At 70.7% G+C, this 130,954-nt stretch overlaps 8 protein-coding genes across 29 annotated transcripts; 4 read left to right on the top strand and 4 right to left on the bottom strand.

Moving 5' to 3' along the window:
* Positions 1 to 11,253: 11,253 nt before the first annotated feature.
* Positions 11,254 to 27,208, bottom strand: TNNT3 (troponin T3, fast skeletal type). 18 transcript variants are annotated; one of them, XM_045820956.1, is made up of 18 exons: positions 27,061 to 27,208; positions 24,100 to 24,131; positions 23,960 to 23,973; positions 23,490 to 23,510; positions 22,398 to 22,415; positions 22,249 to 22,263; positions 21,514 to 21,534; positions 21,280 to 21,294; positions 19,448 to 19,483; positions 18,792 to 18,810; positions 16,102 to 16,147; positions 15,224 to 15,340; positions 15,037 to 15,114; positions 14,782 to 14,895; positions 14,546 to 14,655; positions 14,367 to 14,457; positions 12,774 to 12,814; positions 11,254 to 11,475 (listed from the first exon to the last, which is right to left on the bottom strand). In XM_045820956.1, the coding sequence occupies exons 2-18, from the start codon at positions 24,114 to 24,116 to the stop codon at positions 11,421 to 11,423; spliced, it is 828 nt and encodes a 275-aa protein (XP_045676912.1). In that variant the 5' UTR covers positions 24,117 to 24,131; positions 27,061 to 27,208; the 3' UTR covers positions 11,254 to 11,420. The 18 variants fall into 18 exon arrangements, with proteins under 18 accessions (XP_045676912.1, XP_045676913.1, XP_045676914.1 ...); XM_045820957.1 differs by having other exon boundaries at positions 23,490 to 23,507; XM_045820958.1 differs by having other exon boundaries at positions 21,514 to 21,525; positions 23,490 to 23,507.
* A 1,700-nt stretch (positions 27,209 to 28,908) lies between these two features.
* PRR33 (proline rich 33) lies at positions 28,909 to 33,767 on the top strand. The gene is made up of 2 exons (XM_045821013.1): positions 28,909 to 29,008; positions 32,395 to 33,767. The coding sequence occupies exon 2, from the start codon at positions 32,404 to 32,406 to the stop codon at positions 33,757 to 33,759; it is 1,356 nt and encodes a 451-aa protein (XP_045676969.1). The 5' UTR covers positions 28,909 to 29,008; positions 32,395 to 32,403; the 3' UTR covers positions 33,760 to 33,767.
* Positions 30,922 to 62,973, bottom strand: LSP1 (lymphocyte specific protein 1). Of its 3 annotated transcripts, none has more exons than XM_045821017.1 (11): positions 53,100 to 53,633; positions 41,042 to 41,194; positions 39,536 to 39,661; positions 37,577 to 37,748; positions 37,156 to 37,248; positions 36,877 to 36,920; positions 36,643 to 36,724; positions 35,498 to 35,632; positions 35,073 to 35,150; positions 34,820 to 34,921; positions 30,922 to 31,291 (listed from the first exon to the last, which is right to left on the bottom strand). In XM_045821017.1, the coding sequence occupies exons 1-10, from the start codon at positions 53,123 to 53,125 to the stop codon at positions 34,832 to 34,834; spliced, it is 999 nt and encodes a 332-aa protein (XP_045676973.1). In that variant the 5' UTR covers positions 53,126 to 53,633; the 3' UTR covers positions 30,922 to 31,291; positions 34,820 to 34,831. The 3 variants fall into 3 exon arrangements, with proteins under 3 accessions (XP_045676973.1, XP_045676972.1, XP_045676971.1); XM_045821016.1 differs by lacking the exon at positions 53,100 to 53,633 and adding an exon at positions 62,593 to 62,973 and having other exon boundaries at positions 30,924 to 31,291; positions 36,643 to 36,718; XM_045821015.1 differs by lacking the exon at positions 53,100 to 53,633 and adding an exon at positions 62,593 to 62,964 and having other exon boundaries at positions 30,927 to 31,291.
* Positions 62,974 to 68,119: 5,146 nt separating this feature from the next.
* On the bottom strand, positions 68,120 to 70,918 carry TNNI2 (troponin I2, fast skeletal type). The gene is made up of 8 exons (XM_045821018.1): positions 70,397 to 70,918; positions 69,794 to 69,823; positions 69,618 to 69,624; positions 69,123 to 69,164; positions 68,896 to 69,024; positions 68,684 to 68,773; positions 68,398 to 68,574; positions 68,120 to 68,288 (listed from the first exon to the last, which is right to left on the bottom strand). The coding sequence occupies exons 1-8, from the start codon at positions 70,678 to 70,680 to the stop codon at positions 68,193 to 68,195; spliced, it is 855 nt and encodes a 284-aa protein (XP_045676974.1). The 5' UTR covers positions 70,681 to 70,918; the 3' UTR covers positions 68,120 to 68,192.
* Positions 70,919 to 71,772: 854 nt separating this feature from the next.
* On the bottom strand, positions 71,773 to 77,612 carry SYT8 (synaptotagmin 8). Of its 3 annotated transcripts, none has more exons than XM_045821049.1 (9): positions 76,791 to 77,612; positions 73,858 to 73,985; positions 73,611 to 73,777; positions 73,114 to 73,206; positions 72,865 to 73,032; positions 72,621 to 72,788; positions 72,429 to 72,534; positions 72,196 to 72,329; positions 71,773 to 72,091 (listed from the first exon to the last, which is right to left on the bottom strand). In XM_045821049.1, the coding sequence occupies exons 2-9, from the start codon at positions 73,967 to 73,969 to the stop codon at positions 71,858 to 71,860; spliced, it is 1,182 nt and encodes a 393-aa protein (XP_045677005.1). In that variant the 5' UTR covers positions 73,970 to 73,985; positions 76,791 to 77,612; the 3' UTR covers positions 71,773 to 71,857. The 3 variants fall into 3 exon arrangements, with proteins under 3 accessions (XP_045677005.1, XP_045677003.1, XP_045677004.1); XM_045821047.1 differs by having other exon boundaries at positions 73,114 to 73,212; positions 76,791 to 77,610; XM_045821048.1 differs by having other exon boundaries at positions 73,114 to 73,212; positions 76,918 to 77,610.
* Positions 77,613 to 92,155: 14,543 nt separating this feature from the next.
* LOC123807368 (balbiani ring protein 6-like) lies at positions 92,156 to 93,087 on the top strand. Its single transcript, XM_045821137.1, has 2 exons — positions 92,156 to 92,326; positions 92,813 to 93,087. Exons 1-2 carry the CDS (start codon positions 92,266 to 92,268, stop codon positions 93,052 to 93,054), a joined length of 303 nt encoding a protein of 100 aa, XP_045677093.1. The 5' UTR covers positions 92,156 to 92,265; the 3' UTR covers positions 93,055 to 93,087.
* Positions 93,088 to 107,402: 14,315 nt separating this feature from the next.
* CTSD (cathepsin D) lies at positions 107,403 to 115,800 on the top strand. The gene is made up of 9 exons (XM_045821103.1): positions 107,403 to 107,578; positions 109,379 to 109,538; positions 111,118 to 111,241; positions 111,736 to 111,854; positions 113,141 to 113,364; positions 114,102 to 114,224; positions 114,486 to 114,630; positions 114,723 to 114,821; positions 114,924 to 115,800. The coding sequence occupies exons 1-9, from the start codon at positions 107,511 to 107,513 to the stop codon at positions 115,089 to 115,091; spliced, it is 1,230 nt and encodes a 409-aa protein (XP_045677059.1). The 5' UTR covers positions 107,403 to 107,510; the 3' UTR covers positions 115,092 to 115,800.
* A 2,615-nt stretch (positions 115,801 to 118,415) lies between these two features.
* On the top strand, positions 118,416 to 130,036 carry IFITM10 (interferon induced transmembrane protein 10). Its single transcript, XM_045821025.1, has 3 exons — positions 118,416 to 118,946; positions 119,798 to 120,253; positions 129,466 to 130,036. Exons 1-3 carry the CDS (start codon positions 118,416 to 118,418, stop codon positions 129,613 to 129,615), a joined length of 1,137 nt encoding a protein of 378 aa, XP_045676981.1. The 3' UTR covers positions 129,616 to 130,036.
* The last annotated feature ends 918 nt before the right edge of the window (positions 130,037 to 130,954 follow it).

Here is a 130,954-nt window from a genome sequence, read left to right as displayed (position 1 = left end):
GCGCCCCCTGGCGTCCGGAGGGCGCGCCCCCGCCCCGCGCGGCGGGCCCTGCCCCTGGAGACCGCCACACCTGAGCCCCACCCACCGACCAGGAGCCCAGGCCCGGGTCCCCGTAGCTGTCTCTCCCCGTTCCCCCACTCCCCCGGGCTGGCCCTTGCCTTTCTGCACCTGCGATGCACTCCGAAGGGCAGGGATAGCGTTGACAGGGAGTGCCAAGCCAGCCACTGGGAGAGAAAGGACCCCGTCAGCTGCTGTGGAGAAACAGCAGGCTGGCCTGTAGGCTGGGGATGGGACCCAAGAGGGCAGCAGGGTGTGAGGCCTGGTGGCTGGCCCAGGGAGGGTGGAGGAGCCTGCAGGGAGGCGAGCACGTGCCCCTACGAGAGGCCCAGCTTTGGGGCGGGGACTGCAGGCCTCCCCCTGTGTGTGCTTGCTGATGGGAACGGCACAGTGGTCTCGCCTAGGACCCAGGCGCTGCAGAGGACGACCGATGAGCGCAGGGCAGGGCTGGGTGGCAAGGGTGGGCTGCACTCGCCTGCTGGGGTCAGACGGGGGGGAGCCCAGCTGTCCCCTGCTGGCCGCCAGGCCCACGTGGAGGAGACCCGGTGGAGGGGACTGGTCAGAAGGGCCACTGTGCTGGGGGCCGGGGCCAGGCCTGGAGGACCAGCAAGGGGCTGGGAAGCAGGGTGGAGCTGCAGAGGGGCTCCCCTCACGCCCGCCCGGGGCAGGGGTCCCGAGGGCTCTCTCCTTCTTACAAAGCGCCGGCTCCCGGGCCAGCGTCTACCTGGAAGGTGCCGTGTCGCTCACACAGAGGTTGCCGGAAATCGGGTTTTGAGTTGTGTGAGGCGGACGAAGGGGGCAGTGGGTTTGGGGGCTCCGCTACGTTGCCAGCCCCTCAACGCTCAGGCCTGGCCTCCGCTGATCCTCCAGCTGGTGCCTCCCCGCCGGGCCTGGGCTCTCTGAGCTCAGCACAGTGTCCCCCTATCCCCTCGCCCCGAGGCAGCAGTGCCCGAGGAGCGCACGGCCGCCCCCACTGCCCCCTTCTCCGTGCCATCTGCCCTCGAGTCGGTCACACCGCCACTGCCGCCGCCGGGCTTGCCCCTCCTGACTTCTCCAGCAGGTCCTCCCCGGCCAAGGGCTGCCAGTTGAAACAGAGGACGCCCAGCTGACTTTGAAGCTCTGATAAACAGTGAGGTTCTCGCCGTTTTGGTCAGAAGTGACCCCTCTTTATGGTGGGTGCCCTGGTTTTCTGGTGCTGGGGGCTCAGGCAGTAAGCCAGCTGGCAGGAACCGGGGGGGTTGGGTCCGGGAACCCCCATTTCACCGGTGGTAGTCTTGCAGTGGTGCGGTGAGGTGGTTCCCTTCTGATTCAAAGGCTCAATGCAGGCCAGGCGGTCCCGCATGTGACTGGGGGGTCTGTCTGCAGAGACGGGCACAGGCGGGACAGCCCAGGCTGGGGTGGCAGGCTCGTCCCTCCCCAACCCCTCGCCCGAGTGGCTTTGGGAGCTCCAAACAGGCCACACCCCCAGCGCCCAGGTCTGCTGGCCATGCTGAAGGAGCGCTTGCCATTCACGCCCAGGCCAAGGCCTGTGGGATCTGCCCGCCTCTGGGACCCGGGGACCTGCGGCTCCTTCCTGGGGCTCCTGGCCCCTGCCCGGCACCCAGGCCTGGCTTCCCCGAGATGCTTCTCCTTCTCGCAGGGCCTGGCACACGGGGACGGAGGGCCGCTGCCACTGTGAGGGGCCTTTGGAAACCCAGGGCAAAACCCAGCGTCTCGCTCGCCGTGATACGGGTGCGGTCACCAGCGTTTGCCCTGTTTTGTGTCTCTGAGTCCGAGATTCGTCTGCTTTTGTCTCTTGCTCGTTTCTTCCTCCGGGAGGGTGTGTTATGGGCTGAGTCGTGTCCCTACCATTCATTCCCGGAGCCCTGACGCCTAGGACCACGGAACGTGACTCGGCGTTGGGGTCCTTAAAGAGAGGGTTCAGCCTGGCTCCATTCTGCCTTGCTCGACAAGGCCACTAGGGTGGGTTCTGATGTACGGGACCCGTGTTCTTATCAAAACAGGAGACCGGGACGCAGGCACGCACAGAGGGACGCCCGTCAGGGGGACACTGGGAGGAGACGGCCGTTCCCGGACTCCAGCCCCCGGACAGGGCCCGTGAGGGTCTCTGGTCCGAGAGGCCGTCTGTGGGACTGGGCGATGGCCGCCCCGGCAAACCCGGGAGAGTGCTAACGTTTCTGGTGGATTTCCACTGCATCGAATGTATCCCTTCTGTTCCCCTCTTGTCCGTCATGTTCAACTCAGAACCTTTTCCCAGTTCGTCATCTGCCTTTTCGTCGTTCCGGCCGGCCCTGCTGAGGTGTGCGGCACACGCAGCGTGCACGCCCGGGGCGCATGGTCCCACGGCCCTGACCCCAGGCAGGGCAGGCGCCTCTGGTGCCCGGGAGTACCCTCAAGGCCCCCGCGTGCGGTCCCTTCCCCCTTCCCTGCTCGCCTCCCCCCTTCCCAAGCACCCGTGACCTGGTCAGCTTGCACTTTATAGAGTTTTCCATAAATGGAAGCATCGTATATACTTCTCGTTTGGCTCCTTTCCCCAGAATGACTATTGGGAGACGCCTCCGTGCCTCGCGTGCATCGGCCCGCATTCCTCCGGCCGCCGCGGTGCGGACGCGCCCACCGTGGACGTTTGATGGACGTTTGGGCGGTGTCCAGTGCCGGACGGCGAAAACAAAGCCGTGTTTACGTCCATGTGAAAGTCTTTACAAGGACAAGCACTTCCTTTTCTCATGGGGAAATGCCGAGGCGGGCGCCCGGGAGGGAGGGTTGGGTGTGTGGACGGGGCGAGGGGAGAGAGACGGGGCGAGAGGAGAGACTCTGCCGAGGGGGCCACCTCGCGTTCCCGCCCGCCCTGCCCCCCATCCTGCGCACGCGCGCGCGCGGCCGCTCTCCTGGGCCGGGGTCCGGCGGCGGCCGTGCGCGCTCCCCCTGTGCGCGCTCCCCCGGTGACCGAGGGGTCCTCGTGTTCTCGGCGCCCCGGCCGCTCATTCGTCTTGTTAATGAGGTGTCACTTCTAATCTGTTGCCCATTTTTTAAAAGCGGGTGGTTTGTTTTCTTATTATTAAGTGTCTGCACTTTTTTTTTTCTTGCGGGCGGTGGGGGGAGGCACGTTTATTGTTCGTTTTCCCTTTTCTGAGCGTTCTTTATGTCTTCTGGGTCACGTCTGCATGGGAGAGTTGCCGGGCAGACGTTTTCCTCCGGCCCCTGGCTTCCCCTTTCCTTGCCTTGACAGGGTCTTTTACAGAGCAGGTCGTAAACCTCCTTGATGCCTTCCAGGGCCGCGGTCCGCTCTCCCGGGGGGCTGGGCTTGGGGGGCTGGGCTCGGGGGGCCGTGTCCGGGCGCTCGGCCTGGCCCACACTCTCCGAGGGTCTCTCCTGGGGGCGGGCCTCCTCCCATCTGCGGGCCTCCGCTCCGTTTTGGGTTGGGTTTTGGCCGCTGCTGCAGCGTGAGGGCCGATTCCAAGTTACTGTTCCTGCCTGTGCTGCACGTGGCTCCCCCGACGGCCCGGCCCTGCTCACGGGACCAGCAGCCACGTCCGCAGGATGTGGGGTGACTCCTGGGCCCCGAGTTCCACCACACTCTTGACCCGTTTGGGTGTCTTTGAACCGAGACCGGTCTGTGTTCGTGACTCTAATCTCAGAGTGACTTGGAGAGGGTCAGCGTGACTCTTCTCCCCGGTCAGGGTCGTGTGGGCGCCTCTGGGCCCCTGCATTTCCACAGGGACCCACGGGGCCTCCTCTCGGGAAGGGGGCCTGCTGGGTGTTTGCGATTGATTGGCCTCTGTCGGCAGGACGGAGGGGGACCCGCCTTCCCCACGGAGCTGACCGGGTCTCCCCGCCAGCGCCCATCATGGGTCCCCTCCTCTGCTTCTCTCACTGATGTTCCGTATTTTTCCTGGTGTAGGTCTTTCACCCCCTTTCTCAGTTTTATTCCTGGTTTTGTATACTATTTGGAACTGGTACCGTTTTGTTTTTGTTTTGTTTTTTTTTTAAAGATCACCATCTGAGTGTTCATGGCTGTTTTCCAGAAATCCGAGGGACCTGGAGTGTCGGCCTCGTGTCCCCAAGCCTCGCCCAGCTCGCCCGCGAGCCCCTCTGGCTTTGCCCCGGAGGCCCCGTGGGGCGAGCCGACCAGGCTGGGTTGTCTGCGGCGAAAGGGGCTTCGCCTCCAACCCCTGCGGGTGTTTCTCCCGCCCGGCGCACCGGCAGCCCCTCCCACGCAGGGCCCGGGGGCTGCGCGGTCGCCCAGGGTGGATCCCCTCGTCTCTCCCCAGGGGGCGAGGGGCCCTGCGAGGAGGAAACCCCCCCCCCCCGCTCTGCCCCGTGCGTGCCGAGACCTTTATGTCCTCGCTCTTTCAACACGGAGCGCGGGCGCTGCTTTGTGGGCCCCGACGGCGCTGACCCCGGCTTTGGGTTTCGTCCCTTGTCCCCCGTCTGTGCACTCGGGTGGCTGTGGTTTCCGAGGCCTGTGCCGACCCCGCCTTCGGGGCGGGACCCGCACGCCCGTTTCCCGGGTGGCTGGGCTCCCTCCGCCGAAGTCGCGTTGGGGACGTCTGCGCCCCGGGGGTGGAGGGCACTGGCCGCAGCTCTGTGTCCCTCCGCCGCCGCCGTCGGGGTCGGTGCTCGGGCGGCCTGCAGCTCTGTATCCCTCCGCCGTCCTCGGGGCCGGTGCTGGGCGGGCGGGCGGTGCGGCCCCCGGGAAGGGGGTCGGCCGTCGCTCCTCGCTGCAGGGTCTGCACGTGAGCGCCACCATTTCCCCGGGAAATGCTGGGCGCGGTCCGCCCGGGAAGCCGTGCGGGCCTGGAGTTCTCTTTGTGGGGAAGGTTTTTTTTGTTTTGCTTTCCAGGGGGAAGTTTTTAACGACGCCCTTTCCTTTCCGAGGGAGCTCTCTCACCGGCTGTGTTTTTTTTTTTCAGGCAGGGGGGCCTGTCCCCCCCGCCCCCCCCACCCCCCTGGTGGCAGGCGGCTGTCCCTGGGGTTCCCGGGGGACCCCGTGCTGCCGGTGGTGCCGTAGGGGCAGTTTGTGGGTGCCCCCCTGGTCTCCTGATCAGGGGGGGACTAGAGCTTTATCAGTTTGGGTTGCTGTTTTCAAAGCAGCAAGTTTGGGCTTTGTCTGCTTTTCCTGATGTTTCCCTTTTCACGTTCTCCATTTTGTCGACTTCCACTCCATCTGCACGATTTCCTGCCTTGTGCTTTCTGGGGATTCAATCTGCATGTTTTTCTGTAACCCCGAGGGCGGGAGGGGGCCGCGGGCCGAGGTCTTTCTCACTCCCCCGCACCGCAGGCCCTCCGGGCGCCCCGGCCCCCCCCCCAGCCCCCGTCCCCCCCGAGCGCGGCCCCCGGCCCCCGGCCCCCGGCCTCCGGGATCATTCCGCCCAGAACACTTCCTAGGCCCCCTCCTGGCGCTCCGTCAACTCATGGATCATTTAGAAGTGTGTTATTTCGATTCCAAATACTTGAGCGTTTTCCAAGGATCTTTCTGTTATTGATTTATAATTTAATTCCTTATGGTCCAAGAACATAATCTGTGTGACTTGAATCCCTCTCAACTTATTAAGTCTTGTTTTATGGCCCAGAGCGCGGTCGATACTGGTGAGTGTTCCGTGCGCCCCGCGAAGGAATGTGGGCCCCGGGCGGCGGCGTGTTCCATGCACGTCAGCCGCGCCGCCTGCCCGTCCGCCTCCCCCACCGCTGCCGAGCGCCTGCCCGCGCGGCCGGGTACCCGTGGAGAGGGGGTAGTGGTCGCTGCCCCCCACTGTGGTCTGGTCTGCTGCTCCTTCCAGGGCCGCCCCTTCAGGGCTGACTTCCATTTCGAAGATCTGTGTCCGCTCTCGGCCTGCGATGCCTGTGTCTCGAGATGCACACGTGTCCCCCCCGGGCAGCGGCGAGACCCCTGCCCAGCCCTGTGTGAGCAGCGACACTGGTGCCCCCAGGCCAACCCCGAGGTCCCCTTTGCAGCGCTGGTCCGGTCCCCCAACCCACCCTCCGGCCCCCGGCACGTGCTGCCTGGGCCCTGCGGTCCTGGAGGCCCCCCTGCGGGTCCCTCTCTGCTCCTCGGTTCCGTGACTCCTCTCCGCTGGGGTCTCCCCAGACCCTCCCCGGCCCTCTCTCAGCAACCCAGGGCCCCGCTCCGCGCCTCCTGCCCGCACCGAGGCCCGAACACCGAACACTCTCTCAAGGACGGGGGCCCAGCAGCTGTGGGGCTCGCCCTGAACCTGTCCCGCCTCCCGGGGGCCCTGTCGTCCACCGCCTGATGTTTTTTCTGTATCTTGTATCTGTTTTCCCTGTTGTTCCAGGCAGGAGGAGGACTGTGGCCCCTGGCTGGACGTGGTGGACACCTTTTTGGTGTGCAGAAACTCAGCGGTCTTCCCGAGCCACAGAAGCCACCAGGCTTGCCCCTTCCTTCCGGGTACTTCCGCCGCACGTGTGAGCTTGGAGAGCAGCAGACCCAGGCGCCCCGGCCTGCCCTCCAGCCCTGCCTCCCACCTGCCCCCACTCCGCCAGCCTCCAGTGCCCGTGCCGTCACCGCGCTGACGACCCCGGAGCACCGGGAGAGCCGGCGGCTGTGCAACCTCGTGTCTCTGCGTGACCCACTCTGAGCTCCGGTTTGCTCCCCTGGACAAGGCAGCCAGGGGCGGGGGGGCACTCCCCACCGTGGGTGAAGAAGCCCTGACCGCACTGCCCGGCCCCCCAGTGCCCGCACACGCGCTGCCCTCCCGTGCGAAGCCCGCTCCTGACTTCCCAAAGCCCCTTGGCGGCCCCTGCCCACTCTCCCTGCCGCCCGAACCCAGCGTGCGTCTTGTCACCCCCTCCCCCGCGGCAGCACCCCCCGCCCCCGAGCCCCAGATAAATCTCATCAGGGTTTCGCCTGGAAATCTGGCAACTCTATACGTTGATGTGGGAAGAGCTGGTTCTTATAAACTTCCTGCCCAGAACAGGACGCATTTTTTCCTTCTCACTCTTTCCCCCCTCGACGTTGTTTAGATATCTCTCATTAAAGTTTGTCGTGCTCTTCCTACGGACCCCGCGCGCTTCTCGAGGGGGTCACCGCCGCGCGGGCGTTCGCCCCCGCTCCCTGGCGTCGCCCGTCCTTTTGTCTGGGGGGCGAGGTGCGGCTCGGCCCCCTTTATCTCCCCGCGGGCCGCAGGGTGGCAAGCGGCACTGAGGTGGAGTATGTGCTTGGCGTCTGGCGACTTTCCTGAGGCCTCTCATCATTCTGAAGGCGCTTCCGCCGCCCCTCGGGGGGGCCCCCTCCCCGCGCCCCCCCGCCCGTCCTGCGATTTCCGCCCCACGTCTCCGCATTGTGTGGGGTTTCCAGGGGCCCGCGGAGCCGTAATGGCAAAAGCAGGCATCCGCGCCGGGTTCCTGTGCCGGCCTGGAATGCGGCGGGGCCCACCGCACCGGCCCCGGAGGAAGTGCCTGTTTACCCTGCGCTGTCGCTCCTGGGGGTTTTGTTTGGTTTGGTTCTCAGGAGTCCGAGTTCACTCTCCGCCAGTGCCCTTTCCCGGGGGTTCACCGCGGAGGGCCCTTCCAGAGAGCTACTCGGGGGTGAAGATAGGAAGGGGCCCCTGCGCTTCACCCACTCCCCCCCCCGCACCCAGCCCTGCACCCCTCGGCCTAAGAAACAAGCCCCGTTCTGCTCAGAGCACCCCCCACCCCGCCCCAGCCCTGCCGGAGAGGCCCGTCCGCCTGAAAAGTGAGCCCCTCACACCCAGGCCCGTGCCATCCACGGTCTGGTTCAAACAGTGCGTGGCGGTAAAGGTCACACTCTCGGTTCTCCTCTGCCGCGCACACACCGCACCGAAGCCACGCTGTCCACATTTTGCTGGCGGCCGCGGGCAGCTGTCGGTCCCCAGTTTTGACCATGTGGGCCCGTGCAGGGACATGGTGGACTTGGGGGTCACGGTGCCGGGCGGGGGCGTGAGAGGGCCAGGCTTCGGTGCCCGCCCCGCTCAGGCTCCGTGGCCCCTGCGCGTGCCACCAATGTCACCGCCACCCGCCGCCACCCAGCCCAGGGAGCCCACCGGGGACCCCGGGTCTCCCCCTCCAGGCCGGGTTTCTGTGATCCAGGCATTGACTCGGAGTCCGAGAACCGGCCTGCAGGCTCCCGTGTGGGTGGTGCGTGGGCAGGGCCCTCGAACCCTCGTCCCCTGCTGGTCTCTGTCCACGTGGAACCGCCCACCCCCGTGTGTGTGTGTGTGTGTGTGTGTGTGTGTGTGTGTGGCTTTTAGGTCCCTTGCAATCCGGAAGCGGACTCTTAGCCACTGGGGCGAGCCTGGCCGGTCCTTCCCGGCTGGACGGAGGTGGCCAGAGTGTAGCTCGGGTGATGTAGGTCCTGCGTGTGGCTGCTTGTGTCACTGTTGTGACGCCAGGACGGGCCCCCCCCCCCTTCCTAAGTGCTCTTCCGGGTGTGAGCCGGAGCCTGAGCTGGGATCCCCTGCCTTCCATTTGTCCATCTGTCCCTGTAGAAGCAGCTCCGCCCTGGCCGCCCCGCCAGGGACGCCGTGTGTCCTGTCTGCACCCGCACCCCCAAGTGGGCGTGCTCCCGGGACGGTCCCTTTCCTCCCCCCGACACCCATGTTTTGAGTGACCCGCCGTCTCGCGCTGTTCACACCTGACGGCCCCTGCTAGCCGCTGGGCTCGGTCTCCCACAGCAGCTGTCGTCAGGGGAAGTCACAGACGCACAGCCCTGCACCCCCGTTTCCTGCTCGCCCCAGAACCGCCTGCCCACGCCCCGCACCCTCTGTTGTCGGCAGCTGCAGGGGACGGCGGGGTTGGAGGGGTCGGCCTCCGCTGCGCGGGCCGTCCACCCTGTGGGCATGGGAGGTGCCCAGTGGGTGCATGTCCACTCCCGTCTCCACTGCACACCGGTCTCACGGGGGTGTTGCGGTCAGAGCCGTCGGGGAACCTGGGCGGCCGGAAGGCTGTTTTTCCTCCCCGGCAGAGGCCGTGAGGTGGGGGCCGGGAGGCCGACGCCCTTGTCTTACTCTTGACTCTGAAGGGAAGCTTCCAGCATATCCCTGACGTGTACAGCAGGGTTGGGGCAGATGCCTTCCTGAGGCTGGAGACGTTGGCTGGGAATTCTACTTGCTGTGCTCTTTTCCCCCCAGCGCCCCCCCCCGGCCCCCCCACCCCCCCTCCCCCGCCGGCCCTGAAGCTGACTCTCGGATGGAATGTCACCTGGACCCGTTTGCTAACAAAGAGCCGTCCCCGCGTTCGAGAGGCGCCCCTCGCTGGGGCGGGATTCAAAAACAGCCGTTGGAGCTTTTCGGCGGGAGACGTGTAACTGCTGGTTCAGCATCTTTCGAATGAGATCAGCCCGCTCCCGCTCCCGCCCGCCGCCTGACTCCGGGGCGCGGCAGTCCCTCCCGGCCGCCCTGGACGCCGGCCACCGCGCCTGGTCCTCACGCGGCGCCGCTGACCGGCGGTCCTGCCCCTGCAGACCCCCTGAGTCCACACACACACACACGTCTCCTCTTCCTCCTTGCCCTCCTCTTCCTCCTCGCCCGTGGCCCCGGCTCTGCTCCTCTGCAGAGCCCGTTTTTAACCTCATCTTGTCCGTTCACTTTGCTGTCTTGCTGAGGTTTATCACCTTTTCATTGTGATTTGCACCCTGTCCTTTCTCTTTACGTGACACTGGGGGTTCGTTTTCCCATTTCTGGCCTCAGGTGCTGAACTTACTGAAATCTGGGGCTCCCCCCACCCCTGGTCCCCGCCCCCCCCCACCCCCCCGCCGTGTGCTCCCGGGAGCCCAGCACCCAGGCCTCAGGTTCCCCCGGCGCGGCGAGCTCTGTGCGGTGACCTCGTGTTAATGATCCTCCCTAATTTCCGCCCCGGGTCCGTCTCTGACCCTGGGACCCGCGAGGCCGTGTGCCTGCATTTCTGAACGCCTGCTAATCAGCGAACTTCCTGCGGTCCCTGCCGTGGCCGCGGAGGGGTGGCCGCCGCCGGGGCCTTCCCGTGAGAGCTTCCCAGCCCCCGCCTCCCCATCACCCCCGCGCCACGCTGAGGCTCTGTCACCGTCCTCGCTGCGTGTGACCCTCCTGACCGCGCAGTGACTGCAAGGTGGCTGTGAAGGCCCCCCAGTCCTGGGCCTCCTCCCTGTGGTTCTGCCGTTCGCCATTGAACTCACATCCTTCTGGCCCTACACAGCCCCCTGCTCCCCGCCCCCCCCTCCACCCACGTGGTGAGCGGCCTCTCGTGCCCGTGGGTGCTGGCTGGTCCACAGGGCGGCTTCTGCCTCTGGCCCGCGCTGGGCTGCTCGGGCGCCCGTGGCCCGACGGTGACACAGGGTGCGTGGGGCGGCCATTCCCTCCGGCACGGTGTGTGTGTCTCTGTGTCCCCGCAGCCGAGCGTGCCGGTCACTGAGCGTGCCTGCACCCACAGCTGCAGCCCGGTGTGCGGGGGAGGGAGCGTGTGTGTGGGGGCTGTGAGTGTCGGGGGTCCGCCCGCGGGGCACAGGGTCTGCAGGGCCCGCGTGCGTGTGCTGGGGCGGGCGCTCGCCTGTGCTGGGGGTTCTCCGGGGCCCGCTGCCCCCCTCGGCCCGGCCTTCCTGGGGGGCCGCTCCGGACTCGGGGCGCTTCCTCTGTGAGTACCTGGCTGCGCACGGCTCTGCGTCTCGATCCAATTTTTCTGATTTATATTTTCCATAACTCCGCCGGGTCAGGGTTTTCAAACTCCCGACACAGTGTGCGCTCTGTGTTCTCTTAGGACGCAGAAGGAGCGGTCTGTCTGCCCGGCACTCGCTGCAGAGCGTGCTTTCCACCGCTTCCCCCCGGAGGGTGCGGCCCCCCTCCGGCTGCTGGCTCCCTCTGCCCCCCCCGTTTCTGGGGGGCGTTTGTGCAGTCTCCCACCATGTGCCGGGCCCCCCTTCCCGAACCCCCTCGGTGGCAGAGCCCTGCACCCCAACACCAGCCTCCCAGCTGACCCCAGGGCCCAGGGGCTTCCCGCAGGGGCCAGGGAGCCCTGCTGAGGGTGCGAGGGCGTGCTGGCAGGGGCTGAGGGGGTCCTCAGGGTGGACGCCCCCGACCGAGCCAGCTGGGCACCCTTGGCCCGGTGCCCGCAGCAGAGCGGGGCCCTGGCCCAGCGGCCTCCTGGGCTGAACCCCGAAGAGAACCTCCATGTCCCCTGGGCCCTCAGCGCTTTTGCCCCCCCTCGCCACCCCCAGCACCCCTCCCCCTTGAGCCAGCACACGCCTGGTGGAGGGGGGTCTGACGGCTTTATTCACAGACCCCGGGATGGGGCGGCGAAGACAGAGACGTGGGGGTGCTCGGGAGCGGGCCCCCCACCCCCAGACCTGGGGGCCAGGGGCCAGCGTGGGGGCGGCCCCCGCGCCGGTCTCTGCCTTGGGGTCCCCGCTGTCCGCTCTACTTCCAGCGCCCGCCGACCTTGCCCTTGGCCGTGGCCCCGGCCTTCTTGCTGCTGCGAATGGGAAGCAAGTTGGTCTTGAGCGTCAGGGTGCCCGGGACCCTGGTGGAGCCCCCTCCCCGCCCCCCGCAGGCCCGTGGCGGACCCCCGGCCCGCGTGGCCCTGCAGCCCAGGCTGTTCTCAGGGCGAGGGGCCCCGCCTGGGCCCCCAGCACCCCCCAAGCCCGGGCACACATTCCTGGCTCCGTCCGAGCGGCAGCGACTCACCTGTACCTGGCCCGGCCGGGCCTGGGCGGCCGTGTGCTGAGGCGGTTAGTGCGGTTAAGAGAGCGGCTGGCACGGCGCGCAGGGCACACCCTCCCCCCCTTCTTCCTGCTCGAGGGGCCCCACCTAGGCCCGACCCCAAGCCCGCCCGGGTCCCGGCGACCTTGCTCGGGGACCGACGGGCCCCTGGGTCACAGGCTCCCGGCGGGGTGGGCTGCAGATGCTTCCTTCTGGTCAGCGGCCCCGGGTCCCTGGGACTCGGGGCCCGTGAGGCCTCTGCCTCTGTCCGGAGCTTTGGTCACTTGGCCACAGTTACAGCTGGACCTGAGGTCAGGCGGTCACCCGCCCCAGGGCGGCGGTCCTCAGGACCTGCCCCTTCTGTCCCAGGCCCACTGCCTGCCAGCGAGCCGGGCGCTGGGCCGCCCGCTGGGGACCGCCGGCTGGGGCGGGCCGTGCCGTGCCCGCGGCTTCAGGAGGAGACCCGTCCCGTGTCCTGCGGGAGCCAGCCCGAGGGCTCTCACACTCGTCCGCCCGTGCACACACGCGTGCACACGCTTGCATGCACACGCACCCCCTGCCCCTGCCCCACGCAGCGGAGCCCGGGAGGAGGGCCCATCCCGGGGAGCAGCGAGGAGGCAGAGAAAAGTCTTAAACGTAAACTCCAAGCCATCCCGGGGCCACGGCGCACCCTGGAGAGGACCGCACAGGGACCGGGCGTGGGGACAAAGCCCCGGAGAGGGGGCAGGGGTCCCGGGGCGGGCGCTGGCGTCCCTGGGGGCTGATCCCAGAGGCGGAAGGTCACCGTTCCGAGGAACCAGGCTCCCAGAGGGGCTGGGGGCAGACAAGGCCCAGCCCCCGTCCTTCCCTGCCCCAGGTCACCTTTGAGGGGACTCACGCCTCGGCCCCAGGCCTCCTGCTGCGCCCCCTCCCCCACCCCATGTGCTGTCCTCCGGGCTCCGGGCGGCGTGGAGAGGGGCGGGGGTCTAGTGGCTGGCCAGTTAGTCCTGTTATCGCTCTGCCGGGGGCCGAGCCCCCGGTGGGGCAGGGGCCGCCCGCCGGGCGCAGAGCGGGGACAGGCGGGCTACTCACTGCTTCTGGGCCTGGTCGATGCGGCTCCGGAGGTTGGTGATCTGCGGACGACACGGAGGACTCACCTGGCGCGCCCCGGCCCGGCCGCGCTCCCTGACCGGGTCCTCACTCCTCCGGCTGGAGGGCACCGGCCCTCGGCCCTCGGGCCGTCCCTCAGACTTACTGTCGGGGGCTCGGAGGCCTGGGCCGTGACGCACAGCAGCTCCCCAGCTGGCCACTTACCTTCCAGGCGAGGGTGCGGGCGGAGGGCACGGGCAGAGGGGAGGCTCGCAAAGGGAGCCTCTGACCCTGGGGGCCCCTGAGCTCGGAGCCCCCCTGCTGCGCCCTGACCCCGCTGCTCCCTCCTGCCGACCGCCCGGAGGGGGCGCAGGGGAGGACCAGGGCCCTCCCCGCCTGCCAGCAAGGAAGGCAGGCGAGCCCCAGGCGGGACCCTCCGGGCCGCAGGCAGGGGGGAGGAGGCGAGGGCCGGAGGTGCGGGGCGAGGCCCCGTCACCCCCCTGCTCACTGCCGCCGCGTCCCCCAAGACTCAGGCTCTGCCATGCGAGAGGCGCGCCGTGCACCACACACCGGGAGCCCGGTCCGGGCCGACCCGGCTACTCACAACTTGGCCAGCATCTCCACTCTGGCCCGGGCAGTCATGATCTGGAAAGACCGAGACGGTTTCAGGGCCGGGGGGCGGGAGCCTGGGCCCTGCTGTGCGCTGGGCTTGCCTTGCCAGGACCCTCGTGGCTCTTTCGGCCCAGGACCCTCAAGGGCCGTGCCCGGGTGTGTCAGGAGGTGGGCGGGGGGGGGGTGCTGGTCCGGTTTCGTGAGCACGAAGCCCGTTCCCACAGGCGAGCCTTACCCGGGACCACACTGCCCCTGTGCGCGGACCTGCTGGCCCGGGGGAAACCTGGGCCCTGCGGGCGGCCGGGGAGGGGTCTGGTGGCCTTCCTTCTGGGAGGGGGGAAACTGAGGCACAGAAGGGCAGGCGACGTGCCCCAGGGCAGGGCTCCCGAGAGGAAGCGAGGATCCACCGGGCTGCTGGCTCCGGGTCCCCAACACCCCCTTGTCAGCGGCGGGGATGGCCGTGCGGACTGCTCCCGCTGGGGGCCCCCCCGGGGTGGGCTGCTGCTCTCACTGGTGAGCCCCTCTCGGGCGACTCAGGAGGGCCCCCTCCGGAGGGCGCAGTCCCAGCTGCCAGGCCCAGCTGGGGGCGGAGCACACAGTACCCTGCGGGCTCCAGGCTGAGGAGGGGCCCCGGCCGGGCCCCCAGGGGCCCCGAGGAAGCGGGTGTCATGGGGGCGGGGGTCAGTGTGTCCAGGACTTGGGTTTGCAGAGGAGGCTTTGAGGGTAGGATGCCCCAGACCCCGGGGAGCCTGGTGCCACGCTGGGGTGGGCTGGTGACATGGGACTCTGCACACGCCCCGGGCGACTTCGGAACTGGGCCTGGGTGCTCTGCCTGCCGCTCCCCTGGGAGCAGGGGCTGCGGGCTCAGGGCCCGGAGGCCGGCCCAAGGGGCCGGGGTCGGCGCAGGGGGCCGGGCTCGTGGGGACCCGGGCCGCGGCTGGCGGGTGAGACCGGGCCGGAGCCCCGGTGCCGGTCGGCACTCACGTCGTATTTCTGGCGCTTCAGCTTCTCCGCGAACTCATACTTGTCGGTCTCCAGCTGGTACAGGGTTTCCCAGAGCTCCTTGGCCTTCTCCCTGGGAGGGGCGACCGTCGGACTTAGCCGGAGCAGCCCCGAACGCTGGCCCTTCCCCACCGCCAGGCCCCGAGGAGACCCCGCCTCACCTCAGCTTGTCGTCGCTGAGGTGGTCAATGTTGAGGGGCTTGCGCCGCTCGGCCAGGATCTTCTTCTTCATCTCCCGGGCCGTCTGCTTCTTGCCTCTCTTCTGGTCGGCCTGGGGGGGACCCCGCCCGGGGCCTGGCCTCAGGAGGGGGCACTCCGGGGACGCAGGCACCTGCTGCCCCGCCCCGCCCCGCCCTGGGCCCCGGGCCCCGGGCCCCGAGCGGGCGCCCGCGCTCACCTTGGCCAGGTAGCTGCTGTAGTTGGCGCCCATGGAGGACAAGGCCTTCTTCTTCTTGAGGTCGTCCTCCGCCCTCCTCTTGGCGTCCTCCTCCTCCCTGCGGGCCTTCTCCTCCTGTGGAGACCCCGCCCCGCGCCCCACAGGCCCCGGTCAGCATGGTCAGCGTGGTCAGCGTGGTTGGCGGCTGTCCCCTCGGGGGCAGGAAGGGTCCGGGGGGGTGGTCCGGGGCCGGGTCCGAGGCGGGGCGCAGCTCACCGCCAGCCGGTTCTGGCGTTCCCTCTCCTTCTCCGCGCGGATCCGCTGCTGCTCGGCCCTCTCCGCGCGGCGCTTCTCCTGCGGCCGGGAGGCGGTCGGGGCCCAGTCAGTCCTGCCGGCCGGCCGGCCCCGGCCCCCCCTAAAATGGCAGCCCCCCCACCCCCAACCCCCCGGCTGCCCCACGCACGATCCTCTCCTTCAGCGCGATCAGCTCCTCCTCCTCCTTCTTGCGCGCCTCGAAGTGGCTGTCGATGAGGGCCTGCAGCTCCATGAGGTCCTTGTTCTGGCGCTTCTTCTGGATGTCCTGGGGGGGCGGCAGGCCCGTGGGTCCCCGCCCTCCTCGCCCTCCACCCCGCCGGGGCCCCCTGGGCCACAGGGTCGGAGTGCTGCCCCCCACCCCGCGGGTGGGTCATCAGGACCCGGAGCTGGACCAGCTCCCACTAGGTCCTGTCACTGTCCTCAGAGATGTCCAGCATGGGCCGGGCAGAGAGGAAGCCGGTGAGCAAGGGATGTGTGGGAGTGGCCTATGAGGAGGCAGTACATGAGTGGGGTGGGTGGGTGGGTGGGTGCATGAGTGGGTGGAGGGATACATGGATGATCGATAGATAATGGGTGGATGGGTGGGTGGTAGATGGTGGGTGGGTGGGTGGATGGGTGGATGGATGGATGGGTGGGTGGATGGATGGGTGGATGGGTGGGTGGATGGATGGGTGGGTGGGTGGATGGATGGATGGGTGGGTGGGTGGATGGATGGGTGGGTGGATGGATGGGTGGATGGATGGGTGGGTGGGTGCATGGATGGGTGGGTGGATGGATGGGTGGGTGGGTGCATGGCTTGGCAATTTGGTGATGGATGGATGGGGGTGGAGGGGTGGAGGGGTGGAGGGGGAGCGGGGAGGAGAGATGGCTGTGTGGGAGAGTGTGCTCTGGCCCAGGAGTGTGTTGAAGCAGAACGGCCCGGGGCCAGGGAGCCCCAGCTCTGGGTGCTTGGGAGACGTGACCGCCTCGGGCCTGGCACCTGGGGTCGGGAACGGAGACACGTGGGCCCGGGCTCCACGAACTTACATCGAAGTCTACCTTCTCCCCTTCCGGGATCTTAGGAGCGGTGAGTCTGAAGGAGAGAGAGAGGCTCGTGAGTGGAGACCCCTCCACCCGGGAGAGCCGGCCTGGCCCCAGCCGGCCGATCCGGCCTCGAGTCCCGGCACCTGGCGGAGGGCACACGGCCTGACCTCCGTTCTCCTCGGAGACATAGCCCACTGTCCCCAGGGGGACCTGACCCCTCGGGAAGGGTCCACCTCTCCGTGTTCCTCTGTTTTGCCAACCTCTGGACTCCTCCAGGGCACCCCGGGGTGTCCAGGAAAGGGCACCCTCGGTGTCTTCCTCAGACAAACAAACAGAACCCCGTGGGCACCAGACAGGAGGCAGGGCCTCCGAGGCTGGGGATGGCTCTCTTGACCCTTGGCATTTCTGGGGGGGCCCCCGGCTTCCATCTCCCCTTCTGGGGACCCACAGGAAGGGGGCTGGGCGGCGAGCGGTCTGCGGGAAGAAAGAAGCGGCGAACCCCCCACTCTGGCGGCGGTGAGGCCCGCGGCGCCCCTCCCCCCGGCCCCAATGCATTCCAGATGGAGCAAAGAGTTAAAATGACAACAGCGATTTTTTAAAACAAGCCGTAGAAGAGAGTGGAACTGAATATCGATCAAACTGCTGGACGGGGAGCGGGTTTTCTGAGCTCACAAGGGCCCGCCGGGGGAGTGGCGGCCAGAGGAGCGCATGCAAATGAGAAACGTATGTACGTGGAAGCCGGCCGAGGCTGAAGGAGTGGGGGCCGGGCGGGGGGGGGGCGCGAAACCCAACCCGGACGAGAAAGATGTTTTCAGCAAACACAGAGAAGACTTATATCCTCGTGCGAGCGGATGATTAAGAAAACAGAGGGCCGCCTGCCTGAGATGGATGGGCAGGGGCCCTAAGCCGCTGCTGCTCCAAGAAGAAAGGGGGCCGGTTCGCCAGCCGGGCGGGCGCGGGGGGGCGGGTGGGGTGGGCTGCCTGCAGCCGTCGCAGGAATGCGGCCCCGAGAGGCCCCTCCCCATCCATCAGCGCGGCGCCCCGGGCGCGGCGCGGCGGTGTGGGGCGCAGCCCCGCTCGGGACCGCGCCGGAGGCCGCGCTGGCAGGCCCTCGCGCAGAAAGAGAGCCGTTTGGCAGGGGCCGCCGCAGCGTTAAGAGCGCTCATACTCTTTGACCCATTAATTCCAGTTCTGGGAAGGCAGCCTAGGGAAATAACCCGAAAGACAGAAAATGCTTTCCACCCGGCGTTATTTATGATAGTAAAATATTGGGGGAGGCCAGCGGGTCCCGCGCGCCGGAGCGACGGTTAGGAAAATTATGGTTTGTCCAATTGATGGAATATTATGTGGCCATTCAAAATATTTAAGAAGACTATGTAAAAACATGGAAAAATACTTATGAATGGTGCTACATTTTTAAAAAAAGCAGGATTCAAGGTCGTATAGACAGTCCGGGGTTTGAAAAACAGCTCCGAGTTTAAATCTTTTTTTCCGAGCCCGATGCATGGGAAGGGTAGGAAGAAATAGGCCTTTTCATTTCTTCCCCCTCGTTCCCGCAGTCTGGCTGGCTGGGTGGGAGTCATAGATGATTTTTTTTTTCTTCGGGGACTTTTATGTATTTTCCAAATTTTCTTTAATGAGGTGTTTTATTTTCATAATGAAAACACAAACATTTTTTTCAAAAGGAGAAAATATCTTGTGACCCGGCAGCTCTCCGTGAAACTGCTGACAAATAAAGTGGCGGGGACGGGAAGGAGCTGGCCCCCCACCCCGGGGCCCCCCGGCCACCCACCCAGGGGGGGAGCGGGCGCCTCTGAAACCCCACCCCGTGCAGAGCACATGCCGGCACCGGTATGCGGGGCTGGGGGGCCCGGGCGCCGACCCTGAGCCGGGGGCTTCCGCGCCTGTCTCCGCCGGGGGAGTCAGAGCGCTCGGATCAAAACAACACCCCTGAAATCTGCCCTCCGGGGTCCGCCCTCCTGCTCGCCCGGGCTGCCGGCTCCCACCCGAGGGGCTTGGGGGCCCCAGGGCCTGGGCCTGGTCTGGCTGTTGCTCTGGAGTGGGATTCGGAGGGGCCGGAACGTCCTGCCAGCCCCCTCACATTCGGGTTTCTTTCCCATCTCAAGCCCTGGGAGACCCCACAACACAGGGTGGGCATGAGGGGGGTCCCGAGAGGACATGTGGGAGGCCGTGGGGTCTCTCTCCCTCGTTCTCTCTGCCGCTCCTGCTCGGGCCCGTAGCCTCCCCCTCCAGGAAGTCCCCCTCGCCTGCACTGGGTGACCTGGGGCGGAGCCACACCTAACTGGATCTCCAGAGTCCGTCTGTCTGTCCCTGGAGACAGAGTGCCGAGGCGGGGTCCGGACCTTGCCTGGGGGGGGGGGTTGGCACCGGCCGCCCCAAACAACCTCATTCTCACAAAGCGCCTTCAGCAGGCATCGAGTACCGTGACCTCCACACCAAGCAGCAGAGCAGTGGCCACCTTCCCTCCGGGTTTGGGGTGCCAGCTCCTCCCCTGCGGAGCCCCGGGGCACAGCCCCGCTCTGGGGTGCCCAGCTCCCAGCCCTGCAGGGTGTCGGCGTCCTCGGCTGCCTTGGTCCCCATCCATCCGCACCCTCGGTGTTGCCCCTCCCCACGCCAGGGCCCCCCAGCACCCCCAGAGCCCGGAGCCCCGCCCCGCCCAGGGCCCCACTCACTTGGGTCTGGGTTTCTCCTCTGGTCACCACAGCACCGGCCGGCAGGGGAGAGAGGAGAGAGAAGCCGCATGAGACAGGGGCCCACTCCTGCCCGCGGGCCCCCAGGGTCCGCCCCGCGGCGGCCTGGCGGGGCCCCGGGCCCCAGGGCCGCCTGCTCTCCAGGGGAGCCCACCACCCAGCCCACTGCCCCACCAGGGCTAGGGGGTGTTGCCCCCCCCAGGGCCTGCAGGGTCCCAGGAGGAGAGCTCAGATTGGGGTCCGAGGGGGTGGGGGAGGACAAGAGAAGGAAGGAGGGACAAAAAACTAAGATGAGAATGACCCGGGGCAGGGGACAGGGCAGCCCAGAGGGCTGGACGAGGAAGGAGATGGACAGAGTGGAGGGGGCAGTGCACCCCCCCCGCTGCTGCCCGGGCTCCGGGTCTGCCAGACCCCCCCACACCCCGCCACGACCAGCCCCTAGGCCTGCAGAAGCTCAGAGGGGGCAGCGCCTGTGCAGCCCCACGGTGGACCCTGTGACGATGGCCATGCCAAGCAGCCCCCGCTGTCCCTCGGCCGGAGGGGGTGGGGGGCCGTGGCCACAGAGAGCGGGCGGCGGCAGAGCGTTCCCCCCCCCGCCCCCCCGTCACGGGCACCAGCGTGGGGCGGCGCGGTCTTACCTTCCTCGTCCTCCCTCTCCTCCTCCGCGGTATCTCCTGGGCACAAGCACACAAGCAAGAGGGAAGCCAGCCAGACAGGCTGCGGGCAGCGTTGGCGGGAGCGGGACGCGGGCGGGACGCGGGGGCACAGGTGCCCGGACCCCCTGCCCCCTGGGCGGGGGGACCTGGACCTCACCTGTGCCTTCAGCTGGGGGCCAGAGAAGGGCCGTCCGGGGAAGGGTCGTGGGAGGTGGGTGTGGCCATGCAGGGTGGGGGCCACGCGGGGTGGGGGCCCGGGGAGGGGGGCGCGGATGGGGGAGGGCCCTCAGAGGCCTGGGGGCGCCGGTGGGGCCCACCTTGGAGAGCCGAGACCCCCCCCCACAATGTCGCAGCCCTGGTGCTGGAAGTGGGCAGCCCCGGGGGCCTGACTTCTGGGCTTCCAGGGTTGAAACCCAGTGGGTTTCGGGCAACCAGGTTGAGGCAGCCTGTCGGTGCCCGGGGCCCACGGAAGCCTTATCGGTCCCAGCCCGTGGGCCCAGGCCCGCTCCTCCCTGCCGATCGGGGCTGCTGGCCCTCTGGCCCTCCCGGGGGTGGGGGGCCCCTTTGCTGGCGCTGACGGGGCGGAGGTGTCCGGCTGAGAAACCCCCTCTGACCTCCAGGCTCCTTTCTCTGCCCTTGGCAGTGGCCAGCAGGCGCCCTGGGGGTGGGGTAGGGGGGTGACCGGCCTCGCTGCCCCGGCCCGTGCGTGCTCCCAGCCTGGGGACCACTCGGGGGCTCGGGACCTGGCAAACAGGCCTGCGCGGGTGGGCCTGGCGTCGCCTGCAGTCAGCACCCAGGGCCGGGGCCCGTGGGAGTGGCAACCTGAGGGTGCGGTGGGCGCCCGGGAGCCGGTCGAGGGGCCGGCAGGGGGCCCGTGACGGACCGGGATGGGCTGAGGGGCACCTGGCTCTCCGTGGGGGCCGTGCGGGTACCTGGCGGGGCCTGGGGGTCCGGGCGGGGGCGGGGGCGGGCCGAGAGCTGGGGGGAGCGCGGCCATGCGGCGAAGCGCCCCCAGCGGCGGGCAGCAGCGGCCTGGCACCCCCGGCTGTCTGTCTGTCTGTCTGTCTGTCTGTCTGTCTGCCTCGGGGCTGGTCAGGCAGCCCGGTGACCTGGCAGCTCCCACAGACCCGTCCCCGGGACGCCTCTGCCACCCCCCCGACATCCCTTTGTCCCGAAGCCGGCGGCCTCTCCGAGCCCAGGAGAGGGAGGACAGTCTCGGGGTCCCACGTGGGGCTCGGGCCCCCCGAGGAGCCACGTGCGTGCCGGGAGCTGAGAGCAAGGCCCACGCAGGCCCCGACCCAGCCCCGCAGCTCCGCCCCCCACACACAGTGGGGGTGCGGCCCTCACTCCCGGCCCGTCTGGCTTTGACCCCGGCGATGGGTGGGCCGCCTGCTTGTTCGCACGCGAGGCCCCTGGTCGGCCTGGAACTGCCGCCCCCCCCTTGGGCCTCAGCCCGGCTTTGTGCTTCCCGCAGGCCCCCCCCACTTCCCCTCTCCACTCTGCTCTCCCGGGCAGGGTGCGGGCCGCCGGCGCAGCCCCCGCTCTGCTCCTCGCCACTGCACCCTCAGGGGGCCCCCCCGAGCCAGCCGCCCGAGGCCGGCACCCCTCTCGGGCCCCTCCATAGGCTCGGCCACCCCCAACGTCCCTCCAGGGGGGCTTTCGCCCCGTCAGCCAGCGCTGCCTGGGCCAGCACCCCAGGCCTACCCTGTCCCCACTCCATCCCAGCCCCAGGGACCGGGGGCGAGAGTCACACAGGCAGACAGGGTGGGGGGCAGGCCGAGCACGGGAGGGAGGGGTGGGACGGGGCGCCGTACCTTCTTGGACCTCCTCTGCAGCGGCAGCACATGTGGGGAGAGAGGGGAGAAGGAGTGTGACCAGGAGGCGAGGACGGGTCGGGGTGGGGGGGCCGTGCCAGGCAGAGGTGGGGTCGGCACCGCACCGAGCGCGGGCCACGGGCCGCGGCCCCTTCCGGGCCGGGCTCCGGCCTCACCCGCACGCGGTCCCGCGTGCCCACGCGACGTGCGCGGGGCGGAGGTCACGGCACATACCTGGTTCGTGAGCTGGGTGGGCTAAGGAGGGCACGCAGCGCGAGGCAAGGGCGCGGGTCAGAGGTCAAAGGAGGAAGGGTCCGAGGTTAAGGGGCACAGCCGGTCACCACGAGGGAGGGCAGCATGCGGGAGGTGAGCAGGACACGGTCAGTGTCGGCCCCGGGGGCCGGCCCGCCCCAGCGCTGTCCCTGCCTCGCGCTCGGGGAAACCGAGGCTGCAGGGCTCAGCGAGGGGCCCCGGATCCGGCTTCCGCTGGGACGTGGGGGCCCTGGGCCTGGGGACACCGCGGCCCCGCCCGTCCTGCGGCTCCCGAGCGGTGTCTGTGCCAGGGCCCGGCTGCGGGCGGCACCAGGACCTCCCTCCGAGGCCCGGCTGCAGGGGCCGTACCTCGGTCGCCCGGTTCCGGGCCGGGGCCCTGACCTGGCCGATGGGTCAGAGGTCATAGGTGCTCTCAGGGACCCCCCTGGGGCAGAGGACTCTTTTCAGGGATCCAGAGGCCAGGCCTTATCTCCCATCTGGCTCAGCAACCCCTCCGGGACCCACCCAGAGCCCTCAGGGCACCCCCAGTCTGGTCAAGCGCTGGCCGTGGTTAGTGGGTTATGTGGGGGCCACATGTGGGGGCCCCTTGGCCGGCTGGTGCCCCACTGAGTCCGGGTCCTCACCCCCCCGCCCCCACGGGGGCTCCAGCCAGGCCCCGGGCCCCACATGGGGACCAGAAGTCCTGGGCGTCCATACCTTCCTCATGGACTTCTGCAGGCGGGGGTGCCGGGGGCGGGGCCAAGAGGAGAGAGGAGAGGGTTAGGCACACCGCACACCCTCGGGGTGTCAGTGGGGCAGACGGGCTGGGGGCCGGCGTGGCTGTGCGCCTGGGCCTGCTCACTCACCTTCCTCCTGGGCCTCCTCTGAGCCGGGGCGGCAGGGGCAGCAGGGGCGGGAGGGAGAGAGGAACAAGGGCCGTGGTCAGTGGGGGGAGCCGGGGAAGTTGGGGAAGGGGCCGGCGTGAATCGGGGGGAGCGTGGCTGCCGGACTCGGGGGCCCGGGGACTGGGCCCCGCCTGGGGCCTGCCACCAGCGCTGGCCCCGAGGTCTGGCTGACTCCCGCCCTGCGGGCATGAGACTCGGGGGCAGGGACAAATCCATGTCTCGTGGGAGGACACGGGCCCCGGGAGCGGGTCGGCGACGGCCGGGCGGCAGCCGGGTCTGCCCGAAGGGGCCGGCGGTCCTGGGAGGGTCTCGGAGGAGCCCGGTGCAGGGCACCCAGCCCGCCGGGCACGCTGCCCGCCCTCCCTGAGATGGGCATGGCCACCCACCCAGGACCACGTTCCTGCTCAAAGCCCCCCCCCCCACCTTCGTGGCGGGAAAGCAGCGCTTCGCGCACGTTGTTAGGGGAGCTGAGCGTTTTCAAAACACGTCCAAAGCGCGGTGCCCAGAAGGCCCCCCGGAGAGCCCGCCGGGCGCACGAAGGGGGTCCCGGAGGTCCTCCCGCCTGAGCCTGAGAACCGCCTCCCCACAGGGTTCCCAGGTGCGCCCGCCCGTCCGCCGGGGCACGGCCAGGCGGTTCCCATGGACCCCGGGCGGGCGCCAGGGCGGGGCCGGCCGGGGGTGGCACAGGGCGCGGGGACACGGCGGGGGGGGGGGTGCAGAGAGCCGGGCAGGGGCGGCCCCCCCGGGCCCCCCCCATGCTAATGAGGGTGAAAGTGTTAATGACCAGATCCGGGCTCGGTGCACATGGCAGGGCACCGCGACGAGGATGAGGGGATCATGAATGATTAATGAGCGCTGGTCCGCGAGGCGGTCAAGGGGGTGGGAAGCTGGCCGTGACGGCGAGTGGGAATTAATGGTGAGGAAGGTGGACGGTTAACCGTGGAGCTCTGGGAGGCCCTGAGGGGCCCGAGGCCGGGCGGATGGAGCCGGGCCGGAAAGGTCAAGTTCAGGGGGAGGCCGGCGGGGGGAGGGACTGGGGGGCTGCACACTCACCTTCCTCCTCGTACTGCTCTGCTTGGGAAAGAAGAGAGGATGGGGTGTGTTAGCAGGGCCCCTCCCGCCCCCCCCGCCCCCGGGCCGGCCTGCAAGGGAGTGGGCCCTGGCTCTCGGGGGGTGTCTGAGACCCCAGAAGCCTCTGTCCCATGGGGGAGGGTGGCCGACGGTGGTCGCGGGCTGTCCAGAGCTCCCTGGGGCCAGGCCACCCCAACAACCCGTGGTGCGGGCTGGGGACTCGCAGGGCGGGGTTCCGAGGTGACCTTCGCAACGAGGAGGCCTCGGGCACGGCCGCAGGCTGGGGGGGGTTGCTTGTTTCCAGAGGGGGTGTTGCACTAGCGCCCACCAAACGGGGCAAAGCCGGGGCTTCCGGCCAGGGAGGGATCGCCGAGGAGGGCCACGCTGTCCTCGGTGGGACGGGAGCCTCCCCAGGGGGCCACGCGGCGAGAAGGAGCGGCTCCCGCACTTACCCTCTGCCTGGTCACTGCGGGGCGAGAGAGAGAGAGAGAGGGGAGGGGGAGGGGCCTCCACTCAGCCTGGGGGGCTCTCCCACACGCAGCCATGGCCCAGGGGTCCCAGGCAGGCAGGGGCCACGCAGTGGGCTACTCACACTTCCTCGTCAGACATGGTGGCGGGCTTTCCCTGCGGGGGGCGGGGGGGAGACCAAGAGCGGAGTGAGGGGTGGGCTGCGTCCGGAGGTGTCGGGACGGGTAGGGGGTGGGCGAGCGAGGGGGCACATCTGCGGACAGGGTGGGGGGCTGCGTCCCTGGCCTCGGGCGGGCCCGTTCCCACACTCCAGGCCTCTCCGCGAGGCCCCCTGCTTTCCGCCCGGGGCCCCAGACTCGGAGCGGCCCCCTCCCCTTCCCGCCCTGGCTGCAGCTCCCAGCTTGGAATCCCAGAGCTGGACAGGATGTGGGGAGGTTGCGGCGCCGCCCCCACCCCCACCACCGAGGCGGACATGCTCCCCCAAGTGCTCCCCGAGGAAGGCGTGCGTGTCCGGGCCAGCGAGGCCGTCCAGGCCGCCCTGGACGAGGCACAAGGCCTGCTCTGGCTGCCTCCCATCTGCTCTTGGTGGTCTCCGCCCCGAGGCCGGGGTGGGGGGCCCCCCGGCCTCCCCGCCCCACCGTCCCCACGAGAGCCCACGTTCCTGTTGTGAGCTCCAAGCTCCCTCCCCTGGCCCTCACATTCCTGCGAAGTCTCACGCTCTCTTCCGAGGGCCCCGGGGTCCCCTGCGTGTGCCCACCGCCCTCGGCCCGGATCGCAGGAGCGCACCGGCTGCCCCCGGGGCCTGGCCCTCACGCTGCCAGGCAGCAGCTCGAGCCCGGAGCGCGTGGGGGCGGAGGGGGGGCCTCCCCTCTGTGTCCCCCGCACGTGCTCTGCGGAGCGGAGCGGCACGTCCCGTCCCGCCAGCCCCCCTCCGCCCCCGCCCGCTTTCCCAGGCCCTCGGCCCGCTCTTGAATCTGTCAGCGTCTCTGGGAAGCCCTGGGCCCGGGCCGCACGTGTCCAGGTGCAGCCGGCGTCGGGCCAGCGTGCGTGAGGACGGTTTTCCGGCGAGCTGGCCGGCGCACACGCCCGAGGTGGCCAGGGCCCGGGAGCCCCCGGAGCGGCCGGAGGTCTTGAACGACCGGGGTCGTGACGCCGCGTGGCAGCCCACTCGGAGACAATAGTGGCAGCACCCCCGCCCCCGCCCCCGCCCAGGGAGCCCCGCGCAAGCCACACAGGCGTTCATCGCCGAAAAATGCACCCGCGCTGCACCGCTGAGGTGGGAGTGGCCCTGCTCGGCCTGGGCCAGGAATGCGGACTTTCCCAGAGCAGCCCGGGCTCCACGCACCATTAACCGGCCCGGCTCCGCGGGCCCCTCCTGGCGCCAATCCCTTCCCGCCCCCGGGTCTCTTCCTGCACCCTGCCGCCCCCCGAGTTACAGCCTCCGGCCTCGTCTGTAGTGGGGGTCTCACGGCTCCCCGGGCCTCCCAGCCCCCGGCTGTGCACCCCACCCTTGGGGCGCCTCTGCGGAGGGCCGGTGAGAGCCTGGGCCTCCCCCTGCTGTGCCCACCTCTCCCCCTGGCAGTGCCCAACACCTGTCGGCCTCCTTGAGAGGGGGCGGCCATGGCCAGGGCCCAGGGAGGGTTATTTTAAGGAGCCAGCAGCAGCTGAGGTGTCCAGAAATAGGCACCCAAATCGGCCAAGACTCCTCTGCTCAGAAACCCAAGACGGTGGGAGGGGGGCTGCGGGGCAGCTGCCCGCTCAGGTCTTGGCCAGGCCAGCCCCCTCCCTGTCCCTCCAGGTCTCCCCAGCCGGCCTGACCTCCTTGGTCCTTCTGGGCAGGCGTGGGAGGGGCACCCAGGAGGGCTCCCGAAACCCGGGGCAGGTGCCCCTACCATGTGAGACGGCAAGGGCTCACTCTCCAAGTGGGGAAACTGAGGCCCCTCTGGGCCCCCGCCCCTCCACCCGCTGAGGTGCTGACAGCTGCCCACCCCCGCCCCCCGGGCTGCTCTGTGCCCCTCCCCTCCTGTCCGTCGGGAAGGGGCCCCGAGCGTGGGGGGTGCTCGGGGGCAGGGGCTGGCATTGTGACAGCCAGGAGGGGAACCAGCTGTCCACGCAGTGTCCCACCGTCAGGGGGGCCGGAGGGGGCACAGCCTGTGAGGTCACCTCCCCTGGGACGCACAGGGGATGTCCCCTTCCCAGGGGACGAGGCCCAGCGGGGTGCGGGGGGCGGAGGGGGTAGGAGGCCCTGCCAGTGCCTGGCCGTGGGCCCCGGACAGCGCACGTCCCCCCACTGGGCCCACCCCATCCGGCTGATTTCCTCGCCCATCTCCTCCCGGGACGGCTGAGGGCACCCAAGAGGGAGCGGGCCGCGAGGACACCCGGTCGGGGTGCCTGCGGGCGGGACGGCTGGGCCCCGACCCGACGGGGCGCTAGGAAGGGCGGAGGCATGAGCAGGGCCCCTCAGGGCAGGGCGGTGCCGCTCCTGGAGCCACGGGGGTGGGACTCCACGTCCCCGACAGCGGGCCGGGGGTCTGGCGCCCTTTTCCTGCGCCCTGTCCCCCACCCCAGCCCCCCAGGCCCTGTTCACCCCGTCCTTGATGCTGGGTCCTACCCACCCGGCCCGGAAACCACCCTGGGGTGAACAGGACGAGCCCCTGCCTTGGGGGTCGTCTGTTCGAATGGCGGCGAAGGAGGCCACCGGGCGGCCCCGGGGAGGGGCCCGGGGCTGAGTGCCCTGCAGTGGTACACGGCGCTGCGGCCAGCGGACCCCCGCTCTCCCAGCTCCCGCTGTGGGGCGGCCCTCGCACCCCAGGGTCTTCCCGAAGGCCCCACCGCCCTCCTTGGGCCTCCGCCGCCCCCTTGCGCTGGTCTGGGACACCTCTTCCGTGTCATTCGGATGTCCAGAGACCCTCAGCCCATGGGGCCGGCCCCCAGCCCCTGGGAGGGCTCCCTGGGTTCCCCCGGCCACCGTGCTTAGAGCGGAGACGCTCGGGACCCACAGCGCCCCGGACCCGAGGGGGCCTTCGACACCGACGCCCGGCGGGCCCCGCCCAGCCCCAGGCCGGCTGCTGGAGGCCGAACCCACCTGCGGCCGAGTCCGGAGAAAGGGCTGGCGCTCCCTGTGGACACGAGTGGCTCAGGCACTGCCCCCTCGGGCCCACGCCCTCATGTTATAGTGACATCCGATCTTTCCCAGAAGCCCACTGGCCGGGGGCGGGCTGGCCGGGCCGTGCCCTCGCGGGCCCCTGACCAAGTATAGGAATAGCCGAGCAGGAGGCCCAAGGAGCTGAGGCCGGGGGACGGGTCTGCCGAGGAGGCCACGTCCACCTGCCTCCCTCTGGGCCGTGTCAGCTTCTATTTTTACCCCCCGCCCCCCCGCCCCACCACCACCACCCACAGCGGGCGCATTCCCGGTGGCTGAGGAGGATGGAGGAAGGTGTTGGGTGGCTCAGGGACACGGCACGCCACCCCCTCAGACGGAGAGGCCCCTGGCGGGGTTCCTGGAGCTCGAGTCCCAGGCTCCCCCCAGGGGCCCCTCCGTCCGAGGGGTCATGGGGGTGCTCTGCCCGGGAAAGGGGGCTGCACAGCCAGGCTGAGTCGCACGTTATCCCTGGCCCACCTGCCTGCCCCGTCAGAGGAAGGGTCTGCTGCCTGGGGCGGCCTGTGGAGTGGGGGACCCCGAGCGCCCTGTTACGGCAGAACCACACCGAGGCCAGCCCTGGTCCTGCAGGCGGACACGCTGGGGGCTGGCGTCCGCTCCCCGGGGTCGGTGCCCCACGGGGGCCAGGGCCACCCCCCCGCAGTCAGCCCACGGCTCCCAGTTGGGCTCGGTGGGCTCTCAGTGGGCTCGGCCACGGGCCCGTGGACCCCACCCCACCTTTCTTCTCAGACATCTTTCTCGGGCCTCCAGGGGCCCCGCCCCGTCCCGTGAACCCACAGGCCCCACGGCCCTGCCCCTCCGATCGGGGCAGCGGGGGGGCACGGAGCAGGGTGAGAACGGTCTGGCCGCTCCTTCCGGACACCCCGGGCCCCGGGGAGGGGCCGGCCAAGGGGGGATGGTGGGGTCTGGGGAGCGACCTCACCCAGGGCAGCCGCTGGCGGCCTGGCACCCAGGGTGGGTGGGTCCCGAGACTCGGAGGAGGCCCCGGCTCCCTCTCTGCTCTGTGCCCGCTCTGGGTCCTCAGAGCTTTCTGGAAGGTCCTCGTTGTGCCCCACCCACCCCCTGCAAGCTGGAGGGAGGTGGGCAGCGACTGGCCCGTGGTCGCAGAGCAGGGGAGGCAGACGGAACCCCTCCCCCGCCCGCCCCTTCTGCATGCCCCCAAGGCCAGAGCTGACGGGGACGCCCCCACACCCCTGGTCAGAGCCTGGGGTGCCTCGGCCTGCCACCGTCCCCGCCGCCTCGGACGGGCAGGGACCCGGCCGGCCACACACGGCCCTGACCCTTGGTCGTGTTCAATCCCCCTTCTACCGATGGGTTCCTGGCAGGGCCGCTGAGTGGCTCGTGGGGCTGCCCTGCTTGCCACCCCCATGGCGCCTTCTCGGCCCGGTCCTCCTGGCTCTGCTGACAGAGACCGGGGGACCCCCAGGCCCTCGGGTGCAGGGACACATGTGGGGACAGTGCCAGGAGGCAGCCGGCTGCCCCTGCAGGCCGGGCTGGTGCTCAGCCTGGGAAGCCCCGTGGACCCGGCCGGACTCCGACTGTGCAGGCCGGGGTCCCGGGAGCCGCCGCTGCCGCCGCTGCCGCCGCCGCACCCCCAGCCCCCGCCGGGCCCGGGCGCTCCGGGGGCTGCCCTGCAGTGGCCCCGATCCGCCAGCAGAGGAGGGTGGCTGCCCGCGCAGCGCCCGGGCCTCTGGCAGGTGCTTTCCCAGTGAGGGGCAGAGCCAGAGCGCCAGCGCTGAGGTCAGAGGGTCGGGCAGGTTTTATTTTGGGCATCAGCGGCCTCCCCGCAGGCGCCAGGCCTGCGGCACAGCAGGGCAGCACCAGTGGGCACTGCCGGACGGGTGGGTGGCCGGCCACCGAGGCCCTCCGGCAGGTAATGAGCACCATCCCCCGTCTGGCCAGGCTGGGGTGGGTCGGGAGGGGCCGGGGCAGGGCCCTCAGCCGGGCCCTGGGGGAGGGCACTGGGGGAGGGCACGGGGCAGCCCCGGCCGGGCTGGGTTGGGGGCCTGGCCTTCACCCCAGGGAGAGTTGGAGGGCCGACGGCAGACAGGGTCTCAGCGCCTTGGTTCCGGCTGTCCTTGGGGGTGACCCCAGGATGGCGGGGAGGACAGGGGTCCCTTGATCACGGCCTGGGCCTCCGTGCGCTTCGCTGCGGGTGGCGGGGCCCCAAGGTGACTTGACCATCTGCTGGGAGGGAGCGCTGGGCCGGCCCGAGTGTGCATGGTGCCGGCCTGCCCCGCAGCCGGCCTGGGCCCCGGGGGCTCCGGCTCCGCCGGGTCCCGGGAGAAGCTGCAGACGCGGCTCCCTCTCGGCCCCGCGCAGCGTCCCACGCACCCTGGGTGGTCTGGGGGTCAGGTTTCCTCCGCCTCCCGTGGGGGGCGCTCTGGGGCCCGGAGCGGGGGAGCAGGGGGCCTGCCTGGGGCCTCTCGGGCAGGAGGGCAGATGGCGGGGGAGGGGGGGCAGCAGGCCCTCTGAGCCTCTCGGCCTCGGTGGGGCGGGTGCTGACCCCAGGGCCTGCATTGCCGCAGCTGTGGGGGGCTCAGGGCCGCGTGGCGGTTGCCCCCTCTGGCCTCTCACCCGCCCCCAGCCCCACGGCTTGCCCCTCTGGTCCCAGCTCACTGCCTCGGCCTCCTGCCCTGCTGTCCAGGGCTGGTGTCCCATCCTGCTCTGGGCAGGGAGAAAGCACCATGACCTGGGACACTGCCGCAGGGGCGGCCGGAGTGAGAAGGGCGGCTGTGACCTTTCCAGGTCCTACCCTTCCGGGCCGTCTGGCTCACTCTGTGTTTGGGGAGGTCGGCGCATCCCACCACGCGGGCCGCAGAGACCGGAGGCTCTGCGTGGACCGGGCCCTGGGGCCAGTCTGCGGGGGGCCCCTCAGACGCTGGGTGGCGGGGCGGGGCCCAGAGTCCGACCTGCGTGCAGGCCCGGCGAGAGGGGGGTGAGCCGGGGGGGTCTCCCCCATCTTCCACTCCACACCTGCGTCCGCCCGCCTGCCCGCCCACCCCTCCACCCACTTGTTTGTGTGGGCCCACGCTCACACTCACGACTTCCCTCCTCCTCCCTCCCTGTCATCACCCACCTTCCACCGGCCATCCGCCTGCCGTCCATCTGTCCCCCCCAACCCCCCCAGCTCCCACCCCCCCCCCCGCGTCCTGTGCAACACCCGTTTTTCTGCTGGCCTCTCCGCCAACCCCGTTTCCTCTCTTCACGAACCGTTTCCTGCCCACCTGCCTCCCATTCCTCCACAGACCCTTTCCTCCATCCCTCTGTCCGTCCGTCCCTCCGTCCCTCTCCCACCCACCCGTCCGTCCCCCCCCACCTCACCGTCCACTCCTGCACGTCCGTTCTCATGTTCACTGTCTCCCCCCCGCCTCCCTCTTTCTCTACGTCCACCCACCCACCCACCCGTTCACTCACGCACCCATCCCTTCCACCCCCTCATCCGCCCAGCCGCGCCCCCACTCCCCCGCCGTCCGTCCGCCGTTCACCCATCTGTCCGTCCACCGAACCTCCACTGCGAGAGGCGGGTCTTGTCCTCGGGGCCCTGGGGTCCCCGTCGTGCCGGCCGGGGCAGGGGCCTCGCAGACACCCTGGGAGAGCCGGGCGGGCCCCCAGCCCCCGCCGCCGCCGCACGCCTGGGGCCCGCGCCACGCCGGGGGGCGGCCTCGGCTGCCCGGCCGGCCTGGGGCCCCCTTGCCACTCCCCCATCGAGCGAGCATCCAGGGTCAGCGTGTGGGGGCAGAAAGAGCTTTATTGTGCACGATGCGGGGGGGGGGCCGCAATCGGGGGACGGGGCGGGGGGGGGCACTGGCCTGAGCGCCCTGCACGGGCCTCGGGGGCTCCCGGCCGGGGGTGAGGCCTGGCGGGCGCCCTGTCTCTGCTCGGCCTCCGTGGGGTCAGCCCCCTCAGCCGAGCATCGGGGTGGGGGGACTCCCTTGCCTCCCCGGCCGGCAGAGGCAGAGCCGGCGGGGGAGGGAGCGTGGGGGACGGCGGGGGCAGCAGCGGCAGCCCGTGGAGGGGCGTGGGCAGGCAGGTGGGCCGCGGGCAGCAGCGTCTTCGGCGGGGCAGGGGGTGGGCATCGGGCAGACGTGCCCCCGGGAGCGTGGACGGGGCGTGTGGCAGGAGACGGCAGCCGGCGGCGCCTGGCCTCGGGACTCTGAAACACAGGGTCGGGGGGTGAGGTTGGGGGGCGTTGAGGCCATGATCCCTGGCGGGCGCCCTGGTCCCCCCAGCCCCCAGCCTCTCTCCGGGGGCCGGCAGCTTAGGGGCCCCGTCCCGCACACCCCTCACGCCACCCAGAGCGGCCTGCAGGCTCCAGCGGCCCTGCCCGACCCCCTGCACCCGGGGGGAGCCTGCTACCTGAGGCTGGGCCCTGGCACCCCGGGTCATGATCGGGGGGGTCAAGTCACCCCCCACCTGTCTGCCTGCAGGCCTGTCCACCCCCCCAGAGACCGACCCGGGGTTCCTGCGGTTGCTGGGGTCCCAGCCACCCCAGAGGCAGGCAGCAGCCCATAGGGAGCTCCGGGGCAGCCCCTCGGGGCCCCTCCCCAGGCCTACCCCCTCCTGCCCACCCCGCCAGCGGCTGGGCCTCCCTCCTCCGCCACCCAGGCAGCTGCAGGTCGGGCCAGACACCGTTTGTCAATGTCCGCGCTGGCACGGGGCGCCCGGAGACCAGGGCGGGGGGCCGGGGGGGGGGCTTGGCCGGGACTACCCCGGCCAGGAGGTCTGTGGGAAGACCCCTTCCTTTAGCGCAGCTCAGAGGCAACCACTCCCACCCCCGGGGCCCGTCGACCTCTGGTGATGCAGCCCCAGCCCCCCGTGCCCCCCAGCCGCGGCCCTCACTGCCGGCTCTCAGCGGCGGCCGCGCCTGTGGTCGGCCGGCGACGGCCCGGCGCCCCTCACGCGTCTGCGGGCGGGCGGGCTTCCTGCCCCGTGGGCGCCCAGCCCAGCATGTGCCCCCCACTTGGAGCTGGCCCGTGGGGGTCTCCCGGCCCCCTGCTGCGTTCCAGCCCTCCTCCATCACCCACCCGAGACTCGCGCCTGTGCGGGCCCCTTGCTCACCGGGGGATAGCGGGGCCGCCCGCACGGGGCTGCTGCTGGTGCAGACCGGCGGGGCTGGGGCCACGGGGAGTGGGAGGCACCGGCTCCCCGGGCCGGGGGTCCTCGTGGACAGCGGGGGCCCACGCACCCCTCTCCCGGGACAAGACGGCGTGGGCGGGGGTGGGGGGAGCCGGCTGACGGCTGCCCCTCCCGCCGCAGAGTGCAGCAATGCTCGTCGCGACGGCGTCCGTGCCCCCCAGCGCGGATGGCCTGTGCCCCCCGGGCCCCCCGGGCCCCCCGCCGCCGCTGCTCCCGAAGCCTGGGAAGGACAACCTGCGCCTGCAGAGGCTGCTGAGGAGGGCGGCCCGGAAGAAGACCCCCGGGGCTGGGCCCTGCGCCCCACCGGGGGCTTTCCGCACCTCCCTGTCCCCCGTGAGCGAGGCCAGCCACGACCAGGAGCCCGCGGCCCAGCGCCCGGCAGAGGCCCCTCGCGTGGTGGCCACCCTCCCCCACAGCCCCGCCACCCACCACGTGGCCTCTCCGCTGCAGAAGTCCACACTGTCCTTCAGCTTCACGCAGCACAGGAGCCCGGCCACGCACACCACGGCCCTGGGGCTCCGGCTCTCGGCCCCCGGCGGCTTCGCCCACGTCCCGGCCCCCACGGCCGGGGCCGCCCACGCCAGCCAGGCACAGCTCCTGCCAGGGCCACCCCCACAGGCCGGGCCCCCCGAGCTCCCCCGGAGGGGCCCAGATGGGGGCCCCGGCGGCCAGGACAGAGACACGGCCCCTCGCCCCCCCGCGGCCCAGCCCTCCATCCCGGTGGCCCACATCCGCCCCCTTCCCGCGGGGGCCCAAGATGTCAGGCCCTGGCCCGAGGCGCCCCCTGTGCCCAGGCCGCCCCCTGGCTGCCAGGCCTCGGGGCCCAGAGAGGTCAGGCCCCGGGTCGTGGTGCCCATCGCTCCCACCTACCGCTCGCCAGGGCCCTCGCCTCCCAGGCCGGCCCCTGCGGCCCCTGAGGTGGAGCACCTGGAGGAGCCCCCCACAGCTGGCCCTGCTCCCGAGGCTGAGCAGGCCTCTGGCCGTCAAGGGGCCTCGTCCCCTGCCCTGCCGGCGGACCCCGACGCCCGCCCTGCCCCCAGCGCGGCACCCCGGCCCCGGCTCAGCGGCTGGACGCGCCTGAAGAAGCAGCTGATGGACGAGGCGGATGAGCGGCCGCCCCCGGGGCCGGAGCAGAGCCCCACGCGGACGGAGCAGGCGGGGGCGGCCCCCGCCCCCCCGGCCCCCCAGCCTGCCCCGGCGCCGGCCCCCGGGCCCCCCGCCTCCAGGGCCTGCGGGCTGTGGGACGCCGTGCTGTACCGCGTGGCCGTGGCCGAGTCTCGGAGGAGCCCGGAGGGGCCCAGGGGCGGGGCGGGCGCCTGGCCTGGCCTCGGCCGCCTGCCCTACCTGTGCCGGCCTCGCTTTAATGCCCGGAAGCTGCAGGAGGCGGCTGCCCGGCCCCTACTCACGACCCCCTCGGTGGTCCTGGAGCGGAGCCCCCAGCCCAGGAACTTCAACCGCACGGCAGCTGGCTGGAGGCTCCACTGAACGGCTTTGGGGCGGCCCCGGGCTGGGGACTGGGGGGCGGGTGGGAGCCGCAGCCACGGAAAAGGGTGGCAGGGCCCGATGGGCCTGGGTGGGGGCCCCTGGAGGCCGAGGGAGGGGAGCCCGGCAGTGGCCGGGCCATCGGGAGCAGCAGGCCGGCGCCCAGGAGCGGAAGCACCAGGGCAGGCGGGGTGAGGTTGGAGCAGGTGGGGCGGGGAGCGGGCTGTTCTGTGTTTGGGGGCTCCCGGCAGGGAAGGAAGTGCCCGGGCCCACCGCGAGGCGGGGCACTGGCAGGGCGGACCCCACACGGGTGCTCGCCGGGTGCCCAGGGAGGCCTGGGGGCTGGGGTGAGGGGTGTGGGAGGGCCGGGCTCAGCCCCCAGACACCATGGGTGACCGACGCCGGGGGCGATGGGAGAAGGACACGGAGGATCCCGGGGAGCCCCCAGGCCACAGCCCTGGACAGGACTCGGGAGGGGCAGCGGAGCCGGGAGGGGGCTGGCCGTCCCACCCACCCCAGGACACAGCGGGCGCTGTGCCTGGGTCCTGGGATCCAGGCCACCAATAAAAGTGTCACACCACAGCAGTGGGTCACTGTCGCTGTCTGACTGCACCAGCGGATGGGGAGGGCGGCAGGGACCACAGAGGCCCCCCACGGAACCGGAGGGCCGGGCCCCCAGCCCGCCACGGTGGGACCTGAGCCCCCAGGGTTCCTTCCGGGGTCCCGCCGACCTCCCGTGGTGCCAGCCCTGCCGTGGCCAGAGAGGCCCCTCTGGGGGGCCGTGGCCCCTTCCCAGGAGGGAGGTGCGACCTGCTCCCTCAGAGAAGGGCCGAGCGGGGTGGAGGCCCCCGGGGGGAGGGGTCCTGCTGGAAGGGGGGGCGCGGGAGAACCTGCAGGGCTGGAGCACCCAGCGGGCTCTGGGCCCTGGCCAGCTCTGCGGCAGGCCGGCGGGCCCTCACGGGCTCCTGCGCAGCCGCCGACACAGGTGAGCAGGCCCCGACTTGGCCGCCGCGTTCCTGGAACCCACGCCACGCAGCCCCGCCGGCCGCCGGCCCGGACTCACCAGGAGGGAGGCCTAGGGCTCGGAGCCCTCGTCCATCAGCACCTTCTCGTACTTCCCGTGTCCAGTGGCCACGAATTTGTACCTCTTCCCAGATGGGGTGCCCTGCCGGGGAAGGAGGCCGAGAGCAAAGATGAGCGTGGCGGAAGGGAGCTGGGGCCGCCTCCAGGAAGCCCTCCTGGGTGCACCGAGAACGGCCCCTCTGGACGTCTGCCTGCTGGGCCCCCCCCCCCCATCCGCCCCGCTTAGACTCTACCTTCGCTGCCGTGGGCGTCTTGGAGTCTCCTTTCTGCTCCCAGAGGTTCTTCTTGCTCATGTCCCCAGCTACGATGTCCTGGGGGCAGGAGGGGGGACAGCTGCAGACCGACCGCAGCCCGGGCGGGGGGGGCGGGGTCCGAGCCCAGGCCCTCCTCTCCTGCCTCGCCTGGCAGGGGCTGGGCCTGCTTGCCTGCCTTCTCGTACGAGGGCGAGGGGGACGCAGGGGTGGGCGGGGGCACCTTTGACCTTCCCTCGGCCCAGCAGCCTTCTCCACTTGGCTGTCCATGCTCAGGGCCAGCCTGGCGAAACCCGACTCCCACAGGCAGCCTGGGGTGCTGTGTGCCCCCACTCATGCCCGCAGGGCCTCACATGCACCCCACCCCCCCATCCCGAGGAGCCCAGCCTCGCCCGGGAGGGTCCTACCTTGCAGGAGGGGCCCTTGGCCGGAGACTGAGTCTGCACCTCCCCCGCCTCCCACCGGCTCTTGGTGCTGGCCACCGTCATGCTGGGCAACTCGATGGAGGGCTGACGGGCCAGCTTGGGGGTCCGGCCAGCGGTCTGCAGAGGAGACAGAGCCGGCGGCCACCTCAGTGGGCGCCCCAGAGGCCCGTGCCAGAGCCCCCCGCCCACCCCCCCAGCACGCAGACGACAGCCGCCAGGTCCCTGTCTCCTCAGCGCCGCGTTCCCTGTGTGGGGGGGGCACGGGCCTGCTCCTCCATCGCCGCGCTGGTGAGGCGTCTGGTCTGGGGGAGCCTGGGTGTGCGGGGGCAGGAGATGGCACGAGCCGCCCTCCTGCTGTTCCCGGCTCAGAGCTGGAAGGGTGTGGGTGAACGGGAGGGCGCCGGGTTTGGGAGTGAGTGTGGGGTGGGTGGAGGGGCGTGGGGTGGGTGGAGGGTGTTGATTGTATGGAGGGTGTTGGTTGGGTGGAGGGGTGGGGGGTGGATGGAGGGTGTTGATTGTATGGAGGGTGTTGGTTGGGTGGAGGGGTGGGGGGGGGGTGGATGGAGGGTGTTGGTTGGGATGGAGGGTGTTGATTGGGTGGAGGGGGGGGGGGGGGTGGATGGAGGGTGTTGGTTGGGTGGAGGGTGTTGGTTGGATGGAGGGTGTTGATTGTATGGAGGGGTGTGGGGTGGATGGAGGGATGTGGGGTGGATGGAGGGGTGTTGCTTGGATAGAGGGGTTATAGGGTGGATGGAGGGTGTTGGTTGGATGGAGGGGTGTTGGTTGGGTGGAGGGGTGGGGGGTGGATGGAGGGTGTTGGTTGGGTGGAGGGTGTTGGTTGGATGGAGGGTGTTGGTTGGATGGAGGGGTGTTGGTTGGATGGAGGGGTGTTGTTTGGGTGGAGGGGTGTGGGGTGGGTGGAGGGCCGTGGGGTGGATGCAGGGCCGTGGGGTGGGTGGAGGGCCGTGGGGTGGTGGAGGGGTGTGGGGTGGGTGGAGGGCTGTGGGGTGGGTGGAGGGCCATGGGGTGGGTGCAGGGCCGTGGGGTGGGTGGACAGGTGTGGGTGCGGGGAACAGCTGCGCGCGCAGAGGACAGACCAGCGGCGGCGGTGAGGGAGCTGGAGGTACCTCGACGGCCTGGGTGTACTGCTCCAGCCGCTCGTCGATCTTGGACACAGGCAGGACGGGCTGGGACCTCTTCACGCTGTTACTGGGGGGCAGGGGAAGGGTCACACCCGGGGTCCCTCACCATGCTCCGGCACCCGCCCTGAGGCCCGGGAGAGCTCTCTCAGGCCCCCAGTGTCCACCCCTCCCTGCTCCCGGGGAGCCCTGGGCCCTGGCCCGCAAGGCCGCCGGACGTACCTCTTCTGGATGGAGCGGTTCAGGCACTCGGTCCGGTCGACGATCTGTGCAGGGTGGTGGGCAGGGTCGTGAGCCTTCGGGGCCGAGCGAGGCCCAGGCCCGTCCCTGCCCCGGTGCTGCGCCCCTCGGATGCCGGGGGTGGGGAGGGGTGGGGGGGGGGCGGGGGGCGGGGGCCGGGGGGCGGGGGGGAGGAAGAGCAGGAGCCTCCCTGACCCGGGGCTGGCCTGGGCTGCTGCCGGGGCCGGGAGAGAGGCAAAGGCGGTTTGGGGCTCGACCTACGTTGCTGCTGGGGCTCAGGGGAGGCGAGCCGGGCTCTGCAGTCCCCTCTAGGACCAAGGGGCTCGGGGTCCCGCGCTGCTGGCATTCCTGGGGCTGAGAACAAAACAGTCTGAGCTTTGGGGACTTGGGTGACTGTCCCCTTCGCTCCCAGCCTGCCCCTCCTGGGACACGCTGGAGCAGCTCTCTCCCCTCCCTGGGCCCCAGGTCCTGCCCAGCCCCGACATGCTCTGGTTCTGGAATGCTCTGCAGCAGGGCCTGAGCAAGCGGGATCCCGGAGCCCCCCCCCCCAACCACAGACTACGAGTGAGGGGTGCTGGCTCTCCCCGGGCCGGGCCCACCAGGCGCACAGGGTGCACAGGGCGCACAGGGTGCACAGGGCGCAGGAACAGACGGGGCCCAGACCCTGGGACACGGCCTTCACCTGCTCCTCCGCCTCGGGGCCCAGGCTGCTCCCACTGGTCTCCTCAGGGCCCACAGGCTCCGCGCCCTCCGACCCCGGCCCCTCCAGGGGCTCGGAGCCAGGGCTCAGACACAGCCCCTCCAGGCGGGCTCCGGTGGGGCTCAGCTGGTCACCTCCCTGGTCCCCGCAGGGCCTGCGAGAGGAAGAGGGACGCCGCCTGACCCAGGGTCTTTCAGTGTCCGCGTCCAAGTCCCTCCCCGCTCCCTGGGCTCAGTCCCCCCTCTGCAGGATGGGGGTGGTCAGCCCCCTCGAGTGCTGAGGAACCCCGAGACTCAGCAAGCACCTTTGGGGAGTGGGTGCCAGGACCCGGCAGCCGGGCCCTGTCCCTGGACTCCTGCACAGCCCCCCTCCCCGCCCCCGCCCCCCGCACGGAGGGCCACCCACAGGCTGAGGCCAGAGCTGGTCTCGGGGCCCTGTGGGCCGGCCCCGCCTCATGTCCTGCCCGTCCCCGTCCACCCTGTGGCCGAGGCTGCCCCGCTCTGTGGGTGGCGAGTGGGCCTCAGGGACAGGCTGCTGCGTGGGAATGAGGCAGGGCTGTGGGTGGTCTGGGGGTTGGTCAGCTGGCGCGCAGGCCGGGGCCGGTCCCGGCGAGGACGCATCCCCCAGGAGAGGGGCCGCGCGGCCGGCCACGGGAGAGGGTGGGGGCCGGCCCGCTGGCAGCCGGCCGCGCTGCTGCGCTTGAGCGGGGCTGAACCTGGAGGGGAAGGTGGGAAATTCTCGAATTTTCCATGATTTCAGGCCCCTCGGTGTCCGCGCCAGCCAGGACCCAGACCCACCGCCCAGGGTGGGCTGGGGTCCAGCCAGCGGCAGGCACACAGAGGGCCCATTCAGCCGCGGCGGCGGGGCTATGGGGATGCAGGGCCAGGCAGGTGTGGGGGTGCAGAGAGGAGAGCGCGGGGTTCCACAGCAGTGCCAAAGTGCCCCCTGCTGGCGGGACGGCGCCGGCTGCGGGCTGGGAGGACGGAGCTGGGCGGTGGGCCACCCAGCTGGCCCCGGCCCCAGCTTAAGGAATGCAGAGTGTACATCAGCTTTCCAAAGGCAGAGGGGGGAAACTGAGGCCCGCAGGGGTTGGCGGGCAGAAGGCCACGCCAGGCCCAGGGCCCTGGCTGGGCAGGGGCGCAGGAGGCGTGGGCGCCAGCTCGTGTGGGAAGGAGAGGGGAGAGATGCAGGAAGGGGGCCCGGAGCTGTGGGTCGGGGGTGCTCTCGGGGGCTGGGAGGTGGCCTGGATTTGGGGGGCAGCGGAGATGGGGGTCGGGTGACACTCGGGGCAAGGGGAGACCCTGGGCGCCAGCTGGAGCGCCCCCCCGCCCCGAGCGGAACTGGGACCCTGAGCGAATGGCCCGCAGCGGCGGGGCAGCAGCCTAGCGGCTCAGACCCCTGAGCTTGGGGGCGGGGCGGGGGAGGGGGGGCCAGGCCGCAGGAGCAGCCCCCAGCCCCGGGTCTGGGGGTCTGGGGGCCCCTGCCTCCCCCCGCCCGCCCCGGCTCAGCCCGGCAAACACGTCCGCACATCTGGAAAGCCGGTCCCCCAGGCCGAGGCACATCTGGAAATACCTGCTCCCCTCCGTGGGAATGGGGGCCAGCCAGCCCCGAGGGAGGAAGGGGCGGGCGCGGGGGCCGGGGCCTCCGTTACGTAAGTGGGCCGCAGATGTGGGCTGATGTGGCAACCCCCGCCGGCCGCAGCTGGTCTGGCCGGGGCCCAGGGCCCTGGGGAGCCCGGGATGAGATTTCCTCGCCGCCGCTCCGCAGCCCCGAGCGCCGCCTCGCCGTCTCGCCCTCTTCCTCCCTCTCCCCCGCGCAGCCGTGGGGCCTTTTCGGGGGGCTGGCGGGGACGGCGAGTGGAGGCCTGCTGCTCGGGCCCAGGCCGGGGGGCTTGCAGAGCCCACGCCGGGGGCCCGCCTCCCGCCCCGAACCCCCACTTGCCTGTCCCCGTCCGCCGCCTCGTCCTCCGCACCCTCTGCCTGAGGGGACGGCTGCGGCTCCGGCCTCTGGGCCCAGTCGCTGAACCCCTCATCCTCGTCCAGGCCGGGGCACTCCGAGGGCGTCAGGCTGTGGGCAGAGAGCAGTGTGGGCTCGGGCTGGGCTGGGGTGTGGGGCCGGGGGCCCCTGCCTCCGCGCTCCCTCCCCGACCCTGGGGGCCACGGAGGCGCTCTGCATGGCCGCACCCCGAATCCCACTGTAAGAGAGTCCCCGGGGGTAGGACCGGGTCCCCCGTAGTCCGGAGCTGCCTGAGGCCAAGGCTGCATCTCACCACACTAAGGCAGGGCACCCCCAGGGCACAGCTGTGTCTCCCCCGTCGGCCCAGGGTACCCCCAGAGCACAGCTGTGTCTTCCCCCTCGGCCCAGGGCACCCCCAGAGCTGATCTGTGTCTCCCCCGTCAGCCCAAGGCACCCCCAGAGCTGATCTGTGTCTCCCCCCTTGGCCCAGGGCACCCCCAGAGCTGATCTGTGTCTCCCCCGTCAGCCCAGGGCACCCCCAGAGCTGATCTGTGTCTCCCCCCTCGGCCCCGGGCACCCCCAGGGCACAGCTGTGTGTCCCCCCTCGGCCCAGGGCACCCCCCAGAGCTGATCTGTGTCTCCCCTCGCTCGGCCCAGGGCACCCCCCAGAGCTGTCTGTGTCTCCCCCCTCGGCCCAGGGCACCCCCAGAGCTGATCTGTGTCTCCCCCCTCGGCCCAGGGCACCCCCAGAGCTGATCTGTGTCTCCCCCCTCGGCCCAGGGCACCCCCAGGGCACAGCTGTGTGTCCCCCATCAGCCTGTGTCCTGCGTGTGCATGACTAATGTCCCCCTGCCCTCCTAGCCGAGCCCCAGGCCGCTGCCCTGGGCAGCAGTGTGAGCCCCTGTACCCCATCTCCCACGACAGACTCGTGACCCTGGTGCTCGGGGGGCCCCCGCCTGCCCCCCAGCCTCTGCCGGCTCTGCACAGGACCGGGCCCGGGCCGTGACCGCTGCAGGACCCCACCCCGCCCAGAGCTGCTGACTCGGGGAAAACGGAACGGAACAGGGCTGGGGAGGGGGCGATGTCGGAAGCGCAGCCCGGCCCGGCTGTGAGGCCTCCCGGGCCCCGTTGGGGGGAGTGGGGGGAGAGAGCCAGCCGCGGGCCGGCCAAGTTGGCCGGGGTCTCCGTGAGTCACCGGCAGAGGGGAGCCTGGGCGGGGGGCTTGGGGCCCAGGGCCGCGCAGCTGGGGTCAGAGCCCGTCCAAGCGAGGGCCGGATCGCCCCGGAGGCTGGCCAGGTAGGGGGCCGCACAGGGGGCCCGCCAGGCAAGCAGAAGGCTCCACGGGCCCTGGGGCCGGGGTGCCCTTCACCCACCAACAGCCACCAGCCCCGTGTCCAGTGTGGGCCAGACCCTGGCCATCTTATCTGCTGTGCGGCTCCCAGGGTACGGCCCGGCCCCCAGGGTCCCCCTCTCCCCCGGGGGCCAGCTTACAGCTTCTCCTGCTCCGGAGACTCTGGAGACTCCGGGGACTCCGGGGACCGGCCACCGCCGTCCTGGTCCTGGGCCCGCAGGCTGTCCCTGTCCTGCCGGCCTTGCTCCTGGGCAGCCTCGTCCTCATCCTCCGGGCTCCACTGGGGGGCGGGTCTGGGGGACACAGAGAGACGGTCAGTCACACCTCGGCCCGTGCCCTCTGCTCCTGGCCAAGCAGGCCTCACTGGGGCTGCCCCGGGCCTCTCTGGGCCTCAGTTTCCCCATCTTTTAGGCAGAGTCATGTGCAATGGCCGTGGAGCTGCCCTGGGCTGGGCGGCCACCCTGGTGCTCTGTAGGCATCTGGCGTCTGGTTGCCCCAGGCACCGTGTCCAGGCCTGGGGGGACCCAAGGGCCCCCTCCCACCAGCCTGGGGCCCTGGACCCCAGCAGGTGAGAGGCCAGAGAGGTTCAGGCCCCGGGCAGGGCCCCAGAGGACATGGCGGGCATCGCTGGAGGGCTGGAGAGCTGGTGTCGTGGGTCCCCCCCGCCGAGTCCAGTGGTGACTGCCCAGTCAGACACGGCCAGCCCGGGCCTGGGCCGGGCAGGGGCACACCCGGCCAGACAGCTACCTCGCTGCCCTGGCCACCCTGGCTGGGGTGCCCCTTCCTGCTCCCCAAGAGCACAGTGGCCAGGGAGAAGGGGGGCCCGCAGGAGGCCCGAGGCCCAGAGAAAGGGAGCCTCCAGCTGGAGCCCGACCCCAGTGCTGGGGGCCCCACAGGGTCGGCTCGCCCAACCCCACCGGCCCCTCTCAGAGCCCCCCACGCCGTTGCCCTGGGTTGTTTCACAGATGGGGAAACTGAGGCCTGTGGCAGAACCGGGGCCAGGAGAACCGCCCCCCTCCACCTCAGGGCTACACAAAGTTCACCCGGGCCGGCGGGGGTGGGGGTCCCTGGCCCAGCCGGTCCCGGACCCTCCTCTGCTCCCCCACAGCCCGGGGGGAGCCCCAGGACCCCACTTCTGCGGGGCACACCGCCCCCCAGCCCCAGCCCCTCCTGCCCGTGTCCGCTGCCTGACCCCGAGGCGCAGCTCACTCTCCCGGGGCCTCCTGCGGGCCCCCGCCCCTCGGCCCGCGCGCCAGCGTGATCTAATCTCTCCTGAGTCTCCTTGGAGCCGTGCAGACAAAAGCCAGGCCCCTCCGCAGCCGCAGCCCCAGCCCCAGCCCCAGCCCCAGCCCCAGCCCCGGGCCTGCCCCCCCACCCACCGCGGCCGTGGGACTCGGGCCCCGCACCCCCCGTCCACCCCCACGCCCGCCCCCACGGGCCCCAGGGAGCCCCTGATCCCCCACACCTGGCCCCATCACATGGGCCCGCAGCCCCGCCCCCGCCGGCCCCGGGCCGGGGGCTGCAGGCCCCTTCTGTGTGGAATGCGGAGGTTGGAGGGCTCTCGGGGCGGCGAGGAGGGGCGGGGGACGGCGGCCCGGGGGTCCCTCCCCGCCGTGCGCCCCGGCAGCCCCTGCACACGGCGGAGTGCTGGGTCCCAGGCTGTGGCGGGCAGGGAAGATGCCCTCCAGCCCCGTCCCGGGGCGGCCAGGAGGCGACACCCCACGCTCCTTGGAGGAGGGAGACGGCCATCTTGTCCCCCTTGCTCCCTCTGCAAGCTGCACGGCCCTGCTCGCGCCGGGCGTCCGGACGGAGCGCGGGCCGGCGAGGGTGTGCATGGGCTGGCCTGGGCCCCCCTCTCCCAGGAGCCTGCACAGGGCCGCCCTCCTGCCCCCGGACCCCTGCACCGAGCCCCGGGACCCGGCCCTGCGCTGTGCAGAGGCCATGCTGCGTCCCGGGTTTGGAGGTGCACAGAGGCCCCCCCGGGCCGGCCCACGTGGCGGCATGTGCTGGCCACAGCACGCGTGGCTGGGCCTCCCGCGCCCGCGCACACGCTTTCCCCAGGTGCCCCGCACTCAGGCCCGTGTCAGCACATGTACACGTGTACCCACACCCCACGCGTGGGCCTGGACAACCCGCCCCGTGTCCACATGCATGCTGCACGGGCGTGCACGTGCTCAGCGGACGTGGGAACAAGGTGAGGGCCAAATGGCAGGTCTGGCCCCTGAACTCTGTTTACTGTTTGCCCGGCCGTCGCCCCGGCAACACGCTGGCAGAGGCCAGGGCCCGCTCCCCGACGGCGCCCTCCCTGAGGCCCCTCCGAGGGTCGCCCCTCGCTGCGGCCACCGCGGGGGGACTCCCTGAGCCGTCCCGGGCAGGGAGCTTGGGGCACAGGGAGCAGGGTGCTGGGCAGGGGTCCCTGGTGTGTCCCCCCAAAGCTCCACACGGAGAGAAGCCACCCCCCCCCCCCGCAGCCCCTGACCCAGCGGCCCGAGGACAAGCAGCCCCGCTGGGCCCCTTCCCCCTCCGCCTCCCTCCCCTGCCCGAGGCCCCAGGATGTGAGTAATGCAGCCCCTCCTGGCCCCTCCCATGACCTCAGCCCCTCACTGATCCACAGCTGGGCCCTGTTCTGGGAACTGAGATGGGGGTGGCTCTCTAGGGGTGGGGTGGGGGCCCCCGGCCTGGGAAAGGCGCCCCCGGCCAGAGGCCCAGGCCCCTTGGCACGCTCAGCGGAGCTGTCAGGACGCTGGCGACAGCCGGCCGCCTGTGGCCCCAGCTCAGCCGCTGCAGCTGCAAGGGATTTGCTGTTCCTAAGCAGAAGCAATTAGGCGATTTCCTGTGTCTGTTCTGGCTCCGCGCTGGGGGCCCAGGGTTCAGCCCGGGGGGTGCGGGAGTGGGGCCGGGCCCCCCTCTCGCTGTGGGGCTCCACCGCGGGGGCTCTGGCTCAGCCGCATGCACGGGCCAGCCGCCTCCAGCTCTGAACGGGGGGTTCAGAGTGGGGGGTCTCTGAACTCGGGGGTTGCCCGCCCGGGCCAGGTCCTCCGTCTGTCTGTGGGCCCCCCGACTCAAAACCCCAGCCCCCTCCTCTGGCTCCCCCGCAGCCCCCAGTCCCAGCCGAGGGCCTGCACTGCCGTCCTGGGCCGGGCTGGGCCCTCCGGCTCAGTCCCACCCACTTCCTCCCCTGCCTGCGTGGCAGCAGGCAGCTGAAGGGGCTTCAGGCCCGGGGCCTGTCTCGGCTCTGCCCCCTGCAGGCGGCTAGTGGGCTGCCCCGGCAGCTCTCAGGGGTGCCCCCAGGGCTGCTCAGGGGGCTGGGGAGAGCTGGGGGCCTGGCTGAGGGACTGAGGCCCCAGGGAGGACGGCCAGCCCAGGCTGCCCGCGGGACTTCACAGCCACGAGTCCCTGGACACCGTGATGGGAGTCGGCTGGGAGGCCTGGGGAGCTGGGCCGGTCCCCCAACCTCACGCCCAGCCTCCCTGGGGTCTCCTATGCCACAGTCCGGCCGGAGTGGACACATGCAGAGGGACGGGCCGTGAGCGAAGGGACAGAGAGAGCAGGGCAGTGGCCCAGGGAGATCCCAAGGAGGGAGAGCGTCCCCACTGCCTCAGTGGCACAGCAGGACTCCGGGACAGCACGCCCCCTGCCCTCTGGGGCGCCCCCCACTGATGATGGCACAGTGCGGGGTCCTGTCCCGGGCAGCCCGGGGAGGGTCCGCAGCAGGGCGCTGCCAGGGGGCCGGCTGGCACTCCCTGCGGCAGGGGCAGCCGGGCATGCAGCTGTGGGGGGGGGGGGCGGGCGGGAGCACACAGAGCCCCCAGCCAGCTCCAGAGCAGGTGGGTGGCGGGTGGGGCGCAGGCGTGCGAGGAGGTGCCCCGGGCGGGGGGGTGTGGGTGCGCCGCAGCTGCCGGGACCCTCCCCCACCGCCCTGGCACCGGTCCAGGCCACCCTCCAGCAGCACCTTTCGGAGCGCGCCGGTGCCTGGCTGGGCCTGGGTGGGGGGAGGCCGCCCCGTCCCAGGGCGGGGGCGGCCTTGTGGGCACGACACCCTGCCGGGCACCCACTGCCCAGGGATGCTCAGGAGGCGACCTCCCGCTTGGGTGGGAAAGCGGAGCAGGGGCCCGGGGGCCCAGGAGGAGGGGGGAACGAGAGCCCCGGGGTGGCTGGGGCCGGGCGGGGCGGCTGCGGGGAGATGGGTGGAGGTCTCCGCGGCGTCCCCCCTGAGGGCAGCTCGGGCAGGGCCTCCGCCGGCACAGGCCCGGTCAGGTTGGCGTCCTGGAAGGAGGCCCAGCCGGCACGTGCAGGAGGGAACGGGGACAGGAGGCAGAGACGGTCTGCCTGCACTTGGGGGTTCCCAGGGGACGGGTTTGGGGGAGGCACAGAGTTCGCCTTGGGTCCACGGGGTGGGCCGTGTGAGGCCCCCCCCGCCCCAGGAGCTGGTCCATGAGGGGGAACTGCGGGTGGGGGGAGGGCCCTGGGGGCCAGTCCGCAGCAGCTGCGGCCCCCAGGGACTTGAGGCCAGAGCTGGGGGTGCCGGCCGAAGCCCCCTCGGCCTCCCTCTCCGGCCCCCTCCTCTGGCCAGGGCGCTGCCTCCCCGTTCGCGCCGAGGCCTCCCCGCAGGTTCCTGGCCGGCCGGTCGCCGTCTCGCTGCCACGGGGTGGGGGGCAGCCTCGGTGTCCCCGTGGGTACAGCCCAGGGAGCTGACGGGCGCTCCTGACCCCCACGACTGCGGGCCCTCCCCGGCGGGACCCAGGGGCCACGACAGCTCCCGCTGTGGGGGAGATTCCGGGCCAAGCCGATCACTCCCGGGGTCCCAGGGGCTGCAAGCTGGGACGCACGTGGGGTGGGTGGCGGCGAGGGGGGGAGAGGAGGGAGCCAGCTGCCACCCTCCTTGGCGGCTGGGTGAGGTCTGCAGGGGCGGGGGTTGGGGGGGAGAGCTGTCCGCAGGGACCCAACGGCCAAGGCCAGGCTGGGAAGGGCGGGCCCAGGGAGGCCAGAGAGCAGCCGGCCCCTCCAGGGAGCACACGGGGCCACGCGGTCTCGGACCCCAGGCCCTGCCTCTGGCGCCCCACCAGGGTGAGGGGGAACCCCATCCCTTCAGCAGAGCGACCACCGGGAGCCTCCCCGTCAGGCCCAGGCCCAGCCACCCCAACGGCGACGCAGCTGGCGGACCTGCACCCCCTGGCGTCCCGGGAGGTCCAGGCGGGGCCCACGCCCCTCGCCCTGTCCCTCTTGGCCCTGAGCGCCCTCCAGGAGGGGCCACGGAGGCCTGTGGAGCTGGCTTCCCCGTAACCAGAGGTGGTGGCAGCCCAGAGGGCTCCTAAGGGGGTGCCAGCTGGGCCCCAGGAGCCAGGCCCTGGGCGGGGGGTCCCCCGGGGCACCCCGTCCTGTGTGAGGGGCAGGGGGCAGGACACAGCCGAGGCCCCCAGGAGCCTGAGCTGGAGGGTGAGAGGCTGGGTGCCCTGGGGCCACGTGCCCTGAGGCAGGACACCCCAGGGGCAGCCTCCAACGGGGGGGGGCCCTTCCTAGATCCGGGGGGCGGGGGCGGGCAGGAGCCCTGTGACCTGGGCGGTCGGCTTTCCCTCTCTGAGCCTCGCCTCGGGGTCAAGGCCAGGGCAGCGGTTCATGGGCATCCTCACACCGTCAGGGAGTGACCTCGGCCTGGGCCGACGATGCACACCCCCCCCACAGTGTGGCCCCCACAGGGATCGCTGGGCCGCCCCATCCAGCACCCCCTTGCCCTCCCAGTGGGGCAGTACTTGGGGGCCTCTGGTTTGGGGGGGACACCTAGCTGCCCCACCCAGAGCTTCCAAAGCCAAGGCACCCACCCCTTCTTCAAGTCTGCCCTGGCCGGCCGGCCCGGAGCACAGACCGAGGAGGGCGGCCTTGGCCCGGACGTGGGGTCCAGGCCCAGCCCTGACCTCAGGGCCACAGCCCCGCCAGCCCGCGGCGGCCCGTCCCTGACTCCCGACCCCGCTCGGCCCGAAAGGTCCCCGTCCTGTCTCAGGGTGCCACTCGCTTCTCCCCCAGCTCAGGGGGGCCGCCTCCCCACCCCCTCCCCAAGCTCCCCGCGCCCCTCAGCGACACCCGATACCTGCCACCTGCCCTGTAATCCCCTCACCAGCCCGGCGTGGGCCCTCCCGCCCTCCCCCGCCCTCCGCCAGGTGCCGGGAGCCCAAAGGTGGCGGGGTTCCCTCCCTGCCCTCACAGATCCCGGCGTCTGCCGGGGACGCCGGCGTGGCGCCGACCCTGACACCCGACACCCGGCCCACGGTGCGGCACCCAGGCCACACAGGAGGGACCCCACCCCGAGCTTCTGCTTGGAGAGGGGAGTGGCCGGCAGGAAGTCCTCCCAGGAGGGGCCCCCCGGTACCTGCGCCCGCCCAGAGGGGCGAGGGGACACGGTGCGGAGAGGAAGGGCCATCACTGAGTCGGTGTCAGGCATCTGGGGTCCGTCGGGAGGGGCAGGGCCCGGGGGTGACGGAGACCCCACGACCGCCGGAGCCCCTTTCCCTCCCCGTGCTGCCCAGGGCCCGAGCTGGAGCCCCCCGTGACCCGCAGTCCCAGCACCACCTGCTCCCATGGGTCCCCGTCCCCCCCATCCCGCCCGCCGTCCATCCTCGCGGCCGAGCAAGACCCCAGCCGGGACTCTGGGGCGTGGTGGCCCAGGCCACGACAGTGCTGTCCCCTGCGCCCCCACGATGCCCCTGGCCCGGGGTTGCGGCAAAGCCTTCCCCCCACACCTGCGACATGCTGGCCGACCCAGGACCCACGCGGCTCCTGGGGGCCAGGCTCCGCGCGCCGGTTGGGGTGACCGCGGCTCCAGCCTGCCCAGCACACCGCCCAGCCCAGCCCAAAGGCACCAGGCAGCCCCCGCCCGCACCTGCCCGGACAGCCCGAGGGAAGGGTTCGGTGACGGAGGCGCTGCCACCGGGGCAGCCCTGCCCGGGCGGGAAGGCCCAGCCCCAGGGCGTCGCCCCCTCACAGGTCTCCCTTCACGAAGAAGTGGGCCCTTGAAGACCCTGCCCAGCCCGGACGCCGGGCCCTCTGCCCCCCGGCCCCTCTGCCCCCCGGCCCCTCTGCCCCCCGGCCCCTCTGCCCCAGGCGGAGTCCGGACCTTCCACCGCCGCCTCAGGGCGGGGCTGGAGCCCTGCCGCTGGCCAGCCGCCTCCCTCTGGCCGCGGTCCTACCTCTGGTGACGTGCTACACGGCCAGCTTCTCCCGCACCTCGGCCCCCATCTGCTCCGACCCGCCGCCTGTCCGGGCTTGGGGTCGGGGCTTGGGGTCGGGGTCAGAGCCAGAGCCGCCCTGGCTTCGGGGTCACCTGACCCTGGGGACCGGCGGGGCCGCCCTTGCTCGCCGCCCTCCCTCCGCCCACCCGGCACGCCACGCGGCACACGGGTCTCTCTGTTCCCCCACCCCAGCCCCCCGAGTCCCTGGTCCTAGTGCTGAGGGGGCCAAGTGCCACGCCGCCCCGGAGACCTTCCCGGGCACCCCGGCCCTCCGCGCCCTGCACCCTTCCCGCCAGACGGTCACCCCGCCCCGCGGACGCCTGCACGCCACAGCGCTCGGCCCCACGCCCAGGGACCGGACCGAGGGGCTGACCGCACGGCGCCCTGACGGACCGGCAGCCCCGGCCGCGTGTCCAGGTCCAGCCCAGCCTCCGGGAGAGCCGGGCGCTGCCGGGCGGGCCAGGGCTGCCTGGCACGGCTCGCGAGCACTCACGAGGCCAGGCCTTGGCACGCTCCCGGACGTGCGACTGGAGGCTGGCACCGGCTGGAGCCGCTCCATCCCGCGCCCCTTTCCCCTGCCTCGGGCCCAGGCCCGCCGCTCCCCCGAGGGCTCTGCCCGCCCTCGCCGCCGAAACGGCTCCCCCGTCCGTCCCGCCCCAGGGGCTCTGGGCAGCAACCGGACCCCGGCTGCCCACCTGGGCGGGGGCCGCTGCCTGGCACCCAACCACTTGTCCGTGGGCTCCGGCTCCACCCTCCCCAGGAGCCCTCGGCTCCCAAGGGCACGCAGCAGCCAGGTGCCCTCCCTGCCCGACGCCCCCACACCACCTCTGGCCCAGGGCCGGACACCTCGCCTGGCCCCCAGCCCCCTTTTCGGAGCCATCGCTGCCCCCCAGGGCTGGTCATTCCAGGGGTGGGGGCAGGTGGCAGGGGGTGGAAGGGGCACAGCAGAAAGGTCCGGAGCTTCGCCGCCAGCCTGGCCCTGACCCAGTCTCTACCTTGTCGCCTCCTGTCCGCCGGCCCTCTCATTCCACAGACCCCACTGCCTGCCCCCCCCCCCGCCCCAGACAGTGGGCCAGACCCCGGCCTCCCTGGGCCTCAGCTGCCTCCTGCGCGCGCTGGGGATGCAGCTCTCACGCGGGGCCCGCAGCCTCCCAGAGACGTGCCCCCGGCGTCCCGCCGGCCGAGGCCAGGTGAGCAGCACGGCCTGGCCCTCTGCCCCGACGTCCCGGCCAGGGGCCGAGGCTCGGCCGGAGCAGCCCCACTGGAGGGGGCCAAGGGACCCCTCCGCAGCCAGCACGTGGCTGCTCCTGGTCACCTTCCTGTCAGCCCCCTACAGGCGGGGAAACTGAGGCTCAGGGTCAGGCGTCTCCCTGCCGCTCCTGCCTCGGCCGAGGACGGCGGGGCCGGGTCCAAACACGCAGCCCCCGACGGCGGGTGTGGGGCAGCAGGCAGCGGCCGGGCCGGGGGCCCACGTGGGGGTCCGGTCCAGGCGCAGAGATTCCACACTCAGCACCCGCCCCGCCCTGCACCCCCTTTCCCTGCACCCCCTTTCCCTGCACCCCCTCTCCAGCTCACCTGGCTGCCCGTCCTTCCCTTCCTCCCCCACCTTCTCCACCCTGGGGTCCCCCCGCCCGCCCGCCCGCCCCTCCGGCCTCCCCGCGGCCGCACGGGACAGCACGTGGGGCCCGATCAGCCTCGGGGGCACCCACAGCCCCCCGGGCACCTGGCCACCCCCGCTCCTGACCCCCGCCCTGTGCCCGGCCGTGCCAGCCCGGGAGCTCTCTCCCTGTCCCCACACTTCCTCTGCCCGCCGCCACCACGGGGACTCCCTGTGCCGTCCTGCCACGCGGGCCGCACGCCCACCTTCTGGGCCGGGCCGGGGTCGGACTCCACTCAGGGCCCGGACCCCACCCTTCCCCCAGCCCCCCAGGGGCTGCTAGGGGCTTCTCAGCCCCGAGGCCCCACCTGCACCCGATGCCCACCTGCCCCTGGGCACCTGTGTGGGCCAGTGCCTGGCTGCCAACCTGAGCTGAGCCCCTCTGCGTGTGATGAGATGCTGCCGGGCCTGTGTTTCCTCCAGCCGGCCCTCGGGACCGGGAGCCACGGCGCGCCCTCCCGGGGCTCCGGCCAGGGGGTGGGGGTCCGCCTCCAGGCGGCCGGTGTGCCCTGGCCGCCGCTCACTCACCGCTCTGCCCGGCGCCTGTCCCCAGGCTGGAGCTGGAGCCCGGCCTGAGCTTCAGCGCTCTGGGCTCCTGCCCTGACACCCTGCCCAAGGGGCTGGGCCACACTCGGTCCCCGTGCCCCCTGCTGCCGGCTCGCTCGGGCTCCCAGGCCAGCACCCGCTCTGGCCGACAGACCACCCCGTCCCGAGGCAGCGCCGCCCACCAGACGCCCGGCCCTGCCAGGGCGGGGGGCCACCCCACCCCCAGATCCGGGCCTTGGGTGGGCCCGAGGCAGCCACGCCCCTTTGGACACTGTGGTTTGGAGGCCCGGCTTCCCCCAACCCCCTCGGGCCAGCCCGGCAGGCTGCGGGCCCCGGTGCTCACCCTGCTGGTCCCGACCGGGTCCCCAGAGGCCCCCGGGGCATGGCGGCCCCGGGGTGCCAGGAGAGCTGGCACGGAGACCCCCGTGGGCTTGCCGTGGGCAGACGCCTGGGCCAGGGGCAGACAGGCTCCCCCCCCCGGGGCTCCTCCAGCCTCCAGACCCTCCCCTGGGGGACCGGGAGCCACATGCCAGAAGGATGCCGGCAGGGCGACCCCGCCAGCCCAGACCCCGCCTCGTGATCCCTAACACTGACCTGGCCTGAGGGGAGCCCCCAACCAGCTGGGGTGGCTGAGGGGGCGGGGAGAGCCGGAGCCTGGCGCCAGGCTCCGTGGGGGTGGGGGCCAGCCCTGGGCCCGGGCCTGCCAGCCTGGGGCATCCTGCTGGGCAGACGGGACGGGCGGACCCGGAGTCTGGGAGGCCACACGACTGGCACAGCCCCGGGGGACGGGCCAGGCTTGGGTGAGAAAGACGCCGTGGGTGCCTAGCCTGTCCCAGAGAGGACACCCCCGTCCTGCCCTGTGCCCAGGCGTGGCGGCCGGGAGGGCCCGGGTGGTCTGCAGGCAGTCCGGCAGGGGGGACCAGGCTGAAGCAGTGGGCGCCCCCCTCCAGGGGCACTTTGGGCAGGGCGGCGCCCTCTCGGGGCCCGGCTCTCCCCCAGCAGGCAAGGGCTAGGGCTCAGTCTCTGGGACACAGAGACCTGCTAACCATGAGGACCGGGGTGGCCGAGTCCCCCGACCAGCAGGGCCGAGGGGGCCCCGTGGGCGTCTCCGGGGGGGGGGAGCCTGGAGGGCGTGCAGGTCAGCGCCTGCCTGCGAGCACCACACGGTGCGGCGTGGCGGGCGAGCTCCTACTGCGCGGGGGGCGCCCCCGCTCCCCGCTGTCCGGCGGCAGCGGGCGTCCCCCGGGAGCTCAGGGGGACCTTTCCTCCACTCCGACCCGCTGGCCTGCTGCCCGAAGGCCCGCCTGCCCCTGCCCAGGCCGACCGGGGCTTGTGCCGGAGCCTGCCCCCCCCTCGGCGGAGCCAGAGCTGTGCTGCCCGCCCCCGCCCCCGCGCCCCGCGGGCCCCTGCTCACCCTGGGCGGCGGCCTGGGAACAGACACCTGTGGCCCGGACCCCCGTCCCACGGGGGCTACGCCCAGCCAGACCCCCGGGACGCTCCCTGTCGTTCCTCGGGGGGCCTCAGTCTCCCCATCTGTTCAACGGCCCTGGTCAGCCCTGGGGATGGAGCCCAGGCGCGCAGGGCGACCACGGTGGCTCTCGGGAGGGCACGTCCCCGCCCGCAGGTCCTGGGACGGACTCGCAGGGTCCCCCTCGGGAGCGGGCAGAGTGGGGCTGCCAGGGGACGCCCCCGGCAGGGCCCCCCAGGCCCCACCACCACTCCCGCAGGGGCAGGGGCGCTCCTTGCGCCGTGCCCGCATGGCCCTGGCAGAGCTCCGCGGCTCCGTGTCTCCAGGGGCCTGGCAGGAGGAGCTGCCCAGCCTCCTGCGCACCTCGTCCCTCCTCTTTCCCGGTGCCAGGGCTTCCGGGGCCCTGGGGATGCCAAGACATGCCCATCAGGAGCTTCCCAGTGTGCCCCATGACACTAAAGGAGGCAGGGAAACAGCTCGTGGCCTGGCAGAGGAGCACAGTCCTCCCAGCTCGGAGGAAATCGAGGCAGACTGCATGGAGGAGGCAGCATTTCAGCTGGGCCTCTGTGCCTGGAAGGGTTGAGGAGGAGGTGGAAAGGCATTGCAGGCGGCTCAGAGGGAGGTGGTGAGTGCGGAGCCCGTGCTCGCAGCCCCCTCGAGGCCAGCTCTGCAGAGCCTCTGGCCCTTTGCCCCTGAGCTCTCTCCACGGCACTGCCAGGGGGTGCCCCCGCACCCCTCAGAGAAGGAAACTGAGGCCCAGAGAGGATGGGGCACTGGCTCGGGACCTGAGGAGGCTGGGACCTGGGGGGTCGGGCCGGGAGGAGTTCTGAGTCCGAGGCCCGAGCACCCCCCACGGCCCGTGGTGCCACCGGCACAGGGATGGCGCGCTGGGGGCGGCGGGTGCACGGGCTGCAGAGCCGTGCCATCGTCTGTGAGGTGAGAGCGACTGTGTGGTCCCCAGTGTCAGCGGGGCCACAGGTGAGGCCTGGGAAGCTGTGGGCGACAGACTCTTCATCCCGGGAGCCCCGAGCCAGGGCAGAGAGCCCAGCCGGGGCCTCGGGGGGGGGCCGCCCGGCGGCCTCCGGGGACCCAGACGTGCAGATGGGACAGGAGGAGACGCGGTCCGTGTGCCCGCCCCTGCGCAGACCGGCGCCCGGCCTGGCCGGCCTGGCACAGCCCTCACCCTGCCCACAGCGTAGGGGCAGCCCCGGGGAAAGGCTCGGGGAGCCCCCCGCCCGGGGCCAGCCTGGCACGGCCAGCCGGCCCTGCCCTCTGAGCCCCGGCCCGGGCCAGGGGAGACCTACCTCGGGAGGTCCTCCAGGGCCTGCATGCCAGGGTCCCGCCTCGAGCTGCTCGCGCCGCTGGGGCCGCCCGCGCAGCCGGCGGCCTGGCCGGACCCCGGCCCTGGGGACGCGCCACCGGCTCCTTCTTCAAAGGCCCCGCTGGCCCTCTGTCGCTCGCTGCCCTCCTCCTGCGTCTCCTCCTCGACTTGGACCCCTCTCCCCGTCTCCTTCTCTTCCTCTTCCTCTTCCTCTTTCTCTTTCTCTCCTCTCCCTGCCTTCACACCCTCCGTCCCAGCCCTCCATCCCTGCCGCCACTCCCTGGCTGGCCTGGTCCTGGGCCCTGACGCCCCTGCCCCTGTCCCCTCTCTCCGTCTGCTGGTCCATCCTGGACCCTCAGTCCCCGGGGGGGGTGTATCCCGGGCTGCCCCCTGTGGACTGTCCCCGGGGGGTCTCTGCCCCCCTCTGCCCCCCGCCTCTGGGCCTCTGGGCCTCTGGACTCTGTGGGTCCCGGCCCCCTCCTCCCGCGGGCTCAGCAGCTGCTTCCCTTTTGTTCCCCCCAGCGCCCCCCTCACCCCCTCAGTCTCCGCCACCTCCGCTGCCCTCTCCCTGCCAGACTAGTAAAAGCACCAGGGAGAAGCCCTTGCTCACTGCCCGCCCGCCGGGCTCGGTGGGACCTGGGGGGGGGGCCTGTGATGGGCAGGAGCTGCCCCTTCCCCTCCGCACCCCCCCCGGGCCACCTGGCCGGCCTCTTCCCGCCCCCCCCCCCGTCTTCCCCATCGCCCCTGCGCCCCCAGCTCTCAGGGCGCGTGGTCCGCAGTTCTGCCTCCCCATCCTTTTGAGCCTTCCTCCTCCTCCTCCTCCTTGCCCGGCCAGGCCCGGCCCGGCCCGGCCCGGCCCGGCCCGCTCTCGGGCCCTCCTCTCCTCCTCTCCCGCATCTGCCGTCTGGTCCAGGGTGCTGCCCGCACCCTCTCCCCCTGCCGCGCCCTCCACGGCGCTGCCCGGGTCCGGGCCGCCCTCAGCCCTGCCTTCCTCGGCCCCTTGCCGGCTCCCCGGTCCCAAACTCAGCCCCGGTCTCCTCTCTCCCCTGTGGTGTCTCTCTGTCCCTATCTCGGTCTCCCTCCCTCCCTCCTTCCCTCCCCTCCCTTCCTCTCCCCTCCCTTCTTCCCTCCCTCCCTCCCCTCCCTCCCCTCCCCTCCCTCCGGGTGCTCCATTTTCCTTTGTTTATTCCCAGCCCTCGGCTCCTTTTATCACCTCAAGGGGGAGGCCCGGCACCCCAGGGATCCCCTCTGCTCCCCCGATGGGGAGGCCCCCCCCCCGCCCCGTGCTGGGCGGCCGGAGCAGCGGGACCCCGAGCGGCGGGCGCCGGCTCAGCCTCCCCGGGTTGGCACCAGGCTCCCGAGGGGTGGCCCCTGGGCAAGGTCAGCGCGGTGCCCTGGCCAGCCGGCCTGTGGCCCCTGGCCCTTTGGCGAAGGCCCCGGAGAAGCAGCCCAGCCCGTGGTTCCGCCGGTTGGGCTCAGCCACCGTGACTCACGGGAGGCTAGTGGCCGGACGAGGGGAGGGACTGGACGCGCCCGAGGGGACTCACTGCGGGCCGGCCGTCCTCCTCCCCGCCGGGGCCCGCCGCCCGCCGGCCGAGGAGCAGACGCCCCGTACCCATGTCTCAGATGGGGAAACCAAGGCTCCGGCCATCCCAAGGTCTCAGAGCCCAGCGGAGCCAGAACCGCGGGCCAGGTCAGCCCCCCCCCCCAAGCGCTGGCCCAGGAAGGCCGCGCCTGTGCACACGGCCCTCCGGCCCGCCCCGGTCCCACAGCCACTGCTAGGGGCCACGTGAGTGGACAGAGCGCAGGGGTGCGACCACGGCGGCGGCCGCGGGTGGACGGGAGAGCCCACCGCCGTGTGAAGGTGGCGGTGCTGGCTGTGGCGGCGTCAGCCGGGAACATTCCACGCGGGCCCTCGGCCCCGATCGGCCCACGGTGACTCAGGTGGTGGCCGGCGGGGGGAGACTCCGTGGGGGTCAGGAAGTCTGGCTCAGATCCCCCTCCGCCCACACACTGGGCCGGGCCCCGTGGCCAGTCCTGGAGAGGAGCCTGAGCAGCTTCCCCGCCCCCGCTCCCTCCAGGAGGGGCCGGCACGGCGGGGAGCCGCGGAGCCGCGGTGCCCGCTGCCGTCCCCAGCACCCGGCCACAGCTGCACACACCTCGGGGTGCGGGGTGATGCGGGGGAGGGAGGGAGGGCGGGGCGGCTGGGCGCCCGGGGAGGTGGGCCTGGCCTTCTCGCTCGCCCGACCGCCGGCACCCCCTCGCCTGTCCGCTCCATTGCGGAATCTTAGTCACAGCAGGGAGCGGGCCTTGCCAAGGCCTATTTTGGTTCAAAAGAAGGAAAAGTATTCCCGCAGGGCGGAGGGCTGCCTGGGGATTGTGGGAAACCCCTGACACGAGGGGGGGTGGGTTGACAGCAGAGTCACACAGCCCCCCCCGTCCGTCGGGACTTCTGGCCAGGGGAGGCGGCGAGAGCGGACCCTGCGCCGGTGGCCAGGCTCCGGGTTCCCCTCCAGCGAGTGTCCGACCAGGGACACGGGGCAGCACTTGCGGCCTGGACCCCACCACCGTGCGTACCTCCATCCTCCCACCCACGCCTGCTCCCGCCCAGTCACTCCTCCGCGGCCACCGGTCCTCCCCTCCGTCCGCCACCGTACAGCCGTCTGTCTCTCCACGCGGCATGGACCCACCCACCAGGTTCTCAGTCTACCGGCCGCCCGGCGACCCGCACAGACACACCGTCTCCTCTGGTCAGCGTCCCGGCACCATCCACGCACACACGCACACACACGCGTGTTTACCCGTCCCCCTGGGCAACGCTTTCCTGGGCCAGTGTCCACCCACCCACCTCCCTGCCATTCACACACACGCTTGCATCCCCCCCACACGCATCTCCCCACCCGTTCACACACACGCATCTCCCCGCCCTTTCACACACATGCTGACACCCCCCCCACACACACGCCCAACTCTGTCTCCGTGTCTCTGTGTCCCCGTGCACACGTGTCCTCGGAGGAAGCATGGCCCCAGCAGTCGTCCGTCGGGACCGTGCCCGTGACCTGCACCCCCGCCCGACAGCCCGTGGGTCTGCTGGCCCGGCCGCCCCGGCCGTGAGCTCCCTGTCGGCTCTGTGCTGCGGCCTTGACCGCCCCCCCCCCAGGCTCTCCTGTCCTCACTCCCCCCGGTCTCTCCCCAAGTGTCCCCGTGTCTGCCCCCCCCACCCTGCACGCGTCCGTACGTCTGTCCGCCCATCCCCCCGTGTGCTCAGCCACCTTGCGAGTCACGCCGGCATCCAGGGGTGCGTGAGCACACGTATGTGCCTCCGCCCTCCCACACGCGTCTGTCCTCACCCCCTGCCCTCCTCCTCGTCCCGTCCGGCCAACCATCACCCCCTCCCCCCCGCCTCGCCACGGGTCCTCACGTGGTTGTCCGTCTGTCCACGTTCTCCTCGCCAGACGCGCCAGACCCCCCCCACCCCCCGGCCGTGGTTTCGGTGCCGGGGAGCGCGTGGGAACCGAGGCCCTGCTCCCTCACGAGGCTGACGTTGTTGTGGGGACGCACGGCGTCGGTGCCGGTGCCGTCCCGCGCCAGGTGAGCTGAAGGCGCCCTGGAGAGCGTGCGCGTCCCAAGCCCCCGACCAGGTGTGCGCCCGCCGCCCGCGCTCGGCCACGGCTGACCCGCCGCGCGTCCGGGTGCTCGCGGCCCGCCCGCCTTCCCGTCCGCCTGTCCTCCCTGTGTTTGCCCGTCTCTCCATCCGAACATCTACTCACTCTCCAGATCCGCCCGCGCGTTCGAGCCCGCGACAGCCCTCGCTGACCTGCCCACCTTCCGTCCAGCCCCTGGCCCCCCGGCCGCGTCCCCGCTCCGTTCGCCCACCTGCGCACCTGCCCGTCCCCCCGAAGTCCGCCTGGCTCTGGGCCGCCCGCTCCGTCCCCGTCCAGGGCTGCTGCTCGGCTGACTGCGCACGTGGGCTCCAAACAGCAGCCCGCGGAGAGGCTGACGTCCGCCCGTCCCCTCGTCCGCCCTCCCGGCGTCTGCTCACGCACACGCCCGCCCGCAGCGCCACACGCCCGCCGGCTCCCGCGCCCGGTGCCGCCGCCGCCACCACTGGCTCACGGGTGTGAGGAATCACGCGCCAGAGACTTTCCTACGTGGGTCCCTTTATTACGACGTGACCTTCATAAAAAACCCCTCGGGGGTGGGGGGTGTGCTGCTTCAATGAGGAGACTGAGATAAAGAGTGTTAAGTAATTCACTCAAAGTTACGTACATCTGTTTTCATTATTTTATAACTCAACGATGTATGTTCTATCGCTAATTTTGACCATCCATGTGTCTACCGTTTGTCTGTATAGTCAACTGACCATTCACCCATTGATCTGTTCACTCGTCTATCCAGCGGTTTGTCCACACAAACATACTTACACACACGTGTTCTCCTGCCCTCCGCTTACTCTCTCTGTCTGTCCTCCCACCCACCCACCCACCCACCCATCACCCATCCATCCACCCAAACATCATCCACCCATCATCCATCCATCCATCCGTCCATCCTTCCATCAATCCACCCACCCATCCACCATCCTTCCACCCACCCACACATCCATCCATCCATCCACCCACCCACCCATCCATCCACCCACTATCTTCCCACTCACTCATTCACCAATCTTCCCACCCATCCATCCACACGTTTATTTACCCACCCTTCCTTCTATCCATTCAGCAATTTATCTACCCATTCGTCCATCCATCGTTCATTCATCTATCTCGTTCCTTCTTCCTACTTTTCTTCGTCCACCTTTTCTTTAATTCGGATTTTTCTCCATCACTGAGTCTCTCATTTCCCTTTGTTTCCTTCTGTGACTAAGACTCGGTCCCTAAGCGGTGTCCCAAGAGGACAGGGGAGCAGCCCCGTGGCCCGTGGCTGGTGCCGCAGTGGAGCCTGGGCAGGGGCTGGAGAAGGCGGGTCTGTCCTCCGGTCAGACACTCCCGTGCCCACTCACCCCCACTCCCACTCCCACTCCCACTCCGGAACGCGTGCTCCCAGGGCGCAAGGGGGAACTGGCGGTGGGAGCCCACGGTGTGGGGGGGCAGTGGGTCGGGGATGCTGGCCTCGGGGCTCTGGGTGACTCCAGATGGAGAGAAGTCCCCAGCTCCCAGAGGAGGCAACCTCCGGATGGCCGCGAGCTCATCGGCCTCCTGGGCGCCTCCGGCCAGCCAAGGCGGCCCAGGGGGGCCTGGGGGTGCCGATGGAGGTGTAGGGACTTGGGTTGGGTCTGGGACCAAGGGAGAAGCTGAGTCTTCTTTCTAGAGTCTTCTAAAATCAACTGGCTAGATGCATCTGTCCCAAGTCCCACTTCTTTTTGAGAGGAAGTGCCTGGGGGCGGGGGGGAGGAGGAGGCGGCAGCCCTGGGTGCCCTCAGAGGCCAGCGAAAGCGCAGGTCAGTCTGGGAAGGAGGGCCCAGCCCCTGCCGTGATGGGGCCCTGCTCCTCGCAGAGCCAGGGGGAGCCCCCACGGTGGGGCAGGGCTGGGGCCCCCCTCCTGCTCCCTCACCGGCAGCCCACGGGCCCCACCGTTGCCGTCACCCCACTTCACCCCGCAGGCCGGGTCTCCTGCGTGCGCACCGGTCCCTCCCTCGCCTCGGCCCCACCGCACCCGGCATCTGGGGACCCGGGACCTAAGGGGCGGGTAGGGTCGTGTGGTCGGCCCCATTGCCCGTGGGGGGCTGGCCGCTCCTGCTGCCCCCCCAGAGCTGCCGCCGCCGCTCCAGGAGGCCCTGGTGCCTTCCCCTTCTGTGCGGGGGGCTGGCTGCCCGGAAGGGGCCCCCTGGACAGGAGACAGGACCATGGGCCCACCCGCTGTCCCACTGTCCCACTGTCCCCATCCCACCCACTCCCAGTTTCCCAGCGTGGAGGCAGTGGGCAGATGGAGCCCGGGCAGGACCGGCCTGGCCCGGGGAGAGAACCAGGGGCTTCCGACGCCAGCCTTCCCCTCCCCTCCACCCGCCTGTGTCTGGGTCCACGGGCCCGGGGCCGGCGGCGCAGCAGGGAGGGCGGACTTTCTCCACCTGCCGGCCTCTCGGTCCCACACCCACGTGGCCCCCAGCCCACTCTCTCCAGGGGGGTGCTGGGGGGAGGTGGGGGGGACCCCGACCGTGCTCCAGAGGACGGTGCTTCCTCCTCGGCCAGAGAGGCCCTGACTCCGTCTGCCTCGCGAGCTGGGGCTGGGGAGTCCGGGAAGCCCCCGCCCCAGCTGGCGGTCTCCCAGAACCCCCTCGGAAATCCCTGGACGGACCGTCCCCGAGACGCAGTCACCAGGGAGGAGCCGGGGCCTGGCACTCGGCCGAGACCTTCGGAAAGAACCCGCCTGCTCTGAGGGGCTGGCCTCGTTTCTGCTTTCCGGGCAGGTCCCGGGCATCCCCCTCGCGCCACCGGGCCCTGCTCCTGTGTTCCCGAGGCCTCGGACACGCCACCCTCCCCTGCGGGAGCCCCCATGGGCGCTGCATGGGGCAACCGATCACCTGCGGTCGGGGGGGCAGTGCAGAGCCTCCTGGACCCCCGGCAGCCTGGTCGGGAGCCCACGGGCACCCAGGTGCCCCGGGGCGGGGGGAGCAGGGCTCTGCCGGAAGGTGGTGCCTCGGCCAGGATTCGGCCCTGGGAGCCCTCGTTCTGCCTGTGACACGGGGGTCCCCTCCCCGGGGCTCCACAGCGGCAGCCTCGGTTTGTCCAACCCCCGGCCCGCGGGCCACAGGTGGCCTAGGATGGCTGCGAATGCCCACCACACTCAATCGTGAATCTACTTGAAACTTGACGAGATGCTCTGTCTGCGCTAGGGTTTGGGTACTGAGTGCGTGGCCCAGGGGTGCCGCAAGGGTGGACGGGCGGCCCCGGGGGAGTCTGGCACGGGGGGGTGGGGAGGGGCAGCTCGTGGAGGGGGAGGCCGAGGCCCCAGACGGTGGGGCTGCTTTGCCCACAGAGCACTAGTTCAGGTGACGGCGCCGGGCGCTGGCCGTGCCCCCAGGACTCTGCCTGCCCCCTCCCGCTGCGCTGACCCCCCCACCCCAGCGAGGACTTCAGGGGCCGGCCGCCGTCCACGCCCACGGGCCCATCACTCTGACACCCTCGGAGGGGCCCTGAGGACTGGGCGGCCGGCCTTGTGTGGGGAGGAGGGCAGCATGGGCCACCGGGGAGGGGCGGCCTGCCAGGCCTGGTCCCCTGGGTGGGCAGAGACGTGGGGTCTCTGAGGAGGCCGAGGGGACGTGGGGGAGGGCGGATGCCTGGGAGGATTCTCCCAGTCAGCAGGGCGGCGGCCTCAGCCGCCCTCTCCCTCTCCCCGCCCGGGGAGGTGGGAGGGGAGGGAGCCAGGACCCCGGGGGCCTGGCCGGGAGGAAGGCACCTGGCCCCTCCCCTGCGGGATTGCCGGGGCCTGCGACCCCTGACCTGTGGGGAGCGGGGAGCAGACCCACCTGTGGGCCCCGAGGCCTGACTCGGCGCTGACGCGGAGGGAGCCCCGGGACTCTGGCCCCCGGTCCTTCTGCCCCAGCGGCCGGCTCCAGGCTGGCCCTGTCCGGCTCCGCCCTCCCTCCCCAGTGGCTGGGCACTGCCCGCGGCTCCCAGCCGAGCGCGCCTGCCGCGCCGGGCCGTGTCCGGGCCTGCTGGGAGGGCACGGGTGGGAGGGCCGCCGGGGGCAGTCTGAGGGGGCTCACTCGCCCCACTGCAGGGCACGGCCCGCGCTGCTGGGCAGTGGGCAGGGGGGCGTCCTGAGAGCCTCGCCACCCCCCGCCCCGGGGCACGGCGTGCAGGTTGGGGGCCTGGCCTCCTCGGCCCCGCCCCTGCCCAGCAGACCCCTGGGGGCTCCCCGTGGGGTTTCCCAGGCCACACACCGCCCGCCTGGCTCGGGGACTCTGCACCCTCTCAGGAATGTCCCCAGGTCCCCGGGTCTCCTTGGGAAAGGAGAACCCACCTCAGCGGCGTCTCGGTTTCATTCTGAAAGGGCGCACCGCATGCCACACGGGGGAGGGCTGTGGGGGGGGACGGCGGTGACGCGCCCTCGGGGGCGCCGTGCTCGGGGGCCGGGGCGTCCTGGGCCTGCCCTGCCGCCCAGCGCCCTGCACAGGGACAGCCTCACACCCCGGGACGGGCACCGGGACGCCCGGGTCAGCCAGGCCACCCCCCTGCTGCTTGGGCAGCACCCTCACCCCTCCTCTCCCCGGCTTGGGTGACAGCTGAGGGGGGTCAAGGGTGGGGCCAAGGAGGGAGGCGGGCGCCTGGCCCGGCGGCCTGAGCCTTGACCTTCTACGGGCATGAGGTGGCCGAGGAGCCCAGGGCTCGGGGGTTGGCTGGCGCTGGCGCGAGGAGCCGTTCCCGAGCGGGCGCAGCTGTCCCCGGTCACCGGCCGGGTGGCAGAGCACAGGCACCCTGAGCCAGACCCCGCGGAGGCCACGGCTCCGCCTCCCGCACCCCGCCCTTGGGCCCCCGCGGAGGGCCGGCAGGTGGAAGGCGGCCCCTTCCTTCCAGCGAGTGTGGGGGGGCCTGGCTCACAGTCACACGCACGGCAGACACTTGTCACTCCCCTCGTCCACAGTGAAGGCGTCGCTCCCACACTGCGGCCCCCAGCCTCCCCAGGAGGAGCTGCTCAGGTCCCCTGGGCCCGTCAGCCCCGAGGCCCGGGGTCCCTGCTCGCCCCCTCCTGCCCAGCAGGGCCGCCGCCCCACAGACCCCCCTGCCCACCCCGGGCTGTTGGTCTCCATCCCCACAGGGCCCCACATCCCCGTCCGACCTCCACCCGCCCACCCCCGGAAGCCCCACCTGCCCCCGAGGCTGCCAGCTCCCATCCTCGCCGGGACCTGCACCCGGGGCCACGGGACCCAAGGTGTGGCTCCGCCGGGCGCCTGCCCTTCCAGGCCCCGGGCCCTCCTCCTCCTCCTCCGTTTCTGCCCTGCCCAGGCCCCCCGTGGGCCGCAGGTGGCAGCCCTTTTGCCAGCAGCCCACACAGAGCCTCTGCCTGTGTCCCTTCACCGTGCACCTCCAGCCCGCAGTCCCTCCCGGCACTCAGACTGGGGTCCTGCCGACCTCCTGCCTCCATCACCGGAGTGGGCAGCCCGGCTGGAGGGCAGCTGTGCTCCGTGGAGCCCTGAGTGGGAGCTCTGGCGGTCCCCAGGCCGAGCAGCCCTGTGGGCCGGGCCGGGCCGGGCCCAGAGCCTCCCACCGCAGCCCCAGCTGCAGCCCTCCACCCGCAGCCCTGCCTGCCCCGGGCCCAGGCCCCACCCTGGGTCCCATCTGTCCTGGGCCAGCTCTCAGGGACTCGGCCTCACCCGGGGGGCCCAGCCGCAGAAGCTCAGAGGCTCAGAGTGGCGGGCACCACCGTGGGGTCCTGTGGGTCCAGGACGGTGCCCCTGGCCCCACGGCCTCAGGCACCCAGCATCACCGCACGGCACAGAGCACACGCGCCGCGCGGCCTCCCGCGGGCCTTACCCGGCGCCTTCCTCCGCCAGCAGCTCCTCCTGCTCCTCGAGGTCCGGGTGGCCGGCCGCCTCCGCCATCGGCCTGGCGTGCGTCGGGGTCCGGGCGCTGCTTGCCGTCTGCCTGCTGCGGGGCGCTCAGAGCTTCCTGGGGCGGCGGCTGGGCCCCCACCCCCGCCGCGTTTCACTTCCCCCTTCCGCGGCAGGTTGAGGTTTGCGCCGGGGCCGGGGTGTTGTTCTCAGCCGGCTGCCGCAAGAGGAGAAAGAAACAACACCAGGAAGCGTTGAGCAAGTGGCAGGGCCTGGGGCGGCCGGCCTCGGGACGGCAGAGGGGCGGCAGGGGGACCGGGTCACCCTGTGGCCCTGCAGGGTCCCAGCGCCCGCACGGGAGCCCCCCCCACGCCCTCCTGGGCCCCCTGCAGCCGGCCGTGGCCGCCGGGGCCCTGAGTGCACGCTGCGGTCCCTCAGACACACCGGGGTGTGGCTGTGGCCTCCGGAGCCTCCAACCTCGGCACTGTGGCCTCCCCGGATGGAACCTTCCGGACGTGCCCACAGGGCAGACACACCTTTCCTCCACGCCCGGGGCCGTTGCCCCGACACCCCGACACCCTGACACCCTGACTGGGATGTGCGCCACCCCGCTGACCACGTTCTGTGCGCCCGGGTCTTGTCTGAGCGCTTTGGGGGTCCCGGCGGCTCCTCTGCTCACCCCTCACCGTCCGCTCAGCGACCTCAGCACTGACCCCGGGGGGGCAGTCAGCGTCAGCAGGCTCCGGGGCCTGAGGGGTCCCCTGGGGGGCACGAGCAGGGAAGCAGGGACCCCCTGAGTCCGCCTGAACCCTGGGCGCCCTCCTGTTGAGAGTGGCCAGCCCTGGGGTGCAGGAATCAGTGTTTGTGGGGGCCACACCCCAGCGGGCTCGGGCCGGGAGCCGTCCGGCCACGCTGGGGCAGTAGTGAGGTGGGCGGCAGAGACGAGCCACCAGCCCTGGGCTGGCCCCTGGGCCCTGGGCCGGGAAGACAGGAAGAGGGGAGCCTCAGGCCATCTCGTCAGGCCCTGGCCAGCAGCGGGCCTGAGCCCTCCCAGCAAAGGGACTTGGAGGGGCCGGAGGGGAAGGGGGCGGCCGGCGGAGAGGCCCGGGGGTGGGGGCCGGCAGCATCTCCGCAGTGTTCATCCGTGGGGTGGGGGCCCAGCCAGGGCACCAGCTGGCACGGGAGGCAGGGCCCAACTCCCAGGTCCCACATGCACCTGGGCACCAGGGGCAGGCCCGAGCCAGGCCCGGGGCCGCAGGGGAGCCCCCCGGGCCCCTGGGGCTCTTGTGGCCTGCTGCCTGTCCTGTCCCTGGTGCCACTCACCGTCCAACTGGGGCCCTGGTGGTCGGCGGTCCCTCTGAGCGGGGGCAAGGCCCCAGCCTCCCGCCAGCATCCCCGGAGCCCCGCCCCCCCGGGAACCCTGCCCCCCGCCAGGCGCCTCACCAGAGGACGTGACCTTGGGTTGGCCACCTCCGGCCTGCGGTGAGCGTGACCCCGACATCGCAGCTGAGAGTTCTCGGGGCCATGGCAGGATGTGGGGGTGGGGGGAGAGCACGTGAGGGTGGATGCCCCCCAACGCAGGGTCCCCACGCGGCCACTGCTGCTCTCCGATCCCAGGCTCAGGGTGAAACCAGCCGGGGCTTCTGTTCAGCCGCGTGCGTCTCCAGGCGGATGCGACGTGGCGTGAGAGCTATAGCCTCGCTCCTTGCAGGCCCAGGGAGCCCGCGGACCCCCCGCCCCGTGCGTGTGCCAGGCCCCAGGGCCCTCCAGAGTGGGCTCCGGCCCGAGCCCCCGCCTGTCCCCAGCCCCTCGGCGGCCTGGTCCCTCCCGGTCCTGCTCTGTCCCCCAGAGTCACCCCCGGCACCCCCGAGGGTGCCGCTTTGGGAACAGGGCCTGCGCTGACGTAACCAGCTGAGATGAGGTCATTGGGGTGGGTCCCCGTACAGACGGCTGGTGTCCTTCTGAAAAGGGGAACTCTGGGGACAGACACACACACACACACGCACGGGGACAACGCCGAGGGACTTGAAGGCAGAGGCCGGGTGGTGCGCCCACAAGCCCAGGAAGCCCGCGGATCGCGCCGGAAACCCCCGGCAGCCGGGGGCGGGGCCTGGACCAGCCTGTGCCTCTCAGGCCCCGGCCGGTGGGGCTGGCCCTGTAGGCACCAGCTCTGGGGACAATCGTCCGGGGCCTTCCAGCCACCAGCCCTGGGGACAATCCCTCCCTGCTGTTGGAGACTTCCTGCCTGTGGGACTCGCTGTGGCCGCCCCGACACTGACACCCCTGCCCCCCGCCCCCCAGCCGTGTGTCTAGCCTGCAGGCCCCGCCCCACACCTGCCGTGGGGTGACAGTGGGGATGGCGCCCCACCCTCCACCACCGTCCTGTGGAGGAGGCTCAGCGGCCACACCAAGGATGCCATCGATAGGAGCTCTGGGGACCTGCGGGGAGCCAGGGGGCCTGGCGCCGCTCCCCAGAGTCACCTGGACCCCCCCCCCCCACTTCACGGAGGAAGCGGAAATGAGAGAGCCCCACCTCGAAATCCGGCCCCGGCCCCCCGCCTGCTCCGAGACTCCGCTGCCCGCCAGCCCTGGGGGAGGCTGCCCAGCCCCTCCGCCCTGCGACCCGGGGTTCGTGTCTGAGTCTCCCATCCTCAGAAAACTCCAGAGGAGCCTCCCTGGACCGGGCCCTTCTCAGGCCTTCCCCCCTTCCCGCCTCCGTCCCCCACTCCCCTCGGTGGGACCGGCCGCCCTGGGTGAGGCGGGGGCACCACCCCGGGACGGGCCGGCCCCCCCTCCAAAGGGCCGGCCACGCACACCAGAGGGCTGGCCGGGTCCCGCTGGGCGGCAGGTCCAGCAGTCCAGGCCCTTCCTGTGCGTCGCCCGAGGCACCGGCACCTGCCGTGGGGTGCTTGGGCGGCTGGCATTCACGCAGCCTCTGGGGTGGGAGGGGGCGGGGGGCAGAGACCTCGCCTTGCCCGTCCGGTGCCCCCAGACCCGGTGCGGTGTCCGGTGACACAGTGGGTGCCCGGGAGAAGCACCGAGCCCGTCGGAAGCCAGGACAGAGCACGCTCCGTGGGGGTCAGAGTGGGCCCAGGGAGGCACCGGGGAGCTGACCTCGGGCGCGGCACCCCTCAGGGCTGGACGGGGGGGGGGGGGCATCTGTGCCGCTGCAGGGCACGGAGGTGAGGCGTCCTCCAAGGCCCAGCTGGCATGGTCCCCAGGAAGAGAAATGTCAGGACCACATGCTGGTGACATCGGGGGACAAAGACCCCAGGGTGGCCACGGGGGAGTGTGGGGGAGCGACGGAGGGAAAGCGGTCAGCACAGGGCAGGGCAGGCTGGGGAGGGACAGGCCTGGCCCAGACGGCGCCGTGAGCACCGGCCGGGCCGCCGGAGCGAGGGGGGCCACTGCCCATCAGCACGCAGGGTTCCGGCGCCAGAGGGGCGGCCGGGGCTGCCCTTGGGGACAGGGACAAAGGCTGGCTTGTGAGCGGGGTCCCTGGGAGGGTCGCGCTGGAGGCAGGACGCCGGCCGAGGCAGACAGGTGGTGGGAAGGGCACTTCGAGGACCCGGGAGGGGAAGGGGGTCCGACAGAGCTGCAGGGGGGGCAGGAGCGAGGGGCGCTCGAGCGTCTGGGCTGAACCGGTGCCCCAAACGCCGGCGCCTTCCAGCCCTGACCCTCTGCGCCCTCTGGCGCGGCCTCGGTCGGAAGCAGGGGCTCTGTGGGTGGGCGACCCAGTGGCCGGGGGCCCAGTGCAGGCCTCGCCCAGTGTGACCGGGGTCCTCACCAGGCGAGCGGTGGGGACACAGAGGTGCACAGAGGGACGCCCTGGGCCAGGGCCACGGCCTCAGGAGGGACCCGCCCTGCGAGCCCAGGACGGGCACCCTGAGGGGCTGCGTCCCAGCCGCCGTCCCTGGAGCTGTCCAAGGGGCTGGGGACACCGGCACGGGGGGGGCACATGCACCGGGGAAGGCAGCCCCTCTCTCGGGCGTCCCGGGGAGGAGGGGGACGCATCACCCGAGTAGTGGGGGTCGGTGCGCGGGGTGGGTGGGGTCTCAGAGGAAGAAGAAGAGGCCGTGGGGGTCCTTGGGACAGAGGGGGACAGGGGAACCACCGGGGGGGTCGGAAGGGTGGGAGCGGCACCGGGAGAGGACAGATGGGCAAGCAGGGAACGGGCCCCCCTGAGGGGACACACGGAGAGGCCAGGCGAGGCGAGGGACCTGCCGCTGAGGGCAGGTGAGGGTGGGCAGGTGATGCAGGCGCAGTCAGCACGTGCAGGGGGCAGTTTTTCGGTGTTGGGTGTGCCTCTGACTGGAGCTGAAGGGGCCCCCCTTGTCCTCCTGGTGCCACGGGCTTGTCTGGTCAGAGCCCCCCTCCCTGCTCCGAGTCCCAAGTGCCCCTCAGCTCTGCCGTGCGCCCCGAGCCCTGGGCAGGCCCCTGCGGTGACGCTGCTGGGGTCGGTGCCGCCCGCCCGGTCCCAGGCATGAGTGAGGGTGCTTCCCGGAGGCCCAGCCGTCCCCAGGGAGCGGGCAGCGGGTGCGGGCCCCGGGGCTGATAAGCCTGGGCCGGAGCTACAAGGCCACATGGCCGGGGGGATGGTGGCCCGTGCAGGCTATCGGAAGGACGCGGCCGGACCTCAGACTGCGGAGGGCGGGGGCGGCCCCTGGGGAAGGCCATCGGGGCCCTGGCTGACGTCAGGCTCTCGGTCCCTCGGGAAGGTCAAGGCATCAATCGCTGGGCCCTCCGGAAAGCAAAGGCAGGACCCCCCACCGTGGGCCAGGCCGGTCCTGGCCTCCCCGGGGCCCCCACCAGAGATCTGAGCGACGGGGCCTCCGAGGGCAGGCCCTGCACCATCTGTCACTTGGGAGGCTGAGGGCCGTGGCCTCGCTTGGACAGCCTCATCCGGGCCTGCCAGGGACGTGGCGGTGGGCCAGGGCCTTGGGGCTGAGCAGGAGGGGACCCGAACCCTCCCAGGGGGCCCACGAGGGGCCGGGTTGGCCTGTTTTCAGCCTCTGGGGGTGCAGGCCCGGTCCCCAGCGGTGGTGAGCCCCTACATCCTGGGCACAAGGCACCCCGGGAGGACCCTCTGACCCAAGACCGCCAGCCCCGGCCGTGTGTGCCCTGTGAGGGGCTGTGGCTCCGAGGAGGGGGAGATGGGGGCCGCCAGCGTGGGGCGGAGCCGTGCCGGGACGTATCCAGACAGACAGGGCCGTGCGAACGGACATTCGGCCTCGCTGAGAGAGCCGCTGCTCAGGCCGGACCCGGGCCCCCGGTCTCTGGACCCTGAGGCCCCCGGCGGCAGCCCAGAGCGAGCCCTGGTGCACTCTGGGAACTGCCCACCGGCCAATGGCCACAGCCCAGGGTGCCGGCCAGCCAACGGGCAGACACCCGTGCTCCGGGACACGGTCCCCGAGGCCCCGAACCCTCGCCCTTGCCGGGGCCTCCCCTGGACGCGGCGCCCAGGGCTGGGGCGGGCGGAGAGGCGGGACAGGACCACAGCAGACCAGTCGTGGGTTCGGGAGTCTTTATTGACAGCCGCACGAGCGGGCCCTCGGGCGGCGGACGCTGCCGGCCGCAGGGCGCCTAGGACTCGGACTCGAACATCTTCTTCCGGCCCTCCATGCCGGACTTCTCCTCGATGTTCTTCCTCCAGTCGCCCACGTCGCGCAGATCGCGCTCCTGGGGGCGGGCAGAGGCGGCTCGGGCCCTGCCGTCCCGTCCCCAAGGCCCTCCCCCCCCCGCCCCCCAGGCCCCCCTCCCCCGGGGGCAGGGACCCCCGGCCTCGCACCTTCTCGGTGTCCTCCTTCTTGACCTGCTTCAGGTTGGCCCGCAGGTCCATGCACACCTTGTGCTTGGAGCCCAGCAGGGCCTTGAGCATGGCGTCGGCCGACATGCGCACCCTCCTCAGCGGCGGCCTCTTGAACTTGCCGCGCAGGTCGAACAGCTTCTGGTTCATGTCCTCCAGCTGCGGGGGAGGATGGGGGCAGGGCTGGGCAGCGGCCGGCAGGGCCAGAGCCCCCCCCCCCAGGCCCCCCGTCCCCCCCTCGCACGGAGCCCCGCGGCCGCCCGCTCACCTCCTTGGTGCTCTTCTGCACCTTCATCTCCATGTCGTACTTCTCCTCCTCGGCCACGTCGATCTTGGCGTGCAGCTGCTTGCAGAGCTCCTGCAGGGGGGCGGGCGCGGGCTGTGCTGACCCAGGACCCCCCGCCGGGCCGCCCCCCACCCCGTGCCCGCCCGCCCGGCCGGCCGGTGGCGGGGAGCCCGAGGCAGGGCGGCCGCCGGTACCTGCACTTCGGCCATGGAGCTGGGGATGTGCAGCGGGGCACAGTGCTCCGCCAGGTAGTTCTGCTTCTCCGTCTCCCGGCGGCTCTCCTCCTTCTCCAGCTCCGTGGCCGCGATCTGCAGCATCACGCTCTGTGGGGGGCAGGCCGCGGGCGGCGGTGAGGGGCCGTGGGCCGGCTGCTCGGCCCGCGCCGCCCCGCCACGGCCCCCCGGCCCCGGGCGGCACCCACCTTCAGGTGCTGTCTGCGGGCCGTGATGGCCCGGTTGCGCTTCTGCAAGGCGTGAGGGGAGAGAGGTGGAGTCAGGGCCCCCGGCCCGCACACCCGCACGGGGCCCCCCGTCCCGCACCCTGCCACCGCACGCGGGCCCCCCCACCCTCCCGCATGTGCAACGCCCAGCCGGGGCCTGCTGCTCGGGGCGGCTGGGCCCCGGGCTGCTTGGGGGCGCGTGTGGGTGCAGGGAAGTGGCCGCGCCCAGAGGACACAGGGAGGGTCGGGGGTCCCTGCCGGGCAGGGGTGGGGGCGGGGTGCAGTAATCCGAGAGAAGCCATTTCCGGGGCGACCGAGCCGAAGCCCCACTCCCCCTGGCGCCGGGACCACTTCCTCTGTGGCGTCGCTGTCTGCAGGGTGGGCTGGGCGGTCGTCCTGGGCCTTGAAACTCCGGCCTCCGGCTCACCCCAAGCGGGGGTCCTGCCCTGCATGCTCCACCCCCGAGAAGATACTCACCTCATCACTGCCCCGGGAGGGGGAGGGGAGGGGGTGGGGGAGAGAAGAGAGAGGTTAGGGACCTGTGACGGGGCGGGTGGGGACGGGGGGGGGGGGTGGGCAGGGCGGGCAGAGACCCCCGCCCCTGGGTGGCAGGAGGGGCTGGCAGGGGCACCGGACTTGGGGACCTCACTTACTCCCCCATCCTGAGGTCCTGGGCTGAGAGCCTGTGGGGGAGAGAGACGGGGTGTGAGGGGCACAGACTGTGGGGGGTGGGCGCAGCCCCCCTGCTGCCTGGCCCCCAGCTCCAGCCTCCCCGGGGCGGGGGGCGGGGTGATGCCTTGGAATTCCCTGGGGCGCGAAGGGAGAGGAGAAAGCATCCCAGAATATCCCGGCAGGGCCTGGGGTGCGCAGCTGTCCCCGAGGGAGGCGGGCCCGGCCGGGCCAGCACAGGTGGCCGCCAGAGCCACCCCGCTATTTTTAGTGCGGCTCCTTCGGCTCGGGGCCCAAGTGCCCGCGCGAGAGAGAGGCCGGTCCCCAGCCCCGTCCGGGCGTCCTTGCACAGGAAGACCCCTCCCGGGGTCCCAGAGAGGAGGCCTGGCCCCCGAGGACCGGCCAAGACCCCTGCCCACCCCGAGTCCCACCCCGCTGCGTCTCTCTGGCTGTGAGATCCGTGGAAGCCCCCCACGGAGGGCGGCTGGCGGCAGCCCCCCAGCCCCCAGCCCCCCGCCCCAGGACGTCCCCCTCTGGGCTCCCTCGAGCGGCACAGGTGCCCGGCCTCCACGGGCCGGCCGCCTCACCTGGTGTCGGGGCCGCTGCACTGGGAGCGAGGTCGGGCGGGCGGTGGCGACTTGGGCTGGTGGGCCCCGGGGGAGGGGTATAAATGTCCTCCCCCAGGCTGGGCCCCTGCTCGGAAAGGACATGGAGGCCTCCTCAGACCAATGGGGGCGCAGGGACCTCCCCACCTGCCCAGGCCGCCGGGCCCTGGCCCGGCCACATGCTGCCGTCCGGTCCAAGAAGTCTTGGTGGGGGGTGGCCGAGGTCGAGTTGCTCTATTTAGGGACTGGTGACGGGTTGGAGACATTCCTGCTCCTTGCAAGGAGCCCGCGGGCAGCTGTGCGCGGCCTCCGGGGACCTCGGGGGCCGGGGTGGGTGCGCGGCCGGGGGCCAGCGGCGGGCTTCCCGGGGCCCTGGCCCTGCTGGGCTTTGCACAGGGTCCACACCGCGGCGTCCGCCCGGGGACGGCAGCCACCTCCCCTGCAGCACCCCCTTTCCCTTCCAGCCCGGGGGGGGCGGGGGGCGTCTCTGCCACAAGCTGGCTGTGCCCCCCCTTTCCCCGAGCCAGTTCCAGAGTGAGGCCTGGCCCCCCCCAACGGGGCCTCTGGGCCCACAGGGGGGCCGGGGGTCCCGGGGGTGGGGGCGTGCCGCCGCCTGCCCACCCAGGAGCAGGCGGGGGACGCCCTGGACGTGCCGCCAACAGGACGCCCCACCCGAGGGCTGTTCCTGCACGACTCAGAACACGTCCTCCCATCCAGCATGCGGAGGCCCTGCCGGGACCCTCCCTGACCCGAGGGGCCGGGGCCCCGCGGCCCCCACCCAGCGCAGGCATGCGGAGGGCCCTGACTTGGCACCCTCCGCGCGCGGGGTGTCTGGGCCTGGGGGGGGGCTCTGGGGGAGCGGGGCCGCCCGGTGAGCGGGGCCAGAGCCGCCCGCTCTTCCCGCCAGGCCGGGCCCCCCTCCCCCAGGCCCCAGCGTCTTCCGCAGGCGTCTGCTGCCCCCTGCTGCCCACAGGGGGGAGGCCCTGCGGGCGTCCGCCCCGAGGTTTGCGGGCTCTGACAGGGGCTGTGGCAGCCCCTGGGGTTGGGGCCCATTCTTTCTGCCATCGCCCCCCCGCCCCAAGTGCTTCCTGACAGCCCACCGTGTGCCTGCGCGGCTGCCTCTAGCCCACTCCCCTCCCCCGGTCACCGACACTGCAGCCCCCCTGGGGAGGGGAGGGCTCCCCACCTCCCCGTGTTGTCCTCTTTGGGCTTTGAGGGGCCCCCTTCTCTGCACCCATGGGTCAGGCATTGCTCAGGGGCCTCAGGGCCTGGACGAGTCTGGGGAGGAGGCCTCCCCCCTTGGTGGGGGCCCCGACCTTACTATGTCCCCGAGGGCGTAGGAAGGACAGGAGGCGAGGGGGGTGGGAGCGAGCGTTTATTGCGGTGGCCCCAGGGCAGTCTGGACAGGCTCCTACAAGTCAGTCTGGGGGGTCCGGGGTGCCTTCAGGGGCCAGGCAAGGGCAGGCGCAGTCGGGGCCGCAGGGCCAGGGCCTCGTCCACCTCCCCGGGGGGCCGCAGGCGGTGCCACTGGGCGATGGGCCGCCGGGCATGGGCCAGCATGTCCGCCCAGTGCTGCAGGGGCTGGCCGGAGGCCCGGGCACCCAGCGCCACCTTGCCCACGGGCTCGGCCCGGAGCCGCGGGCCCCGAGCCCAGACGGCCAGCACCAGGTCCACGCTCTGGTCAGGGGCAGGCAGAGGGGCGGCGGGGGAGGACACAGGCAGCGGTCAGCTTGGCCCTGGAGGAGGGCCAGCCCGCCCGCCCTCCCCTGCGGGCAGCCCACCTGGATCTGGCTGACCGGCACGAGGAAGGTGAAAGCCTCGTTGAAGTACGGGGCGGCCGTGCCCCTCCTGGCAGAGGTCTTCCTCGACTTCCACTTCCTCCGGCCCCGCGCCAGCTGCAGTTTCACGTAGGGCTCTGGGCGGGCGGGAGGAGGAAGGGGTGGGGGCGTCACGGGCCTGACGGCCGAACACGGGGCCCCCTGTGCCTGCGCGGAGGGCGCCGGCCGGCGCTCACCTGCCAGCCCTGGGCTCAGGCCCCGGGCCTCCAGCACCACCACGGTCAGCCGGCCCGCGCTGGGCACGTACCGGAGCGAGACGCACAGCTCCCCCGCCGGCTCAGCCTGCGGGCGGGCGCGGGGGTGAGCTGGGTCTGTGTGCGGGCGCCCCGGGCAGGGCCGGGCTGAAGCCAGGGGGCCGGCGGCCTCACCTCGGTGGCGCCCGGCGGGCCCAGCTGGTGCCAGAGCTCCAGGACGTGCGGCAGGCCCGCGGCGCCCAGCGGCAGGCGGAGCTCGCCCAGGGGCTCGTGCGGCGAGAAACGCCTGAAGTCCAGCACCTGCACCCGCAGCGTGGTTCGGGGCAGCTCCTGCGGCGGGACCTGCGGGCCTGGGGATGAGGGGGGGGGACCCCCGCCACCCCGGCACCCCCCCGCCAACCCCCCCTCCCAGACTCACGGGGAAGCAGCAGGTCTCATCGAACAGCGGGCAGAGTGTGCCGTGGTGCACCTTGGTCTCGTGTGCGCGCCCGGCCGGGGGGGACAGGCTCACGCGGGCGTAGGGGTCTGCCGTGCCGCCGGGGCCCCTGGCCCTGAGGTCCACTGCCTGCTTGAGGCCCACCCTGACCTGGGAGCGGGGTCAGCTCAGCCAGGGTGCCCCTGGTCCGCCCCGCACCCCGCGCCTCTGCACCAGCCCGGGGGCCCTCACCTCCTGGCTCCCGGAGTCGTATTCCAGGGACAGCTGCAGGCGCCCCCACTGCGGGGCTCCCCCCGGGCCGGACTCCCCGCCGTCCACCTCTGGCTGCACCTGGCGGGGGAGGGGCCCCAACCGGTGGTGCCCCCATGCGGCAATGCCAAGCCCTGGGTCGGACCAGACCGCCCACCTCCGGGCGAGGCCACCACCAGGGCTCACGCCCTCAGCTCAGCTCTGAGCCTGGCTGGGACGGACACACTGACCCCGGGTCCCTCTCTGGCACCTCTCCTCTCCTCAAGAACGTGCCCGGACCCCCGCGGTGCTGTCCCAGCCCTCGGGCCCTGACCCTGCCTGCCCGCCTCCCCTTCTCCCCGTGGGCCCCTCCGGGAAGGCCCCTGGCCTCCTCTCCTGGGCGCACCGGCCGCCCGGGGGCTGAGCTCAGCCCTGACCATGCTGAGCTGGCCCGGGCCCCCGAGCCTGGCCCTTGAGCCGCACGGCGGGCCGCTGCTCACCAGGTGGGCGGTGGTGCTGCTCCGGGCACTGCCCAGCCCCACGGCCTCCTGGTCCCCGGGCTTCCTCCTGCGGCGCCGGCGGCGGCAGCAGCACAGGGCGCAGAGGAGGCAGGACACCGCGAGGACGCCGGTGGCGACAGCAACGGCCACGAGTGTCCAGCGGGGCCCTGGGGTGGGCGAGGGGTGGGCCTGAGATGCCCCCGCCGGGCCGAGCCAGCCCCCCGCCCCTCCCAGGCCCCGAACTCACAGGCCGTCCCGTCAACGAGGCCCGGGACCGGCCCGGGTGCGGCCGTGGTGCCCCCCGCAGCTGCAGTCCCCGCTGGGGCCGGGGCGCCGTGGGGCTCTGGGGGGCGCCCCATCTCCCTGCTCTGTTGGCTGAGGGGAGACGGCCGGGGGGGGGCGCGTCACCGGAGGGAATGGCCCCTCAGGCCCCTGCCCGCCACCCCACCCACCCCGCGGCAGCCCGCTGGGGTCCGCCTGGGCTGGGGGCAGCCGGGGCGGCGGCTGTGAGCGGAGCCCAGGGGAGGGAGGCTCTGGGCTTTGGCCGAAGTGCCAGCTTCCCAGCCACGAGCCCACCCGCCGGCCCCTGCGCAGCCCCCGGCCCTGGCCCAGCAGGCCGGCCTGAGCAGCCTGGGCCCTGCATTCACCGGCCTTCCCTGCAGAGCCCCCCACCCGGCACGGCGGGGCCTCCTCCTACAGGAAGCCCCCCTGGTCCCGGTCCCTCTGCCTCGGCCCAGGGCCCTGCTTGGGGGTCGTCACCCGGGGTCCCGTGTCATCCCGCCCCACCCCCCGACCTCAGGCCCTTGTGGTTTCCTTGTCACGCGGGGAAAACGTGCACACACGTGAGCCCCGGCCCCCCAGTGACCTGGGAACACGGCGAAGGGGGCTCGCGGGGCCGGGGCTCTGCTGGGGTCACGGGGCGAACAGGCAGGGGGAGCAGGGGGCCAGGTGCCGGCGTGAGCCGGTCTCGGCAAGCCGGGGCTGCGGGTGCGTTCCTGGCACGGCAGGCGCGGGGCCAGAGCACCTGAAGGGGAGGGAGGGGGGCGGGGGCAGGCAGGCACAGGGTGCAGCTGGGTGCGGCCAGAACATTCCTCACAGACTGACTCAGCAGCCGCCGGCCCCGACCTGCCTACCTGCCACCCTTAGGCGAGGGGGGAGGGAGGAGGGCGGGCCAGCGCAGCGCCTGCCTGGGGCCGAGGGGGCCCAGGGGTGGGGGGAGCGCACCTGGCCAGGCCGGCTCCTCCCTCAGCAGGGGCCCAGGATTCCAAGCTGGGGGGCTGACCCCACGATGGGGCACCCTGTGTCCCCAGCCCCACCGGCGACCGACCCTCTGGTTCGGCCCCTCCTAGCCTCCCTCCCTCCGGGTCGCACCTGCAGCTGAGGGGCTCCTTTCCTCCAGCCCGGGTCTCCCCCTTCCCACCCACAAGAGCCTTGCCACCCTGCTCCCCTCAGGGGGCTCAGCCCAGGCCGCCCCCTCCAGAAATGACCAAGCACCCATCCAGGCCAGAGTCTCCGCCAGCCGGGGGCCGAGCATGCAGGGGGGACAGGCAGGAGCCCCCCGTGGTCCTGAGGGGACCCCCTCCCCACACACACACACGTGATCCTCACTCAGTGCCCCCACCGTGGTGGGCTGGCCCAGGCAGCCCCCCTCCCAGAGCCGACCCAACCCCCGAACATCCAGAGGGAGGTGCCCCGGCCGGCACTGCCACCCTCGGGGGCTGGCTGGCCCCTGCCGGTCAGGGGACAGAGGAGGGCCCCGGCGGAGCCCGGGCTCCGTGTGACGCCCGCCGCCTCCACCTCGAAGGGCTAACTGTTTCTGAGCGGGAGGCCGCACGTGTCCTGCCCGGGGCCCGCGCGAAGCAGAGGGCCGGGGCGGCACCGGGGGCCTGGGGAGGCCTGAGCGCCCCTGCGGGCCCGGCAGGGTCCCTGGCGCAGCTGCCGGAGGCAGGGGGGTGGTGGGCAGAAGCAGAGATGCCCCTGCTCCCCACGGGGAACTCCAAGTCCATCCCCCGTCCGGGGCCACCGGAGCCCGTGCGGAATTAGAGGGCTCCGTCGGATGGAGACTGTCATGGTGGAGAACTCGGGGCCGGCAGGGGTGGGGGCTGAGTCCCCCTCTGTGTGTACACGCGTGTGTGCGGGGCCCCCGTGCGTGCGTGCGGCCTTGGGCCTGTCCCCTGACCTGCTCTCCCCTGGTGCGCTCACCTGGGTCAGCTCAGGGCCAGTGTGCACGCTGAGTCACAGGGGCATGACACAGCGGGTCCGGCCGGATTCCTGACCCAGCCTGGGGACGGTCGTCCCCCCAGGGCCACAGGAGACGCCTGGAAGCTCGCCCCAGAGGGTCACAGGGCCCTCCAGAGAGCAGAGCGGGGCCTGGGGAGGCCTGGGGAGGCCCTGGGAGGCCGAGGGTCCCTCTGGACCACAAGGTCTGCACGGTGGTCAAGGTTCGGGGATGTGGTGCCACCAGGTGGCGCTGTCTGCAGCACGAGATCCTGCAGCCCGCGGGTCCTGCCTCCTGGCCCGGGGCTTGGGGGGAAGTACACAGGGGCCGAGGGGAAGGTGGACCCCATGGGGTGACCCTCACAGGCCCCGGGAGGTCCGCTGGGGTCTCCTCCTCCTCCTCCTCGCCCTCCCTAGTGCGTGCGAGGTGGGGCCCTTCCTGCCCACCGCCCAGCAGGCCGGAAGGCCTTCCTGTGCTCCAGCTGGGGCTGCCCGGTCTTCGGTGGCCTGGCTGCAGAAGTCCCTCCCCCGCCAGATGCCCACGCCGAGTTCCCCAGCAAAGGGAGGGAGACGGCCTCCGTCCAGAGTGCAGTCCCCCTCTACCCCCCACCCTGTAGCCAGCCCCCACCCCGGGGTCCCTGCAGCCAGTCTGCAGGCGCAGCCCTGCACCCTCCTTCCGGGCGGCCCGGCGGCCCCTGCTGCACCACGCCAGAGCTGCCCCTCCCCACCCCCGTCCCCTGCACCTTCCAGGGCTGCCCGAGCTGCCCTTCCTCCGGGAAGCCCACTCTGGTCGCCCCTGGCCCTTCCTTGGGCCTGCCCTGAACTCCGCCGGCCTGGATCCCACCCCGTGTCCCCTCCCAGGCCCGAGTCCCAGCTTCCCCAGCTTGGGGGGGCAGCCGGCTGCCCTCCTGGGGACTTCCCTGTGAGCCCGGCCCGGCCCCCAGCACCGCCACGCTCACTAACCCTCTGTCTCCGGCCCGCCTGGGATCCTTTGGGCTCCAGTGGGAGCAAGTTTCCGTGGGCCTTCCCTGGGAGGGGAGGGTTGCCCCAAACGCTGGGTGGCAGCCCCCCAGAGGCGGTGCGTCCTCACCTGGCGCTGACCCCGTGGCCCGCCCGGCTGGCAGGCCTTACCCGGGCACGGCGGGCACGGCTCGGAGGCGGTGGCCAGAGCCGGGCGTTCTCTGCCTCTCCCCACAAGAGAGCCTCCTTGGTGGGTGACAGGGCGTGGGAGGCAGGGCCACGGGCAGCCCCACCTCAGGGCCGCCGGAGCTGCCGGCCCTCAGGAGCCAGGAACTCCCCGGGGAGGGGGGGCCTCCTGAGCCCCAGGCGCCAGGCCTCTGGGCAACCCCCACCCCCTGTCCTCCCAGAGGGCTGGACAGAGTGGGCGGCCGCCCACCCGGGCTGACCCTCGGCCGGGGCAGCTCGAGGAGGTCAGCCTCGGAGGGGCTTTGGGTTTGAGAAAGCTGTGTCCTTCGAGGAGGGCCCTGAGTCAGGAGGACGTGGGGATCGGAAGGACGGTGGCTTCCTGGGGCCGCCGGCACTGGGCACTGGAGGCCTGGGGCCGGCGAGGGGAGCGGGGGTGCCGCGGGCCGAGTCTGCCCAGCGTGTTCGGGGCAGCGCCGGGGTCCGCACTGACTCCAGGCCAAGACCCGGCCCGGCTGCCGCCCAGGACGCCGGAGCCCAGAGAACCTTCCTGGGGTTTCTCCACCTGTGCCCCAGCCTCCGGCTGAGCCGGGGTCCAGGCCACCTTGCTCCCGGGGGCGTCAGCGGGCCCAGCAGGACCTGTGCTCTGAGCCCCGGCCCTCGGCTCTGGCCAGTTTATCTGGGCCAGTCCCTCTGGGGCAGGTCCCTGGGCCCAGCGCCGAGGGCCCCCCCTTCCCCGGGCCGGGTGTCTCCAGGAAGCCATGATGGGCCGGTGGCCAGACCTGGGCTGGTTAACGTTTAACGGGAGGCCTGTCCCCCCCAGGGCCGTCCAGAGGGCTGGTCGGGCAGGACTTCCCTCTGCCCGGGCTCCGAGGCTGCTCAGTGGACACAGCCGGTGGGACGCGTGTGCACGCGTGTGTGCCTGTGCCAGTCACGAGAGGCCCCGGGCACGCGGCCCACGGGGTGCCTCCGCGGTCGCCCCGGCGATGTGCGGTTTGGAAGAAGCTCCAACGGCAGAGGGCCCAGGCGCCGCCGGCACAGGTCCGAGCAGGGGACCTGCAGACACGCCACGGGCAACGCCCTGCTCTCGGGGAACGGGGCGGCCCCGGAGGGTGGCCCAAAGCCAGCCACCCCCACCCCCGAGGGGCCCTGGGGTGCAGCCAGTCACGAGTGCTCCGTAGGCGTCACCCCACCCTCTTCAGGCCTCCCCAAGAGGCGGGCACCCCCGGGACCAGACGGCGGCTGAGGTCCCAGAGCAGGAGGGGGAACCGCACAGAGCCGGGCTGGGGGCCCTGGGCAGCCTGGCAGCCGGCGCCTCCCTGAGACCCCGCGGGTGGGTGGGGCTCCTGCTCGGCGTCCCCTGGGGTGGCCCGGGCAGGGGGGGACCGGGGGGGGGATGTTTGAGGTTGGCACTCACGGCAGATGCTGGTGGAGGGAGCTGGGAGCTGCCGGCACCTGGCCCCCGCCGACCCCAGCTCCCGCACCCCGTTCCTGCGGGCCCGGGACAGCTGAGCACGGGGTGCTGGGCTCCCCGCCGTCCGCTGGGGATTGGGGAGCCCCGGGCCCGTTTGCCGGCTCCCAGCCTGTGGGTGCCCGGGCTCCTCCGATCAGACCGCCCATGCCGTCTTCGCCCGGGAGCCTGCGCCCCCACCTCCCGGGCGTCAGTGCCGCAGGGCTGGTTTCGGGGCGCCATGCACCCCCTTTTCAGTCTGCGTGCGTTTCTCTGTGAGTCTGGGCTTCTGGGGGACGTGAACCTCGTTCTTCGGAGTTTCCGGGTGAACTGTAACCCATTCGCCTGGGAATCGAGGGGACGTACCCCACCGTCCGACGGCTTGTGTTGTGTGTGTGTGTGTGTGTGTGTGACCCACCCACCGCACGGGGGGGCTCCGGCCTCCGTGTCAGATACCCGAGGACCCCACGACAGGCCCTGGGTCCCTCCTGGGGCTGCCTGCACGGCGCCCCCCACTGCACCTCCAAGGGCCCCTGGGACTCTGGGGCCTGGCTCCCCTGCAGCTCTGGGCGGGCTGCGTTCACCCAGGCACCCCGAGATCCAGAGCACCTTTCACCGCTCCTGTGACTGCCCCGGGGACACTGCTGACCCCCAAGCTCCCGTGCGGCCTCCATCCTCCGCACCCACGGCCTGGGCCCTGGGGTTCTGCTCCCGGTCACCCGGAGGCCTAGACAGCCCGCACCCCTTGCTGGGCCCCTCGGTGCCCAAGTCCCCCACTGGCACGTCTTGCTCGGCTGGCGTGCCGGGCCAGGCCAGCGGCCGCGGCCTGCGGTTCGGGCGCCCTGCCCCGCCCGCCCTCTTTGCCTGTGTGGGTCCCATTCATTCCTGCCGCGGGCTCTCTGTGCTACTCCTGTGCACGCCCACCCCGCCGCCCAGGTGCCGCGGACGCCATGCCTGCGTCTCCGAAGGGGGGTCCCCTCCCCAGACGCGTCTGGGGCCTGCACCCCACTAGTGTGAGTGTGGGGGCCTGCACCCCATTTCAGGGTGTCTCCCGAAGAGCTGAGCCCTGACTATCTTGGGGCTCTGGGTCCCAAACCCTGTTCCCTCGAGAGCTGGGGTGGACCCCTGGCATCCGGTCCTCCCAGCCTTTCTCAGCCCTGACGCTGGAGGCTGTCCCACCGCGAAGCTGGGGGCCTGGGGCCCCCCTTCTCTGGGCCCCGGACTCCGAGTGAGCGTGTGGGCGCCTGGGCCCCGGGCCACCTCCACTGGTGCCGCTGGCACCGCTGGCAGCCACCTCCTTGGACCTGCAGGCATCCGGGTGGCTCTGCACAGCCCTGCACCCTGCTGGGCTCGGGGCCAGCACCCCGCCCTCGTTGCCCTGAGCAGACGGGGTGGTGGGAGGGGTGCCTGTCCCCCTGAACCTCTGGGTCCCCATCGTCCGGGGCTCAGGCTCTGGACCCCGCGGCCCCGGGCCCCACAGCTCCGGGCACGTCTCCTGAGGGCTGGGGGGCAGCTGTGCCCGCTCCCCTGCACGTCTCAGCAGCACGGACGGCAGCCGCTGGCCTGTCTCCGGGGCCTCGGGGGCCCTCCCCGACCACCCGAGTGTCGGGGTCCCCCCCCACCTGTGTCGTTCAAGCCCTTTGTTCTCCCGTGGCCTAAAACCCCCTCCTTGGGGTCTTGGGTGGTGTTGCCCCCCCCCACCCACCGCCTGCCTCCCAGGCCGGCCCACGTGCAGGTCTCGGGCCCCCGAGGGCCAACTCCAAGTCCCGTGTGTTTCCGGCCCCGTCACGGGCGGCCTGGCCTGCGGGAGCCAGCTCTGTGCCACCCTTGCGCCCCTCCCCCGGGGGCCCGGAGCCTCCACGGGCCCTGCGGCACCCGAGGGATCCGAACCCCTCAGGCAAGGGCCCCAGGGCCCCGTCCGTGGCACGGAGAGCTGACCCCCGCGCCCCACGGGGCCGAGTCCTGTGCGACACGCCCTCCGACCACAGGCGTCCAGAGCCTCCCCCGGCCCCGGGTTCTGGACTTGGCCCCCCACTCCTGAGCGCCCGGATCACACCCCGCCTGCGCTTCACGAGGTGCTCTGCGCCCCTCCCGCCGGGGACTCGGCAGCGTGGACCCTCAGCGGCCGGGCCCACGCCTCACGCTGGCCCCCGTCCAGGCCTGGGGCCCCCGGCGGCCCCATCCGAGTCCCGCCGGCCTGTGGGAGCCCATTCACCCGGTGCCCACGTCTCCCCGCCTGGCTCGTGCGTGACTCTGGGCGGCCGTGCCCCTGCCCCTGACCCCCCGCCCCCCCGTGCCCCCGTCTCAGAGACAGTCAGTGCTCTGTCGCTCCGCTCCGGGAACGGCTCGCCGCAGCAGGCACATTCCGGGGTTTGGCGGCGGCCCAAGGCAAACCCGGTTTACGGGTGTGGCGGCAAGCAGGGGCAGGGCGGGAAGGGCAGGGAGGGGAGCCAGGGACCCTCGGGCTGGGGACGCGCCGCGATCAAAGCCTTCCTGGAGGAGCGCACGTCCCGGACGGGCTGCCCGCGGGTCTGGGGCCGCCTCCTGCGCACGGCGGACCCTCCACCCGCTTCCCCCCCCCCCCCCGCACGCGTCAGCCTGGGGCACGCCCCACGTCCCAAGCTGGGGGTGGGGGCAGAGGCGGGCGGCGGCGGGGGGTCCCACCTCGGGGGGCACGGACCCCTGCAACCACCCAGGGCCCAGGCCTCCAGAGGGCTCCGGCGGGTCCCCCGGGGCCCAGGACCGTGTTCTCTGTGTGGCATCGGAGAAGCCTGTCCCGGGTTCCCTGCTCCTGGGCCCCTGGAGGCCCGGGTGGTCCCGCGGGTTCGAGGCCCCCTGGCCGACCTCGCTCTCGGTGGGCCCGGGGACCCCTGAGTCCCGGCCCTGCCCGGCCCTGCCCGGCCCTGCTCACTCAGAGCTCAGCGCCTTGCCACCACTTCAGCTCCCCCCGGCCCCAGTGGCCCTGCCCCTCCCCAGGCCCCCCAGGTCCGTGGCAGCTGCACGGGGGCCCCTCTGCAACAGGCGTGAGGGCGTGGGGGGGGCGGCCGAGGTGCTCCCGCCCCTTGTCAGCCAGCAGACAAGGGGGCCTGGGCCACCAGGCTGGCTCTGTGGGCTAACAGGGAGGGTGGCCCGTTTCTCGGTCACCTCGGGGGTTTCTGGGTTGCTGGGGGCCCGTCCGGTGGGGACAGTGGGTGGGGGCCCTGAGCAAGCATCGTGGGACACGGACACACACACACACGGAGGCAGCAGCGAACAGGGCCCCCCCAGGCCCTCATCTGACCAGAGCGTCCCTGCCGCTCCGGTGAGGTCTCTGCGGCTCCCAGCCCTCCCTCGGGGCTGGACACTGGCTGGGCCGCCGCTCTGTCTTGCTGGTGGCCTGCACGTGACCGTGTTGAGCGCTGGGTAGTGCAGGATCTGTCCCCACATGTACCCTCTCGTGGGCCTTTCTCGAGCTCCCCAGGGGCCATCCCCAGGGCGGCCAGGGCCCTGAGATGAGGGGCCAGTCCCCGTGCGCACGCCTGGGCCTAGGAGGCTGGGGCAGCAGGGCCGGGGCCCAGGTGACCAAGGCCAGGCCAAGATCAGCAGGGTTCCGGGCTCCCCCTGCTGTCCGCTGGCTGCTGCTGGCAGGGGCCTGACCTTGTTCCACTGACCCCTGAAGCCCCCCAACCCACCCCGCCCCACCCCTGGGCCCTGGCAGGCGTCTGGGTGCCCCCCAGGCCCCTCCTGCAGACGGGAGCCCCCGGACGGTGCCGAGCGACGTGTCTCGGGTGGGACAGGGCAACAGGGGGCCCCGCTGGTGCAGGGAACACGACCGGCCGTGGCATTCTCTGCGAACTTGGAGGAGTGCGGCTCACCCCCAGCGAAGGGCTGGGAATGCCCATCACAGGGCAAGGTTTCCTGCGGGGGTGGGGGCGGGGGTGGGGACGGGTGCGGGGGAGACCCTCGGGGCTACAGGGCAGCCGGAGCCCCCGGGCCCCTCACGGTTCTGCTGAGAGTTTGTGACCCGGGGCAGCTTGTCTCGGGGACAGTGGCAGCCGGGGCCTCTGCCCTCCACGTGGCCCGTGACCCCAGGAACACCTGACAGGTGCAGGGGCTCGACACAGACACCCGGACTCGGGGCCCTGGGGCGAGGGGCGAGAGCGAGCCCACACCGGTGGCCGTGGGAACGGGGCAGCCCCCTGTCCGGGAGCCACACTTCCTGCTGGGGCCACGTGGCGGGCACCACCACCGTGGCTGGCCTGTGCGCTCCCCCCTCCGCAGGGGCTGCAGCGGGCTCGTGGTGGGCGGGGTCAGTGAAGGCCACGTCCTGGGTCAAAGGTGGCTCCAGCCTCCTGCTTTCTCGGGGGCCGACCTGGATGCACTTGGGGTCTGCTCGCATCCCGTCTGGCCCCCTCCGGTGCAGAGCCCTGACCACGCTGGGGGTTCAGGCCTGGCCTGTGGGCAGAGCAGCTCATGGGGGCCAGTCCCCGTGTCCCCGACCCACGCCGTCCCCTCCAGGATCAGGGGCTCTGCACATCCTCCGCCTTGTCTCTTGTGGGGCCTTGGGCTGGTCGGCGGCACCCTCGGATCTGCTGCCTGATCGTTGGGCCTCTGCCTGCTGCCCCCAGCGCCCCACCCCAGGGCAGGGGACCTCCAGGGGCCCCGGCCTCGGAATTCGGGGGGTCCCTGCCGCCAGCTGGGCTGACCTGTGTGCCCTGCAGCATCCGGCCACAGGCGCCCCACTTTGGGTGACAGAGAGCTCCTGGGAGAAGTGTGTGGTGGGGGGCACCTACAGGGGGGCCGCAGGCCAGGGCCAGCAGCGTCCTTGGGCACAGCCCCCCAGGCTGGCTCAGGCCGTCCTCCCCCCCAGGCTGGCTCAGCCCGTCCCCCTGGGGCCCAGCCTCTGCTGCAGCTGCCGCGGCTGCGGGACGCAGGCTCCGGGAGCCCCGCGCCAGCGCCTGGGGGATGCACGTCTGCGGGCAGCTCCTCGTCGTCTCAGTGGGGAGCCCGCCCCCCTTGGCCGCCAGGCCTCTGCTGAGGGGCCCACCAGGTCAGCGTGGAGAGGACTCCCAGCCTGGGTGTCTCAGGCCGCACGGGACCCTGTGTCTCCACTCGGGGGGTCTCGTTGGGCCTCAGCGGCGTGAGGTGGGCGCGCTGGGCGACACAGCTTCGGGGTGGACGTGTGGCTCTCCTGGCGTGAGGCCACGTATGGGGCTTCAGCGGCCTGGCGCCCTCCGCCAGGCCAGGGCCCGGCAAACCACAGCCGCCGTGGGCGACACCCGGCCCGCCCCACTCGTGTCAATGAAGCTTTACTGGTAGCGGCCCTGCTGCATCCAAGCCTCTTCCCGGCCCAGGGGCCGGACTCTCGGGCCACCTCCCCCGGCAACTTCCTGCCCTAATTCCCAGAACTGTGGGAACACAGGTGTCACTCACGTCCATGCTCGTGCGACGTGACTTGAACCCAATCGGCCCTGGCTCAGTGGGCTGAGCTCCGGCCTGAGAACCAAAGGGTCGCCGGTTCGATTCCCCATCAGGCCTGGATTGCAGGCCAGGTCCCCAGCAGGGGGCACTCGAGAGGCAACCACACACTGGTGTTTCTCTTCCTCTCTGTCTCCCTCCCTTCCCCTCTCTGAAAATAAATAAATAAAATCTTTAAAGCCTAGGCAGGCAGGTGGCCGACTCCAGTCATGGGAGACTTTGAGAGCTGGTGCAGATGAGCACACTCTGAGGGGACAGTGTGAGCGGGCTTGGGGGACGCCTCCCCACCGCCCCCAGGGAGGGGCCGGGGCTGCGGCGGGGTGGGGGGGGTGCGGGGGGCCACCCAGAACGGCCACCGTCCGGCTCTCACGGGGACACGTGCCCTGGCTGGGGTTCCCCACCCCAGCACGACCGGCACTGGGGGCCGTGTACCCGTGTCCCACACGGGGTGACGCGCTGGCACAAACTGTCACTCTCTCTCCAGTCGGGGGATCAGCAGCCAGGCACAGGCTGGCTGGTTCTCTGCAGCCCAGGCCTCCGCGTCCCGGCGAGCTCTCCTGGAGCCCGGATGGGGCAGGGGGGCTCACTCAGGCTGTGGGCCAAGGTCAGCTGCTCGCGGTTGTAGGACGGGGGTCCTCACCCCCCACCCCACAGGCCACCACGGTCCCAGTCACAGGAGCCTCTCCGTACATGGCAGCCGCTTCTTCATGGCCAGAGGAGAGCGAGGCTCCGGTGTCTTCCACGACTTGAGCTCATCCCAGGAGACGTCCCGGCCCTGTGGCAGGAGGCAGGGCAGGGGCACCCCACTCTGGAGGGCAGGGGGCTCCCCACAGGGGTGACCGGTGGGAGGGGAGACCCCAGGAGACGTTCCGGCCCTGTGGCAGGAGGCAGGGCAGGGGTGCCCCACTCTGGAGGGCAGGGGGTTCTCCACAGGCGTGACTGGCGGGAGAGGAGACCCCAGGAGACGTCCCGGCCCTGTGGCAGGAGGCAGGGCAGGGGCACCCCACTCTGAAGGGCAGGGGGCTCCCCACAGGGGTGACCGGCGGGAGGGGAGACCCTGGGGCATCACACTTTCGGGGCCGTGCCCTGCACCTCAGGACCTTGATCTGCACCGACCCCCCCTGCCTGCCTCCCTACCCCCAGGTCACAGTCATCAGAAATGTCCCCAGAGGTCGTTGCCTGTCCCCTGGGGACAGAATCACACCCCCCAACCCCCCCCCCCGTCCCCGAGAACTGCTGTCCTAGAGACGTTCTTTCTTCCACCCAAGGTCACACAACAGCAGCCCGCCAAACCCGGCCTCCCCTCAGCAGCTATTTGTGAGGCGTCCCCACGCGCATCCGCGCTCGCCGCAGCCCAGGCCGGGGACAAGGGAAGTGCTGACTGTCCTGATGTATATATATATCTCTCCCGCTGCATCCGTCTCCCGGGCACAGGCGTCTAGGCGCGCTTCCTGGGTGGGGGCCTGGCCTGCCGCTGCCTGACGGCCACCCTGCGAGGCGTTACTGTGCGTGTCTGAGGGTCAGGCGCCCCGGCGTGGCTCGGCCCAGGCCTCCCAGGCCGAGGTCAGGGGGCTTTCTGCTTCCCCGAGGCCGGCAACGGAGAGCCAGCGTCTGCCTCCCCCGGTCTCTAAGGCCCGGCGAGGCCCCGGGCCCCTGTGGGAGGACCCACCTGAAGGTCAAGTCCAGCAGGCAGCCCCTCCCGGACTAGGTCAAGGTGCGCTGACGCGCGACCTCGGCTGCCCCTGTGCATGACCTTCACCTCTGTCCCGGTCTGTCAGTGCGGAGCGCGCCACCGGGGCCACCCCGCCCACCGGGAGGACGATGACTGTGTCGTGGGTCACTCTCTGGGGGCCACGGGGGGCGTCTCTGCCCCCACGGGAACACGTTCGAGCCCACGTGTGTGGGCAGTTGGCGTGACCCCGAGTCTCGGTGGTTTCTGGGCGTTCAGACGGGACCAGAGGCTCCCGCTCCCTCCCTGTGGGTCGTGTGCCCACTCAGGGACCAGCTGCTGCTCCAGGGACCCGGCTTCCTGTGAGAGGGACGGTGCTGGGTGCCCGGGGCTGCCCGTTGGGTCCTCACCCCAGTCCTTATCAGAGCACAGAACGAGGGAGCTTGTATTTTCCCAAACTTTTATTTTTTCAGAGAGAGGGGAAGGGAGGGAGAAAGAGAAGGAGAGAAATATCAATGTGTGGTTGCTTCTCTCACGCACCCTCTACTGGGGACCCGGCCCATAACCCAGGCATGTGCCCTGATGGGGAATCGAACTGGCGACCCTTTGGTTCACAGGCCTCGATCCACTGAGCCACACCAGCCAGGGCTCCCAACTTTTATTGTGGCAAAACACATGTCACAGAATGGGCCGTCCCAGCCGTCCGAGGACACAGCCCAGCCGCACGAGGTGCACTCACACCGCTGTGCGGCCGCCACTCCGTCGTCTCCAGGACTTTCTTCTGCCCCAAACGACACTCCGTCCCCACTCCAAACCCACTCCCCGCCCCGCCCCCAGCCCTGGCCCCACCGTCCTACCTGCCGTCTCCGCGGCTCTGACCCCTCCGGGGGCCTCCTGCGAGGGCATCACGCCGTGTCTGCCCGTCCGTGTCTGGCTTAGGAAACACATCATGTACACATGTGTGCTGTGCAGTGTTACATGCAGTGCTACATGCCGCCCTGGCGTGAGCACAGCCTGTCCCAGAGCCGCACTCTTTCCGCCTCCCATTGCGGGGGCTCCCTGACTCGGCCTCCGGAAACTCCGTTTCCCGACAGATGGCTGAGAGTCCGAGGCCCCCGATTAGCGTGAGTTACGTGCAGAGTTAGGGTGCCCTCCCCCGCCGCAGCCCTCTGTTCCCCGGGGTTTCCTCCTTCACCCCGAATTCCATCCTTTGACACCGGGGGGGCACCCAGGTTTGCACTCTCTGCTCGGATGCAGCTGCCCTGCCCAGCACCGACCGGAGGGCCCTCAGGACCCTCCAACCCCCCCACACCTGCCGCCGCGGTGTTTGCCCTGGCGATGAACCCCACCCTGCTCTGCCCGGCTGTGATCGCTCCCAGGTTCCTCTGGAGACTTTTAAGAAATGTGTTGTTCAGGCCCTGGCTGGTGTGGCTCAGTGGACTGAGCACTGGCCTGTGAACCAAAGGGTCACCAGTTCGATTCCCCGTCAGGACACACGCCTGGGTTTCGGGCCAGGTCCCCAGCAGGGGGCGCTGGAGAGGCAACCACACACTGATGTTTCTCTCCCTCCCTTTCTCCCTCCCATCCCTCTCTAAAAATAAATACATAAAATCTTTTTAAAAAATGTGTTGTTCAGAGTTCGTATCGCTTTCACCGGCGGGCTAGTCTGACCGCGGCTCCTTGCAACTGTCCCCAGCACCCGACAGTGACAGAGGGTCCCCTCAGGCTCGCTGCTGCTGGGACAACCGACTCCACGAAAGTCCTCGAGCCTGTAAACTCAGTGACTCTGTGCGTCGGCCGCCCTGCACGGGAGAAAATCGCAGCGGCAGGCCCCCTGTCTGCACCGAGGGGGCTCCCGGGGGGTGCTCGAGCCCCAGTGAGCACCAGGGGTCCCCACCCTCAGGTCACACATCGCTCTGACTTTGCTGGTGTGAGGTCGGGTGACGGGGGTCTCCAGGGGCCCGGCCGCCCCCTCCCCTGCGAGACCCTTCCCCCACAGGTCCGCTGCTCTGGTCGGCTTCTCCTTCTGTGCGCGCGACTTCGGGAGCTCCTCGTGGTTCCTCGAGGTTAGGGAAGTGGGCCGTCTTCTGGGGCTGTTACTCATCCAGGGATTGTCCGTGGCCTTTTGACTTGGGCTGCCCAGCCTTCGAGGTTTCTGGCCTCTGCCGGTCGCGAGTGTCCCACTCGGGAAGGGCCACCCGCCCCGAAATGCCCCCACAACGTGATTCATGAACAGAATCACGAATACAGCCACGACGGTGAGTCACGGGGGCGGGGCCACGTCGCCGCCGCCGCTCCAGGAGGCGGCTCGGTGCAAGCCCACGTGACGGCGGAGGGCGGGGCCACTGCGGGGGCGGGGCCTGCCCACGGTCACGGCGGGGAGCGCCAGATCGAGCCCTGGCCTCTGGCCCCGGGGCCTCACTCCCACCGGCCTGCCGCCCTGCCAGTCGCCCTCAGCCGCGTCCCACTTCCGACGGTTCCGTCCCCGATCTATCCGCAACAGTTTTGTGGGGGGCGGGGCGTCAGAGGACCCGCCTGCCCCCTGCCGTGAAACGGTGGCCCACCGCCTTCCTCGGCCCCCCACCCCCGCCCCGAGGAAGGCCTCTCGCTCTCAGCCCCTGCCCTCCTCGGTCCCCAGGGAACCGAGTTCCTGAAGCCCCGCCCACAAAGGGAGGGGCGCAGTGCCGGCCCCACCCCCTGCTGTGGGACACGCCCGTGCACCTGCCACCTGCCGTCCCGTGTCAGGGGCGAAGGCGGTCTCTCTGTGGCGCCGCTGCGGGTCCCTCTCGGACCCAGAGGCAGGAACGCGGCTCCGTCGTTCACCCTAGAGCCGCAGCCTCACCCTGCCGCCTTCTGGGGAAGTGAAAGTGGGAAGAGCAGGTCTGGGAGACGGCCCCTCCCCCCGCAGGACCCCAGCAGCTCCCGAGACGTGTGACCGGCCGTGGGCCACGCGGACGGCCGCCCTCCGACGGGGCCCTCTGCCCTGGGGCGGCAGAGGTCACCTTCTCCGCGAGGCCCCGGGAGGCAGCCACCGAGAGAGACCACGTTCAGGGCCGTGACTTGGTCTTAAGAAACGCACAAGGGCTCACATCATGCAAACGCAGGCCACGGTGGAATTCAATGATGAAATCAGAAAGAAGAACAATCGCCGGAAAACCTCCAAACGTCTGTGTGGCGGGCAGGGCACTGAGACGGCCTCGTGACAGCGGCCCCCCCTCATCTGCCACCGTTGGGCCTCCCGTAACCCCAGCCCCTCCTCCCCTCATTCTGCTTCGCAACACAAACTGCAGAAGGGCGGCCACTCTCTGGAGCGTTTGCTTAATCCGCCGAGATGCAGCAAGCACATGAAAACTCTTGCAGGGTTGGCCGTCCCTTTCCCCCACAGGACGGGGCTGCCGGGTCGGACCCGAACAGGGTGAGGGGCACCGAGTCACTGTGGCTCAAAGGCTACACGGGGGGGCAGCGCTCATGCAGCAGAGAAACACAGTAACACACGAGCCTCTCACAAGGAAAAATCTGAAGACGTGTGGACGCGAATAAAGATGAAAGCGCCGCATAAAAACACGCTGGAGTTTGCTTACGTTAGAAATAAAGAAAACGCCCAAATCGGTGACCTCAGCGTCCACCTCAGGAAATCAGAAGAAAAAGAAAAGCAAATGAAACCTAACGTAGGGGGGAGACAGGAAGCGAAAACCTTCGGAGAAGAAACCTCTGAGATGAGAAACAGAAAGTCAATGAAAGCAAAGCGTTTTTGGTTTTTTTTTGGAGCAGCTAAAAAAAAAAAATATCCAGTGAATCTCTCTCTAGTCCGGTCGATTCAGAAAACGAGAGAAGACACGGAGTATCACAACGCACCCTACAGGGAAGACGACTCATCAGGGGACGCAACAACAGGCCGCTTCATGCCGCTGTTCCGGTCCCGAGACGGGGGCACGGCCCCGGCCCGGCCAGGCGGGGCGGTCGGCGGCGGCGTGGTCCTGACACGCTGGGGTGGCAGCTCCGGTTGCCGGTCAGGGCCGCACGGGACTCGACCAAGGATGCGTGCCTGTGTCGTGAAACGACAAATCGACGCCCCTCTCTCTCCCCCCCCCAAAAAAAAAGCATTAAAAAAAAAAACAACAAAGATGAGCCCTGGCTGGCATAGCTCAGTGGATTGAGCACAAGCTGCGAACCAAAATATCACAGGTTCGATTCCCAGTGAGGGCACCTGTTAAAAAAAACAAAAACAAAGATGGAATGAACCGCCGGCCAGCGCCCCCCGGAGACACAGAAGCCGAACATCCCCACAGCCACCAAGGAGGCCACCACTGCGACCTAACGCTGTTGAAGAGACACGTGTCACCTGAGTAAGTTAGAAGATCTGATCGGCCGTCTTTACCGACTATGGAGGGGCGTCGGCCGGCCGGAGGGGACTGTTTCGGGGAGGACGCCGCCCCTTCGGGCGGACCACCCGGTGTGGGCACTGTTTTCACTGCGTTGCAGAGAGAGAGGCAGGGAGAGAACCGTGGACACGAGGTGGGCCTGGACTGGCTGCCTCCCGCGCACGCCCAGAGCATCGGGCCTGGGGGGGTCGCCAGCGCCGGGGATCGAACCGGCAACCTTTCAGCTCCAGGACGAGGATCCAGCCCAGGGGGCCACAGCGGCCAGGGCCTGAGGCCCTGGTTCTTCTGAACAAAACCTCCCTCAGAGAAGAGGCCGGGGCCGAGGTCTTCCCGGCTGGGCCCTCCCCAGCGGACGCCGGAGGAAGGAAGAGCCCGCAGAAGCCCCGCCCACCGGGGGCTGGACGGCGGGAGGCAGCCCCGCCCCTCGCGCGGCCCGGCCGGCAGCCAGGCAGAGACGCGAGGACGAGGGAAACCGCAGACGAGACCCGAGGTTGGCAACCCGGACCCGGGACAGATCGCAGGGACGCCGCACCCCGGCCCCACGGGGCTGTCCCGTCTTCAGAAGCGCAGGAAAAGCAGCTCCCACAATCCAACGCTTATTCCTGATTTTTAAAAAAAGTAATCCACCCCTGGCTGGCGTGGCTCCGTGGATTGAGCGCGGGCTGGGAACCAAAGCGTCACAGGTTCGATTCCCAGTTGGGGCACATGCCTGGGTGGCAGGCCACGGCCCCCAGCAACCACACATTGATGTTTCTCTCTCTCTCTCTCTTTCTCTCTCCCTTCCCTTTCTAAAAACAAATAAATAAAATCTTTAAAAAAATAATCCTCTTGGAAAACAGAACGACGGGATTTCCACAACCTGATGGGCGGCACCAATGGACCACGACCAGCTGACCACCCACTCCCCCAATGGAGAGGACCGAGGCTTCCCCCTACGGCCGGGAACCCGGCGCGCACCCCACCCCCCCCACCCCACCCCCGCTCTGTCCCACGTGGCCGGTGGGCTCAGCGGTCAGGGAGAGGCGGGAAGGTGCGCTCGGGTCTGGGAGGGGCGAGACGCGGCCGCCCGGGGAGAAGCCCACCCAACGAGTGACTTCGAGGAAACGCCGTGTGAGTGCAGCCAGCGGTGTCCCCGCAGGCATTCCAACCCCTGGGGACAGGGGTGTGCGTGCAGCACGTCACCGAGCCCATCCGGTCGGGAAAGGGGTTTGCAGCAGCCGAGGACACGGGGGCTCTTTGTGAGGAGTGGTGCCGAACGGGGGTCCCAGGCAAGCTCGGGCTCCAAGACCTGCCTCCCTCCCCCCGACGTGGCTCGCAGGGGAAGGGTGATCTGGGGAGAAAGTCATTCATCACGAGAGGGTCGGGGTCGTGGTCTCCACTGGTCGGTCGGGGCGAGGCCGGGGGCCCAGGCCCGGTCCCGGTGTCACTTCCTGGGGGTCCTTCCCGGGGTCCTTTCGCTCCTCTGGGTCTTGGAGCTGAGCCACGCTGAGGTCTAGATGTTATCTCGGCTCCAACCGAAACTCTGCGGCCAGCGGACCGCAGGCTCTGTTCCTGCGATTACGCGCTGCTGGCTGGAACCCCCGGTCCCGAGGGCCCGAGGGCTCAGCCACCAGAGGAGAGGGCTGGGGCGGGAGTGGGGGTGGGGGGGGGATGTGGGGGGAGGGGCAAGGGTGCTGGGCCAGGCCAGGCCGACTCAGGAGAGAAGGAGCAAAGGTCGCACCAGAGCAAGTTCAGAACCACCATTCACAGGGAATGAAAGCAGGAAACACCTAGAGATAAATCTGATGGAAGACAGCCAAGGCGTGGACCCTGAACACTAGGAAGCACCACCAAGAGAAAGTGAAAACTGGAGGGAGGGAGGAGACGACTTTTGTAGCCAGAAAAAGTCACCGCTGGTGAATCTCGGATTCGTCCCAACTGGAAACAGGCCGAATGGAACGCCCCTCAAGGTTGCCACACCGCCCAGGCCCCACCAGAGTGAGGGCAGCCACCGACGGCAGCCACGGAACAACCACGGGACGTCTTCTAAGTTTGTCTGTCGGATCTGCAGCGGGGCCACACACTCCAGAGACAAACTCCGTCCCTGGTGGGGGAAGTCCCTCCCTGCATCCCATAATAAGTCCCGCACCATCCCAGAATGCCTCAGTTGACCGGCACGTACACACGCCCCAAAGTCAGTGGGGCCCCAGCGTTCCTAAAACGGCTGGAGCCAGCCGAACCTGAAACCCGAGAAGACAGCGGCGGGGTCCGGGCTGCCCATCTCCGCCAAACCCAAGGAGCGGGGACAGCACCTGAACCTTTACGGGCGCATCACGCGGACGGACGGCGTCCGAGAAGATGGCGGGCTTGCGCCCTCACATTCCATCTCGTCTTTCCTTCCCAGGCCACGGTTCTCACGGTGGGGAACAAACCAAGGGTGGGTGAGGGGCTTGGGATTCAGGGGAAAGGTCACTGGATTTTTTAAGAAAGAATGACGTCGGTATTCTGGTCCTGGGCGGGGTGGTCTCATGCCGCGCCCCGGGCGGTGGTCTTCAGCTGTGTCCCGGGCAGTGGTCACCTCCCCCCGGGGCACAGCGGCTCAGACGCCGTCCTGGGTGGCGGGCCATCCCCCTGAGGAGCACAGGCGGGCCTGCTTTCGGTCTCCTGGGGTCAGGGCGGGCCCCACTTTCCGTGCCTGGAACAACGCTTTGACCTGTATTGATTCCTGAGCTTATCAGCTATTGACCTAAACTAAAAGTTTCCAACTGTTCAGTTCCCTGTCAAACCCACACGCTGACCGGGGAACCCCAGCAATGCCCCGTTCCCGAGGGGTGGAACCCCCCCCTGCCCCACAGTTGGGGTGAGGAGCCTGAGGGCGCCTTCCCCCGCTCTCTGCTCTGAGCAGGAGACGAGGGTCCGGACTCGCCGGGAACAAGCCCGCCTGCAGGTCCGGCCCGACCCGAGCGCCCACGCCAGGAGCAACCTTTTCACAGACGTCCACAGGCCGATTCCAAACTTCGTGTGAGCCTGCGAAGGACCCGAGACCAGCGAAACAGCTCCGGGGAAGAGGGTCGCGTGGGGCAGCTCGCCCGGCCGGACCCCGAGACCCACCGCGCAGCCCCCCAGAGCCCGGACCGCGGGCCGTGAGCGTGAGGACCGCCCCCGAGACGGGAGCGGGAGCAGCACCCAGCGCGGCCCCGACTCGGGAACCACGGACTCCCGACCACGCTGCCTGCCGCCGCGGGCAGTGGGGGAGGGGCTTCTGCCGGGCAGTGGGGGAGGGGCTTCTGCCGGGCAGTGGGGGAGGGGCTTCTGCCGGGCAGCTCAGCCGGTTAGAGCGTCGTCCCCACGCACCAAGGTCGTGGGTTCGATCCTCATCAGGGCACGTGCGAGAATCAACCAATGAGTGCATGAATGAGTGGAACAACAAATTGATGTTTCTCTCTCTCTTCCTGTAAAAATCAGTAAGTAAAAAAAATATTAAAGTCATTAGGGCTCTGGTCGGTGTGGCTCAGTTGGCTGGAGCACCATCTTGTAACCAAAAGGGTGCTGGTTCGATTCCCAGTCAGGGCACACGCCCAGGTTGCAGGCTGGATCCCCGGTTGGGGGACACGGACTGGTGTTTCTCACATGGGTGTCCCTCTCTCTCTCCCCTCTCCCTCCCTCTCTCCCCCCCCTCTCTCTCTCCCCCCCCTCTCTCTCCCCCTCTCCCTCCCTCTGTCTCTGTCTCCCGCTCTCTCTCCCTCCCTCTCCCCCTCTCCCTCCCTCTCCCCCCTCTCCCTCCCTCTCTCTCTGTCTCCCTCTCATCCCTCTCTCCCTTTCCCTCTCTCTCGACTCAGAATAAACCTCTAAAAAAACCATTAGGGGAGTGCAAGTCAGAGCCTCAGAGATCACGCAGCAGCACCGCCGGGGAGGCCGGATGAAGACCCGGCCCCGGCCTCGGAGCAGCGCCGGGTGGCGGTGGCGGGGCCTCCTTCTCGCTGCTGGGGGTCAGAGCGGGTTCTCACTGCGCAGACCCCTTTCGGACACCGGGTCCCTACCATGCGCCCCGGCGTCCCTGCAAACCCCCGTACGGCCAGGGGTCGGGGGGGGGGGCATTCCGGCAGCTGGAATGGCCAAGGCTGAAACCCACCCACACCCGAGGACAGACGGAGGGCGGCTCGAGCTTGGGGGTGGGCGGCCGCCACTGAGCAGCAGGAAGGAGGAGACAGTGAGGCTGGAGGCAGACTCCCGGCCCCGCCCAGGCGTCCACGTCCTGGTCCCCCCCAAAACTGTGACTCTGCTCAGCAGGGCAGGGGACCGCAGGCAGCTGACCAAATGCCGTTGCTAGGCAGCAGACCTCAAAATAAGGAGATTATCCCGGATTACCCAAGCGCGAGACGCATCACGCGGTGTTTGAGGTGGGCTTGGGCCCTGCGACTGCCAGGAAGGTGGCATGGGGTGACGGGCGGGGGGGGGCTCGCCCACCATGGGGGCTGAAGGTGGCAGGGCCCCCCCCACCCGGCCTCAGGATCCCAGCCTCTGGGGTCCAGAAAGGACGCGGCCCGGGCCTTCCCTCAGAGGCCCTGGGCGCGGGGCACTGGATCCCGACGTCTGTGGCTTCAGGCTCCACAGTGTGCAGGGGGCTCTGTCACAGTGGCAGCGGAGAGCAGGGGCCCTGATGTCCACAGGAACGCGGCCGAACCTCAGAGTCGTCCTGCTGAGCGAGGACGGGTCGGGCGAACAGGGGCACGACAGGCCGCCTGCTTCCATCTGCGGAAAATTCTGGAACGGGCAGGGACAGGGGGTGGGCAGTCACAGGCGCCTTCAGAAGACCCCGAAGGGAGCCTGGGGGCCCCGGGGGCCCGGGAGAGAGAGGGCTGCAGACCCCAGAGAGGGCCGGGGAGAGAGAGGGGGCGGGGAGGCGGCGATGTCTGGGGAGATAAGAGGTCACCAAGTCCGTGTCCCCCGTGGTTGGGGGCGGGGGCTGCAGGTGTCTGAGGCAGCCGGGACAGGGTCGCGACCGTTACCAGAGACGTGCAGGTGTGCAGACAGAGAACCCGTGAGCTGGGCGCCTGGGGGTGGGACCTGGGGGGCTGGGGCGGGGGGACGCCCCGTCCTCCCTCAGGCCAGAGAGGACAGCAGGTCGGGGACCGGCACCACCAGGGAGGGCAGGCAGGGTGGCAGCGTCCCGCTGGCCCCGGGAGGAGAGGTTCCCGGGGCAGGACTTTCACTGCTGGAGCCAGAGAGGCCCCGGGCCTGGCCGGACAGTGAGTCACCGTCACCCGGACACTTTCAGTTCCCTCCTGCGGCCGCGGCGAAAGGCGATAAACGCTGGCACTGACCGGGCCGATCCCACACCCCGCAGCCCGCAGCCCGGGCGCTGGGTCCCGCTGGACCGGGGGCGTCCAGCCTGCGGCCCGGGGTGGCTGTGAACGCAGCCCAACACGGAACCGCAAATTCACCTGAAACACGATGAGATTTTATCGTGCTGACGTGTCACAATGTGTTCGACGTGTGGCCCAAGGCGACACTTCTTCCTCCGGTGCGGCCCAGAGACGCCACAAGGCTGGTCGCCCCGACGGCTGGACAGAAGCCCAGGCTGCTCCTGGAGGCCAAGACCCCCTCCCAGCTCCCCCCGTTTCCCCAGGAAATGCCCCCCCGACCCCCGACCCCTGCTTGAGCCCCGACCCCCCAGCTCCAGAGGCAGCGCCTCTCTGATCCTCTGTGACGCCGCCCTCCTGCTGCCCTCCTTGGGGGCCCCCCCCGGCCCCCGAGGGCCCCATCACCGTCTCCCGATCCCTCGCCCGGTCACACCTGCCGAGACCCTCAGCCGTGTGGGGTCCCCCAGTGCAGGGTCCGGAGGTCAGGACGTCGGACGGATCAGGGCGCCCCGGAAAGAGCACGCGAAATGCCCGCCTGTCCTGTGCCTGTCACCGGCCTGCCTGCCTGCCTGCCACACACCAGGGCTTGCTGCTCGTCTGTCACCCGCACACACGTCCCTCACCTGCATCCGTCCGTCCGCCACCCGCCTGTCAGCCTGGGTGGGAACGGGCCACCTGACCACAGGCTGGGATGGGGGGGTGCGCACTCGGCAGGGTGGGGCCCAGGAGGGCGGGAGGGGCAGCTCTCGGGGACGCTGTGGAGGACCACTCCCCAGTTTGGGGGCCGGGCTGAGGCCCTCCCTCGAGTTCAGGGGGTCGGCCTGCAAGTCCACCGTGGCCTCCGGCCGTTCGGACGAGGCCCCCCGCACGGCGGCTTCAGTCAGCCCCCACCCCCGACTGCACCGCCCACCCCGTCCGGAACCTCACGGGCCTGGGCCCCTCGGCCAGTCCGGTCACCCGGGAACCGACCCTCGCAGACGTGGGTGTCTCTGGGGGCCACTATCCCACCAGCTGGAGGACGGAGGGGCGGGTGTCAGCAGGGGACCGAGCAGGGTGGGCAGGTTGAGGGGCCAGGGGCCCCCGCAGCCCAGGCAGGGGCCCCGCACTTGCTGTAGCAAAGGGTCCTGAGCGCCCCCCGCCAGCAGGCAGGTCTGAGAGCCACCCCCGGGGCTTCGGGACCCCCACTTCCTGTCCCTCCTGGGGGGTCGGGGCCCAGCAGCACGAGGCCGGTGCCTCTGCCGCTGACGACATCCAGGGACCAGGGACGTCCTGACCGGAAGGGTGTCTGCCCTGGTGGGGGTCTCCCAGGGGGCACTAGAGCCCGCTGCCCGTCGGGGACTCGGCCAGGCCGCAGAGGGGACAGGGCAGCGGCTCCTGCAGAGGCCGGACAGGAGAGCTGGGGCCCCCAGCTCTGCCGCCCGGACCTCACGCCCGCCCGACCCCCGTGGGTGCCCAGACGGGCCGCCCCTCTCTGCTCGAGTCTCCAGCCCGTGTCCCACCTGCTGCGCACCCACCGTGCAGGTCCCCGCCGGTGTCCTGCCCACGGCTCCCGACGGTGTGACCCCTGTCGTGGTCTCGGTGGGGGGAGGACCACAGGGCCAGGCGGGGGCACATCAGCCTGGGGGGCGGGGGTCACAAAGAGGGGCAGGCCCGAGCAGAAGGACCGAGGGCTGTGGCCACTTTGGAAGGGCCGCCAGGAGCCTCTGTCCCACTGTGAGGCCCCGGCCCGTAGTGTGGGGAGGGCAGCGGGACCGAGAAGAGGGGCCACCTCGCCCCGGGTGCGGGGCACAGAGCTGTGCAGGGGCTGGGGGACAGGGCAGCAGGTGCCACAGGCCACGGCCGGCCTCACGTGACCGCTGACACCCGGACGGCAGGCGCCCCGACGGGAGGAAGTCGCTGCCGAAGCTGCTGACCGGGGTTCGGGCCCCCGTCATGTGCTTGGAGGTCAGCAGGGCCTGGGCCCGCGGTCCCTCCGGGAGAGGGGGGTGGCGGCCCGTCCCTCAGCCCCGGGCAGGGCCGGCGAGGGGTCCCGCCCCTGTGCCAGGCTGGGGGGTCGAGGGGCCCAGAAGCCGCAGTCGCCTCGCCTCGGCGGTCCCCCGTCTCTGGGTGGCCCTGCCTGGGGACACGGCTCCATGTGTCACGAGCTGCCCCGCCCTCCCCCACGTCACTCAGGACCCTCCCGAGCCCCCAAGGGCACCTGAGCTGCCCCCACCCTGCTCCCCCTCCCAGCCACACGGCGGCGGGGGGTGGGGGGCAGCCGCCGCTCCCTGGCCCCCTCCTGCTGACCCAGCCTCCACCCCGCCCCCCTCAGCCGGCCCCACCCTCTCTGCTCTCTTCAGGGGCCTCCTGACCACCACCTGTCCCTTTGCCGGGCCTGGTCCTCGACGGTCAGCAGTTTCTCTTCCTCCCCGGGCCGCCCTCCTGACGTTCTGACGGGGCCTCTCTCCCCAGACGGTCCCTCCAGTCACGGCCCCTCCTGACTCCCGGCACCCCCGGGACGGGACGGGAGCACTTCCCCCCTACTTTCCTGCCCGTGCCCCCACCGCCTCCAGGCTGTCCTCCTGGAGGGGAAGTGCTCCCGTCCCCGCTCGCTGCTCATCGCAGTGTCCCCGGGGGCTGCCATGCCGATGCCTCGTCCCCGGTGGTCCTGGGGCAGGCCCCCCGACTCCTGCTCTAGGGACGGGACTCCGGCGGGGGCTGGGGGGCTCCCTCCCCCACCAGCACCGGGCGCTCCGGGGGCGCTCCCGAGGGGGACCCAGGACCCGGCCCACGGGGAGGGGGAGCAGGTGGCAGCCCAGGGGTGGAACCTCCTCTGGTCCTCCAGCAGAGCCCCCCACCTGCCCCCCAACCCGTAGAGGCAGCCGGGGTCCGGGAAGCTCAGAGCAGACTGGGGAGCGCGGGCCCGGCCCAGGGAGGGGCTGCTCCCTAAGGGTCAGGGAGCGCAGCAGGGCCAGGCGGGGGTGGCCGGGTCCCTGACCGGATGAGGGGTTGCCTCCGGGCGAGGGCTGGTCCAGGGGTTCCCAGCCAGGCCCCCCGGGGGCTCCGGGAGAATACTCCAGAGTATTGTGCGTGCGTGTGTGTGGGCCACGGGCCACCTGGGCCACGAGCCCCGCCCACCCTCCCGGCCCTCTGAGTCACTGCTCCGGAGGGAGGGGGCGTGAAGGCCCCAGACCCGTCCGTCCAGCTGCCGGGGCAGGGCCGGGTGCCACAGGGCGGCTGGCATCCGGGAGAGCAGGCGGGCGCTGACCGCCAGCCACCGGCCCAGCCTTGGGAACAGGCCCCGCCGGCGTGGGCGGAGGGCGGGGAGGGCCACAGTCGGCCGATAAGGGCTGTTCCGGGAGCCGGACGCGGCGAGCAGGAGCAGGTTCTCCCGGGAGCGGGGTGAGGCCTCCCCCGGGCTCCCTGGGGCCCACCTGTGCGCCCACTGCTGTGAGGTCCGGTGGGGGTCGCGGGGGCCCCGACCCTCGGGGGACAGTGACACGGGTGTGCGCAGGGGCATTTCTCAGGGGCGCTGGGCCGAGACGGCCCGGGTCCCCCTCTTGGTGGGGCGCCTGGGATCCTCCAGGACGGCCGGCCTGGCGTGTGGCCGTGGGGAGGGGCCAGCCACCGGGGGGTGGTCCCGTGGGGGGTGGAGGTGAAGGCAGAGGTTTGGGTGGCGCCCCCCACCCCATCGGCCTCCGGCTGCCGGGCACTCGGAGGCCCGGGCGCCTGGGTGAAGCCACACACACGTTGCTCAAGTCCTGACCCTCGCGGAGCCCGCACCGAAAAGCAGGCCGCCACCCCGTCCCGTCCAGGGGAGCGGCCCGGCCTCTGCGGCCCGTCAGCCCAGCCAGCCGGCCCGAAACACCCCTCACCGGTCCCCCCGGCCGCAGCCACCCAGCCGGCCCGGCCCCTCCTCCCACGGCCCTGCACGCCACCCCCAGTCCGGCCACCCGCCCACCCCACCTCAGCCCCTCAGTTCAGCCGCCCTGGGGTGTCGGTCCCACTCAGGCGCTGGGGCCCCAGGACCCCTGTCCCCGCTCCTCCTCCTCCCAGCCTGCCCACCGGCCCTGGCCCTGGCCCCGGCGCCCGCTCCCGGCCGGCTGCCTCCCCCCCTCCACCCCGCCCCTGGCCTCGCCCTGACTCTGACCGGGGGTCCAAGCTCCTGGGAGACGCCGCCCCCTGCAGTCCAGCCCGCCGGCACCCCACGTGCGCCGGGCCCCCAGCGGCAGTCCTGGCCTCACCCCAACGTTCTCCTGCCGACGGAGGGCAGTGTGGGGGTCGGACAGAGCCCCCCGGAGACATCCACGGTCTGACACCCAAACCTGTGAGCACGCACCCTCACGGGGCGGGGGGCTCCGCAGGTCCGGTCGAGGGCCTGGAGACGCGAGAGGACCCTGGAGGGCCCGACGGACCCCCGCGCTTGGGAGGCGCGTGGCTGAGAATCAGGGGAGATGGGGCCAGCTTGGAGGCCCCGGTGCGGAGCAGGGCCCCCGGCCTGTGGGGCTGGTGTCCGGCCTCCGGCCCCCGCACGGCCAGGGGACGGCTCTGCGCTGTCCGGAGCCGCCCGGTGGGTGGCCGTGCGTCACCGCAGCCTCGGGACACTGGTGGGTGCGGGCAGCCCCGTTTCCCCGGCGACTCACCCTGGAGCCAGGGCGACATCCTGATTTCGGGAGGAGCAGGGGGGCACCGCAAACACGGCCTTCTCTTCTCCCTTCCCCACCCCCGCCCTTCCTGGCGCCCGTTGCTGCCCCCTCTGTCCCATTCTTAACGTGTCCGTCCAAGTTCAAGTCCATCCCCTTCCCCCCGGAGGCTACCTACCAGTCACACAGCAGGACGGGGCGCACACTGAGTTTGGGCCTCGTCCTTCCCTTCCCGAGTCACCACTGTCACCCGGCTGCCCCCTAGCTGTCCCCCCACCCTGGGGCCTGCCCACCGGGCCTCTCAGCCGCCTCCGGCCCCCGAGGGCACACCCGACCCTCCGCCTGGACACCGCCGCTGCCCGGCTCACACCCCCCAGGACCACCACCGCTGCGGGGCCCGCCTGCATCAGTCGGGGGTCTGTGGTCTGTCTGTCCCGTTTCCCGTCCCTCTGGAGAGGCGGGTTTAGAGGGACCTGCCCGCATGGCTACGGGTCCTGCAGGCTGGGGAAGGGGGGGGGAGACCCAGGGGGTTCATGCTGCCGCCCCGCCAGGAGTCCGTCTGGAGGCAGAGCGCCCTCGTCCTCGGGGCCCTGGGTCGGCTCCCTCAGGGCCGCCAGCGGGCTGGGTGAGGCCCGCCCGGGACACGACGGGGAACAGCCTCCATCCCAGGAGATCAGAAATGCCAGTGACAGCCCTGGCTGCTGTGGCTCGGCGGACTGAACTCGGGATTCCAACCAAAGGGTCGCTGGTTCGATTCCCAGTCAGGGCACAGGCCTGGGTCGGGGGCCGGGTCCCCGGTGGGGGGTGTGCAAGAGGCAACCACACAGTGATGTTTCTTTCCTTTTCCTTGTTCTTCTTTTCCTTTCCTCTCTAAAAGTAAATAAATAAAATCTTTAAAAATTAAAATAAAAAAGACGCTAAAGATCCCCTTCACAGAAACATCCAGAAAATATCCGGGCACCACGACTCCACCAGCATGACACCACGTGACCCCGTCCCCGCCCTCCCCTTGTCTGCTGTCCCCCCCCGAGTCCCCCGTCCCCCACTGTCCAAGGAGCAGAGGGTCTGCATCCTCCTGCCTCTGAGCCTGACGCCCCAGGGCAGAAGATGCAGGCACAGGCTGGACAGGGGGGCGGGACCCGGTGCCCCCGAGAGCCCGGCCCACCCAGCTCACTGTCCTGAACCCCGCCCCCAGCACCGCGGCCTGTGTGCCCCTGGAGCTCTGCACCCCCACACGCTGGGCCTCGGGCCTGTTTCAGGCGCTGGCCTCTCGGCGCCCACGGGAGGGGCTCTGTGGGTGCCCAGTTGGTCTCCCCAGTGACCTGGGGTCCCCTGGCCAAGTGCACGGCTGCAGCCCCTGCCATCTCGCGGACCCCCGCCCTGCCGTAGCTCCTGGGCCGGCTCCGTCCCCACCTCGGGGAGGTGCGGGGTAGCCCTCACTCCCTACAGCCGGGCCTGGCGCTCCCCTCTGCACACTCCGCCCCCTGTGGCCGGGTCCTTGTGGCCGGTCAAGAGCCTGGCGTGGGTCTAGTCGCCCCGGGAAGTGTCTGTCTGCATCTGCGTCTGTCCTGTCCTCCCCAGGGTGCACTCTGGGGCTGGCACCGGGCTACGATGGGGTCTCGCCCAAGCCGAGGTGGGGAGCAGCACCTCAGCTCGTGGTCCTCCCAGGTGCAGTGGGGTGCTGAGGCTGCTCAGACCTGTGGGCCCCTGGGTCCCCCAAGGTCCCCACGCGGCTGCCAGGCCTTGGCCCCTCCTCCCGAGGGCAGCCACAATGGAAGAAGGCCACGCATGGCTCGGGGTCAGTCCTCGGCCCTGGAGTGCCTCCTCCAGAGGGTGTGTGGGCCACCAGGACCCCGGTCTCCTCTTCTGCAGCATCTGGCTGAGACCCCGAGACACCCTTGTCTTCTCAACACCTCTGGGCCCTGTCTCCATCCAGGCACAATGCACCGGGGCGTGTGCGGGTGGGCGTGTTGAGGGTGGTGGGTAACCTAGAAGGTCAGCAGGTCACCCGTCGGACTGAGGAAGGCAGCTGTCCCCTGTGGCACCCGGTGTCCCCAAGCATCCCGAATGCACCAGGCCCTGCCCCGTGGCTCCCTGCTGACCCGGAGTGGAGCCGGCCCCACGCCAGGCACAGAGCCGAGGGGCGCTGGCGGCCGGGCGCAGGGGAGAGGCCAGGGCCCACCAGGAGTGGACACACGGCTAGCTTCCGGCATCATGGGCCCTGAGAGCTGTTTCTCTGAGCCGTGCAGGGGAAAGTGTCCAGGCCGGGGAGCCCTGAATGACCTTGTCCTGGGCAGAGGTGGACACCGGGGGCGGCTGACTCTGGGGGGGCAGCCAGAGGGAGGGCACCCGCGGGCACCCGCGGCCGAGGCAGGTCCCTGTTCTCCGCGGCACCCAGAACCCACATGCTGTACCGGCGGAGCCCGCCACCCCTCCCCCCGCCCCATCCACCTGTGCCCGACAACCCTCCCCCCGCCCTGACTGTGCCAGCCACTCACATCCCCCGCCCTCCCCCCTGGCTCAGGCCCCTGTCCAAGGCAGCTGACCCGAAGCTAATTGCCTCAGCGACCACTTGTGCAGCCTTTGCAGAACTAATGGTCTGGGTCTGCGGCATGGGCCCCATGGAGCCGCACCCCCCTCCTCCTGAGGGAGCTCTGAGTGGGTGACTCAGGCTCCAGGGGAGGGCGGGCGGCGAGGACGGCCCAGCAGGCGTGAGTCAGCACCTCAGCTGGTCTCCCACCCACCTCCTGGAAGGACCGGTCAGAAACCACTTCCTGCTCAGCACCCAGCGCGGCCCCGGCCCCGGGCACCCACAGACCCTTGGGGACACCAGGAACCTGCAGGCTCAGAGTCTGAGCAGCACGCCCCCCCTGCACCGCTCCACCCTGGGGGCTGCTGGGGCGGGGGGGTCTTCCTGCCTCCAGGGCCGGGCAGGGGTCCAGGGCCCAGCAGAGACCAGAGGGGACAGCGGTGCGAGGGGGAGCGGCGCCCGGCCTGGCCGCAGCCCCCGCCCTGGAGGGCAGGGTCCAGCCTGGCGTGTGTCCGCCGTCCAGGCAGGGCAGCCTCCCACCAACGACAGACCCCTCTGCAGCCAGGGGGGCGGAGCCTGCCCAGAGGCTGTCGCCGACGTTGCCGCGTGCACGGCCTGTCTGGTGCCCGGCGTGGGGACCAGGGCCACACCCTCCGTGTGTGCGCCCACTCGCACGCCGCCCCACTGGCCGCACCGTCCAATCACCCCCCCACACACACACACGCCCGCCCGCAGCCGAGCTCCCCGGCGTTTGCACCCACGGGTGGGTGCGTGGGGTGTGAGCGGCCTCAGCCGCACTTCCCCGAGGACACGTGACAGCGAACGCGGTTGCACACCTGCGCCGTCTTTTTCTCTTCCGATTGGGTTGCCCACTTTGTACTGGTTTGCGGTTCTTTTCAGGTTGCAGACACTAGTTGCCTGTGAGACACACACGGCGGGCACTCTTCGCCCCCGTGGCCGGCCGTTCCTCCCGCCCCTGACGGCGCGTCCGTGTGCCGGAGGGAGCGAGACTCACCAGCGTCAGCGAGTCGGAATCATGTCTCCCCCGACGGGGACCCGCGCTCCTTCTTCCCGAGAATAGACTCCAGTTCCGAGCAGTTTCGCCCACGCAGAGAAGTCGGCAGGGCGGACAGAGGTCCCCAAACCCGCCCTCACGCACACGGCACATCACGGGGTCCCCTGCTATTTAGGTCGGCCCGTGAGCCGGCGTCGATACATTGCTACCGGCCCAGCCTCAGGGAGCACTCACTCCTCCGGCTGCAGCTGCTGTGGGTCTGGGGAAATCCGTAACATCACTTGTCCACAGTCCAGCCCCAGGCACAGCGGTGCCACTGCCCTGAGACCCTCTGGGCACCCCCCTTCACCCCCTGCCCCCCACAACCACGGGCGCCTCCCTGTGCCCTCTTGTTCACCTCTTGCCCAGAGTCCCAGAGGTGGAAGCTTTTCAGACCGGCTGTGTGCCCGAGGGGCCCGGGGTCTGAGCGCCCTGTGTGTCCCTGCAGGGCAGCTCTGGGGCGCCCAGGCTCTGGCAGTCACGAGCACAGCCGTGCGGGCCGGTGGTCCGCCCCTCTGGGCACGGCGGCCGGACGCCCCGGCGAGAGCGCGGCTGACTTGGTCACACACCTGCAGACCGCCCCCCAGGGGGGCCGCGCCGGCCGCGTTCCCAGCCGCAGAGGGTGGGACTCCCGGTGTCCTCACCCCTCTGGACCTCGGCCATGCCGGTGGGCGTGTGGCGGTGCCTCATTGTTGTTCTAAAGCGCACTTCCCCGATGACACAAGTGCCTCCTCCCGCGCCCGCTTACCCTGCACATCTCCGGTGACGTGTGTGTTTAGACCTGTGCCCGCGGCTCCTCCGGGCCGCTCACGTGCCGCTGCCGAGCGCCGGAGGCCGTTGGCCTGGGCCGGTGCAAGTTCCCCCCCGCCCTCCAGACACGCACGCTCCAGCCCGGGCCTGCCTGCCGGTCTCTCACCGGCGGCCGCCCACCGCGGCAGGCTGGGGGCGCCGCCTGTGTGAGCGACAGACCTGGGTTGACTCCAAGGTCACGGAGACGGGTCCCTCGCTCTCCTCCCCTCCAGGGCCCCCAGGGGCGTCTCGCTCCCGAACCTCCCGGGCTCCCGGGTGTGTGTGGGGGGAGGGCGGACCAAGGCACTTCCATCTGGTGCCCCCATAGGTAGACCCCCACCCCCAGCGCCACCGCCACCCCGCACCGCCCTCCACTGGCTTCTTCCCGGGCCTTGCCTGTCGGTGCCACCCTGCCTGGGCTTCTGGGTCTTTCTAGAGCTATTCTCCTAAACTTGCCGCCACGCTGGGGTCGCTGTCCTCACTCACGGTCAGACGGCAAAGTCCGGGGGCGGTCGGCGCTCCAGCTGTGGTGGCATCTGCCACGGCGGCCGCCCCCTCCCCAGAACTGCTCTTCACCCCACCCGGGCTCTCCTCTCCTCCGCCTGGCCAGTCGGTCCCCCTCCTCTCTCGAACCTCCTCATGGTGGGGGGGCGGCCCCAGGGCACCGCTGCACCAGCCCCTGCTGTCGCCCAGCTTGTCCCTTAGGTGCTGCTGAGGGTTGGGGACGCTCGGCCTCCCCTCTCAGCCTGGCTCCGTCCCCTCAGCTCCCGACTGCAGCAGCTGCTGCCCCTCCACGGCTCCCGAGCGGCCCCTGGGCGTCATCTTCAGGGGGACACATCCAACCCGGGGTTCCGGCCTTCCTCCGGGGCCCTTCCTCCTGCGTCCGTCTGAGCCAATAACACGCTGCCGTTCCGGCCAGTTTGGACAGACCCCTAGTGAGTGTGGAGCCCCCACCGCAGCCCACTCGTCCCACCCACCGGGCAACCCTGCTGGCCCTGCCTCGGGAGTGAGCCCTAGAGCGACTGGTCCTCAGCCGGCCAGTCCCGGCCACCCCCGCCTCCCAGCCGGGCTCCCATTCCCTGCAGCGCGCAGCACCCGGCCGGCGACACTGGGTGGTGACACTGACCGGCTCCTCCAGCTCGCCCCACTCAGGGACAGACCGGGGTCCTCCACGGGCTCCCCTCTGACCTCTGACCTCACCTGCTCCCACTGCGACACCCCCTTCCTGCTGCTCCGTGTCCCTCTGCGGCCCCAGGCTCCCCCTCAGACCCTGTCTCCTTCCAGAAGCCTCTGTGGCATGTCTCCTCGTGTGGAGCGTGAGTTCCACGGAGGAGGGATTCCTGGGTGGGTGCTGCGATGCCCCGGCACCCGGGCCCGTGGTGGGAGCTGCACCATCACCCGTGGGAGGGATGGCCCGCCGGGCGTCCGAGGGGACGGCAGGAGGGGCAGCTTCCAACGCCCCCCCCAACCTCTGACTCAACAGGCAGCCCCCCCTCCCAGGCCTAGGCTGTCCCCCTGGCCTCCCCAGACCCCGGCCCCAACCCAGGGACCAGGGGTCCCGCCCTGGGCCCATGCCTGCCCTGCTGATGTGGGCACCCTGTCCCCACCAGGCCTGCCTTTGGCCCGACGGGTGCCTCTTTCTGGCTCCACCCCACATTTGGCTGGGCACAGGGGACCGGGCCCTCCGGGCCCTTCCGGCCAATCGCACCACAGGTGGCTCTGATGGGGCGGCCAACTTGGAGGGGTTCCGGCTTGTGGGAGAGCAGAGAGGTCCCCGGGTGCCTGACGGAAGCCGCAGCTCACGTGGGGACGCAGGGCCCAGGCCAGAGATGCTGAGTGTGGAGGGGACACAGGCTCTCCTGGGTGCTGGGTGGGAGAGACCTGGGCCCCAGCCCCCACAGTCAAGTCCCAAGGTGCTGCCCTCCACAGAGACACCCCTGAGCCCATGGGTCAGTACCTCTCCAAGCGCCCCTTTGTGCCCCCACGAATAACTGCTGAGCACCCACCACGCGGCGAGCAGGGCCCTGGGCGCAGGGAACCCTGGGAACCACGCGGAGAGAAGGCCCCGCTCTGCACCCAGTGGACCGGCCAGCCGTCCCTTCAGGAGGACGGGGCCTCTCCACCCCGTGGGCCACCAGCCGCCCCTTCGCAGCCGCTGCCCTAGGGCAAGGCCAGGACCTCCGCCTGCCCAGCGGCAGCCCCCGCCCCCACTCGCCAGACCCAGCCGGACCCAACCGGCAGGCTCTGCCGTCCCTTCCCCCCGCTGCACCCACGGCCTGACCTGCCCACCCCCTGCGGTGGCCCTGCCAGCCTCACAAGTGCCTCTGTGACTGCGGTCACTTTCTAGCACATTCCGCCACTTCATTGCCTCCTGGACATGACCTTTTCTGAAGTGGCCTCTCCAAACTCTTCAAGTTAGGGCCTGCTCCTCTGGCTGGGCCTGGGGCAGGGAGGCGGGGGGCTGGAGCAGGCCCTCTCTTCCGTAAATTCAGGTCTGGACACCGAGTGCCAAATGGGGCAGGAGGGGGTGGATTGGGGGGGGGTCCCCTGGCCGAACCCTGGTGACAGCGGAGGGCTCACTCCCCCGGGCCCTGTGAGTGGCTGGGGCCGCGACAGGGCCAGGCCGGGTGTTGCTCTGGGGAGCAGCGCGGGTCACGGACACTTGGAGACAGAGGCTGAGGGCGCCCGGGGCTTTCGGGGCTGACACCCGGAGATGCCCAGAGCAAAGGAGGAATGGGAGGCACAGGGGCGCCAGCGGAGGGCGCGGGTGGAGAAGCAGCAGGCGCTGCGGGGGAGGTGGAGGGGGGCGCCCTGGGGTCGGTGGAGGGCTGTGGGGCCCCATCCTCACACACTCCACGGACCCGTGGCGGGAAGGAGCCACGGCCCCGGGTCTTGCGCGGCTGCAGGCGTCCAGGGGACCAGCTCCGGGACCCTTCGGCTCAGGCCGGGGGACTGCCCGTGCCTGCCCCGGGCACGCACGCCTACGCCGGGTACCAGCGAGTCCCGGAGCAGGGGCGCGGACCTGGCGGGGCGTGCCAGCAGCAGGCCTGGGGGCGTGGTCTCGGGGTCGCCCCGCCCAGGCCCCGCCCCACGCACGCCGCCGGTGGCCCACGTGACCGGCCCGGGTGCAAACAAGCCAGTCAGCTGATTCGGCCCGGTTGCGCCGTCATCGGGACTATAAGCGCGCGACCTCTGGGCTCTCCGCTCTGACCCGGCCGCCTGGTCCCGACGCTGCCGACGCCGCCATGCAGCCCCTCCACCTGCTGCTGCTCATCCTCGGCCTCCTGGCCGCGCCCGCCGCCGCGCTGGTCAGGTAAAGTCCGCCGGCCTCGGGCGCCGGGGCCCCGGAGCCCTGCGCAGCCGGTGACCTCCGTGCGCCCCGCAACCCCCACCGCGAGCTGGGATCCGCGCGGCCTCCTGCAGGGCCACCCTCGGGTGGGGCGGGGCCGAACGCGGCCGCTGTGCAGGTGCAGGGTTCGCTCGAGAACCCCAGCCGGCGACCCCCGTCCCTCCCTCCCTGCCGGGGTAGAGGGAGGGGGGCCGTGGCTCCGCGCTGACCGCGCCCCCCCCAGGACAGGTGGTATGGCCGTGTCTCTATCCAGAGCCCCTGCGCGCAAATCGGGAGACCCTGGGTGTTGGCCGCGAAGGCCTGAACCTGGGCGAGTCGCTTTCCCGCTCGGGGCTGGGGCTTGTCCCCCCCTAGTTGGTCACGTGGGACCTTATCGCAGGCCATGGGCTGGGAGGGCGGTTGGCCCAAAGAGGCCCAGACGCCCACAGGGAGGGAGTCAGCCTAAGGAGAAGGCCGGGGTGGGTGGCCTCAGGCCTGGGGCTCTGACCCAGTGAGGAGCACCTGTGCCCTGGTGCCTGGTGCCCGGTGAGGTCTCCAGTGGCCAGGCCCGGACTCGGGCTGTGACTGGCTGTGCCTGGCCATGCCAGCCTGGCTGAGCCAGGCCCCTCACCCTGCCAGGCTTCCTGCTCCCGGCAGGCCAGGCCGTCCCCGGGGAGCCTTTGTACGGGTCTGGGCCCACATTCTCGCACCTCTGCTGTGGGCCTTCTGCCCGTGGGCAGGTGGGTGAGGCGCTGAGGCTGGGGAGCTGGCTGGGGGCCCAGTGGGGCTGGGCCTTTGCCAAAGGGCTGCCCTGCGTGGGCTGCGGCCTGGGGGTGAGTAGCCCCAATTGGAGCAGCAGAGGGGAAGCAGCTGCAGGCCTGGTCCTGCCCCAGCCCCACCCACAGACCTCCCCCGGAGGGATGGAGAGGCGTGGGCGGGAACCTGGAGCTCCCTGGTCAGGCCACCCAGCCGTGGCCCTCACACCCCCCGCACCTCCCAGGTCCTAGGGGACAGATGGCTGCTGCTTCCTTGATTTGGGGGGACGTGTTCGTCCCCCACAGGAAGGAAGCTCAGGCTCTCCCAGCCCCCCAGCACGCAGAGGCTGCAGTCCCCTTCTCCTGGCCGACACCTTGAGCTCCCGAGGCCCCAGGCTGGGAGACTTGTCATCCCAGTGGGTCACCTGGCTCAGGTGTGCTCTCCTGCCCCGCCCCCCACACCAGGACAGCAGGGAGTGAGCTCAGGCTGGGGAGCCAGGAACCCCGCCCTCTGCTCTCTGAGGGCACCTGTGCTGGGAGGAGAGCCAGGGGGGTGTCCCGAGGGGCACCAGGGGCAGGCACCGCAGCGGGCTGGCCGTGGGCACAGACCACGCTCTCGGGTACCGCCTGGCCCCTGGGGTCTGTCTCCTGGGGAGGAGCAAGAGAGTGACAGGCGACAAAGGGGACAGTGATGCGAAGAGCGACTGAGGGGATCACGGAGGGCTCCTCAGAGGAGGCGACGTTGACATCCAGTCTGATGCCAGGGGGCGGCCACCCCAGGGAGGGCAGGCAGGGTGTGGGGACTGTGTCAGCCTCAGGTCCTTCTGGGGATGTGGCCAGAGGGTCAGGTGGGTGGGGCTGACAGGCGGCCACGGATGCCTGCAGATCCCAGCAGCTCCTGTCCCAGGGGAGACCAGAGTGGGGACTGAAGCCCAGGGAGGGGGGTGTCTCTGCAGCAGCCCCTGGTGGCCAAGAGGGGGGGGCGGAGGCCCGCCCTGCCCTCAGGAGCCGCCACCCCTCCTCTTGACAGAATCCCGCTGCACAAGTTCACGTCCATCCGCCGGACCATGTCGGAGGTGGCGGGCCCTGTGGAACACCTGATCGCCAAGGGCCCCCTTTCAAAGTACTACCAGGGGGAGCCCGCCTTGGTCGGGGGACCGGTCCCTGAGATGCTCAAGAACTACATGGACGTGAGTGTGGGGCTGGGGTATCCCTTGGCTGACCCCAAACACTGGGGTAGCCAAAGTCCCCTGTGAGCCAGCAGTTTTGAGCAGTGACCTGCACTGTGGGGGCGGGGCTTCCCCTGGCCACGCCCTCTGCCCGATGGAGAGCTCCTATCTCAGGGTCTGCACCGCCCAGGCTCTCCTGCCGGGCCGAGAGGGTAGGGTTGGGTGGCCTTGGCACCTCTCTGGCATCTACTCCTGTGAACCACCAGCCGTGGCTCAGAGCTGGGCAGGGGTCTCCTTGAAGCCCCCCTGTGGGGAGTGGGGACAGTGTCACCCACTGCAGATGAGGAAGCTAGGCGCAAGGCCACTGGCTGGGCGTAGAGGAACCGGGAACCAGAGACAGGCCTGCCCCTGCAGAGAGGTGCAGCCCAGGGTCCGTGAGGTTGGGTATCTGGGTCTCCCTGCAGGGATGTCACCAATGGCCTTGGAGCTTGGGTCCCTACCCATCCTGCTGGAAGGCCCGGGGCCACCCATGACCCAGCCTGAGGCTCTGCTCTTGGGCCGGGATAGAGGCTCAGAGGTGGAGCGTTCTGGAAGGCACAGGGCAGGCTGGGGCCAGGTCAGCCTCCTCCCAGCACCCGGGCCACCCTCGCTGGGCTCCACCCCTGAGCCCCCGGGAGCCGGCCTCTCGCTGCCCTCCCACCGCTGGTCCACCTGGGGCTGGGGTGGGTGGCTGTGCCTTGTGTCCCGGCTGGCCGGGGCCCCGGCCATGCCGGGGAGCTGGAGCTTCATGGGCATGTGACCGGGCCGGTGGAGGGAGACCAGCTGACCAGTTCCTGTTTGTCCTCCATCCCCACACATTTGGGCACTTGCTGAGTCATGCCCCACCCCCGAATCCGGACACTTTGCTGGGTGGTGACTCAGCAGCGGCTGGTGCCCCTAGAGCCCAGTGGCCAGGAGAGATGGCCCGGGGGACCGTTGGCAGACTGCTGGGGCAACTGGTGCCCCAGGCTCCGTCCCCTGGGGAAGGCAGGGCCCCGGGGTCCCGTTCTCAAGAGTGCCCTCACCATCCTATCTACAAGAGGGCTGAGGGTGGGGCTTCCCCTTGGAGCTCAGAGGGGCGCGTGCTCCCCAGAGCACCCCCAGCTGCCCGTGCGTGCAGATGGGCACCAAGGCCCGGAGTGAGGGAGACCAAGGGGCTCCTTCGGCCACCAGACCCTCTTCCTGGGAGTCCTCCAGGCTTGGCCCCCAAGGGCAGGGACGGGGTGGGAACTGAGGCCCCAGACTCAGGCCCTGACTCGGCCCCCTCCCTGGGGGGCACGCTGTCGCTCCCCTGGGGGCCTGGACCCCCGCGCCGCAGAGGCCCCCCGCCTGAGGCTCAGGGGGCAGGTGGAGCCTTCCGGACTGACTGGACCACTGGCTTCTTGTTTTCAATGGAGGGGGGTCTTCTCTATGCTCGCCCTGGTCAGGCAGGGGTGGGGCTGTGCCCGGGGGCTCGGGGTGGACAGCCTGACCCTCGGTGCCCCTGCCCTGCCCTGCACGGTCAGGCCCGGCCGGGAGGGGGGGCGCCCTGCCCCCAGCACTGAGGGCCCCGCCCCCGCAGGCCCAGTACTACGGGGAGATCGGCATTGGGACGCCCCCACAGTGCTTCACTGTCGTCTTCGACACCGGCTCCTCCAACCTGTGGGTCCCCTCCGTCCACTGCAAACTGCTGGACTTCGCCTGCTGTGAGTCCCGCCCCGTGTCCCGGCCCGGCGCCCGCTCCGCACCGCCCCCGCCCACCTTACACGCATGCGCATGCTCCGCCCGAGGCCTGGGGTGGGGGCTGCGCTGCTGTCCAGCCCCCACCCGTCCCCTGTGGCTGGGAGGTGGCTGCTGGGGCGGAGGGCAGCGCGGCCCTGCATCAGCACCTGGGCGGCACGCTGCGTCCAGCTCTTGGCCACACAGACAGGCCCTGCCCCCAGGGCTCCCCCTGCCCCGTGCGCCCGTCCCTGCCGGCCCTGTTTCTCCTTGGGCCCGGACTTCGGGGCCGAGGATGGAGCCAGCCGTGGGCCAGTTGCCCGCAGGGCTGAGACCACGGTTAGGGGTGTCAGCCCGCCGCCCTGGGCCCCTGGGAGGGCGGCTTGGTGGCTGGGGGCTTGGTGAGGGCAGCCGGCTGCGGGGTGGGGTCGGGGTCGGAGGCCACGGGGGCGCAGGCTGATGGGCCCCCCGCACCGCGCAGGGATCCACCACAAGTACAACAGCGGGAAGTCCAGCACGTACGTGAAGAACGGCACGACCTTCGACATCCACTACGGCTCGGGCAGCCTCTCGGGGTACCTGAGCCAGGACACGGTGTCGGTGAGTCCTCCCCCCGCCCTTCCAGCTCGGCGCTCACCCCACGGGGACCCTCCCTCCGCGAGGACCCCAGCCCCACCCCCGGGCAGGGGCTTGGCTGGCCCGCTGGGGGCGCTGTGGGCCGGGATGGCCCGCCCCCATCCGCTGGGCGGGGGGCGGGGCCTGGAGGGGAGGAGGAGCCCCGTGGGCTCAGCGGGGAAGGGACAGCGAGTGTGGACCCAGCCAAACTCGCGCCTGGGGACAGCCGGAGGGATGGGAGGGGACCGTGGGGAGGGGAGGAGCTGCTGACAGGGGCCGGGATCTCGACATCCAGCAGTGGCGGGGGCCCAGCCCACAGGTGCGAGCCTGGGACCAGGACCCGTGGGCGGGGGGCGGGCAGGAGGGAGGGCTGGGTTTGAGGTGCCGGGTGGGTGTCTGGGGCCAGCCCTGCGGTGGGGGGCGGCCTGTCACAGGGGAGGCTGAGGTGTGGGGAGCCGTTGGGACACCTGGCAGAGGGTTAGCCACAGAGGACGTGGGGGGCGGGGCAGGAGAAGGGCTGGGGGTGCCGTCGGGCCCCGCCTATTGCAGGGGGTCTACCGGGACGTGCTCCTCCCTTGAGGACAGGCCTGCGGGCCCCTGACGGCCTCTGGCTGTGGAGCTGACCCGGGACTGGCCCGGGAGTGCTCGGGGGTGAACAGCGCAGGGAGATGGGCCCCTCCAAGCCCGAGCCCCATCCCCCGGAGGTGCAGGAAGGCAGTGAGTGGGGGGCAGCTCCCCTGCTCACCGTACGCCTCCATCCTGAACACGGGGGGCCTGCACCTGTGCCGGCATGAGGACCCCCCCTCAGCGTCTGTGTGTCTGCGGTGGGCGCGCTCCAGGTCTTCCCCCCCGGGCCCAAAGCAGGATGTGGCCCAGCGCACCCCCTCCTCAGAGTCACCGCACAGGCTGTCTGTCCCCACATCCTGCACTCTGCCTGCAGTCTGGGGGGCGGGGGAGGGGCCTCTCTGCCAGTGGGTGGGGTCGTGGGGTCCCAGCCTCCTGGGCCATCATGGGGCAGGACCTGCCCATGTGGGGGCGTGGGGCTGGGGCTGAGAAGGCGCCTCCCCCGGCCCTCCCCCCCAGCCCTGTGGAGGTGGGCCTTCCGGATGCAGGTGCACCCCCAGCCATTCCCACCGCCCCCCCTCCCCCCGCCACGGCCAGCCCTGTCTCCCTGCCCTGGTGGGTCCCAAGTGCCAGTGCTGGGCAGCAGCCGAGCTGGGACGGCCTCTCTGGGGCCCGGGGCCGGCGTGCTGACCGCCCGCGGCCCGCAGGTGCCCTGTGACTCGGCCGCGTCGGGCGCGGGCGTCAAGGTGGAGAAGCAGATCTTCGGGGAGGCCACCAAGCAGCCGGGCATCACCTTCATCGCGGCCAAGTTCGACGGCATCCTGGGCATGGCCTACCCCCGCATCTCGGTCAACAACGTGCTGCCCGTCTTTGACAACCTCATGCAGCAGAAGCTGGTGGACAAGAACGTCTTCTCTTTCTACCTGAACAGGTGGGCGGGCCGGGCTGCGTCTCTGCCCAGCCCAGCCCTGCCGCGGCGCAGGCGGGCAGGGGCGGGGGGACGGGGTGGCCTGCAGGGGCCCCGTGTCCCTGCCATGGGCCCCGGGCCGCAGCCCCTGGCCCCTGGCCTGAGGTAGATGGGGCAGTCCCCAGCCTCCAGAGGGGGCTGCGTCTCCCCAGGGGCCGTGCTCCGGCCGTGTGTCCAGAGCCCTGGTCAGCGGGTCTTGCCTGTGCCAGGACCAGATCCGGCGATGGGCAGAGATAGCCCCTGGGTTGCTGGCAGCCCAGAGTGGGCAAGGCCTCGAGTCCAGGGCCGAGAACGGGCTGGCCCGACTCAGGTGCCTGGTGCACCTCCTCCTGGAAGCCCTCCTCGGCTCCCCTCCTTGGGCTCCAGCATTCTCTTCCCCTCGTGGCCACTGGCCTGACCCTGGCCGTCCTAAGCGGACCCGGAGGCCCTGAGGCCAAGCGCAGTGCTGGACGTGGGGCTAGGCCAGCAGCCCACTCGGGGGGCGGGGTCAGAGCCCCTCTCCTGAGAGCAAGGGAGGTCCCGTTCCTCCTTGTGCCTCTTCCGGACCCTTCCATCTCTGCAGGCCCAGGAAGGCCCCCACTCAGGCAGGCTCTCTGAGCTTGCCCCATCCACCCCTGACCTCTGACCTCCCGGCCCACCCGGTCCTCTCCCGCGGGACCCTGGGTGGGCAGGGGGCCAACTTGCCCTCCCTCTCCTCGCAGGGACCCCAACGCGCAGCCCGGGGGCGAGCTGATGCTGGGCGGCATCGACTCCAAGTACTACAAGGGCTCCATCACCTACCTCAACGTCACCCGCAAGGCCTACTGGCAGGTCCACATGGACCAGTGAGTGCGGGGCTCGGGCCCCCGGGGCAGGGGTCTCGGGGGATGGGGGCAGTGGGACGGGCCCGGACCCTGCGCCCCGTGGCCCTGGGTGCCTCTCGTCACCTCCTGGTGCCCACGCCTGCACACGGCCACTCGGGGCCACTCGGGGCCTGGGCGTGTGCTCCTGGCCAGCGGAGCCTGTCCTGAGGAAGAGGAGGGGGAGGTGTCCTGCCAGGCGCCGTGGGGGGCCGTGGGGGCTCACGCCGCCCCCCCCCGCCGCAGAGTGGCCGTGGGCAGCGGCCTGACCCTGTGCAAGGAGGGCTGCGAGGCCATCGTGGACACGGGCACCTCCCTGCTGGTGGGCCCCGTGGAGGAGGTGCGGGAGCTGCAGAAGGCCATCGGGGCCGTGCCCCTCATCCAGGGAGAGGTGAGCGGGCCGGGCGGGGGGTGCGCACGGGGGCACGGGGGCGCCCCGGGCTGCGGCCCCCTCCACGCTGCCCTCTCCTCCTCCTCCTCCAGTACATGATCCCCTGCGAGAAGGTGTCCAGCCTGCCCGAGGTCACCCTGAAGCTGGGAGGCAAAGACTACAAGCTCAGCGCGGAGGACTACACGCTCAAGGTGAGGGGCGGGCGGGGGGCGGGAGGTGGAGGCCACCTGGGCACGGGGCGCGGGGCGGGGGGGCTGGCAGTCTCTCCGGCGGTGACACTCTGGCCGTCTCAGGTGTCCCAGGGCGGCAAGAGCATCTGCCTCAGCGGCTTCATGGGCATGGACATCCCGCCGCCCGCGGGCCCGCTCTGGATCCTGGGGGACGTCTTCATCGGCCGCTACTACACCGTGTTCGACCGCGAGGACAACCGCGTGGGCCTGGCCGAGGCCACCAGGCTGTAGCCGCCCGCCCGCCCGCCGGCGGGAAAGGAGAGTCCATCTGTGGGAGGCGGCGGCTGGCTGCCCTCCTGGTGTCCACCCCCCTGCACACACTTGCACACTCACTCACAGTCGCCTGCTCACGGCCCAGCTCTCCAGGCCGCTGGCCTGATAGCCTCTGCTGTTCTGGAATTTCTCCTGCCCTGGTTTCGGAACGCCGCCCGTCTGCCTGCCTGCCTTCCTGACGGGGTGCTGGGGCCCCCCGGGGGGCTCACTGGGTCCCCCTCACACTGGGAGGACCCAGCTCAGCTTGGAGGCCATGGGCTGTGCGCCCGAGGACACCCCCACCGGTGTCCTGCCAGGGCCAGGCCTCCGGGCTGAGCGCCCCCACTCGGCACCGGGCTGCCTCCCCGGGTCCCCCTCTGCCCAGCCTGGGGCCTGGAGCTGGGCGCTGCTGGCCGGCTCTCCTGTCCGTTTGGGTTGTCTCCGGCCCGGCCAGCCAGGGCCAGCTGAGGCCTGGGGACCAGCAGGGAGGAGCCGGAGGCGGTGGGAGGGGACAGAAGCTGGCCCAGTGATGCCTGCGGTCACCCTGGTCCTTGTCCCCACTAGGGAGGGCGTTGTCTGGCCCGAGGTGGGGCGGGAGGCGGGTGCTCCCAGACCCTTTCTGAGGCTGTCCCCTCTGGAGCGGCCGGGGGCCGAAGTTGATGTGAAAAATAAAGTTGCTGGGGCCGCCTCCCGTGTGTGGGCCTGTTTTCTGCTGCGGGGGGGGGGGTGCCGGCATTTGGGGGCTGACTCCGAGGGCTTCAGGGCAGAGGTGCACTTCGCCTGGGACCCTGGAGGCTTGAGCCAGCTGCCCTGCCTTGGGGGGCAGGGCTGGCTTGTCCCTTAGCCTGGACCAGTGACCACCGGGGTGTGGCCTGGGCTGGAGGCCGCAGGGCCCTGCCCCCGCACAGCCATCCCTGTCACCGAGGCGTGACTGCCAGGGTGTCCTGGAGAATGCACCCATTCAGAGGGGACCTTGGCGGCAGGGCCCCCGGAGTCCCGCCTGGGCCTAGGAAGGGCACCTCTGTGTGGCCGGTGGCGAGTGGGCGGCCTGCCTCCCGCCCGGCTTCCTGGCTGCCAGCTCGGAAGCGGCCTCTGTGTGGGGCGTGGGCTGAGCCAGCCCACCAGGGTCCACAGGGTTCGGGGGTCTGAGTTAGGAATCCCCCCAGGCCACAGCGACCCCCACCCGGCTCAGGGCCTCGGCCAGGGCAGGTGGGGGTCAGCTGCCCCGGTGCAGCTGGGAGGTTCTGAGGGAAGGGACGGGTGTCCGCACCTGCTGGGGGGGCCTGCGTGGCCACGTCTGCCGGAAAACGCCGGGCCAGGGAGGCGGTGAGGCCAGTGCGCGCGCACCCAGAGTTCTCGGCGCCGGAAACCTGAGCCGGCAGCCGGCTCACTGCAGGGCCTGGCAGGGCTTCTCGGGCGGCGGCGGCGACGTCACAGCCGGGTGCTGTGCCCTGAGAGGCCCAGGGGACAGGCCCAGGGGAGGCCCGGGGCTGCCGAGGGTGCCTTCCGGCTGTCTGCCGCCCCGCCGGCCCAGCCCCCGCCCCCGCCCCCGCCCCCGCCCCGGAGGTCCACAGCAGTCAGCTCCCCATGCGTGCGGGGCCCTCTCGGCTGGATTCTCCCCGTCAGGTCTCCGAAGGGCACCCCGCCCCCCTCAGGGCCCGGCCACCAGCCCAGCCAGACCCCTGTTGCTGTGGGTCAGCACGGCTGAGCCCCCAGCCCCAGGCCAGGCCACATGGCCATCCGTGCAGAGCCTGGGGCCTGGCGGCCGCCCTGACCCCACCCTCAGCCCCCAGTGTCCCTCGAACATGGGTGATAGTGGGGCACCCCTCACTGGGGACCTGCCCACTGCCCGGAGGACCCAGCGGGCCTGAGGGTGAGGGTGGGGGTGGCCTTTCGCAGCCCCTGACCCTGCCTGGGTGAGGCTGCGCGCCCAGGAGCCAGACCAGGTCCAGCCCCTCTCCTCACCCACTCAGGGTGGCGGCCGGGAGAGGGGGGCCCACCATGCCCTGTGGCAGGCACCCGTGGGCCAGGTGGACCAGGTGCAGGCCAGGCCCTCAGTGTCACCTGCGGCCCCCGCCAGGGTAGCTAGGGGGAGGCCAGCTCGGGGGCCGGGCCCTGTGGTGTGGGAGGGCACCTTGGGTCAGGCCCAGCCCTGACCTGAGGAGGGGGGTTCGGGTGCCCCCAAGCCAACCGAGGGAGGACTGACCCCTGGCCTCCCAGCAGACCCCACCTACCTGTGCCTGAGGCCCTGGGCTCCTAGGGGGCGTGGCCAGCGGGGGCGGGGCTGGTGCTTGGGAAGCCCACCCACTCACGGAAGGTTTTGTCAGCAAGAGGAGGACTGGCTGTGGGTTCCTGACCAGCGGGGAGGGGCAGGGCTGGGGGGGCTAGGGAGGGGCCTGTGAGGGGCTGGGGCCTGCCCCAGGCGAGGGGACACGCAGAGTTTCCAGAAAAGAAGGGGGACAGAGAGGCCCGGGCAGAGGTGGGCAGGACTCCGAGGAGAGAAGGGGTCCCTGGGAAAGGCTCAGAGCAGAGAGGGTCGTGGGCAGAGGGGGCCGAACCCCGCCGGGGCCCCTGGGAGCGGGAGGCCGGGAGGACGGCTGTTGTGCCTCAGGGTGGCGTTCGTGAGGCTTTGGAGGGTCCAGGTCCCTTGGGGGGCTGTGGACAGGGAGGGGGACCCAGCTCAGGGAGGCTCCCGTGGTTAGGTGCCAGGAGTTCCCCGTGAGGGGTCACTGGGACTTTTGCAGGCACGGGAGGTCAGCTGGGGTCACGGGGTGGGGCGGATGCAGACCCTGAGGCTGTCACAGGGCAAGTGGCTTGTGGGGACAGAACCCGGGCGGGGGGTGGGCGGGAAGGGGGGACACCAGGTGGACCAGGCCGGGACTCCCAGATGCGCATACGGGCCGGTGAGCGGACGGAGCTCCAAGGAGACAAGGGTCACGCAGGCTCGGAGAAGAACATCTGGCCCCACGGGCAGAGGGGCTGAGCCGGGAGACCTCAGGGGCTGCGAGGCCAGAACCGGTGAGGGGGCTGGATTAGTGGGGGCCGGGCACCCCCTTGACGGGGGTGGGCTCAGAGAAGCCGGGCCATGTGGGGACCACAGACTCCCCGGAGGCCTGGACGTGGGGGCTCAGGAGGCCGGTGCTGGGGGGGCCTCTGGCTGGGGACGGGACTGTGCAGGGCAGGCAGCCCAGTGAGGGCATGGGGGGGCCCATCCTGTCCGGAGGGGGGCTGCCACTGGGGGCTTGGGGCAGCAAGGGGTCAGGTGCATGGGCCTGCCGGTGAGGGGGGGGCTCCACTGGGGGCATGGGTGTGCAAGGGCAGGAGGTAGGGGGCTCTTTGGGGAGACAGCTGGGGGGACCCAGGCAGGGGGTGGGCTGCTACAAGGGTCGGGGGCACAGCAAGAAGGAGGAGCCGGAGGCAGTGGGCAGCGGGGCCCCTGGGAGCCTGGGCGGTGCGGGCGCAGGGTTGGGCTCTGTGGGGTCGCCATCCCCGGCCGGCCCTGCAACCCCTGAGGGTCAGGCTTCCTGCCCGCGGCACGGCCCCCACCCCGCCTGCGGGAGGAGGCGGGGAGGTGGCTGCGCCCGCCTCGGCCGCCGCCGTGAGTCAGGCTCCGGCTGCAGCAGCGCGGCCCGGCTGGCGCTGCGGAGCGAGAGCAGACAGCGGGGAGGCAGCGCCGCCAGCCCCGCGCCCTCCCCGCCCCCCGCTCCACGCTCTCCCCGCACCGAGGCTGGGACGCTGGGACGCGGAGCTGCCGGACACACAGCGGCCCGCGGGACGGCGGAAGGACGCGCGGACGGAGCGCCGGGGTCGGACCCGCCGGCCCAGGAGTCGCCCGTGAGTGAGTCCCGGACCTGCGCCGGCTGGGGCCCGGCCGGGGGCTGTGGGGCTTCGGCAGACCACCCCCCAGCGGGGCGCGGGGCGCGGACGCCTGGGTGCCTCGTTGGAGAAGTGTTGGTTTCGCAGAGGGTCATTGTGCGCCGGTTCCCAGCGCAGGCTGGGTGGCTCCCTGCGAGCGCGCGCGCTTGGTGTCCCGGCGCCGCTCCGGCCGGGGGTGGGCGGTGGGGACGTCGCTGCGCGCGAGTTTGGAGCCCCCGCAGCCTCGGCGCTCTGCGTCGTTGTGTGTGTCCACGCTGCGTGTCACGGTGCGGAGCTGTTTACCTGGCGGCGCCCGGGAGCGCACGGGGTGTGCCGGGCCGGGAGCGCCCCACGGGGTGGTGGCATGTGCGCGAGGTGCCAGCGGCGCGGGGCTGCAGGTGTCCAGGCAGCCCGGCTGGCGCCGCCAGGCCGGCTGAGGCCGTGTCATTGCGGGGGGGGGGGGGGTTCTGCCCTGCGTGTGCGCAGAGGTGTCTGGGGAGCTGGCAAGCTCCGTGCACCGCCGCGGCGCATCAGTGGGGCCTTGTTGGGTGTGTGGGGGGGTGCTGCTGGGGTGTGCCTGGGGGCGAATGTTTGTGCGCAGATGGAACTCGATGAAAAGCCCCCAATGTTTGTGCCAAGGCTGCTGTGAAGGGCTTCGGCAGGCCAGCGGCCAGGGCGGCGGGGGAGGCAGGTGGCAGGCCGGCAGGCTGGCAGCCGGCCGCCTTGGCGGGGAGCTCCGTCTCCCTCGGGGCTGCCGCTGGACTGCTGCAGGGGTGATACCGTGGGGAGCCGAGGCGGCCCAGCTCACGCTTCCTCCTCCCTCCTCGCAGGCCCAGGGCCCCGGCCAGTGCCCAGCCCCGCTGGGAGCCCCGGCCAGCACCACGGACGGCGCCCCGGAAGCCCGAGTGCCCCTGGACGGGGCCTTCTGGATCCCCAGGCCGCCGGCGGGCTCGCCCAAGGGCTGCTTCGCCTGCGTGTCCAAGCCGCCCGCCCTGCAGGCGCCGGCGGCCCCCGCGCCCGAGCCCTCGGCCTCGCCCCCCATGGCGCCCACGCTGTTCCCCATGGAGCCCAAGGGCGGCAAGACGGACAGCGTGCGGGTGGGCGGCGGCGCCCCCCCGGTCTGCAAGCACCTCGCGGAGAAGAAGACGATGACCAACCCCGCGACGGTCGTCGAGGTGTGCCCCGACACCAGCGAGGTGAACGACTACTACCTGTGGTCCATCTTCAACTTCGTCTACCTCAACTTCTGCTGCCTGGGCTTCATCGCGCTGGCCTACTCCCTCAAGGTGCGCGGCCGCGGGGGGTGGGGGGCCCCGCCCCCTCCGAGAGGCCGGGGTGCAGCCCGGGGGGCCGAGGGACACGAGGACGGAGGGGGGTGGGTACATAGTACAGAGAAGGGCGTGGCCAGCCCTGGCCACCCCCCCCACCCCCGCCGCCCAGTGCGGAGCTGGGGAGCCTTGGGGTGTGCCGAGAGGCCCAGCCTCCTCAGGGCCAGGGGCTCGGCCTCGCCAGCTCGGTCAGGGTCCTGTCCTCTCCGCAGGGCCTGTGGGAGTCAGATGAGGCACGCGTGTGGGGCGGAGCCGCGTGGCGACAGACAGGCCTTGGGTCCTCCCCCCGTGGGCAGGAGGAGGGTGAAGGCAGGGGTGCTCGCTGGTGGCCGGGTCCCAGCCCCTCGACCAGGGAATCCGACGCCAGGCAGACGGTGGGACGGAGGGGGCCCCGGCGGACTGGTCACTGGTGCGGGCTCTCGGCCTCCCACCAATACGCGTGGTTTCGGGACAGTCTTTCCGGGCGGCCGGGACCCAGGGGGAGAGCCGTGCGCACATCCCGTTGACCCCTGACCCCACCCCCTGGGGGCGACGTCCAGAGGCCCCTCAGGGCTGTGAGAGGAGCGGGCCAGGGGCAGGCGGGGGGACGCCACACAGACAGGACCGCGGCCCCTCCCGGGGGTGGGCTGAGAGACCCCCGCAGCCGAGTGTGCCAGGACGGAGGCCAGGGCTGCCGCCCCCTCCCCCATCACTCCAGAAGGGCCTGGTGCACGCCTCGTGAGATCATCCCTCTCCCCCAAGTGCAGTGGCCAAGGTTGGGGGCATCTCACTGACCGCAGCTGCCCAGTGAGGTGGGGACGGCGGGGAGGGAGGAGCAGCGGGCTGCAGGACGAGGGGCCAGGCCAGAGGGGCTGGGCGGGGGGGTGGGACACTCAGTTCTGCCCCGGGGCCTCTGGGAGCCCCACCCGCCCTCGCACCCCCACCCGACCCCCGGCTCTCCCGTCCCCCTGACCCGCCTTCGCTTCACCGCCACCTGCTGCCGTCCACCCCTGCGTTCGGGCCCGGGCAGCTGGTGCTGGACGTCGCCACGTGCGGTCGGTGCCGTGTGAGTGTGTGTGCGTGCGTGTGCATTGAGGTGAGGTGTGTGAGCATGCGTGAGTGCATTGTGGGTGAGCATACAGGTGTGAGCATGCAAGCACACACGGTACGGGGGGTGTGGGCATGAGTGAGTGTGCACACATGAGTGTGACTGCATGCACACGTGTGTGCACACACGTGTGCGATGGCGCGCACGACTGTGAGTGCAACTGTGTGGGAGTGTGCATGCGTCTCAGTGTGTGCATGTGTGTGTGGTTGCACACGCGGTGTGTGTGCGAGGGGCTGTGCGTGTGCTCCAGAGGCAGCCAAGGGGAGGGTCCCTGCGAGCTGCGGGGTGGAGACTCCCGGGCCGCACTCAGCTCGGCCCCTGCGGGTGCCCTCTGGCCGGGCCCCGCCCGCAGCCTGTGGCCGAAGGTCGGGCGGCGCGGACTCCTGTCCGGAAGCGTCCCTTCCTCCCCATGGCCGGCGCCGGCTGTGGGCGGCCAGCTGGCACGGGGCAGGTCCATCTGCTGCGGGCTGTAGGTAGGTAGGTCATGGGCCGCTGAGCGGCTTCGTGCCGGCTGGGCAGGGGGAGAGTGGGTGCTTCTCAGGGACAGCGGGTGCTCGGGCGCCTGCGCCCCAGACCCCTCCCCAGTGTTCCTCCTCCCTGGGGCCCGCAAGGGCGGAGCGGTCTGGGGCACACCTGCCGGGGGGGGGGTGCAAGGCAGGCGGGCCGGGGCAGGGGGGCAGGCTGGGCTGGACCCAGCTCTCGCGCCCGAGGTTCCATCCACCTGTCCATCCAGCTGCCCGTCTCGGACCTGCTGCCCCGCAGTGTCTGCAGCCCACCCGGGGCGCGCCCAAGGGTGCCTGACTGCTGCAGGGGCAGGAGGCCTTGGCCACGCGCCCAGGGTGGTCCCGTAGGAGCAGGGAGTTCTGGAGACGCCGCTTTGCCTCCCTGAGCCCGGCTCTCCCTCGTTCACGGACCAGGCAGAAACCCAACGGCACGCGGGCGCCCGTGCGCCGGGCAGGGGCTGGCGCCCGGCGGGTGCGAAGCCATGAGTGGTGCACCCCGCCTGCCCCCGTCTGCTTGTCCACCCTGCACGCAGGGCGGCCGGCCCCCTGCGCCCACGCCAGCCGGCTGGCTCCGCTCGCTGCAGGCTGGGGCTGCCACACACAGAGGGCCTCCTGGTCTTGCTCAACCTGGTGTCCGGGACGGCGAGACCGAGCCGGTCCTCCATCCACGCGGTCTGCTGGGGGGCTCGTGGCGGCCCCTGCCCCGAGCTCGCACTGTGGAGGAAGACCCGGCTCCTCTTTGTGTGGGCATTCAGCGCCCCCTCCCCCCACCAAGGTCCATTTCAACCCTGCCCTGGCCTCCCCGGCCCCAGACACTCCATGAGGGCGCCTCGGGGTGCCCCTTGCTGCCCCCCACCCAGCTTGAGAGATGACCTGGGTCTCTTCTGTAAATGCTCCGCTCTCTCCCTCCGGCTGAGCCCCCTCCCCAGCAGAGACAGCCCCACCCCAGCCAAGGCTGCCCACCTGCCCACCCTGCTAACAGCTGGGTCGGAGTGCTGAGTGGACGGGCGAACGGGCGGAGGCCAGGAGGCCAAATGGACCAAGCAGGCACGAGGCGGCAGCGGCAGCGGCACCGGCTCGGAGGGCGTCCCGGGTGGAGGAACCAGAAACAGCCCCGAGGGCCGGGCAACTCGGGGAGGGCGGCGCGGCCCGTGGTCTGCGCGGGGAGAGGGGGTGGCCCTGGAGAGGCAGGCTGGAGCCTGGCGGGGAGGGTCCGGACCCCCTTGCGAGGGCTTGCCCCTCATCCCCTGCAGACACGGGGTGGGGCGGGGGTGGGGGGTGGAGGGGGAGGTCCATCAGGGCTGTGAACTCGGCAGGGAGGGTGGGAGGGGCCAGGGGCAGAGAGGAGGGCGGGCCTGGGGCAGGGATGGCGACAGGAGGGAGGGGCAGAGGGATTGCGGGCGCAGCAGCCACTCAGTGTGGGTCCCAGAGGCCGAGAGACGACCCGGTGACAGGGAGCGGTAAGAACATGTCAGGAGGGACGGCAGGGCGTCCCTTCCTGTGTGTGTGTGTTTGCCCGCCCCCTGCTTCCAGAACACCAGCCTCGTCCATCCAGCTGGCATCCGGCAGCATCCACTGTTCACCCATCCCTCTGTCCGTCCATCCATCCATCCATCCCCCCCATCCCCCCATCCTCCATCATCTTCCACCCATCCGTCCATCCATCATTCACCCATCCACCTGTCTATCCACCTGTCCATCCCTCTGTCTATCCATCCATCCTCCCATCCACCCGTCTGTCCACCTGTCCATCCCTCTGTCTATCCATCCATCCTCCCATCCACCCGTCTGTCCTCCACCATCCTCCATCATCTTCCATCCATCCATCCCTCCATTCCCACATCGACCCACCCATCCATCCACCCGCCCACCCATCCGTGTTCGCACGTGTCAGTTAAGCTTCCTCCTCTCCCTCTCCCCGCCCCCTCACCTGTCTCCCACGCCAGCTCACGTCACTGTCCCTCTGACCGCACTCTCAGTCGCTCACCCACTTTACTCGCCAACTCTCCCCATCGCTCCCCACCTGCCCGCCCACCCAGGGCCACACACCTGTCCGCCATCCCTGCTCCCCACGGCTCTCCCAGCCAGCCCTCATCTGTCCACTCGTCACGCACCCCTTGCACACGCGTCTTCACTCATCAGCACCAGCTGACCCCTCAGCTCGTACCATCTGCCCACGTGAAACACCCACGATCCTTGTTTCTGTTTTCCCTCCCGTCTCATCCCCCATGTGCCCAACTGTTCATGCATCCACTCCCCAACATTGTCCTGTTCTCTTCCTTCCTCTTGTCCTTTCCCTTCCACTCCACGTGCCGAGTTCATTACCTTCGTATCCGTCCATCTGTCCACCTGTCCATCCTTCCATCCATCTCTCCATCCATCCATCCACCCATCAATCCTTCCATCCTTCCATCCATCCGTCCATTGGTCCATCCATCCATCCATCCTTCCATCCATCTGTCCATCCATCCATCCACCCATCAATCCCTCCATCCTTCCATCCATCCATCCATCCATCCTTCCATCCATCCATCTATCCATCCATCTGTCCATCCATCCATCAATCCCATCCATCCCATCCATCCATCCCATCCCATCAATCCCATCTGATCCATCCATCCATCCATCCATCCATCTGTCCATCCATCCATCCACCCATCAATCCCTCCATCCTTCCATCCATCCATCCATCCATCCACCCATCAATCCCTCTATCCTTCCATCCATCCATCCATCCATCCATCCATCCATCCATCCATCTATCCATCCATCTGTCCATCCATCCATCCATCTCTGTTCACTGTATCCATCGATTTCATTTGTCCATCCACCTACCTGCCCAAGCACTCACCTGTCTTGCGTTATGACACTTCCTAATTTTCACCTCCCTCTCCATCCATCCATCCGCTTCCCTCCCCCTCCCCCTGCCCCCACCCCCGGCTGCGTACGCAGTTCTCCCGGACCACCACCCAGCAGCACCCCAGTCGCTCATCCCTACCCAACTCGTCGGCCACGTACCCGTTCATCTCCCCACCCCTTCCCTGGTCTTTTTTTAAATTATATTTTATTGATTGTGCTATGATAGTTGTCCCGACTTTCCTCCCTTTGCTCCCTCCACCCTGACTCCCTCAGGCAGTCCCCCCACCCTTGTTCGTGTCCACGGGTCGTGCGTGTAAGTTCCTGGGCTAGTCCACCTCCTATGCTGCGCTTGACATCCCCGTGGCTGTTCTGTAAGCACCTATTGGTGCTTCTTAATCCCCGCACCCCTCACCATCCCCCACCCCTATCTCTTCATCTTCACCCTTTGGCGTTTTACTTGTGATGTTTCTGCAGGGGGAGGGGCCTCCTGGGTCTGTCTTGTTTGGGACTCTCTGTGCTTCCTGGACTTGCGTGTCTATTTCCTTCGCCAAGCTAGGGAAGTTTTCTTCACCATTTTTTCAGATAGATTCCCAATGTCTTGCTCTTTCTCTTCTCCTCCTGGCACCCTTATGATGAGAACATCAGTTCCCTTGAGGTTGTCCCAGAGGCTGCTAATACTGCCCTCATTTTTTGGATTCTCTTTTCTTCTTGCTGCCAGGATTGTTTGCTTGGTTGGTTGGTTGGTTGCTTGCTTTTGCTTCCTTATGTTCCGAATCACTGATTCGATTCTCGGCTTCATGTTCCCTGCTGTTGTTTCCCTGTATGTGCCTTGTTCTGTACTTCAGCCAGTGCATCCTTCGTCCTGACCGGGTCCTTGGGCATCCTTGTAACCAGTGTTTTGAACTCTGCCTCTGATCGGTTGCTTTCCTCCACTTCATTCAGCTCTTTTTCTGGAGTTCTCGCCTGTCCTTCCCTTTGGGCCACCCGTGTTCCTTGGTCTCCTCGTTTTGGCGGCCTCGCCGTGTTTGCTTCCCCGTGTGTGGGGGGGGGGCTGCTGCGGCCCCGTGTCCTGCTCACGTGGCCCAGCGTTCATGGGTCTTCGTACACACCTCCCCCTTCTTCCCACCTCCCCCTTCTTCCCATCTCCCCTCCTTCCGGTTACTTCCGCTCCAGCCGCTCACCCGTCCAGCTGCCCCCCGACGCCCCGCCCACTCTTTCTTCTATCTTTTCTCCCTCCTCCTGCCCACCTCTGCCCCTTCCCGAACACAGCACCAGCCACACACCCACGTGTTCATGGGGGCTCCAGCCTGCAACACTGGCGTGAGTCCCGGGGCCTTACCTTAGTAACCTCATCCACCTGCATCTAAGTTTTCTTCCTACAGAAACGGGGGTGCGCCTCACTCCCGCCGAGAGGTGGCCGAGAGGACTGACTGAGTTAATACCAAGCTGTACTCTTTTTTTAAAAGATATTATTTATTTATTTTTAGAGAGGGAAGGGAGGGAGAAAGAGAGAGAGAGAGAAACATCCATGTGCAGTAGCTGGGGGGCCGTGGCCTGCAACCCAGGCATGTGCCCTGACTGGGAATCGAACCTGTGATACTTTGGTTCTCAGCCCTCGCTCCATCCACTGAGCTACGCCAGCCAGGGCCCAAGCTGTACTCTTAACACAGTGCCATTGTTACTTCCCATACGCCCATTCTCCCCTGTCCCTTCGTTTTAAAGGCTTTATTTATTTTTAGAGAGGGGAAGGGGAGGAGGGAGAGAGGGAGAGAGACATCACTGTGTGGTTGCCTCTCACATGCCCCCGACCGGGGACCTGGCCCGCAGCCCGGGCGTGTGCCCTGACCGGGCATTGAACTGGGGACCTTACGCCTCCCCGGACGACGTCCAACAAGCCGAGCCACACGGGTCAGGGCCCTTCTCCTCCGCTCTGACCCCGCCACCCCTGCCCCTTCGCCTGCCCCGTGGGTGGTTTTTACCCAGCTCCTCGTTCATTCGTCAGTGCGCACGCCCATCAGCCTCACCCAACCACCCGCCCTTTCCCTGGCTGCGCGCGTCTCTGACCGTGTCCCCGCCATCTGTCCTCTGCCCGCCCCCTGTCCTCTGCCCGCCCCGCCCCTCCCCCCCGCCCACCGTGACCACGCACCCGTCCACTGGTCCACAGGCTGAGGACGCTCTATGCACGTGCCCGCTCTTCTTCTCGACTGTCCGTCGCCCCCTCTACCCCGCTGTCCACAGCGCCCCCCGCACCCCCTTTTCTCCCGTACCCGCCCCTCTTCCCTTTACTGCGTCACTGGGACTCTTCGCCGCGCACCACGAAGTAGTCCCGGCTCCCGCTCACCCGTTCTCCATCCGCCCTCGCCTCTCCCTCCCCCTTGTCCCAGCCCACGGACACGCCCCTCCCAGTCCTCCAGCCTCTGCCAGCCCCTGTGTCCACGCGCTGTCCCCCCCTCCTTCGCCGCTCCCACCCCACCCTCGTCTTCTGTCCGGTGCACACCCAGGCCGACTGTCGGTGTGTTGTATCCGTGTTCTCTCCTCGCTCACCTCCTCCCGCCAGGCTGTACCCCTCTCTCTGCAGCCACCCCCCCTACCTCACTCTGGTGGCCACGCCCACGGCCCCCTCCCCCTCCCTCCCGGCTCCCACGCGGGAACCCCAGCAGAGCCGCGTCCTGATGCGCTGCTCCATCACCGGACCGCGGTTCATTCAAACCAGCCAGCACCCCCCTCTGCCGAGTCGTGTATTCCCCGCACAGCGCAGTGGGTGCGCTCTCGGGCGCCCAGTCAGGGACAGGCAGCACGCAGTCCGCGCCCACGGGAGCCCAGGTCTGGCGGGGTGTCGGAGGGCGGTGAGACTCCGGGCTGTGCGTGCTGGGTGCTGGCGTCAGCTCGGGAGAGGGAGGCAGGCACGGTCGGGGAGGTGCGGGGGGGCTGTCCCGCAGGGGGCGGGCCAGGGAAGCCTCCCCACGTCAGCCTGGGTGGGCCCGTGCGGCTCCCTCCCACGGAGCTTCTGGGGGGCGGGGTCCAGGGCCAGGGGGCGGGGGTCGTGGAAGCCCCCAGGCGGAGTTAGGCCGTGGGGCGGGCCCAGGGACTGGAAGAAAGAAATGGGGACTGTTGTTTATGTCACACAGGAAACGTGGTTGATGATCACAATTAGTTAATCCGATCATTAAGCTGGATGCAAACTCAGTCCACAAAAGTCGGACAGATTTTTTTTTAAGATTTTATTTATTTATTTTCAGAGAGGGAAGGGAGGGAGAGAGAGAGAGAGAGAAACATCAATGTGCGGTTGCTGGGGGCCGTGGCCTGCAACCCAGGCATGTGCCCTGCCTGGGAATCGAACCTGCAACACTTTGGTTCCCAGCCCACGCTCAATCCACTGAGCTACGCCAGCCAGGCCTTGGATTTTTATACCTTGGTGAAAATTGGCGAGAAATGTAATTCTGGACGAAATGACAATTTAACAACCAAAACAAACAAAGACAAAATCTAACAAGAGATATAACTGCTCTTTCTGGAGAAAATTATACAACTTTGTTTACATTACGAAACTGTATTTTAACGAAGTAAGATCTAAGTAAGTGGGCCTCGACCGTGTTCTCGGAAGGGAAGGCAGACCCCAATAAAGGGGTCGGTTCTCCCCAAAATCACTGGCATCAAACCCCCCAGGAGCCCAGGCCCCCTCCCCACCTTCCCTCCCCTGGTTCCCCCGCCGTCCCTGCACCCACAGAGACCCACCCGCCGGCCACACTCCCGTCCCGCACCCACCTCCGCACCCGCCACACTAGCGACCCATCTAGCCTTTGGTCCGCCCACCCTTCCGCTTCTGACCTCCCGTCCGTCGTTCGACCGACCCGCCCACACATGCGTGAGCCCACCGCCCCGCCCCTGCCTTCGGCCCCCCCACCATCTGCCAATCTGCTGACGCAGAGACGTTCCCTTCCTGCGCCCCCCCACCCCGTGTCTGCCCCATCTCTCCCCAGCCCCCCGGCCCCCTCCTCTGCAGCCCTGCTTTCTGCTGGGGGCTCCGACCCCTGACCCCCGCGAGGGGAGAGTGCCGCGGCGGGGGCGGGGCGTCCTGTGGCCACGCCCTCCCCAGGGCCCTCCGCGGAGTCTCTGCGTGGCGCCCATTCTCTGGGAGTCTCGCCTTAGCTGGGACCGGTCGATCCAGGACCCACGGGTGTTACCCTCCCATCCAGCCGTGTACCTCCCTCCGAGACCACCTTCCCCTTGATTTACTTATTCTCCAGCGTGACTGAGATATCATTGGCGTGGGACACGGTATAAGTTTAAGGCACACGATGTTGCAAAATGATTTCCATCATGAGCTTAGTTGAAACCGCCTCGGCATCCCAGAATTGTGAGGACACGTGACATCTACTCTTTCGGCGACTTTCCAGTGTGTGGCAGTATTGTTAGCCAGGGGCTTGATTTTAAACAATGTCAGGCTAAAAAGACACAAAGAATTCCTGTGTGCCTTTTCCCAGACTCTGGCACCCCGACGTTACCGTGAGCTGTGTTCGCCTTTCCTGCCTTTTCCTCCCCCTGTAAAGGAATGTTATTTATTTTATGTCCGTTTGGGGGTACACTGGGGACACGGTGCCCTTGCCTCCGACAGTCCAGGTGCTGCCCGTGGCCAGGGCCCCGTCCTGGGGCGCTGCCGTGGGTGCCCCGCGCGCCTGCCCCGGCCCACTCCCCAGCCCGCCTCTCCTCCGCGGCTGCAGGTCCGGGACAAGAAGCTTCTCAATGACCTGAACGGAGCGGTGGAGGACGCCAAGACGGCCCGGCTGTTCAACATCACCAGCTCCGCGCTGGCCGCCTCCTGCATCATCCTGGTCTTCATCTTCCTGCGGTACCCGCTCACCGACTACTGAGGCGCCGCCGCCGCCGCCGCCGCCGCCGCTGCGCAGACGGAACGCGGGGAAGGGTTCGATGTCGTGACGGACGCGACGTGGGAGCCGCGGTTGGGGCGGAGCCGGGCGCCGGCCCCAGGCCCCCCTGACGCGGTGAACCTGCCGCGAGGCCCTCGGAGGCTCCCCGTGCGGCGAGGGGCCGCCTGCTCCACGCAGGCCCCGCCCGGCCTCTCGGCCCTCCGCCTGCTTCTGGGCCCTGGTCTCTTCCTGGGCTGCTGCGCCCCTCCTCCCGCGCCCCCACCCAGGCTCCCGGGTCCCGCCAACCCGACACCCAGCAAGAAGGGCTTCTGTGGGAGCTCCCCAGTGTGGGGGGCTGCCGGCATCTGGGGACTCCCTCTCTCCTCCCCAGCCCGGTCCCCTCCAAGCTGTACCCCTGCTCGGAGCGCCGTACCTGTGAATTTTCAATAAAACTCCTGCCCTGCCTCCCGGCCCGGCCTCCTGTCCCTGCCTGGGCAGGCGTGGGGGCGGGTGGGCAGGCGTGGGGGCGGGGCGGGGGCTGCGGTCTGGAGGCCGCGGGACACCACGCAGATGCTGCCTGGTGGCCCGGGCCCCAGGGGCTGCACTCCGGTGACTCTGCCGGGGAAGGTTCGCTCCCTGACTGACCCGGGAGGTCTGTCCGCTCTGCAGGACAGGGGACCCAGGGGGGAGGGGCTGGGAGCATCGGGCGGCCCCTTGAGGAGGAAGGGAGGGGCGGGCACAGCAGGAGCTGCCCCCCCCGGGGCTGGGAGTCGAGCAAAGCCGGGGCGGCACCTGTCCGAGCCCGAGTGGCCAGGCCCGGCCCCTCGCCTGTGAGGTAGGGTGGAGCCTCCCACGGCTCAGAGTGGCTGTGAAGACCGACTGCAGGGCAGCGCGGTGCCAGTTGAAGGTTGTCGGTCCAGGGTCAAGGTCAGCCAGCACCCCGCGGCCAAGACGCTCTGCAGAGAGGAGCTGTGCTCACCACCCTGCGGGGGCGTCTGTCTCCGAACACACGTCTGGTGACTAAGCGGACAACATAAGGGGCTTCCCAGGACACGAGGGGGTCCAGCCCGGGGTCGGGGTTAACCCGGGAGGGGCCGTGTGCACGCAGGGCCCTGGGGGGCGGGGGGCGGGGGCCGTGCCACGGGCGACTCGGGGAGTGAGTGCACGCAGCTCGGGTGCAGAGGAGGAAGGACCCTGTGTCCCGGGCGGTGGGACGGAGCCCCGGGCCCGGGGGGCTGTGTGCTCCCGGCTTTGGGGACGGTGCCGCCTGGAGCGGCAGGACCAGCCTGGAGGGGACAGGGCTGGGGTGTGATGGGGACAGGCTGCAGGGCGTGGGCACCAG

The sequence above is a fragment of the Phyllostomus hastatus genome, unplaced genomic scaffold (genome assembly GCF_019186645.2).
Source record: "Phyllostomus hastatus isolate PE091 unplaced genomic scaffold, TTU_PhHast_1.1 phas_scaffold_443, whole genome shotgun sequence".
Taxonomy (NCBI): Eukaryota; Metazoa; Chordata; class Mammalia; order Chiroptera; family Phyllostomidae; genus Phyllostomus; species Phyllostomus hastatus.
Note: the sequence above shows the minus strand (reverse complement) of the source record. Positions and strands in the feature narration are given on the sequence as shown.

Coding starts and splice junctions, on each gene's coding strand:
- LOC123807368 (XM_045821137.1), top strand. CDS start 92,266: ATGGCGGGCTTGCGCCCTCACATTCCATCTCGTCTTTCCTTCCCAGGC. Junction 92,327..92,812: donor CCCAGGCCACGGTTCTCACG/GTGGGGAACAAA, acceptor TGCTCTGAGCAG/GAGACGAGGGTCCGGACTCG.
- TNNT3 (XM_045820956.1), bottom strand. Junction 14,896..15,036: donor AACGCCAGAACCGGCTGGCG/GTGAGCTGCGCC, acceptor GGGTCTCCACAG/GAGGAGAAGGCCCGCAGGGA. Junction 14,458..14,545: donor CTCAGCGACGACAAGCTGAG/GTGAGGCGGGGT, acceptor CGCCCCTCCCAG/GGAGAAGGCCAAGGAGCTCT.
- SYT8 (XM_045821047.1), bottom strand. CDS start 73,969: ATGGGGCGCCCCCCAGAGCCCCACGGCGCCCCGGCCCCAGCGGGGACT. Junction 72,789..72,864: donor ATGAGACCTGCTGCTTCCCC/GTGAGTCTGGGA, acceptor CCAGGCCCGCAG/GTCCCGCCGCAGGAGCTGCC. Junction 72,092..72,195: donor TGCCGGTCAGCCAGATCCAG/GTGGGCTGCCCG, acceptor GCCCCTGACCAG/AGCGTGGACCTGGTGCTGGC.
- CTSD (XM_045821103.1), top strand. CDS start 107,511: ATGCAGCCCCTCCACCTGCTGCTGCTCATCCTCGGCCTCCTGGCCGCG. Junction 111,242..111,735: donor ACTGCTGGACTTCGCCTGCT/GTGAGTCCCGCC, acceptor CGCACCGCGCAG/GGATCCACCACAAGTACAAC. Junction 114,631..114,722: donor TGCCCCTCATCCAGGGAGAG/GTGAGCGGGCCG, acceptor CTCCTCCTCCAG/TACATGATCCCCTGCGAGAA.
- IFITM10 (XM_045821025.1), top strand. CDS start 118,416: ATGGGTGTGCAAGGGCAGGAGGTAGGGGGCTCTTTGGGGAGACAGCTG. Junction 118,947..119,797: donor CGCCGGCCCAGGAGTCGCCC/GTGAGTGAGTCC, acceptor CCCTCCTCGCAG/GCCCAGGGCCCCGGCCAGTG. Junction 120,254..129,465: donor CGCTGGCCTACTCCCTCAAG/GTGCGCGGCCGC, acceptor CCGCGGCTGCAG/GTCCGGGACAAGAAGCTTCT.
- PRR33 (XM_045821013.1), top strand. CDS start 32,404: ATGCTCGTCGCGACGGCGTCCGTGCCCCCCAGCGCGGATGGCCTGTGC.
- LSP1 (XM_045821015.1), bottom strand. CDS start 62,660: ATGGCGGAGGCGGCCGGCCACCCGGACCTCGAGGAGCAGGAGGAGCTG. Junction 39,662..41,041: donor TCTCCGGAGCAGGAGAAGCT/GTAAGCTGGCCC, acceptor CTCTGCCCACAG/CCTGACGCCCTCGGAGTGCC. Junction 35,151..35,497: donor CCAAGGGCCCCTCCTGCAAG/GTAGGACCCTCC, acceptor TCCTGCCCCCAG/GACATCGTAGCTGGGGACAT.
- TNNI2 (XM_045821018.1), bottom strand. CDS start 70,680: ATGTCTCCAACCCGTCACCAGTCCCTAAATAGAGCAACTCGACCTCGG. Junction 68,774..68,895: donor GCTCCATGGCCGAAGTGCAG/GTACCGGCGGCC, acceptor GCCCCCCTGCAG/GAGCTCTGCAAGCAGCTGCA. Junction 68,289..68,397: donor AGAAGGAGGACACCGAGAAG/GTGCGAGGCCGG, acceptor GCCCGCCCCCAG/GAGCGCGATCTGCGCGACGT.